Consider the following 144179-nt stretch of genomic DNA (forward strand, 5'->3'; position numbering starts at 1 on the left):
TCAGTTGAAGACGAGTGGACGTACATAAAAAGGACAAACACAGTTGTTGGACAGACAGAAAAGAGTATAAGGAAGGTGACTGCGAAGAAACTTGACGAAAAAATGAATTATTTCAATTAGTCCACAAAAGAAGGAAGTAGAAAATGATCACACGAACGCAGCAATATAAATCCCATAGGAATGGAATAAATAGGTAGTGCAGGGAAGTAAAAAATGATGTGAAGAAATCGGAAAAGAAACGCGCATCGGGAAGAGTGACGCAGGATATGGAAGTCAGGGAAACCTTCAGTGAAATTAGAAGCAAGTGTGGTAACATTCAGAGTGCACTGATAAATCCACTGTTACGCTCGGAAGAGAGAGGAGATTGGTGGTAAGAGTACACTGAAGTCTCCACAAGGGAGATGAGATGTCTGATGACATGATAGAAAATGAAATTGGAGTCGATAGGAATGACATAGGGGATCCAGTATTTGAGTAAGAATTTAAAACAGCTCTGGAAGACCTGAGATCAAATCAGGAAGAAGGGATAGATAACATTCCGCCGGAATTTCTAAAGTCATTCGCAGAATTTGGAACCGAACGACTAATGGACTATTTGTGTTTGTGTGTAGAATCTATGAGACTGGCGACGTACGTTCAGACTTTCGGAAAAATGTCATCTCAGAAGATGGAAAGAGCAAAAAGGTGCGAAAAATATCGTACATTCAGTTTAACAGCTGACGCATTCATGCGCTGATAAGAATAATATACAGACGAAAGGGAAAGAAAATTAGTTACCTCTTAGATGGCAATCAGTTTGGCTGTAGGATGGGTAAGGTACCAGACAGGCAGTTCTGGCGTTGCCGTTGATAATGGAAGCAAGACTGAAGAAAAATCAAGACACGTTCATACGATTTATTGACAAAGTAAAAGCTTTCTACAATGTAAAGTACTGCAAGATATTCGAAATTCTGAGTAAGTTACAGGGAAAGGTGGGTAATATACAATATGTGCAAGAACCAAGAGAGAAAAATGAAACTAGAAGACCAAGTACGAAGAGTTCAGACTGAAAATGCTGCAGACTTTCGCCCCTATTATTCAGTCTATACGTCGAAGAAGCAATAGTGGAAATAAAAGAAAGTTACAAGAGTGGGGTTAGAAATCAGTGTGAAAGAAATCCGTGATAAGATTCGTTGATGACATTGCTGTCCTCGGTGAATGTGAAGAAGAATTACAGGACATGTTGTGTAGAATGCAGAGACTAATGAATATAATATGCGGACTGAAAGTAAACTTGAAAAATACATAAGTAATGAGATGTAGTAGAAGCGAGAATAGCGAGAAACTTAACATCAAAACTGGTAATCACGAAGTAGACGAAGTCAAGTGATTTTGCTATCGTGAAAGAAGGAGCAGGGAGGAGATATAAAACTGACTAGCGTAGGTAAAGGGGGCATTTCTGGCCAAGAGAACTCAACTGGTATCAGTCATCGGCCTTAATTTGAGGAAAAATGCACGTTTGGACCACAGCAATGTAAGGTAGTGAATCCCAGACAATGCGAAAACTGGAGACAATCGAACCATTTGAGATTTGATGCTGCGGAAGAATGTTGAAAAAAAGGTGGATTGACAAGATGGTGATTGAGGAAGTTCTCCACAGAATCAGTGAGGAGAAGAACATACCGAACACTGACAAGAAGAAGGGTCAGTACGTTAGGACATGTGTTAAGATGACAAGTTTTTTGGTACAGAATGGAGCTGTAGAGTGTAAGAACTGTAGGGGGAGACAGAGACTGAAACACATCCAAGAAATTATCGAGGACGTAGGGTATGAGTGGTGCTCTGAAATGAAGAGGTTAGTGCAGGAGGAGACTTCGTGCTGGGACGCATCATCCGGTCAGAAGACTGCTGGTTTAAAAAAGAAACTGCCTTGATGTTCTGAAAAGCACATTTCAGCCCTTTCATTGATTATGGAGCCCATGACTTTGTATAAGTGGCACACATGAAGAAAAAACTGTTATTTGAACTGCAGTACTATTTTCATTGTATATATATATATATATATATATATATATATATATATATATATATATATATTCTCTGTGTATTTCTGGAAGCTTCGTTTTGGTAGGAAATGTTTTACCAGTGTAACAAAAAATTGTGAGTGAGCAAATGACGGCTGATGAGTGAAGGAGTCTAATGGAAGTATCGGGAAATGTTAAGACCGTCGGGATCGGGCACAGAGTAAACTTGCGAAAAATTAATTAGTTTGTAGCGGACGGACGAAGAACGACATCAAAAGCACACTAGCACTAGCAAAAAGGGCACTCCTGCCCAAGAGAAGTCTACTAGTATCAAACATAGGCCTTAATTTGCGGAAGAAATTTACGAGAATGCGCGTTTGGAGCATAGCATCGTATGGATGTGAAACATGGACTGTTGGAAAACCAGAACAGAAGAGAATCAAAGCATTTGAGATATGGTGCTACAGAAAAATGTTGAAAATTAGGTGGACTAATAAAGTAAAGAATGACATGATTCTGCGCAGAACTGAAGGCGAAAGGAATATGTGGGAAACGCTGACAATGAGAAGGGACGTGAAGATAGGATATCTGCTAAAAGCCAGCTGCAGTGGCCGAGCGGTTATAGGCGCCTCAGTCCGGAACCACGCGACTGCTACGGTCGCAGGTTCGAATTCTGCCTGGGGCATGGATGTGTGTGATGTCATTAGGTTAGTTAGGTTTAAGTAGTTCTAAGTTCTAGGGGACTGATGACCTCAGCTGTTAAGTCCCATAGTGCTCAGAGCCATCTGTTAAGACAACAATGTATGACTTCCAAGGTACCAGAGAGAGTTGTAGAGGGCAAAAACTGTAGAGGAAGACAGAGTTAGGAAAACATCCAGCAAGTAATTGAGGACGTAGGTAGTAAGCGCTACTCTGAGATGAAGAGGTCGGCACAGGACAGAAATTCGTGGCAAGCCCCATCGAACCAGTCAGGAGACACACAAAAAAAGCGTCATCGAAAGGGAAGAAGCTTAGAAGATCTCAGGGACAGCATTTATGGCTGAGAATATTGCGATTTTACTTGGAGAGACGAGCTAAAAGCCAGAACCCTTTGAAAAATGCTTCATTGTTATTGTTATAGCTCACTATTACTCCGGTAAGAAGATTTTATTTCAACAATAGACGCAAAACAGGAAAGCGCAGCAGGTGAGGACCCCGGAGAACAGCCCGCAACCATACGACAAAGTAGATATTTCAAGAGCATCACAGAAGACAACTGGTGAAGGAGCCGAAATAGGGGTCGAACAATCAATAATTTGAAGCAATCACATTAATAGAGCCCTACTACATCTTGATTTATTCGAGCAGCAAAATTATTTTCTGTGATATTTAAGACAAAACGGAAACTGTGACTTTTACTGTTTTATGGACTTAAGAGTGGACATTGTCCGACAATTTCTGTGCATCGAATTGTGATTTATTTTCAAAAGTCTGACCAACCAGTGTGAGGGTCTAGCCTACTGATCATTTATGTAAAATTAGAAATAATAAACTGACTGCTTTCCATTTAAATACACCCTTAATTAGTTTTCTTGGTTGGAAGTGCGGTATCACTGTTCGCAATATTGATATTGACGAACCCGACATATTCCTTCCCACTTCCTGTTTGGAAACATTAGTCTTATTTTAAAGTGTTCTGCTCCAAAATGGTACACCGGAGCAACTGTGGAATTTTATTTCCGTTCTGGTAATTAATTTTCTAATTAACGACGTAGCATCTTCATCTGACCGAGGTCCTGTGATCCTGTATCATACCAGCAGATACCGCTCACAGAGTGAGCGGTATCAGCGACTCGGAGATTAACTATCACCCGCCATATTTCTTGCTGCGTCGTGCAAAACAAACATTTGACAAACTATTAAGTTAAAGGGTATTAAATTAAAAGAACATTGTTAACTTCCCTTACGAAAGTAATTGACAGTGTTTCACCAAATGTCAGTTACATTAGCAGTACATAAATGTCTGTCACAGTGAGATTATTTCAGTCATGTAATGTAACGGAACTGTGTTAACATTAGAGTCTGTATGTTGAGTACCATTTTTCCATTATTATCGTGCAGTTGCGCCTCCTTCTCCACAGGCAACTGTGAAACTGAGTTTCGCCGCGGGAAAGTCATGGCAGCACGAACACCTAACCGCCGAAACCGTAAAGGGTGTCGTCCTGTCTCTTGGAAATAGTTTTCTTAAATACTTTGTGGTAAAAGAGATTAAAGTGCGAGTAGCTTTTGCTTAAACGTATCAGGGTAAAGATAGGGCTTGTTGTGAAATATAACATTTAGCAGAGAGTAACAATGAATTTAGAATTTATACAGAAGTGACACTATCATTCGTTACATTTAAGTACTACTCTGTACTACACTGCTGGCCACCGTAAATGCAACACCCTGAAGGAAGCATCCGAATCAAGTGAAATTTACACCATGAGTTTGCAGCGATGAGATATGCAACTGATTAGAATTTCAGCGCAGACGCACATCACGCGCGCCTGTGGCGCCACCTCATAGCGCCATTTAAGGCTTGGCGATTTCGTCGAGTGTACGTTCGGCACGTGTGTTTACCTTGTGGTTGTTTCACAAGACGATCAGTTATGCCTCGTAGACAACAGCGAACATCTTTTGATCAAGTATCCGAGTTCGACAGAGGAAGGATAGTGGCTTACCGAGATTGTGGATTATCATACAGAGAAATCGCTAGTCGTGTTGGACGAAACCAAACAACTCTAATGCGGATATGTGACCGTTGGATGCAGGAGGGTACGACGGACCGACGTGGTCGATCGCATTCACCTCGGTGCACCACTGCACGTGCTGATAGGCAAATTGTGCGCATGGCAGTGACGGATCGCTCAGTGACATCCCGAACCATAGCACAGCACATTGCGTCTGTAACGCATCATCCAGTGTCTGCGCGTACCATTCGACGCCGTTTACAGCAGAGTGGTCTGTCCGCAAGACGTCCATTGCTTCGTCTACCATTGACGCAGAACCAGTGACGTCTCCATCGCCAATGGTATGATGACAGACGGATGTGGACGGCAGAATGGAATGACGTTGTCTTTACTGACGAGGCACGCTTCCGTCTGCAGCACCACGATGGTCGGATTCGAGTGTGGAGACACCGTGGAGAGAGGCTGCTGGACAGCTGCATTATGCACCGCCACACTGGTCTTGCACCGGGTATTATGGTACGGGGAGGTATTGGATATTACTCTCGCACGCCTCTAGTACGCATTGCCGGTACTTTAAATAGCCGGCGCTACATATCGGAGGTGCTGGAGCCAGTTGTCCTTCCGTACCTTCAGGGCTCGGCCACAGCCATATTTCAACAGGATAATGCGCGACCACACGTGGCACGCATTGTCCAAAGGTTCTTCGTCAATAACCAGATTGAATTGCTTCCCTGGCCGGCTCGCTCTCCGGATTTTTCGCCGATAGAAAACATGTGGTCCATGGTTGCTCAACAAGTGACCCAGATTACATCCCCAGCTGCCACACCAGATGATGTTTGGCAACGTGTGGAAGCTGCTTGGGCTGCTGTACCCCAGGAACACATCCAACGTCTCTTTGACTCAATGCCGAAACGTGTGGCAGCGGTGATCTCCAACAATGGCGGCTACTCTGGCTACTGATTCTGGCAGGAACCACATGTCACAGACGTCTGTAAACGTAATCATTTGATACTTGGTCAACATGTTATCTACAAAATAAATTTTGTTGTGCTACCTCTTGTCTTTGTTGGTGTTGCATTTACGGTGGCCAGCAGTGTAGGATTAACTAACTCTGGATAGGATTCACATCGTCACATGCAACTTACAATTATAATAGTCGACATTTTGTTTTGGCTTTCAATCTGAATCTGAATATCTTACACTACACCAATTTGTTAACAGACTTCAACAAAGCACTTCTGTTCACTTACTCTTTGCATGACGATTACACCAAACATAATTAAATTGCTAGTCCAAACATTCGCTTTTAGTATCAGATAGTTGATCATAAGTAAAACATTTGGATATTTATATCTACGTATGTTTTTCTTTGCATTCATTGTGTTCAATGGCGAATATGAGTGCATGAGGCTGTTACATTGTTCATGTCGTTCAAGCATATGAAGAAAGCATGCCACAAAGAAATTGCAGAGATCTATTTAGTAGGATTTGAAATTTCTTGTGTGATGCAGAATCTGTCAAAAGGAAAGTGGTATTTCAAATTAATTTTTGGACAAATGGGTGTTGTTGTGAATTAAATGGTTCAAATGGCTCTGACCACTATCGGACTTAACTGCTGTGGTCATCAGCCCCCTAGAACTTAGAACTACTTAAACCTAACTAACCTAAGGACAACACACACATCCATGCCCGAGGCAGGATTCGAACCTGCGACCGTAGCGGTCGCGCTGTTCCAGACTGAAGCGCCTAGAACCGCTCGGCCACTCCGGCCGGCTTGTTGCGAATTAAATATCTATAACGTTACGTTAAACTCTTATTATCAGAGCATTATAGATAGCGTGAGGAAATCACTGGTTATGCACATTTTTGGTAATTATAATTTGAGCTTAGATCACTGATTTACAATCTCTACTATGTTCTGTAAAACTGTCTTAAGTGAACTCAGTAGCAGCTGCGATAGCTATTTATCCAGTAAGAAGGCAGCAGAAGAGAAGTAGTTGTACCGTTTTACCGTCCAACCTGTCGATTAATAACTATTTAATAAGAAGTATTTGAAGTTATGTTATCAGCAGTGCTTCTGTGAGCTGTTCTTGCGCTAAATTAAACATGCGATATACGAGGGCCAATCAGAAAGTCTTTGCCCTTATTTCTTTAGCCAAATTACGGCTGGAAATACTAAGCCAACATATCCATTCCAAGCTTCGGACCTTTCTTGGCTCGTGCCGGCCGTATCTGCCGGCAGTTCCGCCGCATGGCGTTGCTGTCAGTTGTTAAAGATGGAGGTTATGGTTCACACGCCCATGGCGTTAGAGCAACGAGTGTGATTCGTTTTCTATGGAGCAACGGAGGAACGCCCATCGAGATCTTCAGAGAAATGTAGCCCATGTATGGGGAAAGCTGTTTGCCATTGAGCAGGCCCTGACATAAAGGGGAAAGAGTGGGGGGGGGGGGGGGCAAACCGTGGTATCTGCCCCGGGTGGCAATTTCAGGGGGCGCCAAATTCATATTCTTTAGCGCCTAACATCCAGCTCACCTTGGTCTGTCGATTATTCATATGATTCTAAAACGCATCCCTGTTGGTTTTTTGAACATTTCTGAAGACATTCTAAGTTGATTTCTGAACGAATCATAAGATGATCAAGAAATAAAAAACTTTTCCGCACACGAAAGGGGATGGGGCTATACGACCTGAGCCGAATAAACCTGAAGGGGAGAATACTAATCGCTGTTTTGTTATGTAGTTGACTGGTTGAGCGAATGATAAGATTTACTGTAATTATTAGCGAAATCCATAGATTCAGACTACCAGAATGGAAATAAACGACTAAGTGGAATAACAGGTAAGAGAGATTAAATATTAATCTTCTCGATGTATCCAAGAAAATGAAATTTTGATAGAAAATTTTTGCCAGATCGCTACAGTACTAACGGCTTGTTGTACAGTCCCCTTCCGCAGCCGCTTCAGTTCTATTCTCGGAATAGCGCGGGAAACGTGTTGTATGAACACTTAATAACGCCTAACAATAACGCCTAACCGGAGAATAAACGCGGGATAACTAAACTGGTGATTCTGGCAGGGTTGCTGAATTAACTGGAGAATTTATATATCTTCTTCAACATTTCGCGGCCCTGTCAGCAACCGTATAAATATTAATTGTAATTTTAATAAAATTACAATTAATAACTGGAGAATAACTTTTGACAATCGCGAGAATAATGATACGTCGCGCGACTGGTACTTCTGTCCCGCTAGTGTCATCTTTGCTTTCGCTTTTTCTTCGGCCGGCAGCGAGACAGTTGTTCATCACGGGTCCGGCTACTTAAGTCCGCAGTGTCACCGAGCGAGGTGGCGCAGTGGTTAGCACACTGGACTCGCATTCGGGAGGACGACGGTTCAATCCCGTCTCCGGCCATCCTGATTTAGGTTTTCCGTGATTTCCCTAAATCGTTTCAGGCAAATGCCGGGATGGTTCCTTTGAAAGGGCACGGCCGATTTCCTTCCCAATCCTTCCCTAACCCGGGCTTGCGCTCCGTCTCTAATGACGTCGTTGTCGACGGGACGTTAAACACTAACCACCACCACCACCGCAGTGTCGAGGCAGCGATCTCTCTGCGCCCGTCGGTCGCGAGGTACTACGGGGTCGGGAGGTTGGCACTTACTTGGTGCGCATGTTCATTGCTCGTGTTACGAGTGGGGTGTTGCGGCAGGAGACGGCGGCGAAGTTGGGTTCTTGCACCACGGGTGGTGTCTGCTTTTGTGCTCACCACGCAGTGAACGTTGAGATGAAGAGCTTGCCGGAGCGTCGCCTGGATTAACCGTCCGCCTGCTCATATGTGTGAGTTTGGTCCCGAGTGTGCTGTGGCAGCTTAAGTCACACACGCCATGATAACGTGCCTTAGGCATTCCACCTTGGTTTCTTACTACCTGATAAAGGATCAGCAGATATATATGTAAGCAAGACTAGTGAGCCACTCGTTATTTAGCGATTGTATGTTTATGGTGGTACTAACCGTGCTTTTTAAATACAAGTACCTACACATTAGTGACGAGTAACGGAAGATAATGCTGTCTCGTAAAATCACATTTTGTTTCATGAAAATATAGTTCTGTTCGGCCTTGTCTTTAGAATAAACTCAGCTGTTACTATCGCGTGGTGTTATGGTATTTAAGTGAATGCTTAAGTTGCTGACGTGTGACGTGTGACGTGTGACGAGGGCCTCCCGTCGGGTACACCGTTCGCCTGGTGCAAGTCTTTCGATTTGACGCCACTTCGGTGACTTACGCCTCGATGGGAATGAAATGATGATGATTAGGACAACACAACACCAAGTCCCTGAGTGGAGAAAATTTCCGACCCAGCCGGGAATCGAACCCGGGCCCTTAAAAACCTTTTCCAAGCGAACTTTCCTGTTTTAAATGTTAAGCTTTTATGTCGTGTGTAGTAGGAATGTGTAAATGGAAGTGTGCTGTTGTAGTTGAGCTATTTTTCAGTTACGTGGAGTGCAGTGAATTTCGTCCGGTTCGGTGGGGCGTATTATCAGGGCTTGACGACTTGGCCGTTGCCAGCGGAGCTGTGATTTGTTTGACCGGCTTCATGTGGAGGCCCTCATCCTCGGTCATGTGTTTAAGTGGAGTATTGCCTCGCTCTTTGTTTCTTGCTCCGTCAGGTCGTTAAGCTTGGTAGTCCGTTCCTCCGACACTCTGGCGAATGTGCTTCTGGCTTGAAGTACGACTTCTATCTTGTAATGTTGAGTGGCACTCTGTCATTACTGCCCAATCAGATTCATTAAGGCTCCACTGGGTTAACTGTCCTTTTCTACCACCCAGAATGTTTCTATTTGTACCTTGTGTGTGAGTTGTAAGGGTTCAAATTTTCATAAAGCATGGTTTTATGGCCGGCCGTTGTGGCCGAGCGGTTCTAGGCGCTTCATTCCGGACCGCGCTGCTGCTACGGTCGCAGGTCCGAATCCTGCCTCGGGCATGGATGTGTGTGATGTCCTTAGGTTAGTTAGGTTTAAGTAGTTATAAGTTCTAGGGGACTGATGACCTCATATGTTAAGTCCCATAGTGCTCATAGCAATCTGAATCAAGGTTTTTATGTAACCAAGCAATCTTTAAATGCCATGGGTCTCTTTTATAGATTGTTCGTTATTTTAATTGGTGTTTATTTGTACTGACATCTACTTGATTATTCTTTAGTCAGAAGTTGTTCACCAGCTACCATGAGTAGGGAGCTTTAAGATTTTAGGAATTACCTTTTTATTCCTTGGGTTTTTAATATTTATTTACATTATTCCTTTGGTATGAAATGTTGTTGCAAATGGAAGTCATTGTATAGCCTAGTCTTGCAGGTTTTGAGTTTGGCAAGTTGTTTTTATTAAATCTTTGTGTGAGGAGCAACTTTATTTAATGCTTTATACATTGGTTAAGTAAATGTACGTAGGGGTTTGAGAAAAATTGTATTGTAATTGTGGTGAGGTTGTTTAACATCAAGCTGTCTTGCTGTATTAAATAGTGTAAGGTTAATAAAATTGTTTAACACAAGCTGTGTATGTTTGATATTATGGGCTTGTTGTTTTCTGTGTAATGCTAACATGCAAATGCAGCTCCCAAATAGTTACAGAATTAGTGATGACAAAATTGTTTGTTAGAACGAGGAAGGAGAAGAAGCAGGGACATAACACAAATTATATGGAAGAATATGACGATTCCAAATTTATATAAAAATTTCGTACTACTACTACTTTTCGATCTCATGTAAATGCGGTAGATAAAAATGATCATTTGTGCCAAAACAATCTCGTTGTTTCGGCGTGTGTTACAATTGCTGCAATACTGGAAAGGCCTATTTCGTTTTATCTTGCAGACAGTGACAAATAAAGAGCTATCAAATCGAGAAACCATACCACTCTTGGGTACTATTCGTATTAACAGCTTTTTCAGTATTACACAACGGAATTTTAATTTTTCATGTAGCAGAACTTCTGACAAACTTTGAGGAGGTAATAGATTCTTTCGTAGAACGGAAAGCGCTCCGTGTAAGGCTGTAGCAAGATTAAAGTGAAAAAAATGCTGGGAGCTAATGATTGAAGAAATGTGTACTGTCTTGGTTGTCTCTTGTCTTCGCTGGTTTTATGTTTCCTGTATTTAATTTTATATCATAAAAAAGAGAAAGTTATTAGCTAACGGGCGGTAAACAGTGCATATTTCTTGACAAGTTCTTATTCTCCCGGTCACAGATAATCCTACCCAGAATAACTGTAATTTTTTTTCTAAGGAGGGGGGAGGGGAGGGGGGGGAGAGGGGGGGTTATGACGAAAAACTGGCCGACTGGAAATAGGTGAGGCACCAATGGACATTTTAATTTCCATTGCCCTGAATGTAGGTTTGATGGTTTTCATTGCAAAATATACACGTTTGAATTCCACAGAGCGACTGTACGGCTGGTCCCGGCGGAGGTCCGAGTCCTCCCTCGGGCATGGGTGTGTGTGTTTGTGCTTAGGATAATTTAGGTTAAGTAGTGTGTAAGCTTAGGGACTGATGACCTTAGCAGTTAAGTCCCATAAGATTTCACACACACAGAGCGACATACATTAACGTGCGATAGAAAAATGCTGTGTGAAGAGGCGTGGTACTGTACTTTGGTACACTTAAGACCAAATGACATGTTTTACATTTCCTCCAACATGTATGTTTTGGATATCAAACTCATCAGAAAGATATGCTCTACAAAATGAACATACACTACTGGCGATAAAAATTGCTACACCAAGAAAAAATGCAGATGATAAACGGTTATCCATTGGACAAATATATTATACTAGAACTGACATGTGATTACATTTTCACCCGAAATGGGTGCATGGATCCTGAAAAATCGGTACCCAGAACAACCACCTCTGGCCGCCATAACGGCCTTCATACGCCTCGGCCTTGAGTCAAACAGAGCTTGGATGGCGTGTACAGGTACAGCTGCCCATGCAGCTTCAACACGATACCACAGTTCATCAAGAGTAGTGACTGGCGTATTGTGACGAGCCAGTTGCTAGGCCACCATTGACCAGACATTTTCATTTGGTGAGAGATTTGGAGAATGTGCTGGCCAGGGCAGCAGTCGAACATTTTCTGTATCCAGAAAGGCCCGTACGGGACCTGCAACATGCGGTCGTGCATTATCCTGCTGAAATGTAGGGTTTCTCAGGGATCGAATGAAGGGTAGAGCCACGGGTCGTAACACATCTGAAATGTAACGTCCACTGTTCAAAGTGCCGTCATTGCGAACAAGAGGTGGTCGAGACGTGTAACCAATGGCACCCCATACTATCACGCCAAATGATACGCCAGTGTGACGATGACGAATACACGCTTCCAATGTGCGTTCACCGCGATGTCGCCAAACACGGATGCGACCATCATGATGCTGTAAACAGAACCTGGATTCATTCGAAAAAATTATGTTTTGCCATTCGTGTACCCAGGTTCGTCGTTGAATACACCATCGCTGGCGCTCCTGTCTGTGATGCAGCGTCAAGGGTAACGGCAGCCATGGTCTCCGAGCTGATAGTCCATGCTGCTGCAAACGTCGTGGAACTGTTCGTGCAGATGGTTGTTGTCTTGCAAACGTCCCCCTCTGTTGACTCAGGGATCGAGACGTGGCTGCACGATCCATTACAGCCATGCAGATAAGATGCCTGTCATCTCGACTGCTAGTGATACGAGGCCGTTGCAATCCAGTACGGTGTTCCGTATTACCCTCCTGAACCCAACGATTCCATATTCTGCTAACAGTCATTCGATCTCGACCAACGCGAGAAGCAATGTCACGATACGATAAACCGCAATCGCGATAGGCTACAATCCTCCTTACACGAGGCATCACAACAACGTTTCACCAGGCAATGCCGGTCAACTGCTGCTTGTGTATGAGAAATCAGTTGGAAACTTTCCTCATGTCAGCACGTTGTAGGTGTCGCCACCGGCGCCAACCTTGTGTGAATGCTCTGAAAAGCTAATCATTTGCATATCACAGCGTCTTCTTCCTATCGGTTAAATTTTGCGTCTGTAGCACGTCATCTTCGTAGTGTAGCAATTTTAATGCCCAGTAGTGTATTTACATGTGTCATTGACATTTTGAGAACAAAGTATTAATACATTAAAAATCTCCAATTTGTTTGTCATTTATAGAGCAGAATGTTCCCAGATGGGTTTTCAATGTCTGGGAGCATTCTGTTTTATAAATTATATATATAAACAGAGATCGCACCAACAACGTCTGTAAGTTATACATTTATTGAGAATTGAGTAGTCAATTAAAGAAACAAAATAATTGCAGGACATCACAAGAAAATATTATGTTTGGAGGCGGAAGGAAACATGGAAGTACTACTGTGCCAAAAAACACAAGTTTTTCATAAAGCTTGATGGTCTTACGAACATACCTCTTACGGTTGGAGAGATATCTCTTGTGTCGAAAGGTTTTTAACTATAATCCCAAACCAACATTAGGACAGAAAGCCATAAAGATAATTATAGTCGAATTCAAATGCTCTAGTGATGTAGCAAAGCTACCCACTCATAAACCGAATTACCTGGAAGTCTAAGTTATCAGCGCGTTAAAAACGCAGTTGCAGTCAGAAAGCAACCGTAATATTAATGTACCATCATAAATAAGTTGGATAATAAGTTAAAGAGACATAAAGCGTTAATCAGAAGGGCAGATAAAGGCAGCATTGTGGTCATTATGAGTGACGAATATTATGTGAATAAAAACGAAAAAATATCTGTGAAAACGCGATTAAAGAAGTGACTAGAGATCCTGCAAAAAAGGTTTCGTAAACAACTAAAGCGCAAAATACAAAGCTGCAACCGCCAGATGCACGCGCACATTTAAAGCTTCATAAAAACGAACAAATCCATGTGGCTAATTTCCAGCACGCGAGTCCTAATGCACCGATAAATGCTACACTAGCACCAAGTTTAAAAAAACAGATCTGCACGATTTACGAGCAGTATACAAAAATACGCACGAGCTTCCAGACGAAATTAACGTTACAGTCATACCAGCTGATTCCATTTTTCCATGCCTAGATTTGTTGAATTTATACGCTAATGTGCCTGTCCACGAAACATGAGGAATAAATAAGAACAACCTCATAAAACACGATAACTGCTGACAGGAGAAATAGTTGAATGAATGGAGCTTCTAGAACTAATGTCATCCTATAACTATTTCAAGTTTAACGGTAAGGTATGCTACCAATCTGATGGGCTAGCCGTGGGAAATTCCGTAGCACGCATTATGGCTGGAATTTTCCTTAATCATAGAGAACGCCCATTTTCACTAACAACGCATGTTATCTACTGTTACCGCTATGTTTTCTATACCATTTTCTCAATTAAAGGAAACCATTGCGATCTCAATGACTTAGCAGAGAGAATTAGTGCGAGTCACCCAGAAATTACCTTCACAACTGATCTCGAATATAAAGCAGCCATCAACTATCTTCACATTACGGATAAAAGAGAGGCGGGCAAACACCGTTTTACCACATACAGAAAACGGACGTGTGCAGAAATTGCCCTTGATTCTTAGCCTTTACACCCTAAAACAGACAAGATACCATATTTTATCACTGATACGTAATTAAAACTGTAATCAAGCGAACACGAGAGGAACAAAGAAATCACTACTATCAAACAAGTAACAGTGAGCAACTTTTAGTCAGTCTTCTCACTAGTAACTTAGTGACTATAGAAAATTAAAATACAACAAGAACGTAAAACCTATGGCAGTACGCTAACAGGTGAACAGAAAGACAAGAAAATCGTGTACATGTTTATGAGTTATTGAGGACAGGTTTTCAGACATTATTGCTAGGCAGTTTCGTAATACCAATTTGCGTATAGGTATTAAGACATTGCTCGCTTAAGACCGTGTAAATAAACAAGCCTCGACATTCACGACACCACGTGTATGTAAACTAAGTGCGGAAACTATCTAAATTTTAACATAGGTGAAACAGCACGACGTTTGAGACACACTTCAAAGAATACGCTTCAATTAACTGCAGTAAAACAGCGTTTGGTGAACATCTGTTAACATCAGAGCACGTTGGTGAAATCATTGATACGCATTTGGAAGTGTTACACGATTAACCTAAGGGACACCTGCTGACGATGATGGAGGAAATTGATATTTTTACATGGCATCTGCGAAAGCATGGCAACACATTAAATGAGCAGCACGATTTTATCAACAGTGCATTTTTAAGAAACTTTGAAGGCCTCTTGCAATCGTCAACCTCGATGCAGAGTACGTGCGAGCGAAAGCCTCACTCGCCAAATAAGAAACAAACGTAGCGCGTCCGCTCACACGTCGTCCGAGCACCAAACTGGCTTTCGTAAATACTGCATAACTGCACGTAGTTTCACTTTTATAATTTATTGTTTTACGCTTTTCAACGTCTGAAATTTTTTAGATTTAAAGGCACTTAATTCAGTTCTAGTTACTCTATATAGATCCACCTTATAATTTTACAGTCTTTACGTATTTTATTATTTTTACATCCAGTAATTTATACTTTTAATATTTTAACGAGAATATATATGTAGTTTTACTTTTTATATTTAAGAGCTAAACCTTATGGTTTTATACTTTCAGTGTTCCACATTTAATATTTTAAGACACTAATTCAGCTTTCGTTACCTTAATTTCATTTTTATAATTTACCATTTTATCCTTTTTACATTTTTTCTCATTCATTGGTCTACCCTTTGAATCTTTTAATAGAAGAGATTTTTACATACATGATATTTTGCAATTTTTGTGTAAGACCCTCTGTCGTTAAAGCAACAACACCCTGCCACTACCCCTTCTTTCGCCTCCATTTTTATAATTTTTGCTATTTTATGCCGTTTACTGTTTATACATCCATTGTTCTAGATTGTTAACATTTTAAAGAAGATTTCTACATTATTATGATTTTTACAACTTTTACCAAATCCCCCTACCACCTTGCTTCCTTTCCCCTTCCTCAGTCGTCCTCCCTCCATATTCCTCCTTCCTCCCCTCTTTCCCCCTTTTCCCTCCCCTCTCCCCTACCGCCACCATACACCTGTTCAAAACATTGACCGCAGTTGCTAAACACAATACTCTGATATAAGGTTCTGATTAGGCAAGACGATTTGCTGGAGCAACTACTTAGGTAAATTCTACGTTTATGTACAGTTCTTTTCTACTTATTGTTAAATATTAGACGGTACATATTTAGTTTTACTTTGTTTTAGATCTGAAGACGATACTGAGTGATAGAAACGTGTCATATTATTTATGTGCATCTGAAACTAAAGAATAAATGGGAATCGTTTTTAAATATCACTAGAGTTGCTGATTCTCTCAGGACAAATATGTCAGCTACATCGTAAACCACTAATATGAATATTTTCTTGGATTTTTGCACGAAAGACACAGGAAACTATGGAAGACGGTTAGAAACACAGATACTTTCTGAGCTCATACACATTTCTATTACCAATCAGCACTGCATCCTACTGAATTTTTATTGCGTGGGTGCTTCCCTATACTGCTACTCGTTCTTTCATAGAAGCCACAAGGAGTGATACGTAGCATTCATTTCTGCGTATACAGCGTCATCTCACACTTATAAATTGATGTAATACTCGGTACCCTATAAACAGCTAATAAACGCGTTGGAGAAAAGTTGCGCTGTCAGGTCTGATGAGCTGCCATCCATATAACAATATAACCGACCATCTGTCTTCCCGAGATAGCATCTCTCGTGAATGCTTCGGCATGCGAGACACATTTCTCTTACAAGAGACGCAGAACACTATGTCTCGTCTTATCTCCCTGTCACCAGCTCACAACCGCTGCAGGAAGCGGATTTCACGTTCCCCTGCGCACTGCACTTCCTTTCAACACGAGATGCAAGTTTTAGCTTCGCTATATTCGTACCCAGAAGACTGGCAGTGAGTCACGAATAAGGCAGCAATACTAGTTTCTATAATAACGAATGGAATTGTCAGTTACAATGTTGTAAATGCAGTGAAAAAGTGCTACAGGATGGTCAGAAACCGTCTGTAAAGCATATAAGGGTAGATTGTGCTAAAAAATAACCAATAAAAAATCGATGCGTTGCGCCATTTCCGAGTTATTTAGCGTTTAAATTAGCCAATCAGTCCGTTGCGTTAGTGTCAACTGTTCCCACACGGCAGATGATATCGCATGAGCCTGCTCAGCCTTTGGCCCTGGTTAGATCCTTACTACCGTCCCACTTCCAATGTTTGTATCGCTGTCTTGTTTGGTTTTAGGAAAACAAACGAAGAACACACATGGCGACACAGTCTCTGGCGGGTCACTTAATTCTTTGTGCACAATGGCCTGACAGGCTAACTAACTCGGATACGGCACAAAGTATCGAATTCTTTTCTTTGTAACACCCCACCCGTCAATTAGCTGGTTTTGGCGTTGACTAACAGATCAAAAGAGAGTGCAAAACTGCCGCAGTATCGGATAACGCAAAAAAGTAATATCGCCCTGTGACTCCTGACTGAACAGTGGTGGCAGTGTTGACATTAGTTTATTCAGAATTGATCACTTTTAATTAAAAAGGGGTGCACATTGATCTTATACTCCGCTATTGAACACCAGATGCAAATGTTGAACATAAAATTAATTAACAAAGTGACTTGCGATTTCAACTACTTGATTTAAAACAGATGCAGTCGATTAGCACAAATTTATTTTAACTCCCGACCTTCAATCAACACATTACAAGACTCGCCTATCAGGCAGTGGTAATAAATTGCGTTTTCGTGGAGTAAAGCGTGATAACTCAAAAGTAATTCCTATCGACTGACCCAGGCATAATGCTAAGTGCGAAATAAATTCTACAATACACGGCCCATGAAACCCTCATGCAAACTTTGCCAACGTGATCCAACAAATTAATCAGTGGCCGGAGCGGGCGCAATATCACTGAATTCAGCGTGGCTGAGCGGCGTCGTTGTGTGGACATCGGCCGACCTCGTGGTGCTGCCAGGCTGCACTCGTCTATTCACTCCTAGCTATCTAGCTCAGTACATAGCTGAACCAAAACTTCCTATCTCCAAGCTCAATCGTTCCCTTTGCTAAGTCCTAAACTGCAGAGATGCTCACTCTTTCTCAGGCAAGATGAGTCAAGAAAGCCACGTCCGCACTTTAGGCATGCTGGGAATGGAAGACCTCTACTGAGACTTCTGCCAGTCTGCTCTTAGCCTCGGTTTCCCCTCCAGCAAAATCACTTACGCCAATTGCAGCGCAAGTCGCGTTAATTATGCATCACTTCCCAGCGCCGACCAATGCCTGTTCTGGGAAGTGAACAAATTCCCACAAAATTTCCCTTCCTCTCAACTTCTTCTATTTAGCTCCTCCCAGGCCACCCATCAAGATTAGCATCTGCACAAACACAAAGTTTTCCAGAATTCTGACTCCCAGGAGAGTACTTCAAATTCCTTGGTCCTATGTTCCCATCGGAGGTCGGCGTATTTCATGCTGTCGCTCTTCACCTGATTTACTTCAGGCTCTGCAGACTGTGAATTCACCGTGAAGTTGCTATAGTCACGAACATGCATATTTTGGCCTCTGTTGACCACTCCACCGTAGCTTTGCGCGGCTTTGTCGCATGTTTCACAGAAAACAGAACGACGGACATTTAGCAACTGGCGTAAAGTTCTCCGTCTGTTTCTCAGTACAGCAGCATGGAGTCGGGGTCAACCACCCACTCACTGTCACTCATCTTAAGGCGGCTGGAGGCCGTGCACCGTTACCGCTTTCTCAGAGCTTGAGCTGCCCTAAGCTGCATATTGTCACTTCCTTTAGCCACTCCCCCAGCCGGCCACGCTCAACTCTAAATGCTTCCCTGGGGTAAACTAGCATCCAGTAAATCGACTCGTTTCCACAAAGTTTTCATGTCTTGTGACTTACTTTAATTATTCCACTATGTCCCTACTATACCCTCTACAAGATGCATTGTGCCTTGTGAGTCATTTTGTTCAGTCCTACTGCTCGCTCAGTGTGAGTTAGGTGATATTTAATGACTTCATGTAAGGTGCATAGTTCTTGCCATATTACATAGCCCCTCTCTTCAAATCAATTTTGTAGTACAGGTGTTACCACCTGTGGTACAAAATTAATATCTTCATACTGGTATTTTTAATCCGTTCGCGTGAGTAGTTACGGGCAATTGATTACCACTGCCTCCTCTCTGATGCAAACTCCCACTCATTCCTAGGGTACCTGCCTTCAATGACTGGATTTACTGTTAAAGACGTGGTCATTATTTAGTCTAATTTTACTTTAATCTCTGCAATTCCTCAGACAATTATTGGTCTGAGTACTCAAAAGAAAACTACAATTATATTACAAGGACACATGTCGCAAAGGGCAAATACACATGTTTAAGCACCTCTGTGCTTGTCATTTGAATGGCAAGACCTGCAATTATAACTTAAGGTCCATTCACTCTCAGTTATCCATCCCTACTCGACTTAAATTCCTAAAAACATACAGGAATAATATTCGTGTAACATTTTGTGAAGTTGATAGTGGTTGCTCTCATTCAGTTATATGTGAACACCCGTTTGATATTTTATAAATAAAGGTTTTTTGTCCCACTGTCTCTGGACGTTTATATTATGCATGGTGTGTCAGCTTTACACAATTCAGCAATGTTTGGCCCAGTCCAGTGTCTGAGATTGTGTACACACATGTACCCTTTTCTTTATACATATTTATAAAACACAACCAAAATAACAAGAACCCCCGCATATTGAGCAACCAATGTTGTGTATTTGTAACAAGGTATAAGTGTGAAATCTTATTCTAACACAAGCAAACGTGGCATGACAAATATATGACATTTTAACAAATGGCACATTTATAAAATCATAACCTTCTTATAACATAATTCATAAACAGAACAAATGAGTACGTAGCGCATGTTATTCATTTGAATCCATACTGACACACTCACACACAAGGCACAAGTTTCTTGCAGGTACAGAAGTGACATTAGTTCTGACTAGCAAGTTGGGGGATGGCTAATGGCTGTGAAGAGAGCAACGTCGATTACGGAGATGCGCCCGCATCTTCTTGAGGCAGGATGACTCTCACCTAAGAGCTCGTTGTTGACATCTTGTCCGACAGGCCCAAGATCCCATTGGTGCATCTATGATCGGTGACCTCTGGCAGCTCAACCACAGGTCATTGCTCCTCCTATAGACGTTTTAGGGCAAGGGAGGGGCCGTGATAAGACAAGAGCCTATTTTTTGCTCAGGCCCTCAAAGTTGGTGTCATTAGGCACAAAAGGTCAGCTGGGCTGTAGCTCCGCCTGATTTGGCGTGCAACAAATATAGAAACCTTCTTGGACCTCTTCATTGCTGCCCCCGATCCGCACTGTGTACAGAGACCAGGACTGACCTCTTTGTCGTACACAGAGGTGCTGGATGTCACCTCTCCTTGGCTGCTGAGTTGACCACCGGCCCGTCGATTCAGGGCGTGGTCTGCATGCCATCATCATCGTCAGCTGTGTGCTCCCCTCATTGCTGTCGTCCTCGTTCCTTGTCAGATCGTGTGTGGTGTCCCAGGTGTCGTCGCATCAATTCCCTCTCGCTCAGTTACGCCACCTTAAAAAACTAAGATAACTAATTTTAGTACATGGAAAGTGCTGATGTTTAACCATCAGTACCATACATTTTTATTATACATAAACATAAAAAATGTACAAGACAACTGGCTTCACAGTCATTCACACACACACAATCAAGGGATAGGGAATCAAGATTATCTGGACATGATCCCATCATTATTTCTAACTACCAATTCCTACGACTAACACGGTGTTGGCCAACCCGATACATATTTACTATTTACTACTTTTTATCTCTAATCTTGTTTTTTCTTCTGAGTTCCCTATGTGGCAGACGTCCCTCTTATTGTGCCTGCGAACATATATAAAACACAACAAACTTAGACATGTGTCAGTCATACCAAGATTTTTGTTGGAAGTTTGGATAGCGTCCTTTATCGTGTGCTATTGCGACACTTCTTCCCTCCTCTATTTTCTTCCCGATTTCTCCTTTTGTCACGAATGGTTTTATAAGGCCTGTGAACATGTTTCGTATTAGCAATGTCACAATGGCATAACACAAATATAGCTCACAGCTCACAATCGCAGTTGTTGCACTATCTTGGTATCAACAAGTATTTCTGGCGTATCAACGCTGCTGTTCACTCTGTAGATGATTACATCCTGTTCTTTTTAACATGCACTGGGTGCGCTAATTCACGCAACTGCGCATAGCTGTCCACCTCTTACGTATTCAGGGGCATACGAGATGCGTCGGTGCGTCCTCGTAACGACCTACGAGACTGGCCACCTTAAATATGTTCTCCAATGACGGAGATACAACTACGGGGAACTTTACTGTAATTTACAGAGTTCCTAATCTATCTTTTTCTAGGGGTACGCTCAGAAATCCTTGTTTTCCATTCTTTAGTCATGTGTTTTTACAAAATAATCTAGTGCACTTCACCTTTTAAACATCGAGAGGCGAGATACAATTATTAATAAAAAAAAACACAAAATATAGGCACATATAAACGAGACATTCTACCACTAAGATCAGTGTATACACAAACAAACAAGACAGTTTAACAAAATCCTTTTTCTAAGCCTATATTTACTACGTCCGCGCTCTGGTCTAGTCATTCGTAATCCCGCCCGTTAAGGTGGGATGGACCAGGCTTCGGATGGCGGACTTCGACCTCTTCCTGGTTGTTATTTTGGTAACCATTATTCCTGTTCCTTCCCGATTGCTGATTACCGCCCCAAGTCCTTTGTAATTTATTATGTTGCACCGGAGAGTGTCGCTCATCTTCCGTGTACCTTCTTTTCGAGTTGCCATTACTCTTATTTTGATTGTGGCCGTTGTAGTTCGGCACTGGCCTACTATCCCACTGAGGCCCATTATTGCGACGGTTGTTATTGTGTTCACGCTGTCGGCGTTTCACCCGCGCCCGTTCCTCTTGAAATGCGAATTCCAGTTCGCGCAAAATGCCCTTAAATACCTCAGTATCACTACCACAACGACCGGCAAGTGATTGTTGATACGAGATGGGAAGTTTCATGTAGCATAAACTGATGATTTCCGCACCGCTACATGGGTTGTCTAGGTACTGGTTCCTTTTTGTCATATTTTCCAAAAATTTGACCGGACTCCGGTACCCTGCCCCTTCCATATCTCTGGACATCATAATTTCTTGTTTGATCCTTTCTTGGGTTTCTTTAGACCAATACTTGCCCAAGAAGGCATTTTTGAATTCTTCGAACAAGACGCTCGTCTTCGCTACATTTCTCATGTACTCAGCGGTCGCTCCCTCCATATGGGAGCACATAAAATCCAGCTGGTACATCAATGGCCAGTGTGGGGGTAAAGATAACTCGAATTGTCCCATAAAAGCTTTTGGATGCAAGCTATTACCTTCGTCCATGTAGTGATGGAACTTTCGGACTGATACAAAATGCTTGTAGTCAAACCGGTCATCATTCCAGTTATCATTTCGACCGTTCTTACGATTCGTATGAACTTCGGGACGTGGACTAATTCGTTCCGACACGCTATCGTCATCTCTCCCCCTCTGTATGTTCGACAGTTGTTCGGCACATCTAATCAGCTGACAGCAATTGTGCTCACTGGACAGCTGCGCGTTGTCCGTGTTTACCTCGGTCGTTGCCTCAGAGGTGTGAATGAAGGCGTTGCTTATAGTGTCAACTTTACCATACCGTGAAGCGGTTATCTGTGTTCCGCCAAGTGACGGTTCAGTCGACGCAGTAATTACACCCTTCTCCTTTCCTGATGTCTCTGTAATGAGACGTTTTACCTCGTCCTCTAAATTTCTTTTTAATATCGCCACCTCCTCTTTCAACATCTCGTTAGGCCCTATGTCCGGTTGCTCTTGTTGCTTTTCTTCAACACGTTTTATCCGGCTTTGTAGCCTTGATAACATGACCTTTCCTACTTTTGCCGTGCTTTGCGTGGAGTCCCGAGTTTCTCTCGCTATTTTCCTTGCACCTTTCTCAATTAATTTGGCTTCAATTGCCGTTCGTTTGATGATGGCAATCTCTTTCTCTATTTTGACGCCGAGATTCTGTACCTCCTCTTTTACTTGCTCTTTCAACTCCGAATTCGCGTTTTTAATTTCGGCATTAAGGTTGGCACTCTGCTCTTTCAGCTCCGAATTCGCCTTTTTAATTTCGGCAATAATATTGACACTCTGCAAAAGCTCACCGTTTGCATCTGTTGCAACAGGTCCATAATGTTTTTGAGAGTAGCCGCATTTTGATCCTCGTCCTTTTGTGGTTGAAAATGCGACTCTTCTCCTCTGTTTTGAGGAACCATTCGATATCTAGACAAGTACCGTCTCCGCGCCCCCCGTCGGATCACTTGTGAATGAATCGTTTGATAATCGTCGGACACCGTTTGGTTCCAACACACTCTGGCTTCTTAGGCTGGATCTTCCATACTTATGGATTGATCCTGTACTCCCTGCGTCCCCCGAGCCCTCAGTATCACTGCCTGAATCAACATCCTTGCTGTTCAGCGGACTAAACCAGTCATGAGACACAGTTTCAGGAAGTTGCAGCTCGCGTTCGTCACGCTCATTGGTAGAGCTTTCCCTACTATCACCCATGTTCTGTCGAGTAACAGTCTGATTATATTCTGCCGTTGTCTTGGCTTTTCCCCTCGTTATCATTTGCACTTTTATGTTACATGAAAACTCAACACCCAGGTATCCCTTACACTCAATAATTATAAAACACAAAACATATATCAGGACACAAATTGATACACTGGGTGTGAGCAATGACCCGACTAACAGTTCATAAAGAATTCCCCCAAAAAGCCTAGTACCAATGATTGTATTCTGTGTACTCAGCATCGGCTGATTATGGCACTGCGCATCATAAGTACTCCAACAACTCACAAATACAATGCAGAGGCACCTATAAATGTCAATTTGAAAGACAGCACATGAAGAAGACAATGTAACTTATTGTAACTAATGCTACCCGTTTTTCAATTAAAAATGTCTAAGCAATGGATCACATGGAAAAATTCCCTTCTTTAAGACTACTTCCTAGCAAATCCCGAAGTATCGTATCCTGGCAGGGTCCCGGTATGTAACACCCCACCCGTCATTTAGCTGGTTTTGGCGTGTGTCCACCCCAACTAATTGACTAACAGATCAACAGAGAGTGCAAAACTGCCGCAGTATCGGATAACGCAAAAAAGTAATATCGCCCTGTGACTCCTGACTGAACAGTGGTGGCAGTGTTGACATTAGTTTATTCAGAATTGATCACTTTTAATTAAAAAGGAGTGCACATTGATGTTATATTCCGCTATTGAACACCAGATGCAAATGTTGAACATAAAATTAATTAACAAAGTGACTTGCGATTTCAACTACTTGATTGAAAACAGATGCAGTCGATTAGCACAAATTTATTTTAACTCCCAACCTTCAATCAACACATTACAAGACTCGCCTATCAGGCAGTGGTAATAAATTGCGTTTTTGTGGAGTAAAGCGTGATAACTCAAAAGTAATTCCTATCGACTGACCCAGGCATAATGCTAAGTGCGAGATGAATTCTACAATACACGGCCCATGAAACCCTCATGCAAACTTTGCCGACGTGATCCAACAAATTAATCAGTGGCCGGAGCGGGCGCAATATCACCGAATTCAGCGTGGCTGAGCGGTGTCGTTGTGTGGACATCGGCCGACCTCGTGGTGCTGCAAGGCTGTGCTCGTCTATTCACTCCTAGCTATCTTGCTCAGTACATAGCTGAACCAAAACTTCCTATCTCCAAGCTCAATCGTTCCTTTTGCTAAGTCCTAAACTGCAGAGATGCTCACTCTTTCTCAAGCAAGATGAGTCAAGAAAGCCACGTCCGCACTTTAGGCATGCTGGGAACGGAAGACCTCTACTGAGACTTCTGCCAGTCTGCTCTTAGCCTCGGTTTCCCCTCCAGCAAAATCACTTACGCCAATTGCAGCGCAAGTGGCGTTAATTATGTGTCGCTTCCCAGTGCTGACCAATGCCTGCTCTGGGAAGTGAACAAATTCCCACAAAATTTCCCTTCCTCTCAACTTCTTCTATTTAGCTCCCCCCAGGCCACCCATCAATGTTAGTGTCAGTACAAACACCAAGTTTTCCGGAATTCTGCCTCCCAGGAGAGTACTTCAAATTCCTTGGTCCTATGTTCCCATCGGAGGCCGGCGTATTTCATGCTGTCGCTCTTCACCTGATTTACTTCAGGCTCTACAGGCTGTGAATTCACTGAGAAGTTGTTATAGTCACAAACACGTATATTTTGGCCTCTGTGTGGCTTTCTCGCATGTTTCACAGAAAATGGCATGACCTACATTTATCAACAGGCATAAAGTTCTCCGTCTGTTTCCCAGTACAGCAGCATGGAGTCGGGGTCAACCACCCACTCACTGTCACTCATCTTAAGGCGGCTGGAGGCTGCACACCACTACTGCTCTCTCAGAGCTTGAGCTGCCCTAAGCTGCATATTGTCACTTCCCTTAGCCGCTCCCCCGGCCGGCCACGCTCAACTCTAAATGCTTCTCTGGGGTAAACTAGCGTCCAGTAAATCGACTCGTTTCCACAAAGTTTTCAAGTTGTGTGACTTACTTTAAAACCATCACCCGACATTAATTATTCCACTACGTCCATACTATACCCTCTACAAGATGCTTGTGCCTTGTCAGTCATTTTGTCTTAACAACTATTTCTCAGCACAGCCTACCATCCAAGCTTTTTAGTCCGTTTTTGACCATCAGCTCTTTGTACCAGACGACGTGGAACTGAAAACAAACTGAAACATGTGGGACAAAGTCAAGCACCATTAATATTGGGGAACACAAGACGCTGCAGCTGAAGCGGTAGGGAACTGGCTGGGAAGTGTAAAGTTACTGGTACAACAAAATAAAAGGCTCAAGAACAGAAATTTATTAACAAAATTATTTAAACCCTTTACAGTGAGAGGAAAAAATTAAATACAACGCTTGAAACGCATAAAAGATGATAATAAAAAAAGAACACCCCACGTTGGTTGACCAAAGCGAAATTGTCAAACAATTCAAGTATTTAGCAATATCCACCAAACTGTTAATCGCCCTAGCGCGAACATGAATTGACTATACTTAGCAACTGCACAAACGGCTTAAGGTCTAATGATATATATGTACCATGGTGAAGGAATTTCATGCAATATAATTTTCACTAAGGGATATGGTGACTCGGACATAAAAGACAGTTAAGTTTACTAGTATAAGTGGACAGAATTACTTGACAAGGAACCTAATGGCATATACGATAAATATAGTGTAACAGAATTAACAGCCAGTGGCGATGTGACAACTTTACAAATGGTGAAAGTGCTTCAAGATATACAAAAATTATTAACTATTTTGGAGAACCTTAAGCTTAAACATAGAGAACTTTTACAACACAACGGTCAAGCAAAAAATAAAGTTGGACTCATACTGAAGGCTGTCTCTAAACAGTGACGCTTAGACTTATTCAAACAGAATTTAGAAGAGACAAGCTACATTAAATCCTATAATTGACATATAAAACACCAAACTGAGCCAAATACTTTATTTCAGAGGTTACAAGAAAATAAACAGTGGCAATAACAGACTAAATGTAGAGACGGAATTAGCTAAGTCTTGTGGACATCTCCGCACGGGATTAGCCGAACGGTCTCAGGCGCTGCAGTCATGGACTGTGCGGCTGGTCCCGGCGGAGGTTCGAGTCCTCCCTCGGGCATGGGTGTGTGTGTTTGTCCTTAGGATAATTTAGGTTAAGTAGTGTGTAAGCTTAGGGACTCATGACCTTAGCAGTTAAGGCCCATAAGATTTCACACACATTTGAACATTTGTGGACATCAACAACTAGTAAACAAATGACAATTATCACACAGGCAGCTAGTTCGGAAAACATCAGATAACAACTAATAAGGACGATGTAAGCCAAAGTATATACCTTATCCACAGATATATTACAAAATCATTTGGTCAGTCTCACCAGATTGACCAAAGAATACAATAAGGCCATTGATAAATAATACATTAAATAAAGGCTAATCTGGCCTGTAACACATGCATACACTGATGAGCCAGAACATTATGACCACCTATCTAATAGTGACAAGAAATAAAAACACCTTTAGCCGTCCTTATGATTTTATTTTATTTTGTCACTACCAGTTTCAACGCTGCATAGCGTCATCTTCAGGCCTGTAAGTAAAAAGAAGGAACATGACATATGTGTCGTGTTAAAGTATAAAATGCTTATTTGTGCACAGATGAGGTGCATACACTATGTCATATCTACAAAATGAACGTCCAAGACGTGGTATAAACCGAATATATGACCCACATATATAGAACATATGAAAGATGCCCACAAGGAAAACGTTCATGATCTAAACATTCATATGCGAATGCATCATGTATCGTGTACTGCCATGAAACAACCACACATAGGGATACTAAGTAGCCCGCAAGGAATCAGTGTATCATGAAGGATGACAACAATATATATACATGTAAAAACAAGACAAGCTCACTGTGTAGCACACTTTGACACGACACATATCTCAAGTTCCTTCTTTTTACTTCTTTCTGAGGTATTGTTACCTTCCATTCATCACCTTTTACAGTTACTTTGTCTTACAGTAAGTTATTTCAGGGTTGTGCAGAGAATGCTTGTTCGACTGTCAAATAAAAATCAGGAATAGTATTTAAAGAAGTTTTAATAGGTAGTATAATTGTACAATGTATTGAGTGGAAATTCGTGATGGTACATTTTAGATATGACAATGTATATATCTGTTCTTTCTGTCAAATGTTCGGTGTGATTCAATTGTAGAGTCTTGCGATTGTTCTCATTCTCTTTAAATCTGTTTCTCTGTAACTTTATTGATAAGTTGATAATGCTGTCTTTAATGTTTAATCCTTACAGGCCTGAAGATGACGCAATGAAGCGTTGAAACTGGTAGAGACAAAATAAATAAAACGATAAGGACGGCTGTAGGTGTTTTTATTTTTTGTCACGATAGTAAACGGCAGTCGTCCCAAAGACCTCCTGCTAAAAGGATTGACATAAAAAAACCTGTCTAATTGACGGTATGTCCCCCTTTGGCATGGATAATAGCGGCGACGCGTCGTGGCATGGAAGCAACTCGGCTTTGGTAGGTCTCTGGACGGAGTTGGCACCACACCTGCACATACAAGTCATCTAATTCCCCTAAATTCCGGGGATGGGGGCGATGAGCTGTGAAGCAACGTTCACTCACATCCCAGAATTGATCGATCGGGTTGAGATCTGGTGAGTTCGGGAGCCAACACATCAACTGGAACTCGCCACTTTGTTACTCGAACCCATTCCATCACACACCTGGCCTTGTGACACGACGCATTATTTTGTTGAAAAATGCCACTGACGTCGGGAAATATGATCGTCATGAATGGGTATTCATGGTCTGCAACAGGTGTACGATATTCCTTGGCCGTCGTGATGCCTTTTTCGAGCTCCACTGGACTCGTGGATGCCCACGTGAATGTTTTCCAGGGCATAATGGAGGCGCTGCCAGCTTGTCTCCGTCCCGCATTACAGGTGTCAAAAAGCTGTTCCCCTGCAAGACTCTCTCAGGGACATGATGAAGAAGCGTTGGCACTCGTCATGCCATGCAACGCTCTGCCACTGCAACAACGTCCAGTGCCGATGATCAGGTATCGATTTCAGTCTTAGTTGCTCATGTCGTGGTGTTAACATTGGCACATGAATTGATCGATTGGCTGCGGAAGCCTATCGTCAGAAGTGTTCGGTGTACTATGTGTTGAGACACACTTGTACTCTGTTCAGATTTAAAGTCTGATGTTAGTTCGCTGCCAGTCCTGTTTTAGCAGTCTGCCCAGACTACGACATCCGACGTGATTAATGAGGGGTGACCGCGCTACCCCACGGCGTCTGGACGTGGTCTGACCTTGGTTTCGCCACGTGTGAAGACGCTCACTACAGCACTCCTCGAACACCCGACAAGCCGAGCAGTTTCCGAAATGCTCGTGCCGAGCCTCCGATCCATCACAATTTGTCCTCCGTCAAACTTAAGATATGTCACGCGCTTTCCCCATCCTACACGAACAGCGTGCTCGCTGAGACGACATGCATCGGGCGTGTGTCTGACTATCAGTCATTCCTCGCCAGGTGTCGCTCTTATAGGTTTATGTCGATATCAGGTCGCAAGTCATAGTGTTCTGTCTGATCAGTGTATAGACAGAATTAAACAAAATTCTAGTTAAATATAAAATCAATACACAAAAAAATATATGTTAGAAGCGCTTAAAGAGTTAAACAGTATTCTAAGAAAGCATGGATTAAGCTAAATGGGCCAACACTAGGCGCAAAACAATCTTAAAAAAAAAATGGTTCAAATGGCTCTAAGTACTAGGGGACTTAACATCTGAGGTCATCAGTCCCATATATTAGACTACTTAAACCTAACTAACCTAAGGATATCACACACATCCATGCCCGAGGAAGGATTCGAACTTGCGACCGTAGCAGCAGCACGGTTCCGGACTGAAGACCCTAGAACCGCTCGGCCACAGGGGCCGGCTAAACAATCTTCAAATGAAATGCCAAAACCATGAGTAAATTAAAGGCTGATGAGCATTAAATAAGGATAATTTTCATAAAATACAAGATAATAAATAACATGTCAGTCAGGTAGCTTACAGTTAACCTTAACAGTAAATATCTTGGACACTAATTTAATAAAATATAAGACACTTCAAACAAGGGTGTGCATGGGGTCTTAATTAAATGTAATTGAAAATACTTTTTAAATTTTTCGTAGCTGTCTGTCCGATTACGCTATTCTCGTAAACGGTTGGCCCTGACTATTATTATTACGCTATCTGACTGCAAAGAACAACAACAAAGAATGAAATGAAAATTTTCATAAACACAGTTAATTAATTAAGTCCCCAGCAACTATAAAACCTACGAAACCAAAGCACAAGTATAACTGTTCTGTATGTGGGAGTGTGACTCAACGTACACATCTGGCACGGTTCTTTTCCAACAAGACGAGAATTTTTAAATACCAATTATACTGACGTGATAAAAGAAAATTACAAATACTACAATTGCATAAGGAAACCAGAATTAAACTCTAATACAAGAACACACACCAGATGCTTTGTTGACTGAACCTGTAATGACGCATTATTTAAAACATGGAATTAATGAAAAAACACGCAATATTTTACCTTCATATATATTGACGAAAAGCACTCTGATCGTTACAGTATTTCCATTAGAATAACATCTGCTATCTCTCCCATCAATAACTGCATAAAACATGGAACAACACTCTCCACTATTACATCTCACTCCGACTTCACGACAAGCAGTGCCCACTAGCACATCTCGGTACGACTGACTACAACGAGCTCTCAACAAGCACTAACTTCAACGAGTTCTCTCCAAGCACTGTCCTCTACGAGTTCTTAACCGGCACTGACTTCTACGAGTTCTTGACAATCACTCACTCTACGAGCTCTCAACAAGCACTGTGGAGGCGGCTTAATAGTACTCTTTGGCGCAATCTCTGGCGCAGTGGCTCAGTGTAGCCACCTTTCATATGCCCCTCTTCCACAGGCCAGAATTTGATGGTATTTTTGCCAGCATTGGTGGTGAAAATACCACCAAATTCGTCCAGAAAAATACAGACAAAAAATAGATAATATTAATACTTAAATATCACATAATTAGTTAAAATTTTGGCTTTGCACTGACCTTTCAATAACCTAATATATGAAACACAGTAAGCAATACAACTTCATTTCATACATGTGACTTTACATAAGAGTTCACACAATACACAAAAAAATCAGTTTATACAAATGTTCACATAAAATGCTTACAATGCTTAGTTTATACAAAAAAAAATACACCAACAGGTGACATCTTTTCAGTAGAAGCAGTTCATCAGTGGCACCCAGTAAAGTTTAGCAGGTACACCCAGCAACAAGTCACATTAGTTCAGTAGAAGCAATCCATCAGTTGCACCCAGCAATGTTGAGTAGGTACAGACAGCAACAAGTGACTTCATTTCAGTAGAAACAGTTCATCAGTTGCACCCAGCAATGTTGAGCAGGTGCAGACACCAAGAAGTGACATCATTTCAGTAGAAGCAGTCAATCAGTTGCACCCAGCAAAGTTGAGCAGGTGCAGACACCAACAAGTGACTTCATTTCAGTAGAAGCAGTCCATCAGTTGCACCCAGCAATGTTGAGTAGGTGCAGACACCGACAAGTGACATCATTTCAGTAGAAGCAGACCATCAGTTGCACCCAGCAATGTTGAGAGCAGGTGCAGACACCAACAAGTGACATCATTTCAGTAGAAACAGTCCATCAGTTGCACCCAGCAATGTTGTGTAGGTGCAGACAGCAACAAGTGACATTAGTTCAGTAGAATCAGTTCATCAGTGGCACCTAGCAATGTTGAAGAGGTACACACAGCAACAAGTCACATTAGTTCAGTAGAAGCAGTCCATCAGTGGCACCTAGCAATGTTGAAGAGGTACACACAGCAACAAGTCACATTAGTTCAGTAGAAGCAGTCCATCAGTGGCACCCAGCAATGTTGAGTAGGTGCAGACAGCAACAAGTGACTTCATTTCAGTAGAAACAGTTCATCAGTTGCACCCAGCAATGTTGAGCAGGTGCAGACACCAACAAGTGACATCATTTCAGTAGAAGCAGTCCATCAGTTGCGCCCAGCAATGTTGGGCAGGTGCAGACAGCAACAAGTGACTTCATTTCAGTAGAAACAGTCCATCAGTTGCACCTAGCAATGTTGAGCAGGTGCAGACAGCAGTCCATGATATTCATTATCACCGATCACTCAGTTCAAGCATGAACAATAGTTTGAATGCACATACTAATCACACTGTTCATCAGCAAAAATTAAACATGTTCTAGTGACACCAAAGAAAAGGCACAAGTAACAGTCCATAATATTCACTGTCACTGATCACACAGTTCAACAGCAGAAATTAATCATTCCTAAGTGTCACACATTATTTTGAAAAAGTGCAGGTAACAGTTCATAATATTTACCTTCACTAATCAGACAGTTCAGGCATGAACAATAGTTTGAATACACATACAAATACTTTTACAACGCTCTTACACTAAACATACAAATTCTAATGAACACACAAATAATGTCAGATAATTGTCGTATTAACTATTACAAATACACAAATATCAGTAAACCTATAATATTTATGGGTGTCAGTGCAAGCCACTACAAACAAATAAAATAATATTTACGAGATAGGTGGGTAGGATTAGGAAAGGAAAACACACAAAACACACTCATTCATCTTTCGTCCACATTAAATACTACTGTGTAATTGAATAGTGTTAACTGTGTAAATGTAATTCTGTCAAAATCTGATGTTCATCATGTGTATCAAGTAATAGTGGCAGCAACGTGTAACAGTCAATAATAGTTAAGTCAACGTCATAGTCATCATGTCAAGACCAATGTTTGCCAAGCCAGATCAAATGTACTGTTGTTGAACAACTGTCAGTGAGCCAAGATATGCAAATACTTCCTCTCTTTAAAAAAAAGTATATACTGCTTAGTGATTAACAAAGTGTGTGTATAGACTATCTTCCTTCTACTTTAGTGTTCTAGTCTGCTATCTTCATCCTCCTTGTTCCATAAGACCAACAAAAAAAATATGCTCCTCACTTACTTTACCTCTTATACACCAAAACTCCAATAATCATCAGCATCACATAATCTCAATACTTCACTAATACTTCTTACATCGATACATATAACTCTTATCATCAATATCATTTACCTTACCTCTTGTCCACAAAAACTCCAATAATCATCAACTTCATATAATCTCTACACCTCAATAATACCTCTTTAATACGTCGATAAATATGAACCTTATTACCAATATCATTTCACTTCCAACACAACTCTTTCCTCTAGCCAGTCTCCTCGAACAAGTACAGATAAAATCCTAATGCAAACCTCATCATCCCATACAATCCGAAGACACACTGTCAACACACAACCTCTGTGTAATCCATCTGACCCAAATCTTCTACTCATTATGAATTATAAACAAAGAAATGCATACATGACCTCTAACAGACTTAGTTCGGATAACTCTCAGTAATTAAGTACGATTACGGAATGTGAATGATCACAATATTTCACAGTGTGTACACCACTTCAAGAATTATGGCAGAAGCAAACATGTGGAGTATTTCTTGTATCAAGTGTCACGTCCTATTTCAATTGCTCACGAAAAATGCAGTGTAATAACTGTCAATGGTCTAAACCTAGTAATGGTATGTCATATCGTTAGCTTCCTTCCTATTAGCATAAAGTTATACAGCTTCCATAAAACCTCCAGCTCATGTGACCTCTATGAAGGTTCTTGTACTAATGTCGTTCGTCGAATTATAGCAGTTCATTTTCTTATCTTAAAAATATAAGGCACTTAGCGTAAGCAAAACAAGCAATAGCGAGTAAATATACCAGTAGAGAACAGAATGTCAACAACTGGATGCAGCACAATTCCTACAACGAGGCTCTGCCAAGCGAACAATCTATAATTAATACAGTAGTGTGACCTAAACTCTATGTTTGTACACAGTATATCAGCATTTCTATACACCAAATTAAAGAGTAGTTATGACAACAACAGATATGTATAAATATGCAATCCATACGCATAGCAGCAAACAGGTCATTAGCATCATATCAGCATAAGCAAATAAATGTTCATATGTCATCCTAATAAGTAAACATGAAGGCGCAAGCAGATAAATCACAAAATATAACTTACATACCTAACCACATCAGCACAATAAATCAGGTGACAATTATAATTTAAATAAATAAGTACAGCAGGCACATAATTAAAAAATATGACATCAGTGAAAAAGCAGTGCAGCCAAGCGATGCATAATATACACAAGTTACAACCCATTTCATTACTAATCATTGACAAAAATCAGGAAATGTACGCAAGCACGTCGCTTCACACGTAAATTCATAGAACATGAAATTAGCACAAACTATGAATCACGTAATCGCGAGCAGCAAATTATGTCTAAAGTACGTACGTAAGTGGAAATATGTTACCTGAAAAATGAACTCAATTAATAGTTACCCTTTTTAGTTTATTAGTTTCTTCTTCGAAATTACATTCTTCCTGAAAATTTCTCGATAGCAAGTCGTCTTAACATCGGAGACACACAGAATTTACCTGAAGTTCTTAAATATTTTATAGAACCGTATCCTGAAAAATACTGAATGTTAATAACATAATTCATCAAGTCACTTTAGCTTTATACTGAATTTAGTCGGAGAAATTAAACTGTGTATTTGTTTACGGCTGTCAGTGCATTCGCACTGAGCGCTCGATCAGCTGTAGGCGCGTGACGTAGGAAGCAATTGTTCGCGGTCAACGACTGCCTCGTGCGGCGCGCAGACTTGACTGTTGCTTTGAGTATGTGCCGCCGCCAAAACACAGCGCGGTATCCTTGTACTCTTCGCATGTTTACATCTAGCTGTTGGTTTCTCAAAAGTATGTCATTCCACAAAAATTTTAACGTTTAATATATGATGTATTCCTTTAGAGCGTCGAGATTTAAGAGTTTCTACTTCGACAGTGTTATCATGAATAATTTTACGAATTCTATATGGACCGTTATAAAGCAGAAAAAATTTGCGACACAAGCCTTTTCCTTTGTGCGATAAACGATGAGATTTAATTAACACTTTTTGACCAACTGACAAGATTTTTGAACGACCAGGACGCTTAGCTGATCTCTCTCTTCTAGTAGCCGCAGATGCAATATTTCGTAGAGCCAGGTTGACAACTTCAGAATGCCGCAGTTTCCGTGAAGGCGGAAAAGGAACTATTTCAGATATGCGATTTGTCGGAGCCTTGTTTTTTAATACCAGTAAAGGCGGTAAGGAAGTTGAATCATTAGGGAGTTCATTCAGAATGTTTTGAAAAATATGAAGATACTGATCCCAAGTTCTGTGATTCTGATGACAATAAAGACGACACAATTTATTGATTTCCTTCATCCATCTCTCTGAAGCGTTAGATTGAGGGTGAAAAAGTGAAATGAAAATTGGTTTAATTTTACGACGCTGTAGAGTACGAAGCCAAATTTTAGAACGAAACTGTGATCCATTATCTGATATAACCTTATCAACATGACCAACTTCTTTAAGAAAATGTTTGATGAAAGCGTTAGATACTGAACGAGCTGTTGCTTTGCTTAAAGGTGTAAGACACACATATTTTGACGTCAACTCCACTGCTACGAAAATGTACGCAAAACCACTGGACCGAACAAATCGACTGCAGCCATCTCCTTTAATTTCGCTGGAATGATAGGAAACAACGGTGCTCTATGAGAAACTGTTGGCGGCTTAGCCTTTTGACATAATTTGCATTTGGCAAGAACAGATCTAATACGTTTTTCCATATTACTGAAGTAGCAATTTTCTCGTAATTTATGAAAGCATTTTCTGGGACCAAAGTGTGCATAACTGAAATGCGTATACCAAATCAGCTTATTAACCCACTCATCAGGAATACAAACTAACCAAACAGAGTTGTCGAGCGATTTTCGTTTAAAAAGAACTTTCCAGATAGATCGCAAAAACGAGGTGTGGCCAAATCGTCCAATCTAACAAAGCGTCTAAGAAAATTACAGACACCAAGAAAACTACGAACATCACGTTTTGTGGAAGGAACAGCATAATTACGAATAGCGTCTAATTTCTCTGGATCAGGATGAATACCTTCTGTAGAAATAATGTGGCCGAGAAATTTCACCTGTGAACGACCAAATTCAGATTTTTCTAAGTTCACTGTAATGCCAACTCTTGCAAAAATACGTAATAATGAATCCAAAATTTTGTTGTGTTCACTCCAAGAACGTTTAGCAATAAGAATATCGTCAACATAAGAAGTAATGTTGTCACGAAGATAAACAGGTAAAATTTCGTTTACGTTACGAATGAATGCTGCTGAAGGTACAGTAACTCCACATGGTAATTTCCGAAATCACTTTTGGGTAAATTAGTCAAATCCGGTTATTGTTTACTTACTCACTAGATAGATTGATAGTCGAAGAGCTGGTTTGACAGATGCAAAGAATAGTAAAAGAGTAGGCAGCGGTACAGAAAACTAAAAGAGAAATAGCACCACTACAGCTCGGGACCCTATGGTCGCTACGGCACATATTCACTTAGAGTAGTGAATCCCCTGAGGACATTAATAGCCGCACATAATTTCTAGTTTGTGACCTTGTGGCACATCTGGCGGAAGTGCGTACGTAAATTGATCTAACCATGAACATGGATGTATGTCATTCTTAGAGTTGTGGAAGATCTTAAATTTCCGAACAGTCAAAAAGTGTTTATAGTCAAAACTTTCGCCTCGTGGCGACAAAGACCTACCGCGTCTGTCCCAGTCCGAATGTCGATTATTGTCAAGTTCGCGCGCCTGGCGCTCTCTTGTTGCTTCTCGTAAATGAAATAAATTACTTTCTTCATACCCCTCTGCTATCTGTGATTCTAAGTTCCTTCTACTGTCATTTCCTACTATTTCGCCTTCAATTTGTTTGACTTGCTTTCGTAATGCCTCAAATTCCCTTTTCACGCGTTCATTAAATTTTCCCTGAATTTCAACATGTTTATTTATGTTCTGATACTCTTCGGTTTCTGCAAATGGCAATGGTGCTGTATCATCCGAATCTCTGTCCCAATGTAAACTAAGATTTGTCAATTTGTCTGAAATCTCCTCAACTCTTTCCGATAAATCACATATTTGTTCTTTCTGTTTATTTATGACTTCCGTAAGTGTCGCGACTCGGGTTTCAGTATTAACACATTTAGTAGTTAATTGTTCATACTGTTGTGTTAGGTTATTTAATCTGTCATTTGGTACGGATCCTTCGATTCTCTCAAATATTTCTTCCTTATCCTTTGCATGTTGTAAATTTAACTCTGAAAATTTCTGTACTATCACGCGATCTCTTTCTTCCTGTTCTCTATCCTGTTCCCTTTGTCTGATTTCTACTGCAATTAATCTATTATTGTGAGCATTCAAAATTGGTTGTACTTCTTCTCTTATTTCTTTCTTTAATTCATCTTTCATATTTTTGAAACATGTTCCTATTCGTGAATCTATCCGAGTTTCCATTGTTCCCATCCGTGTTTCCAAAGTTCCTATCTCTGTTTTAAATTCAGATCGAAACTGCTCCATTGTTCCCCTATCTGTTTTTAATTCAGATCTCAAAGTTCCCATCTCTGTTTTAATTGTTCCCATTTGTGAGTCGAACCGTGTTTTTAATTCTGATCCCAAATTTAATATTACACCCATCAACTTACACCCATCAACTGCTCCATATCAGCCAGTTCGAAATTCTTTTCGCCCCTAACATTTCCCACAAAACTAACTTCCTTCTGCATTGCCATACAGCTATCTGTGTTCGATACTATTTCAGAATCTTCTATCGTTGATCTCGTATTCTGTGAATTTTCTGATTGAGAAAAATTTTGAAAAGGTTCCGGACTATTTTCCCGACTTATTACATTGTTTTCCACCTCATTATCCACCATACTGTTTTCCTCTGTTGGCGAGTTCGCCATGTCAACAATTTCGTCATTCTCACTATTCATCATTTTTGCCTTTTTCATTGATCGCGTAATCATTTACAAAACATAAAAAAATTCGTCACTGTTCGAAAATCACACACAATGACTCCTTATCTCCAACAATACTATTCACACGAGATGTTTCCCTCAAACACGATTAACGAACAATTGAAATAATTGCACAAATTGTCAAACCCATAGACAAGACAACAATTTAAATTTTGAAAAATACCTTTAGAAGAATGACAATTACCAAATCTACACATGCAATACAGACTACAATTACTAAACTCAAATTACTACAACAATACTACGGTCTACTATTTTTACAATCAGAAGAATTCCAAGGGACGATCCTGGCAGGGTCGCCACGTGCATGGGGTCTTAATTAAATGTAATTGAAAATACTTTTTAAATTTTTCGTAGCTGTCTGTCCGATTACGCTATTCTCGTAAACGGTTGGCCCTGACTATTATTATTACGCTATCTGACTGCAAAGAACAACAACAAAGAATGAAATGAAAATTTTCATAAACACAGTTAATTAATTAAGTCCCCAGCAACTATAAAACCTACGAAACCAAAGCACAAGTATAACTGTTCTGTATGTGGGAGTGTGACTCAACGTACACATCTGGCACGGTTCTTTTCCAACAAGACGAGAATTTTTAAATACCAATTATACTGACGTGATAAAAGAAAATTACAAATACTACAATTGCATAAGGAAACCAGAATTAAACTCTAATACAAGAACACACACCAGATGCTTTGTTGACTGAACCTGTAATGACGCATTATTTAAAACATGGAATTAATGAAAAAACACGCAATATTTTACCTTCATATATATTGACGAAAAGCACTCTGATCGTTACAGTATTTCCATTAGAATAACATCTGCTATCTCTCCCATCAATAACTGCATAAAACATGGAACAACACTCTCCACTATTACATCTCACTCCGACTTCACGACAAGCAGTGCCCACTAGCACATCTCGGAACGACTGACTACAACGAGCTCTCAACAAGCACTGACTTCAACGAGTTCTCTCCAAGCACTGTCCTCTACGAGTTCTTAACCGGCACTGACTTCTACGAGTTCTTGACAATCACTCACTCTACGAGCTCTCAACAAGCACTGTGGAGGCGGCTTAATAGTACTCTTTGGCGCAATCTCTGGCGCAGTGGCTCAGTGTAGCCACCTTTCAGGTGTCAAGAACAACATTCCAGAGACGCTGGTTGATATCGTGGCGAGTAGACAATAAAAAAACATTAAAAAAATTTAGTTCAAAAAAATGGTTCAAATGGCTCTGAGCACTATGGGACTTAACATCTACAGTCATCAGTCCCCTAGAACTTAGAACTACTTAAACCTAACTAACCTAAGGACAGCACACAACACCCAGCCATCACGAGGCAGAGAAAATCCCTGACCCCGCCGGGAATCGAACCCGGGAACCCGGGCGTGGGAAGCGAGAACGCTACCGCACGACCACGAGATGCGGGCAAAATTTAGTTCACGTTCGGCACAAATGGCGAATACGTGTCCAGACAAACGGCCAAACACAGCCAAGTATTAAGACACAAACGAGCGCCTTTGATTAACAGAGGCGGACTGGAGGAACAACACAGATATCAAGTAGCCCGAAAGGAATGAAGATGCAGTTGTTCACACACAGGCTGAGAACTAAATTACTCCCCGTTACAAAAAGGCCTCACTATATAGTCCACATATGGCCACATAACAGTTCCTCGAGCAGGCTCGCTTCCTGTTGTGAAGCTGACAGTTAAACTCCAACCGGCGTGATGGCGCCAATAACTCTTCACAGGCCAGTCCGCTGCCTTCCAGCTATGTTAGGCTCGACAAGAGTGCTCACACGTCCTCGTTAAACGCGTACCCCCAGCTCTCCACACTGCTACCAGAAAGTCACTTCCACTTCGCTAGCCGAGTGTGCCTCTACATCTCCGTCCCCCGCTGCTTACGTGACCTATAGCGGCTGGGTGTACTCTCGTCTCCCAGCTAAAGGGGCACACACTCACAGGGCAGAAATAACTGACAGTAGACGGCCAAGGACGTCCCGCACACACGGCACAGCAACCGTATTACTATATGAACGCCAGTGCTCCAGAATGAATGAATAAACAGCGAACGATTTGTGTGACACACATGTGATTTTGAGGTGAAGTGAATCAGTGACTCCGATGTGTTGCAACGAAAGCTACGCTATTGTCTTGACGTTTAGTGTAATCATAATAAAAAGAGAGTATTTTTCCCCACCTGGAGGTTGCGATCATTAGTTATCTGCCATACGAATAGAAAATTTCTTCGACACCAAACACTTAATAGACGATGTGGTCAGCTATATCTGCCACAGATGTTTGCAGTGGTGTGGCATACGGTCTATGGGTTGGCTCTGAATTCGTACCTAATACTGATAAAAAGTGATGTGCAAAAGTTCTTGATTGTTGCTGACCTTGTGCTTCGTCTCCATGAGGCGTCCCAAACATTCCCTATAGGACTCAGACCTTGCTAACTAGTGCACACTATGGATATTTGCCCCGCCGAGAAATACTTCCACCAAAGCTGTTCTAGGCGTACGAGAATAATCGTCAATACTGAAAATGCTTTGAGGATTAACTTCAGCTGCGTGCCGGTCACATATTTCAGTTCCTTACCTCTTTCTGTTCCCAGAGGCAGAGTTTTCTTTCGACCTGTATTGAAGTTTCGTCGCTCTGTAAACCACTCGAGCATTATGTTTCCATACATCAGGATCATATTATCGTCAGACCGTTACTTTCCTTGTGATGATTGCATCGACTACCATTTTCCCGAATGTAAGCTCCTCTGCCCACCGGGTATTATTTTGGTCCTAGTCCTAAGGTGCAGATTTCGTAGGCAGTGAGCTCACAATCTTTATTGGTAATATCTTGTATTGCCCGTTCCAGGAAAGGTCTCTGACGTATGTCGTCAAATACGTTTATGTTATCGGTTCTGCAAACTGCTCAATGTGACACTTATTAATTTTTTCAGTCACCATGTGGCACTACCTTACAGACAGCCTTACAAGTAGTACAGATCAAAGTGCTCAATAAATGTAGCCTGTTAGACGCGCATCCTGACAGAGTGACACCCTCACGCACACTACCGCACTAACCAGGCGCACTGTTTCTCTGTCTGGAAAATCGTTAAAAATCCAAATTTTACATCTATACGTTAGTACAGGAAGAAAACGCTGTTAGAAAACAATAATTTCAAGCTTTATTTAAAAAGGAAAAAAGACCAGATCGTAAATAATTAATTATTCGTAACTCCACTGAGCGGTTGCTGTCTACATGACCATCATCAAATCAGAGCCCAGAAGACATAACGAGCCAGTACTCGGAGCTGCTGTGAATACCAGCTGGTACCTTTCATCATTTGCTTTTGTTACACCGTACCTCAGTAGGGTGCAACAAACTTCTTTTGCGATGCTCTGTGAAGCAACGTCATACGGAGGGAAACGAGTGTCACCTGAGTCCACCACAGTTTCACAAGAAGGTGTATTCCTAACACAAGACTACCTATTCAAGAATCTGAAACACGCTAGCCAGGCCCTCTAAAGCGCAAAGATAGAATATACGAGGGCTACTCGGAAAGTAAGGAACGAAAGGTCGTGAAATGTAAACCACAGCGAAAATCAAAACTGTTTTATTTGCAACAGTTAGCTACAACTTCCAGCTACTTATATCCATGGTCGCCGATCCGACTTAGACGTTTCCGCAGCGTTGTACTAGCTTCCCAATACTCTCGTTATAGAAGGCAGCCGCCGGTGCTTTCCGCCAATTCTCTACGCTGGCCTACAGCTCGTTGTCTGTGCCAGAATGTTGTCTTCATAGCCAGCGGTTCATTTGAGCAGAGATGAAACTCAGGGCGAGACAATTAGGGGCTGGATTGTAGGTAAACAAACATTTCGAATTGAAAACGATGCAGGAGCATCTTCATTTTCCCTGCAGAATGTGGCTGAGAATTGTCTTGAAGAAGAAAACGCACAAGAGTTATGTCATGTTGTCTGCATAGCTTCAGGCGGAATTTCTCACCAGGCCCTCGTACCTGGCGGGAGGCACTATTGTTCTAGGTATCTTTATGTACTCCCTATGTGCTCAGAACTAAAAAGAACGACGTAACGCGATCAACAGGCATACTAGAGACACTGCCCAACACACCTATGCTAAACTTCATCGGATTTTCACTGTGGTTTCCATTTCACCACCGATCATTCCTTACTTTCCGAATAACCCTCGTACTACACCTCTGACTAGTCTCATTCAGGAGCCGACTAAACAGGAAGAGTAGAACGGCCTATTGTCTCTTCCAGGAAGACGAAGTGCTGGCGAGCAGACTCTCATAAATATCCCCCGAAATCAGTCCCCCACTCTCAGATGTTCTCCGATGCTGGTCGACATTCTCTGTACACGACTGTATCGAGGTGCGACACCGACCACCACCACCTCCATCAGGTGCCGACTTCGAAGTGGAGACAACCAAGGACCATGTCTGCAGTAGCAGGAGGCAACCACACGAGATAACCGCATGAAGACGACTTGGTGCTTTCGCATTGCTGGGTGTCCCTCTGGCTGACTAGCTCTTGCGGTTCCTGAAGGCTTCCATCGTCGCTGAACGCCGCTCAATGCGAGACACGCCTTTGACTTCTGCCGCTCTGGATGTTACGTCCTTCCCGGTGAGCTCAGCTTCGCTGACGCCACAGGCCGCCGCCTGCTGTGCTGGCCCCCGGGCAGGCAGTTGCCAATACCAGCGCTCGCTGCGCCGACCACTGCCGACGTCATCGAGGAGTAACAACCTCCTGCCTCTATCCTAAAATGAATAAGGCCCTATCGTTAACCGGGCTTGTCTCTGAACACTAAGGGACTTAACAGCTGCGGTCATCAGTCCCCTAGAACTCAGAACTACTTAATCCTAACTAACATAAGGACATCCCACACATCCATGCCCGAAGCAGGATTCGAACCTGCGACTGTAGCGGTCGCGCGGTTCCAGACCGTAGCGCCTAGAACCGGCGGCACCTTCTCCTGGCATACGAGCAGCCGAGTCTTCCGCCGCCCTGGGGTCAACTCCCACTCAAACACTTCGTTCGAGACGGCGGAGACGTTATCTTTTTGCATACAAGGAGTAAAGACTTTAGCCAGTAGTTTTGCTGTCTCTTCAACAGTAAGCTTTTCATTCGTCAAACCCTCATGACCACCAGCTTCATCATTTATAGCATTTCATTTATAGCACCTTTTTTTCGTTTCGGAATATTTTTAGGACTTCGTAAGTTTGACTTGCTGTCAGTGGTTCATGAGTTCTATAAGGTCTTTCATTCGATAGTTTGCTGTAGGAATTCCTTATGTGCTCTACAGTTTCTTCCTTACATGCAGCTGTTATTTTTGTCAGTTCCTGTTATCTCTTTTTTAGCAATCAAAAGCTTTTGTTTAACTTTCTTAGAGCCATTTTTTACTCTTCACTTTTCCTGGGGGAATTAAAAAATTCAAATCTCGTTGGACGAAATGCATAAAGAACGATGATGATTATTTTGAGAAACATTTTGATTATTTTTGCAAGTCAGTATTGTTGACCATCTTTCTGTCATCCGAATTATGAAACCATCATACTAGGACCACGGTCCAAAATATACAGCCGCGACGTTTCTTGCTGTGAAAGTTGTTACCATCTGACGCACGAGCGACACTGTCTGTTAAAGGCACATGCTCCACAAGACCTACCTTTGTTTCTATTTTTTTCTGTGTAATGTAGGGAACAGTATAATTTTGGGTCTCAACCGATAGTAAAAGCTCAAGAGTCATGAATGTTCATAAAATAAATGTAAACGGAGCAAAACCTTGTCATTGAAATGAGATCAGCTAAGTGCACCCCACACATCAAAGAAAGAAAACATAAACAGTAGTTCACACATAAGAAGCACTTACAAGCACTTCCACGTGTAAAAAGGATCGTCACACCATTGTGTGTAGTCATTAGCGTACCCTTGCCGAAAATACTACTTCGTCCTGTTATTCAGTGCAGCGTTAAGTTCTTCCTGTTAAACGCAGTAAGTTTCAAACTTTGTCTTAATAGGTAACTAATATTATAGTTATCATAAATGCATGTATTTCATTAACGATTATCAGTCGTTGTATAACGAGTAGCAAAAAGGAGACAGCATTGTCTATAAAGTAAGAACTAAGCTAGCAACGTAAATAAATTAAATACATATCTATTAAAGAAAGAGTCAGCTTTACATTTCTCAAGTCACTGGATATAATTTTCTTTATTTATTATTATTATTATTATTATTATTATTGTAAAAGACACTTGTCTTTCTTGGTATTGATTGCACTGTATTCTTATTATGATAGACAATTCCCTTGTCACAAAATAACTTAGCACGGAGTCTAATGATTCGCACATTCACACACTTAATTCGGTTTTCTAGCACACGAATAATTTTAATTAATCTAATTACTCCATACTCAAAAGACATCTGTGTGGACGGTTTTGAGGCTTATGGTTCTGTTTCTGGTTGTGATGTAGCAACAATATTATGGAATTTGTGTGGTAGTTTTCTGTTCTATACGTTAAACACTGTAAGTACTGCGATGCATATGAATTTTTATTTCATTTATTTTGCTCATTCATAAGCTGCTTTGACGCCAAGTTTATCGAACAACACCTAGTTGTCGCTTTTAAATATAGCTTCATGCGAAAAATGTTTTCTTCTACAATTTACTAGCCATATCCTGGTCCTAAAAACTTGAGTCTTTACCAAACGAATGTAGTTGACAATAGAATCACGGCCCAACAGTACAGCGATGAGGTGTTTCATATCTCTCATTATTCTGCGGAATCCTAAGAAGACAAATTTAATGTCTACACTTTGTACTTGCTGCAATTTATTGCGATACATACTCTCCGTTTTGTACAAACAATTGTAGAAATCTCTACAAGCGATACTCTTCACATTCGTGACATATCGTGTTCAATGCCATGTCTTACTTGCAGCTTGGCGTGATGATGTTGCAGTTTATAACAAAAATCAACGAGGGTGTCATGACTTGAGTACTAACGCATTTAACGTGCACTATCCCTACCGCATCGCTGCTCGCTACGATCCTCGCCAAGTGAGGATATCAAGCTCGTTTGTGTTTGGGGCTGCGGCAGTCGCCGCCCGTCCTGAAACTTGAGCTGCGATTGTCTGCTCCGGTGTCACTCCACTAGTACCACTGTTACGAAACTCCTCTTTTATGTGGGCTGTTGCATGGTGTACTTCAGCTTTTTCATCTCCACCTACATCCATCCTGCAGAGCACTGTAGCACGTATTAAGGTTTCTTCGCGTTCCATTCGCGTATGGAGCCAGGGAGAAAGGGATTCTGAAATGCCTCTGTGACAGCTGTAATTCGTTTAATCTTGCCTTCGTGATTCCTATAACAGCGATACGTGTGGGGCTGTAGTACATTCCAAGGTTCCTCGCTTAATACCGGTACTTGAGAGATGGTTTGCCTCCCTTCCAGAATCTACCAGCTCCGGTTTTTCTGCGTTTCCCAGACGCTCCCTCATGGGTCAAACAGTCAGGTGACCACTAGTTCTGCCCTTCTTTGTATACGTTGAGTGTCTGTTGGCAGTCCTATTTGGCGTTGATCCCACACAGATGAAAAGTAATCCAGGATGGGTCGCGCGAGCGTTTTGTAAGTCCTCTCCTTTGTAAACTGTATTTTCCCAGTATCCTACCCATGAGACCGCCACACACAGAAAGTAATGTTGTGACGATTTCTTACAGGCACAGATTTCGCCGTTGTTTCAGTGCGCAACTGTCTGGGATGCGGAGAATATCGTTTCGTTTATTTCACTGCATGTAACTCTGTCAACCGCTGATGTGAACAGCCCCAAGGTAACAGCTCCGTGCATGAAGCGAGATATATGTGCGACCAGCGACTGCCAGACGAGAGTATGCCCTTAAGCCGTCCCTACACAGGACGAGACAGCTAAAGTTGATGTGGACGTAGATGGGACGTCCAGTCTCATGATGAGACACAGCTTCCGTATCACGCGGGACGTTGTTGTTGACGTGATTTGAGACTGTGGCCCTCTCCATAGGTGGGCTGTTGGCTGTATTTCATTCGCAAATCAGACAGTTTAATTACGAAAATGTACGTACGTGAATTTCCTTCGTCAGCTCTACTAACCCGCACAATTGTCTTCTTGTTCATATGCTAGTCATGTTGTTCTGTCTGTCGAATACATATATAAAAACTTCTAAATCAATGAACATGTCGTATAACAAATACAAAAGTTCCGTGGCCAGTCAGGAAGGACAACAGCTCACAAAACTTCGCAAAATCGGTCAAACTCTTCCCTAAGACAGAACGTACTAATACTTAAGTAACATCAGAAAATATTTCTATTGATTTAATAGCCAAGCTTCACAATCTTTTAGTACTTGATTAAATAGCCAAGCCTCACAATCTTTTAGTATTTTATACTAACATCTCCTCACGGGTTTCATCACCGGCATCTTATTAACTAACATTTAATTACTCTGGGCTAACATGTCAGTAACGCATAAGTGCGACGGACTATTAATACAACGATAAATGTAAAATAGCTGCGCGAGAGATAAATATTCTGTGGAATTTAAGCATCTCCGTGCGAACTCGATGACAAAAATATACAGACTGTATTCAGCTACGGCAAAGAGATAATTATTCCATGTTGGAAGAGACATGTTCTATGTCGGATTGAGAGGAGATTGTTGGAAGCCGCCATTAAGGCAGTAATGTTTTATGGTTTTGAAGAAAATAAACACATACAAAAGCACAAAAGGAGTATCAGGTGTGTAGAGTTCATAACCCTTAATCATTTCAAAAGAAATATTCAGTGATTAAAAAGAAGCAAGTCACTCGGAAGTGTTGTTTGATGGTGCGAACCTACAGTTTTACAGGGTTTTGGGATTCGTCGAGAATATTTCTCCAAAGACCTAAATAATTTCAGGAACTAAAGTTGGACACCAAATTCCATACACATGACACAGCATAGCACTTGGCTGTCCCGATCGATTTCCGTAGAGCGATAAATTATCTTTAGCAATTTCAGGTGGAGAAGAACCAGCAAGGAGACTCAACGAGATCTGCATCTGTGAAACGTGTATGGTATTACCGTATTCTTTAACTTAGGGAGAACAGTAAGCAATATAGATTTCATAACCACCGCAAACATAATTACACTGCTGGCCACCGTAAATGCAACATCCTGAAGGAAGCATCCGAATCAAGTGAAATTTACACCATGGGTTTGCAGCGATGAGATATGCAACTGATTAGAATTTCAGCGCAGACGCACATCACGCGCGCCTGTGGCGCCACCTCATAGCGCCATTTAAGGCTTGGCGATTTCGACGAGTGTGCGTTCGGCACGTGTGTTTACCTTGTGGTTGTTTTACAAGACGATCAGTTATGCCTCGTAGACAACAGCGAACATCGTTTGATCAAGTATCCGAGTTCGACAGAGGAAGGATAGTGGCTTACCGAGATTGTGGATTATCATACAGAGAAATCGCTAGTCGTGTTGGACGAAACCAAACAACTCTAATGCGGATATGTGACCGTTGGATGCAGGAGGGTACGACGGACCGACGTGGTCGATCGCATTCACCTCGGTGCACCACTGCACGTGCTGATAGGCAAATTGTGCGCATGGCAGTGACGGATCGCTCAGTGACATCCCGAACCATAGCACAGCACATTGCGTCTGTAACGCATCATCCAGTGTCTGCGCGTACCATTCGACACCGTTTACAGCAGAGTGGTCTGTCCGCAAGACGTCCATTGCTTCGTCTACCATTGACGCAGAACCAGTGACGTCTCCGTCGCCAATGGTGTGATGACAGATGGATGTGGACGGCAGGATGGAATGACGTTGTCTTTACTGACGAGGCACGCTTCTGTCTGCAGCACCACGATGGTCGGATTCGAGTGTGGAGACACCGTGGAGAGAGGATGCTGGACAGCTGCATTATGCACCGCCACACTGGTCTTGCACCGGGTATTATGGTATGGGGCGGTATTGGATATTACTCTCGCACGCCTCTAGTACGCATTGCCGGTACTTTAAACAGCCGGCGCTACATATCCGAGGTGCCGGAGCCAGTTGTCCTTCCTTACCTTCAGGGCTCGGCCACAGCCATATTTCAGCAGGATAATGCGCGACCACACGTGGCACGCATTGTCCAAAGGTTCTTCGTCAATAACCAGATTGACTTGCTTCCCCGGCCGGCTCGCTCTCCGGATCTTTCGCCGATAGAAAACATGTGGTCCATGGTTGCTCAACGAGTGACCCAGATTACATCCCCAGCTGCCACACCAGATGATTTTTGGCAACGTGTGGAAGCTGCTTGGGCTGCTGTACCCCAGGAACACATCCAACGTCTCTTTGACTCAATGCCGAAACGTGTGGCAGCGGTGATCTCCAACAATGGCGGCTACTCTGGCTACTGATTCTGGCAGGAACCACATGTCACAGACGTCTGTAAACGTAATCATTTGATACTTGGTCAACATGTTATCTACAAAATAAATTTTGTTGTGCTACCTCTTGTCTTTCTTGGTGTTGCATTTACGGAGGCCAGCAGTGTAAAAGGACTCAAATAAAAGGAGCAAACAGTGAAAAGGAATCGCTAAGCCAAACCATAATTAAAAATGAATTAATAATAATACGCAATCACCTTAATAAAACGCTCATTAAATAATAGAGATAATAAAAATAAGGACTTTACTCAGGTGATGTAATGTGTGGAGGTTTCCGATGTGATTATGGCCACACGAAGGGAATTGACAGATTTAGCTGAGCCAGACACATGGGATATGCAGTTTGGGAAGTCTTTAGGGAATTCAGTATTGCGAGATCCATAGTGTCAAGACTGTGACGAGAATTACAAATTTCAGCCATTACCTCTCACCACAGACAAAGCAGTGGCCGACGGCCTTCAATTAACACCAAGAGCAGCAGCTTTTGCGTAGAATTGTAAGTGCTAACGGGCAAGCAACACTGTGTGAAATATCGGCCGAAATCAATGGGGGGGACGGCAACGTATACTGTAGGACAGTGTGGCGTTATTGCATTATGGCAGCAAAAGACCGACGTGAATGCAGCGCCTCTCTTGGGCGCGAGACTGTACTGTTTGAACTCTACGCGACTGGAAAACTGTGGCCTGGTCAGGCGAATCCACATTTTAGTAAGAGCTGATGGTAGAGTTCGAGTGTGGCGCAGACCACACTAAGACGTGAACCCAAGTTATCTGTAAGTATAGTGTAAGCTGGTGGTGGCTCCGTTGCCCTGTTCAAAAATGGCTCTGAGTACTATGGGACTTCCTAACTAACCTAAGGACATCACACACATCCATGACCGAGGCAGGATTCGAAGGTCGCGCGGTTCCAGACTGAAGCGCCTAGAACCGCTCGGCTACACCGGCCGGCGTTGCCCTGTATTTACATGAAATTGGCGGGGTCGTCTGATCCAACTGAGCCGATGATTGAGCGTAATTGCTATGTTCGGCTACTTCGGAGACCATTTGCAGCCATTCACAGACTTCATAATCACACTTCATGTTTTCACACAACGATGGAATTTTCATAGATGACAACCCGCAGTGTCAGAACATTCTGGGCAATTCGAGCGAATGATTTGGCCTCCCAAATCGCCCGACATTAATCACACCGAATGTTTTTGGAACATAATCGAGAGGTCAGTTCGTGCACAATGTCCTGCACCGGCAACCCTTTCGCAATTATGGACGCCTTGGGCAGCTTTTAGAGTCCATGCCACGTCGAGTTGGTGCACTACGCTGGGCAAAAGAAGGTATCCCACGACTTTTGTCTCCTCATTGTACATTTACATAACTTCAGACAATATTTTTAATAAGAAAGCCCCACAGTCTTCTAGAAAACGCAAAGCTGATAACAAAGACAAGGACCCAGTACCCATTGTTTCGTTTTTTTCAGTTACCTTGTATTTTACAGTGAGACCTTCTGAAGGCTTTAATCACCGATATGTTACTATGTGACATTTAGTGATAACAAGTTCTACCAAAAGCGACGCCTTTCTAACGAATCTTCAATGTTCTGTTATCTTAAAACTAAGTAATTTCATAATACCTGAGTTATAACACGAATACGAGTAAATATGAAAAAACTTCAACCAGAAATATGGTACTTATCATCACTTTATTAGAACAAATAATTTCAATTACGAAGAATTTGCTAGAGCTCCTCAGTGTCCTGGTGCTTAGGAACAGCATGTATTCATAGGATGTAAGTTATAATATAAAACCCACGAAATATGGCCTTCAGCCGAAAGCAACAGTACAGACTGGCGTCTCACATGTTCTGCTTGCCGTGTAGAGAGCTTTCTGACCTCTTATTGGTTCAACCTTTGATGGCACGCTGCCGAAATATCGCAGAACTTCTCTTGTGTTTCACGCGAGGAAATGGTGTCTCAACGAGAAATAAAAGGCACTGACGCCGCAAAACTCGTACAACTTCTTGTTAGTGTTATCTAGCTCGTCCGTTGTGAAGACGGCTTTAGTTAGACTGCGGTAGGACGCGCTTCGCGCAGCTGCGACCTTCGTGCGCGTGCTGAGTAAAGGAGCGTTGTCCATCGACGGGCCCGGCAGTTCCTGCTACGAGCGCTCTTTGTCTGCGCTAATACGACGCTGACCGCTGCGGGTCATACTGCACGTGTTCAGCAATGCAAGGGACGTCTGCTGCGTTTCCTCTGCGTATTAGCGATGCAGAGGGTGACTGCATCAGCGACTGTCACTGCAGAGTAATGCCCAGAGAGCGACCTGCGTCTCGAGGAGAAGCGAAGAACCCATTACTTCTGAATGAATAAATCCACTGTGCAGTTCACTGCTCCGGACATTACAACGTATGCACCATGCGCGGCTAGAGTCTGTTGATATGAGGACAAATAAGTGAAGGAAACTTTAACACGATGGAGACTTTTCTGACAGAACGAGTCATCTGCTTATTACTGTAAGGACCTCAAAATACACACATCAAAAAAGTTTTGCATATCCGGTTCCCAGAACTCCTGAAGATATACGTTGAATGTGGATATTGCATCACAGATACAGTCCCTTTGACTGTTCAGAGATGTCACTAAACCCGCCCAAAGATCTGAACAACGATGCATGAGCAGCGCCTATGAGGGGGTTAGTGTATGTAACTACAAGGTACATTTACTCGCCCTGTCGCCGCTGTCCGATGATGCGTGTAGGTTTGACGGCTTCTTGATTGTAGATTGGGTGGCGTTCTTCTACCTTACTGGGAGTCGTTCCTTTTTGTTCCGGGCGCTCTAAGCCACAGTATTCTGCGGGTGCGTCCCAGATCGCCGGTTCCGGCTTTGGCGTAATTTTACATCTTGCATTTGTTTTGTTGGATGTCAGGTAGCCTCACCAAGATTATCATTAGACGCTCGTTAGACTGCCACTAGTTCGAGTTACCATCCTGTGATCTGAATGCAACTCTTGGCTGCCTTTCTCGTCGCTCGCGAAAGTTTTTTTGGTGTGACCTACTCAGAGGACAGTTCCTGGAGCACCGTCTGTCGCTGGCCCTTGTGTTTTATTTTATTTTTGTATTATTAAGTTACCATCATTTGTCTTACCTGTTTGGTGATTTTGTTTTTTTTTTAATTAACCTTTGCTGCGCCATTCGCAGTTTGACAGTATATTTGTTAAAATTTTAAATAACTGCTAGTTTTCGTGTTAAAGGCCTTCAGGCGTGATTGCGGTTACTTGCCTTAAAATTCTCATTGCGTCATTAGGTTGCCTTCAAAATTATTGGCCGTCTGTATTGATGCATTTGTTAAATTTTAAATAACTACCATTTTTCTCGTTAAAGGCCTTCAGCCGTGATTGTGATAACTTGCCTTAAAATTCTGACTGCGACCACAATGGGTTGTTTTCAAATATTATGTGCTGTCTGTATTTTATGTATTTGTTAAATTTTAAATAATTGCAATTTTTCGCGTTAAAGGCCTTCAGCCATGATTGTGTTTACTTGTCTTAAAAGTCTGATTGCGACCTTACTGGCTTGTTTTCAAAAATTGTTCATTAAAATAAATGACTGAAATTGCAAAGCAAACCAATTGTAATTGATTCAGGCCCCGTCCAAAATCGTAACCCAATTCTGCCTTCCTTAATTACCAGGTTTCACGGTCAATACCGCTGTTCGATCGCGTCCGCATTGTTACTTTGTGCCAGGAAGGGCTCTCAAAAAGAGAAGTGTCCAGACGTCTCGCAATGAACGCAAGCGAAGTTGTTCTGAAACGGAGGAAATACGGAGAGACACGAACTGTCGGTGACATGCCTCGTTCAGGCCGCCCAAGGGCTACTACTGCAGTGAATGATCACTACCTGCGGATTATGGCTCGGAAGAACCCTGACAGCAACGCTACAGTGTTGAATAATGCTTTTAGTGCAGCCACAGGACGTCGTATTACGACTCAAACTGTGCGCAATAGGCTGCATGATGAGCAACTTGACTCCCGACTTACATGGCGAGGTCCATCTGTGCAACCACGACACCATGCAGCGCGGTACAAATGGGCCCAACAACAAGCCGAATGGACCGCTCAGGATTGGCGTCACGTTTTCACCGATGAGTGACGCATATGCCTTCACCCAGACAATCGTCGGAAACGTGTTTGGAGGCAACCTGGTCAGGATGATCGCCTTAGACCCACTGTCCAGCGAGTGCAGCAAGGTGGAGGTTCCCTACTGTTTTGGGGTGGCATTATGTGGGGCTGACGTTCACCGCTGGTGATCACGGAAAGAGCCTCAACGGCTTTATGATATGTGACTGCCAACCTCCGACCGATAGTGCAACCATATCGGCAGCATATTGGCGAGGCATTCGTCTTCATGAACGACAATTCGCGCCCCCATCGTGCACATCTTGCGAATGACTTACTTCAGGATAACGACATCGCTCGATTAGAGTGGACAGCATGTCCTCCAGACATGAATCCTATCGAACATGCCTGGTATAGATTGAAAGGGGCCCACCAACCGCTCTGGGGAGCCGGCCGTTGTGGCCGAACGGTTCTAGGCACTTCAGTCTGGCACCGAGCGACCGCTACGGTCAGAGGTTCGAATCTTGCCTCGGGCATGGGTGTGTGTGATGTCCTTAGGTTAGTTAGGTTTAAATAGTTCTAAGTTCTAGGGGACTGATGACCTCAGATGTTAAGTCCGATAGTGCTCAGGGCCATTTGAACCATTTGAACTCTGAGGGATCCACCGTTGAGGAGTGGGACAATCTGGACCAACAGTGCCTTGATGAAATTGTGAATAGTTTGCCATGACAAACATAGTCATGCATCAATGAAAGAGGGCGAGCTACTGGGTATTAGAGGTACCAGTGTGTACAGCAATCTGGACCACCACCTCTGAAGGTCTCCTTGTATGGTGGTAAAACATACAATGTGTGACTTTCATGAACAATAAAAAGGGCGGAAATGATGTTTATGTTGATCTTTATTCCAGTTTTCTGTACACGTTCCGGAACTCTCGGAACCGAAGTGATGCAAAACTTTTTTTGATGTTAGTATACATCCATATTTTTTTTCTTTTACAGAATGAAGGAATTTGCAAAATTCTTTTGACGTCAAACCTTAAGATGAATAAGCCTTTTCAAAAGAAATCTTAACAGCAAACAGTATGACAATAATTACAAAACGGTCGGACCAGCCGCCCAATCGTTATCAGGTGAAACAGCGGTGTTTACTACCGCGCTGAACAGTCTCTCCTATTAAATGTCCTTCTGCAGCAAACGAAAACTATATAAGCACCATTGATGATAAGAGTGACTCAGTTACTCAAAACAGATGACGTAACCTTTGATTTGAAAGCTGTTCGGGATTAAGATGAGCACCTGTGCTTAAAGGTTAAACAGATTAGCAAACAATATGAAAATGATATGCCTTACTTCAAAACAACCAACCTCTCAACTTCAATTGGCAACCGAGATGCGACTGGAACCCAACCCGTCCCTTTTGACAATCTTATTCTGACTAAAGCCCTGGTGACAGTTGGCTGTTAATATTTTCAAAGTTAAACTGATTGTCAGTTATTAAGACGGCTCTGCAGTAACGTCTTAAAACATTACTTATGAACACTTATTACAAGAGAACTCAATCGGCGGAACCACGAGATCCAGCTAAAGCACACCAGTAGTTACCAGGTCTTGCAAACACAGCAACGCACAGCTTACTACAACAAATTGTTCTGATTATAACTAATGATTGAAAAATGAAATTACAATCAAAGAATTGAACCGATTAACATCTAAATCTATCCACAAGGCCCCTGTTTGTTTAACCGCAACCTGTGCCTTAATACAATTGTTCCGGCTATATGTACGACGAGGAGGTGATTCATTAGAACACTAATGATCGAGTATAGACCAGAAAGGAAAGGCAATAATGGCAGGGCAGATTTTCAAACGACAACTAGTGTCTTAGTATACTACGGCCTATATTTACGATCAAAGAGCCGACCGAGTAAAGCTCTGATGTTCGTGTACAAACCAGAAAATAATAAGGAGGGTAGGTAGACAATGATGCAAATCACCACGAGGATTACAGAATGTCACTCCCCTTTATCAGCAAGCAGTTCCATGGATTCACGGTGCGTGGCAGCGGTTACCGAGTGGTGCCGATGAAAGCCAGGTAGAAGAGGGCAGCCAGGCCACGAGCGGTCGTCCGACACGAATGTTGCCAACCAAGAGACGGGATGTCGACCTGCCGCTAGTAGTCGACGCTGAACCCGGTGAAGTACTCCGGTATCTTCTGTCTGCGCAGCCCCTCCATGCGCAGCTCGTGGCTACGGCCGTTCGGACCTTGTGACCACCTCTTGTCGCTACGCTACCGCCAGTCCCCAAACTTCGTGCCTCCTCCCAGGTCCAGCGAACCTCGTATATACATCGGCAAGCAAAGACCTTCTAAGGACACAACAACCCACACGTGCCAATTCTTCCTAATAGATACTGGCAATGGGGCCGCAAGAGGGATAGTCGATACTACAACTGAGCCATTGGCGCCAGACAAAACAGTCTACTAACTCAAGGGCGCCACAGCTCAAAATGTATAGCACTCACATCCAATGATTTTTTAAAGCTAATTGATAATGTATAATCAGTTTAATGAGTGTGTTAATTGTGAGCTTTATTAACTTTCAACGAGTCAAAGTACAAGTTTTAAAGTTAGTGCCACATTGTTACTAACCCCAAGTCAATACCAGTTGCCAGATCTGTGTCATTTTTTATTAACTATTTTTCTCAGGAAGTTGTTGTCTCAGTCATATTCCATTTAATTATAATGTATGCTAAGCAACAACCATGCATAATAGCTGTTTGCTAATTATACAATTTAAAGAATGAACAGAGAGCAGTGCAATGAGCGTTACCATTGCGCCGATAAAAGTACGACATTGTATTATTTCAGGGATAGCATTCATTAAGCACAGGGACCACTACTTTCAAATTGAACAAGTTTTGTTTTATTATCAGGGCTAGTTTCAAGTCAATAGTGTTACATCAGATTCAGTTTTTGTGTTACGTAAATTCATGCAGTTTTGGTTTGGTTTAAAGTTGTTGACAGTTTACATTCACGTTGTTAAATTAAATTTACATTCTCGCGGTCAGAAACGTTCAGTACAGGACAAAGCGCACGAGCGACGAGATAAAATACACGTTCACATGCCATTCTCATTTTAACAGTTGTGTTTCTAACTAATGTCAGTTACATACTTTCAGTAATATTTCAAAGGTACTTGCTTCATTTGGCGACAGCTTCGTGCAGATTGAAATTCTTTTTGGAATCTTTTGAAATAATACAGTCAGGTATGCTCTCTGCTCTTTGTTACGTACTAAGCGTATTTAGCAATTTCGCGCTGCGCCTTTGCTAATCTGTGTCAATTATTCATAACAGGTCAACGACAAATCGCTCTTTATTTCTTGTCTATTTGTTTGTTCTTTGATTGTATTTGTGCATCATGCCGCGTAAAACGACTAATAGGTCTACGCTTAGCTCAGACATGGACAATGCCGAAAATACTCATTTGCCAAATAACTCTGTTGCAATGAATACCAATTCTGACAATTCTGCGTTGATGACAATGCATCGCACGACAGTCAATGAAACTGCATCTTCAACGGCCGGCCGGGGTGGCCGAGCGGCTCTAGACGCTACAGTCTGGAACCGCGCGACAGCTACGGTCGCAGGTTCGAATCCTGCCTCGGGCATGGTTGTGTGTGATGTCCTTAGGTTAGTTAGGTTTAAGTAGTTCTAAGTCCTAGGGGACTGATGACCTTGGAAGTTAAGTCCCATAGTGCTCAGAGCCATTTGAACCATCTTCAACGCCAAACAGTCAAATACTTTGAATTTTGCATTACCTTCAATGTTGCAATTAAGCAGACGACACATTCCACAAATGCGGATGCCGCTGATACACACTTCCCACGTACTAAATTTGCACTCTGATCATTTACGTTTAGAGTTCAATGAAAATTGCAATACCCAAACCTCAACAGGCATATCAAATGCTGACCCTGTTGAACAGTTTACGCAAAATACGTTACACTGATGGTCAGTTATCGAATATTGCAATTATTATGATGTTTCAACAAATCATGGATTGCAATAAAAAGTCACAGCCGAAACAAGACGAACGTTTCACTCAAATTACTGACGCAATGAGCCAACAGACACAATAACTCAGTGACGAAGTCTCACAAAAACAAGAGGAACTGACACACAGTATAGAAGAACAAATCAATGAATGTTTTGAAATACAAGAAACTCTACTTAAAGAACACCTCAATCAGCACATCAGAGACTTGTAATCAATTTCAGGAGCAAGCTACGCTTGCACTCCAAGCACAGAATGAGACCATTCACCAGCAAAACTAAAAGATCGAACAGTTAAGCGAAACTCTCATTCACGAGCAACATGAAATCAGCAACAATCTACTAGCTCACGTAAAAAAATCCGCAGACAATTGCTACAGTAAAGTTTTCGCCGATCTTAAAACCGTACAAGAGACGAACTCACAGCTTCAAAGCGATTTTACAGAGGGCAAGTAGAAACTCGTTTGAGTCAACACGAAAAATGCCAAAAAGATATACAAAATGTCACCAGAACTTAATACCGATTCCACCGTAGTCAAATCTGACATACTCAAACATAACAAGTGTGGTGTCACCGCCAGACACCACACTTGTTAGGTGGTAGCCTTTAAATCGACCGCGGTCCGCTAGTATACGTCGGACCCGCGTGTCGCCACTATCAGTGATTGCAGACCGAGCGCCGCCACACGGCAGGTCTAGAGAGACGTCCTAGCACTAGCCCCAGTTGTTTGTACAGCCGACTTTGCTAGCGATGGTTCACTGACAAATTACGCTCTCATTTGCCGAGACGCTAGTTAGCATAACCTTCAGCTACGTCATTTGCTACGACCTAGCAAGGCGCCATTATCATTTGCCATTTATCTTGTGATGCATGTACCGTCAGACCAATGTTTACCAATTATGGATTAAAGTTAAGTATTCCAGAAGTTACGTACCTTTTTTGCTAGTCTCTATTCCTTTAACTGTTCCAGACCTCACGCCAGCCTGTGTGAGCTTAAACGCGTGCCCTTCGGCCTCCCGTCCTACTGGATTGGCTGACTTGCCAGTCCACAAAAGTTGACGACGAGGATTTTGCGTTCGTCTTGCTGTTGCCCTAATTTACTTGTCATGGCTTCGCCACAATCTCCAGATGTACTGTCCGAATTTTATCGATTACAGAACCAGCAGACGCAGGCCTTACTGGATGCACTTGGACAGCTCGTCCAGGGTCAACATGCAATGCAAAATGATGCGGCAACTGCCGCTCCACCGCTCACGCAGCCACAACACGCAGTTGCACCACCTTTTCGTCCTTTTGATGCGGCACTGGAAAGCTGGACGGAGTGGTCACGCCAATTTGGATTCCATCTCGCCGCCTACAGAATTCAAGGTAATGAACGGCAGCCTTTTTTGTTAGCATCCGTAGGCGTCCAGATGTACCGTGTGATAGTGAAATTATTTCCCCGACGCGACGTAGCAATTCTGTCCTACGAAGAACTTTTGTCTGCATTAGATGCATATTTCAAATAATCAGTCAATGTAGTTGCCAAATGGTATACATTCTTTCGTACAAAACGTACGGCCGGTCAGACTAATAGGGAGTGGGTCGCAACCTTGCAAGGCCTTACTAGGGATTGTGCTTTTGAGTGTGAAGGTGGACTCCCTTATTCAGATACTATGGTACGTGATGCAATTCCACAGAACGTTTCTGATGTTCGTATACGGGAACAGATTTTGAAACTAGTCAATCCCTCCCTTCAATAAGTGATGGACATATTGGATCGGCAAGACACACTTGACTTTGCTCAGGAATCATTTGAAACTTCGCCACCCATGTGTCACATTAACTGGCCCGCCGGGCGAGCTACATGGAACAGTCAACAGCCCTCGCGCCCGTCCGCGCAGCTGCCGGCAAGCTCTCCGCCACGTGTGCCGTGCCAGCAAGCAAATGCAGTGCTAAAATCATGCCCGCAGTGTGCTACTAGACATGCGCATGAGAAATGCCCGTCACGCCAGGCTATTTGCTTTTTCTGTAATAAAAAAGGACATGTTCAAAGTGTTTGCGAGAAAAAGCTCAGAACGGACACTCACAACCATTCCAGGCCCTTTGCTTCGCCCCGGAATCGGAATCGAACCCAGAATATTCAGGCTCGTGAACCTTCGCCCATGGAAATTCATGTAGTTCATTCCACTCCGCCCAGTGCCACTCTCTCTAACAGTGACTGTGTTTGTCCCACAAATAGTGTGCGTCGACATCGCTGGAAATCCCGTCAAGTCGCAAGTGATTCTGTCCCAGTGTTACTTCACAGTGCACGAGACAGTCGCTCTTGTCGTCAGCAGGACAATAAACTTTTTGTCGACTTGGACATTCACGGCAAAGTGATACCATTCCAGCCCAATACCGGAGCTGCAGTTTCACTGATCAATCATGACACGTACAAACAGCTGGGCACACCTCCGTTGCGTGCCGCAAATGTTAAGCTCAGTAGCTATTCCGGTCAGCATATCCCTGTGTTAGGACAGTGCAGCCTTCTTGCAACATACAAGGGACAAACAAAACTTGTGTCATTGTACGTCCTTCGTTCTTCTTCTGCAGTGAACATGTTTGGTTTAGATTTATTTCAGTTGTTTAACTTGTCTATAGTAAACCGGGTCCTATCGGTGAACCAGACTGTGCCTTCAGCCAGTGTTTCTCGTCTATGTGAAGAATTTGCAGACATTTTTGCACCGGGCCTCGGTTGCGCTAATAACTATAAAGCACATTTGGAACTGAAAGTAAACGCGCAACCAAAATTTTTCAGAGTGCGCAATGTTCCCCACGCATTGCATGATGAGGTTGCAAAAACATTACACGATTTGGAATCACAAGGTGTGATTGAACGTGTGCAGGCTTCTTTCTGGGCATCACCCTTAGTAATTTTGCCAAAACCTTCGGGAAAATTGAGACTTTGTGTGGACTTCAAGGCAACAGTGAATCCACAACTAGTGATTGCAACTTTTCCTTTACCCTGCCCGGATGATCTTTTTGACAAACTGTGCCCGGGTAAATATTTTTCGAAGTTGGACCTAGCAGATGTGTACTTGCAAATACTGGTGGACGAAGCATCCCAGCGCGTCTTGGTGGTTAACACACGTCTTGGATTGTATCGCTTCAAAAGACTGCCATTCGGGTGTGCATCCGCCCCTGCATTGTTTCAGCAATATCTGCAAACTGTTTGTGCCTCAGTCCCTACTGCAGCAAACTATCTAGACGATATTGTGATCTCCGGAAAGACAGAAGAAGAACATTTAGCCAATCTCAGAACATTATTTCAGGTCTTACGCCAAAATGGTCTTCGCTTGCGGAAGGACAAATGTGTGTTTTTTGCTCGTAACTTACCCTATCTGGGCCATGTACTCAATGCCCAAGGCATACATCCCAGTCCAGAGCACCTCCGTGCCATACAAGACTTGCCTTCGCCGCAGAATTTGAAGCAGCTACAGAGTGTGCTGGGAAAAATTACTTACTATCATCGCTATGTGCGCCATGCCTCTTCCATTTCAGCTCCGCTTCATCGCTTACGCCGTAAAGGTGTTCCATTCGTCTGGACGACGGAATGCGAACGCGCATTTCGCCAGTTGAAATCGGCGTTGCTTTCCAATACTTGCCTTACGCCATTCGATCCCCGGAAGCCCCTTTTGTTGATGGTGAATGCTTCGGATTTCGGGATCGGTGCTCTGCTTGCGCACAAAGATGGATCGCACGATCGCCCTCATCGCACCTTGATGTCTTTGCTGCATCCGCCGCATCAGGTTCCTGTGCAGCGGCAGACACCTACTTTGGCCCCAGGCGATGTTGTATACTATCGCAACTATCGAGGTTCACGGCGTTGGCTCGCAGGGCGGATTCTTCGCTGCCTCGGCCGCGCTATGCACCTGGTTTTGGGGGCCTCTGGTGAGGTGCGTCGGCATCTCAATCAGCTGCGCCTCTGTCGTCGCACGGGTTCTGCCGCTCCCCGTCTGCTTTCAGCGACGGTGCCGTCCGGTCAGCGCCCTGGGGACCCATCTACTGGCTCGCCTCAGCCCCAGGTGTTACCGACGCTGCCTTCCATTTTGCCCCATGGCGACGCGCCGCCGCCTGTTCTCCCGCCGGCGACGCCCGCAGTGGACGCGTCGCTGCAACCGCCGGGCGCCTCCCTGGGTCACGCGCCGCCGATCGCTTCCCGTGACCAGCCGTCTTCCGACATGGAGCTCTTGCCCGCTCCGGACCACATGGCGTCTTCGCCCGTCGGGTGCCCCGACCCGAAGGAGGTCGACCCTTCGGCCCCTCCTGTCTCTCTAAGAGCGCATACACCGCATGTTGGCGTGCACCCTGGACTAGATTTTCAGGCGTTTCCTAGCTCTCCTCGGACCGAATGGCAGGGTGCGGGTGGCACAGCCTCGCCTGTTGTTAGGCTCCCCACCTCGTCGCATACGTCAACATGGGGTCCTCCCCGCGGCAGGCGGAAGCCTTATGCCACAACCGTACGCCGATTTGCGGGGGAGGAATGTGGTGTCACCGCCAGACACCACACTTGCTAGGTGGTGGCCTTTAAATCGGCCGCGGTCCGCTAGTATACGTCGGACCCGCGTGTCGCCACTATCAGTGATTGCAGACCGAGCGCCGCCACTCAGCAGTTCTAGAGAGACGTCCTAGCACTCGCCCCAGTTGTTTGTACAGCCGACTTTGCTAGTGATGGTTCACTGACAAATTACGCTCTCATTTGCCGAGACGCTAGTTAGCATAGCCTTCAGCTACGTCATTTGCTACGACCTAGCAAGGCGCCATTATCATTTGCTATTTATCTTGTGATGCATGTACCGTCAGACCGATGTTTACCAATTATGGATTAAAGTTAAGTATTCCAGAAGTTAAGTACCTTTTTTGCTAGTCTCTATTCCTTTAACTGTTCCAGACCTCACCCCAGCCTGCGTGAGCTTAAACGCGTGCCCTTCGGCCTCCCGTCCTACTGAATTGGCTGACTTGCCAGTCCACAAAAACAAGTGTACAATGAAACTGCAGAAACAGATCGACGAAAATGACACCAAGGATACTGCTCAAATTTAATCACTTACTGGAAAACTTGACAACCTTTCGAACGGAGTAGGAACTGTAAAAAAGTAATACCGATACTAAATCTGAAGACACAATGCCTTCTCCTTTCATTCAGTCTGAATAATTTCAATCTATGAACCGTTCTCTTAATGAGCTGAACTTACATACCAATGCGCTGAATCGTAAAGGTAACAGTTTGCACCATGATATTGCCACTTTAAAATATCAGACATCATACAATCAAGTACGTAATAACCTCAAATACAATCAGGCCAAACAATCTGACACTTCGCCGCTAGAGCACAACCTCGGTAGATTACGACGTGTGAAAATATTTGACGCGGAACAACACATTTTTTAAGAGTGATGAACCGACACAAGATTTCCGACACGATGGTTTCGATTACAAGCATTTCTTGTCAGTACGTAGGTTCAAAGTATTCCGCAATAACAAAACACATCTCCATCCCTTGGACTGGTTACAACAGTTTTCACTCTAGTTACCGCCTAATTGACCTATTGCCGATAAACTGGACCTCATTTGCAGTTTTTTGGAGGGCGAGCCCGCCACCAGGATGCACCCCATTGCAAGGCAATGCTACTCATTACAAGATTTGCAAAAAATGGTTCAAATGGCTCTGAGCACTATGGGACTCAACTTCTGAGGTGATTAGTCCCCTAGAACTTAGAACTAGTTAAACGTAACTACCCTAAGGACATCACACACATCCATGCCCGAGGCAGGATTCGAACCTGCGACCGTAGCGATCTCGCGGTTCCAGACTGCAGCGCCTAGAACCGCACGGCCACTTCGGCCGGCTCAAGATTTGCAAAATGCCTTTTTGTCAGCTTATTGGTCGGAAGCGACACAACGAGGAATTAAAGATAAGTTTATCATCCTTTGAAAATTCTAACTTTCCAAGCATTATGCAATTTTTTGAACACATGGTTCACCAAAATCTGCGGATTACCGAGCTACATAGTTAATTAGCATTAATACAACTATGCACTTTTAAGTTACCACGTTCTTCACGAGTCTCCCTGTTTAAGTGGCAACAAAAAGAAACCATTCCTGAATTTCGCTATCTTCTACAACTTTTAGAAGTAAAACATTGACTATTACTTTCTCAATAAAAATTTCTTCCAAAACAGCAAGAGTAATAAGGCGTATGGATATGAAAACTCATCAGGAACTCTTAATCACAAACGTAATAAGAGGTTTAGTAATGGCAACAACTTTCAAAATAATTTTCACAGACGTCAAAATTTTAATAATCAATATTCACAAAACTACCAACAGTCTGGTAGCAACAAACATAATTTTCAATAACAAATTTCACCAATTAAACCAGCTGGTTGGAATTTCCGAACAACAATATTCTCAGCAAGGTCAGCCCAACTTCAATGGTTCGCCGCAAACTCCCGTGAACACGCAACAGCATAACAATAATACTACATCATAAGGCAATAATTTCGTGTATAGAAATCAGACATCGCATTTCAACCGAAATGTTCCATGTCAGACTGGTTACAGCAACAAACTAAGTGGCCATAATCAGAATTTTCGTCGTAATTACAGCAACAACAAGTTTTTCCAGAATCATGGACAGTTTCAGCAAGAACCTCCACTTATTCTGAATGAACCTGACGCACGTTGACATCCACCTCAAAACCCTAATGACCACAATAGCCGAACTGTACAAATTATTGAGATGCCGCAACAAGCTTCGAGAAGTAATCAAATGCCAAATACTACATGACTAGAAGACAACCCTGTTGCTTTAGTCTGCAACTACGATAAGTAACTAGAATCTTTCAAAACAGTAATTGCAAATGTAATCAATTTCGACGACATTAGAGAAACGCTTTTACAAGAAAAAATGGTTCAAATAGTTCTGAGCACAATGGGACTTAAAATCTGAGGCCATCAGTTCCCTAGAACTTAGAACTACTTAAACCTAACTAACCTACGGACATCACACACATCCATACCCGAGATCCTTAGATCTAGATCTAGGATTCGAACCTGGGACCGCAGCGGTCGCGCGGTTCCAGACTGAAGCGCCTAGAACAGCTCGACCTCAGCGGCCGGCTTTTGCAAGAAAAGAATCAGGTTAAGAAGACAGCTACACACACCATCATTGAAATAAAAGTAGGTACACAAAAAATTACTGCTGTGATAGATTCATTTTCACCTGTTTCTGCAATAAGAGATGCTGCATTTAATAAGTGTAATCACAATAACTTCTGTCCGACTTTCCATTGAACAAAACAAAATTTCTAGCAAAGGCGTCGACGTAAAACACATTAACCTTTCTCTGTGCATGGTCGCACATTTTATTCTAATTTCTGAATTGTTCCCTTACTCACCACCAACGTAATGTTGGGTATGGGCTTTCTGGTCGAACAGAAAGCTGTTTTGGATTTCAATAACTCGTACCTCATATTAAATGAAAACAACAACCATGTTGCTCTGGAATTTCACCAAATTTTATCATCTGACTGTACTACTTTCTGTACTGTATGATGTTATTGCCAATGTTCGTGTAGCGCAAGAAATAATTAAGATGACTTATTCTCAGTATCAATGGTAAATGCAGTTCTAAATGGAGAATACTGAATTGTACTAACACGTAATGATGTTCTCTGATGTGAAAGGATGCAAACTAGAAAGTGCAACACCATTGAAGCCACCTTAATGGACTTTCCTATTTTCAATAAAAATAAATGTACTTTTCTTGGGCGCCTTTAGCTTTTTGAGGGCCTGTCGTCATTAAAATATTATGTTTCACGTACCTTTCGTAGTTTGCAGACATGCAGTGCCGCTCTGCAACTCGAAGCTCAAATGCTGTGTTGAAGTACATTAAAATCTTGACGGTTACGTAAAAGGCTCAGATTGTTGTGCGAATAATGTTAATTTCTTTTCGACTGCGAGTTTAAGCAGTCTAGTAAGTTTGTGTTTAGCGTATTTGACGCGAAATGTAGCAAAGCTAAATGTCGCGCACATTAAAATCCGACCAGCTTCATTGTTCCGTTAATGAGAAGAGACTCTGGGCTTTCTGTGAGGTTCGCATTGAAATTTTGTTATAGAACTGATTAAAATTCTTGGAAAGCTATTTTCTGTTTACATCTGAATTACAATTATTTTTTATGTAGTGAATCGTGTAGACCCGAGGGGGAACCTGTTCCCCTACCGGGCGCGTCCCCAGGTGGCGGATAGGGGAAAGCTCTACAGATATGTAGGGTAGGTGGGAAATAAAATACCACCCGTGGACCAACACAGGACCAGAAATCCAAAGGCGACTGTCTCACATTGGGCGGTCTTTGGTCAGCGTCTGTTCCCCAGGTTAGGGGCGGCTGGGAAAAACCTCCAGGGCTAACCACCGTGGTTGTAAATTTGTGGCTCGAAGAGTCACCCCTTACATAATACTATCAATCATGGAAGAGTGTAATGTGAAACAAATTACCCCAGGTGGACAATCCACCGCACCAAGGTGCGCAAGCAGACTATCGGATTCTGGGGAGTCTGCAGCATTGCACAGAGATGAATCGGGACATGATAAGACATCAAGCAAATTGAAATGTAAAAAAAAACAAGTTACATAGCTACTTTCAATGCAAACTCTCTTTTAAAAACAGGAAAATTAAAACATCTTACAGATAACCTCAAACATCATAGAATACTCATAACATCACTACAAGAAACTCGATACATAGATGAAAACAATTTTGATTCCGGAGGTTTCAGAATATACAAAGGAACGGTAGGCAAAAGAATAATGAAAAACACACCCCACCTCAGAACGGGCTTTATAATAGACAAAAGTATTTTAGACTCCATTATCAGCTTTCAATCACAATCGGAAAGACTCTCCACACTCACTTTTAAATCTGCTAATAGAGTATACACAATTGTGAATGCACATGCCCCCATAAATGAAGACAATAGGAAAAATAAGGAAAAGGTGGAACGTTTTTGGGAACAACTAGATGACGTGGTGCAAAAGATCCCAGACAAACACAACATCATACTTACGGGGGACTTCAATGCTCAAGTAGGAAAAGAGAAGAAATACAAAAATATTGTTGGAAACTACCCAGCGCACAATAGAACTAACCAAAATGGAGTCAGATTAGTAGAACTCTGCCAAGCGCATGGCTTGATCCTGAAATCCACAGCCTTTAAGAGACTACCCAGAAAACAGAAGACATGGACCTCACCAAACCCACACTTGGGTGAATTTCAACTTCATCATGTGGCGATAAAATGGAAACACCATACAGAAATACAAAATGTCAAAGTACTCAGAGGAGCAAACTTGGATTCTGATCACTATCTTTCTAAAATAAAACTCAAAATTATCCCCAAAAGGAAAGATAGAAACAGTAAACCCAAAAGCAGAAGATACGATCTAGAAAAGATAATGAATTCGAAGGAGTTTCCCCTCGCGACTCAAGATGTAAGGAACCAAAATTGGGATCAAATGAAGGAAAGCCTACTAACCAGAGCTGAACAAATAGCACCTATAACCAAAATCAAAAAACACGCATGGTGGACAGAGGAATGTGACAAACTTATTGAGCAAAGAAAGAAAGCATGGCAACAGATGCAATCTCAGAAAAATGAATATAATAGGCAAAATTTCCTGAGTGTAAGAAAACTAGTGAGTAAAAACCTCAAAAGAATTAAAAAAGCACAAGAAGATCAACTCCTTTTGCAGATCAACGAAGACTTCAACAAAAACAAGACTAGGAGCTTTTACAGAACTTTTAAACAAAAAATAACCAAGTACAGCCCACCGACACTCCAATTACAAGATAAAAATGGTAATATTGCACATAACAACAGGGATAATTGCAAAATTTTGAGAGAATATTTCAGAAACCTTCTCAACTGTAAAGAACCAATTGAAAAAATGGATTTCAGCAACTCAACTTCAACAAGTCCTAACTCAGAACCACCCACCGTCGAGGAACTACAATCAATCATTTTGAATCTCAAAAACTATAAGGCTTCGGGAGAGAACCAAATTACAGCTGAACTGTGGAAAAATGTCAATAGAAATGCCATAGAATCTCTCCAAAACATATTTGAAGAAATATGGAAAACAGAAAGAATTCCAGATGAATGGAAGATGGCCCTCATTCACCCAATTCATAAGAGGGGATCCAGAACAGACCCCCAACAATTACAGAGGGATTTCGCTCCTTGACGTAACATACAAAATACTGTCTAAAGTCCTTTTGAACAGAGCAGAACCCCAGCTAGATTGTCAACTTGGAGAATACCAGGCAGGCTTCAGAAAGGGAAGATCCTGCCCAGAACAAATTCTAAACCTCAAAAATCTTATGGCCTACCAAAAATCGAGAGCAAAAGCGTATGTCATCACATTCATTGACTTTCAAAAGGCGTACGACTCCATAGACAGGGAATCTCTAATCTCCATATTAAAAGAATTGAACCTAGACAATAAAACTACAAACCTAATTAGAGAAACCATCACCAACACATACTCCAAAATTAAATTTATGGGAGAACTCTCAGACCTATTTGAGATAAAAACTGGAGTACGACAAGGTGATGGACTCTCTCCATTGTTATTTAACTGTGCCCTAGAAAAAATAGTAAGAGAATGGAACAAGAAAATCAATAGTGGAATCCGACTAGGAACAAAAAACAAAGGCATCAAGGTTAATTGCCTAGCATTTGCAGATGATATGGCCCTACTAGCTGAAACATGGGAAGAAGCCAAAGAACAGATCCTCAAATTACAGAAACAAGCAGAGAAAATAGGCCTTAAAATTTCTTTTGAAAAAACCAAAATAATCACAAATATAAAAAAGCCAATGAAATATCTTAAAGTAAGAGACCAAAAGATCGAAATTGTTAAAGAATTCAAATATCTTGGTGAATGGATTAGCTGGAACGCCCTTGAGAAAAAAGCAATAGAATTAAGAAGAAACAAAGTTGAACTAGCCTTTCAGCTTACTAAAAATACTTATAATAAAAAGTCCCTCTCATGGAATTCAAAAATAAAACATTACAACACTGTCATTAAACCAGAAGCACTATATGCAGCTGAGACATTATCTATCACTAACCATGGCCCAATTGAAAGGCTAGAGATCAAAGAAAGAAAACTATTGAAAAAAATTTTAAGCCCCAAATTTCATAACGACAAATTAATTCATACCAAAAATGAAACACTCTACAAAACCACAGAAAAACTTTCGGATACAATGAGGAAAAGAAGAATTGAGTTTTATGGGCACATTCTCAGAATGAACCCAAATAGACTTACAAAAAGAATGTTTGACTACTTCAGGAATAAAAAATCCAAACCAAATTGGTTTATCCAAACAGAGAAAGACTTAAGAGAACTACACATCACAGAAAAAATGCTCACAGACAGGACCGCAAAAATGATAAGCAAAGACAGAAAAGAGGGATTCCAGCTCCAAAATAGAAAGAAAAGAACGATTGTCATCTCTGATGAGGAAAGAAAAGCAAGATCAGAAAGAATGAAGCAGTACTGGGCGAAAAGAAAGGCACAGAACACACAGAAGTGATTGATTCAACGTACCCCAAAGTTGGGTGAAACGAAGAAGAAGAAGAAGAAGAATCGTGTAGACCTGGTCCGTGCTGACTGGTTGAGGCTAACACAAAAACTGTTTCTACAATGAAATATTAATTCACTTTCAAGTGAAACACTTAAGCAGATACGCAAATTGTTTAGTAATAATTATAGGATGCGTTTCCCTACACTATTGAAAGGAAAGCACAAGTTTACACATCTGTAGAATTAATTGTTATTACCACAGGAATGCTTTTTCTTACAGTATTAGTAATAAACACATACCATTCTCATCACTAATCGTCAATGACGTCCGTCTACAATGAAGAACAAAACGAAGAGTAGTTAGTTGTTTTTCTTTCTTCCTCGTTAGAGGACTGTCTATTCAGTTTTATCTTTGTTCACAGATTATCCATGAAATATTCATAGTAATTTTCATTGTTGTTTCTCTATATCATTTTGCAATATTTCATAACACATCGTCTTTATGGCTTTTATCAATGTTTTCGTAATTACGATTGTTTTTATATCGTCTCACCAGCCTCGTAAATTTTCACAACAACGTCATGGGGATGACACATGCCCCCCTCCCCCACAAAATTTGGTAATTATTTTTCCCTTAGCAAAATACAAACACTATCAACATTTTTTGATCTAAAGTTCATTATAAAATTTGTATTATTACATTTCTCTCTTAATTAGACATTAGTATCTTACAAGGATATGTTGTACAAAGTAACAAGTATTATCCCTCTAGTTACTTCGATTATATTTCCTGCTCCCCTGCTTGACTTGCGTGTGGTCTGTTACGAAGATAACAAAGTCCACGGGTTAAAAATAGTAAAGGCCCCCCTATTCAGGTTTAACCGGCAATGGGAAAACCTGGAAAAAACCACTCCAGGGCCTGAGACTACGCACAAAACAAGCGTCTAATTTGCTTTAATACAAAGACAAATATTGTAGTTTCCCATGAATTTAGTTACTATAACAAGTAACATATTATATGAGATAATCCTACTATAGAAACGTTTTACATTTACAATATAGATAAACAATTGTTAGGTTGTCATCATAGAAATGGAAGTTGCAGAAACAATAAGGTCATTCTTCATTTTTCATGACGAAAAGTTTGTCTCTTTCGTTGGTGATGATTTGTGGCGAAGGTCCGCGGCGAGATGAAGACGGCGTGCTGCTGTGGCGTTGAGACTGCAACCGCACACGCGCTCTGCATTGTTGGCCGTCCTCTAGCCCGCTCGTGCGTCTCGTCCGCAGCAGTACAGCCGTGTACTTGAAATAAGTCACACACGCATTAAAATTCACACTTACACACCCCACATCTGTAAAGAAGTTTTATTAGCACATTTTATATTGTGTCCCATTCCGTGTAGTTAATGTACGTGTATGTTTGTGAACTTTTTTAGTTCGACCAGTTCTTTTCGCGCACAAGTAAGTTAATTATTTAAAAATGTAGCAATCTTTCTCCATATTGCACACAGCACAATTTAAGGACGTGTGTACATTCTGCACACACGCAATGTTGTGGGTGTCCATGTATGTTTCCAGTACGCATTTCACCAGTCCGTGTTGACACACGCCACTGACGTCTATGACAAGGTGCACTGATTTGTATCACTGATCCAGATCCACCACATTAGGTGATGCACTTCTTTTTGCGAAAATTGTCATATGTGGTGACCACAACATTTAATACAGTTGTTTAACACTGTTCGTTTTACAGATCGCTACTGCGTCGTTTGAAACAGCAACAGTCCTTTTACAAAATACACTAGTCTGCAGACAAGTGTCTTTGACAAAATTAAACTGTAATTATTTAATAATGACAATAACCAAGTGAAGTATGTTTATTGACAACCCGACGCTACACATAATAAACATCCTTCGTAGTGTTTCGGAAAAGCATCAGCTAAATAGCCATCTGGACGAGCCAACGGTTCAGGTTTACAATGTTGTTGCCCAGATTATTTACTGATTTAGCCCATTTTTTGTTTTGTCATTTATAGATGGTGTGTAGGACATTATTCCAAGTACAACCAGCTATCAGTCCCTCACCGAACGGTTGCAGTCGCGAAACATTATTTCAAATTCTTACAATTTTCCAATATGGGATTTTATGTAACCTTGGAATGGTATCACGTAATACAAATTGGTAACAAGTTTCCCCCTGTGGTGCATGCCATATTTATTTACCCAAAATGCACTTATTCGCACTTACATCCAATATATATTCACAAAGAACATAAAATATTAATTGCAAAAAGAAATCTCTTTAACTGAAATTGCAAAATTTATAGAAATAACTTTGACCTTCAAATGATCTTAGGTTTTTTATTTTTTTTATTAACTATCTTAACTATATTTACCAGAAAAAGCTTCTAAGTCCTGATGACTTTCTTCTTTTCATTATCAGTTAACTCCTACTCCATGAAATTATTTCTTCCAGAAACAATACCTTGACTTTGTAATCAATGATATACACTAGTATGTACATCTCACGCTGTCGCTTGCATACATTTTCACATATACAAAGTAACTGTAAAAACACAAATGAGATACACAGTAATTGTAAAAAAACACAAACAAAATACATTATAATCCTCTAAACACCAATGAAATTTTCATCCTTAATTACTCTGGCCAAGTAGCCGTCCCCAGCATATCAAGCTGGTTCTCTACATTTCTTACAAATGGTTTTAAATCCTTGTGAGTATAGACTCCTTTTATTTTTTTGTAATCTATTGTTCCCAACAGATAACTTTCATGGTGCAGTGCATCAACAATCTTAAAGGGCCCTGTGTACAACAGCTGCCACTTTTTGTTCACTTTTCTCAAAATTGACGATTTCGGGTGATGCCGTACTAGTACTACATCGCTGACATTGTATTTTTGCACAGCGCCAAGTTTCTTCCTATGACAGTTTTTTCTAAATTTTGCCTGTCTTTGCAGTGTGGTATAAGCTTCTGTCAATCTATCTTACCAAGATATTTGGTCATTGATTTTAGGCAAAGACCGAGTCCACTCATTTTCTTCTTCTTGGTCAAACATTAGTTCAAAACGAGTTGCTCCCGTGGAGTCATGAGGAAAATTTTATAGATATCTTCAAATACATGTACATAGTCAATTCATTTGGTTTTTTGACTAGGTAAATATGTTCTCATAAATCGATTTAATTCTCGAAAGAGCCTTCTACGGGATTCACACTGGGATGGAAGAATGCCTTAGAAATATGATTAATTCCATGTTTTTCAGTGAAATTCTTCCACTTTTTTCCTCGAAAGTACGTTGCGTTATCCGACAACATTGCCTTAGGTTTCCCTACCGATGACGTGTAATCATCCTCTATGGGCTTTAGCATATTCGTTGCTGTTGATGTCCTCATAGGATACAGCTTCACATATTTGATAAATATGTCATATATGGCAAATATGTACTAAGTGCCGACCAAGCCGTCGGAAGGGGGCCTGTCACATTCATCGAGGTTATCTCCAAAGGTTCTTTAGGTACTATTGGGTTCAATGCAGATAAAGTGCTTTGATTGACATGCTTGACCTTTTGACAGGTAAAGCACGTTCTAATTATTTCATTCACATGTCTCTGCATATTCAGAGAGTAGCAATATCTTGCCAATTTCCTGGCACACTTTTTAACACCAAAGTGGCCTCAAGTATTATGTGTATATCAGATGGCATTTCGTACTTGATCCAGCAGTATGCACACTCTCCACTCCATACGGTGATACAGGATGTCCCCTTGAAGGAGAAAATGTCTACTTTCCCGCCCCTCCAGATCTTCCTTTAGCTTATCCCGTATACTTTTCCACATATCATCTTCCTCCTGCAGTCTCGCCATGTGCTTGCACATTTTAGTAAACTTAAGTTTACATGTCTCATCTTTCAACAGTAGTATTTTGAATTCGGTCGACTGTTCAACGAGTTCAGCGAACTGGGGTAAACCTTGTGGCAAGCGTGATAGTGCGTCCGCAATCACGTTGTCACTTTCCTCCACATACCTGATTTCAAAATCATATTCTTGTAACAACAATGCCCATCGAGCAAATCTCGCATGAAGCAGCATACAAGTTAATAAATAGCCCAATGCTTGTTGGTCGCAGAAAACTTTTACATGTCTGCCAAACACATAGTAATGACACTTCTTGAAGCTCCACACTACTGCCAATGCCTCAAGTTCTGTGACTGAGTATGCTCTTTCACAATCAGATACGAACCTACCTGCAAATCCAACGACCCTGATTTCGGATTGTGACCCCTGAGTGTCTACTTGGAACAAGCAAACCCCCAATCCCGAAACCGATGCGTCAGTCGCAAGACAGAAATCCTCTTTCATGTTTGGATGGTGTAATAGAGGTGCATTGAGCATAGCCTCCCGTATCCTGTCAAATGCTTCCTTACACTCCTCTGTGAAGTGCCAGACTATGTTCTTTTTTAGCAGTCCTACTAATTCAGAACTATTTAGTAGCTGTTTAGGCACAAAACGCCTAAAAATGAAGCTAACCAACCCCAAAAACGCCTTTAATTGTTTCTGGGTAGTTGGATAAGGACACACTTTAATCGCCTGTAGCTTTTTGCTATCTGGCACAAACCCTGGAGGTGAGATAATGTGATCCAAGAACTTAATCTCTTCCCTACTGTACTTCGACTTCTTTAAATTCGCCATTACACCTGGTTGTTTGAAGCGCTGTAAGATTCTTTCCATTAACTGAAGATGTTCTTCCCACGTGGTAGTTGCGATTAACAAATTATCTACATAGACAGTTACCTTTTCAAGTAAGTCTGGTCCTAACACAGTGCCACTGCAGCAATAAAACCGCCTGCATTGACATTCAAGCCAAAAGGTAATACTCTAAACTGATAGCTTCGTCCTGCAAAGATGAAAGCTGTGTACTGTCTAGATTTTTCCGATAATAACACCTGCCAGTAGGACGATCGAAGGTCGATCGTGGGAAGAAATTTCACTCCCTGAAATCTTTGAATTTGCTCTTCTAAGTTCTCTGGACGAGTACGTACAGGCAATATAATTTGATTTATGTCCAGGGCATCCAGTAGTAATCTTAAGTTGCCGTCAGCCTTCTGGACCGGAAGCAAGGGGCTGTAATAAGATGATAGTGAGGTTTATATCACCCCCCCCCCCCCTATTCTAACATCCTTTTTATTTCTTTCCAAATAGCTTCTTTCTTTGAGTGAGGAATGGAATATGTGGTGCGACAAAACGTTTCGTGCTCATTGACCTGCATATCGTGGACGTAACCTTTTATTATGCCGGGTTTCGCCGAAAATACAGGTGCATATTGTGTTAGAGTGTGCTGCTGTTGACTCGGGTTCAAATATTCTGACTCGTCAACTTTTCTTTCAGTTTCTCCTATGATGTCTTTTAATTCTTCATGTGAGTCCACAATGTATGTAGGGTGACCAACAAACATTTCTTCTCCCTTTAAAAACATAATTTGCGGCTCCTCGTAGGTCATGTTGAGACTCTCATATTCCATCCTATCACCGACCGTGTTCCTAGGAAGGTTCAGAGTTATTTGCCTTCCTTCACTAACGTAAGTTACAGAAGCTCGAGCCAAGTCTACAATCGCGCGTGCCTGTCTCGTAAAAAATCTAAACCCAGGATACATGAGACCATGAGGTGCTTTACCACCAGGAACGTGCATTTTATGACTTCATTTCCCTCGGTTACCTCCGCCTGTACCTGCAACTTTATACTTTCATTTTTCCCTTTTATCGCCTTGTGGATTCGATAATTCTGCACCGGAAGACGTGGCAATGTTTTCACCACAGCAATATACCCGCACAGTTCCACAGCCATGAACGACATCAGTGCACCAGTATCGATAATCACATTTACCGGTACATTGTTACTCGTCGCCTACAGCGCGGTTTGTACACACTCTTTACTTTTGACGAATTGCCTCTCGGGGTCCCTTGCGAGTTCGTCTCGTATATCCATGCCATCGTTGTATCGTAGCTTGGTTGTCTGTGCCCTACTTGCGCCCCCACTTAACTTCCTATCGACCAAGCATGGGGGACTTATGCTGGTCGCTGTGCGTTTAACGTCCATGTGGAGTCCTGTTTTTGCTCCGTCATGTGCTCTACTATATGTTCATTTTGACCTGGCGCCGGTATTAAGTTTGGCGCATTCACTGCCCAAGCTGTTCCCGACGAAGTACTTCATAATGTTGACCGGCACACTTCCCTGCGTGCGGTGATGCCATTGATCATGCTGTGTTTTCGTATTTTTCGACTGGTAGTTATTTCCGAAGCTGCCATCATTATGGCACTTCCTAGTATAACCTTGTTTGTCGCCTTTAAAATACCGTTTATTACCGTTTACACTTTCAGCCTGATTCTCTGGAGTGTGAAAACTACTACCCTTGACGTAGTTCCCATTTTTGTAATTATTTCCTTTATTCGGTTGCCCATTCTTCCGTGGGCTTCCAAAACCTTTATTACCCTTGCCATTGTTGTTGTTGGAGGCGCTATTCGTTTCTCCTACTGCTTGTCTAGCGTCTTCCTTAATTAAATCCAGGGAATCAATTACTGATATGAATGCTTCAAGATCAGTATCCGGTACATTGATTAATTTTTCCCGGATAGCAATAGGCAACTTTGCCTGTAAGATTCGCAAGACGTCTCGTCTAGAGATCGGTTCAGTCCAGTACCCTGTCATACTCAGGTACCTTTCGGAATATTTTCGTAATGAACTTTCTTAACGGTATACAACTCTGGATTATAGACCTGTTTTCTTAGTCTTTCTTGAGCACTCAAGGACCAGAATTTATTAAGAAACTGCTTCTCGAATTCCTCAAAGTTATCGCACATTTCTGCAGCCTCCATAGCTCAGAGAGCCGCATCTCCAGTAATGTACGATACTACTAATTGTATCTTTTGTCTTTCTGACCATTAGCTCGACATTATGTTTCTAAAGTTTTTTTTCCAAAGATGACAGGATGGCCACCCGGAGTGGCCGTCCGGTTCTCGGCGCTACAGTCTGGAACCGCGCGACCGCTACGGTCGCAGGTTCGAATCCTGCCTCGGGCATGGATGTGTGTGATGTCCTTAGATTCGTTAGGTTTAAGTGGTTCTACGTTCTAGGCGACTGATGACCTCAGATGTTAAGTACCATAGTGCTCAGAGCCATTTGAACCATTTGAAAGACGGGATGTGTTGTTGTTTTAACATCGACTCATCTAATTTCATGCGTGCAAGCGTAGGTGCAATCTCGCCCACCGCTGCTGCATTACCATCTCCTTGGTATGTTTCACAATAATTGCTGTTTTTCTGCGGGATAGGATTATAATTGCCCTGCACCTTAATGATCGGTGCATTACCGTATTGCGTCTTGTTTTCAGGCTGCTCGCTGGAGAAACTATTCTCGCAGCTATACCTCGCTTCAACCAACCACAGAATCAACCTGTGCTTGTATCCTGCTGACCCCCGTGCGTACATGGTCCAATATCACCATGTCACGCGCTTCGATGACAGCGATGAGCTCTCCTATCCCTATCTTCGCGCTCTTTGTCCTTTTAATTTATTACGCGTACTACTTTTTTAATTAAACTTTCTTCGCGTTCTTTCTCTTTTAATTCTAGTTTTCTGAGAAATTCACACATTAGGTTTTCCATGGAACTCATTTGTGTTTGAGGTTTACATAACAGTTTTTAATATTTTTTCGTGGTATTCAAAAAATTTAAAAACCTCTCTCACACCGGCCTGATTTAGCTTCACTGATCAGGATAGTAAAAACACGCGTATGTTAAGGGAATTTTCATTCACAAAGCAGGCTTATCACATTCACACAGTTCAATACTGTTCTATCCTGATTAAATTGAGCTTAACTTAAATTCCATAAGGCAGTGAAGCAATTTCGAAGTCTCGGTGCGACGAAAATTGTCAGTCGATCTCCTGAAAACATTTGTAATAATTATTAACTTTCGGTGATCACTTGGGGAAGACCGGAGATCTGCTGGTAAGACCGTGTTAGCCTGTTTATTTGAAGTAACTGGATATCTTGAGCATACAAAACGGCAGGTTCGTCCAGTGTAAATCAGACGTTCCCCACTGATCCCGTGCAACACAGCGTAGTAAGCAGACACTTACTTTAGTTTAGTTCATGTATTAAATTCCTTCTCATACAGAATCTCATCAAGATGGCGACTAGCTCAACAATACATACATATACATCCTCCTTCTTTCACGGCTAATCGGCAATATCCTTCATTCCTTTCATAAGAGAAAATATAGCAGAGAAGCTATTCCATGGAGTAAATGGACGCTCCAAGGAATAATAGGGCTTGAAACTACTTTGCATTGATAATCATCGTATATTAAAGTTTAGGAATCGGTAAGATAAGAAGAGATATTTCGAGATACGTACTGAGTTATATAATTTATAAAATTTCTGAAAATATCGCAGAGAGACCGCTGCAAGAAACATTACATCGCCCCCCGCAACGAGCAAAGTTGATACGTATCCACTTTGCGAGCTAACTATTGGATTAGCTAACTCGTTAGAATTTGGGGAACATACGTTCCTATAAATTTTAAAAGGTTAGTAAGATTTTTTGATTACAAGAATTGAAAGAGATTTGGTATCTTCGTTACCTAGATACCTAGTTGTTGCTTTCACGTGTACTGGGGCATACCCGCATTCCACGTACACAACCAGGGAAGATGGACTTATATAGTTGTTAATCAGGTCTACTTATTCAGGAACTGGCCTTCATAGGGAAACCCCGGAAAACCTGGAGGCTTAGACCCCAACTAGGTATCACAGATGATAGGAAAGACAGAATAATTTAGAAATTTGAGAGATATTCTAGAATTCATAGGAAAGATAAAATCTGCCTCATAGCCAATTTTTTTGTTACTTGGCGGATAAAATCGCGACCGGCGCGGGTATCCGCGTGTCATCTGCGGATAATGAGCAAAGTATCTGCCCAGTACGTATGTTGCAATGTTAGTTGAAAAATTCAAGTATGTTGACATTCTTGGAATATTGCAGAGCCCGGGTAGAGCGGATGTCTGTTGTTCTCAGCCCCTGGCTACGACCGACGTAGCTCTACCCAAGAGACCTGCGCCTAATCCGTTTCCGCGACCGTGTCTTTCGTGTGGCCTGTGAAGTGCTCTCTGGGTGGCAAACCTGCCCACTGTCTACCAGACAGGTGCCCGTTGCAGTTTTCCGCTGCCTTCAGTTAGCGCCAATCCCCGTAAAAAAAAGTTAGCGCTTTGTAGTGACCGAGTAACAACGTGCATCGTGGCAAATATCAGTGAGAGTTCTTTATTCAAATGAACACCATATCGATGGATACAATTTCGTGTAAGGTGAAAAAAGGTGATTTTACATTAGGGAAGGAAAACAAATTGAAATGGCCAATTTGGAAAACATTCGGATACGTATTTGATGGCAACGAAAAGATAAAAGATATAGTGGCTTGTTTTGCATGTAAAAAAGTATATTCCTATACTGGACACAAAAGTGGAACTTCAAATTTGCTAAAACATTCTGTGAGGGTGGACAAAGTAGCATAATTACTTATTTAAACAACAAGAGAGACGTGAAAGTTCCTGAAGTCCCGCCAAATTTGAAGACAGCCGCGACAGAAAAACTTATCAATCTTGTCAGCAAAGACATTTTAACATTCGAAGTTGCGTGTGGGTCTGGGTTTCTTGAGACGGCACAGTTTCTTATTGATGTGGGGGCCAAGTACGGTGCAGTGAGTGCTAAGGAACTGCTACCTCATACAACCACCATATCCAGAAATTTGAAGGAAAAGGCCGATCGACTGCGTGAAACTGTCTCTGCAGATGTGAAGAATATATTCAGAGATATAAGTGGACCACTAACTGTCGATTTACGGACTGATTCGTACTGTAAAATAAACTATATGGGAGTGAATGCACATTATGTTAATTATGAAGAAGTGAAACATCACGATCGAGTGTTGTGCACCAGAAATTTTGAGAGTGAGATTAAAAAAACAGGAGAAAACATTAAACTTGAATTAATTAAGATACTACGGTCGTTCGATTATTCAGTACTGTGAATATCATCGTGTTCGTTACGGATAAAGGTCCAAATATTGTGGCAGCACTTCGCCAATGCAAGAGGCTCTCGTGCTCAGCACACATTCTTAATACTGTGCTGGAGCACACTACTCGAGGAGACGCGAATGATGAGAAGAGTGACGTGCGGCGACTAATAAATTCCTGTCGAGCTATCACAACTTTCTTTAAACGATCTAGTTTCCGAATCGCCTTCAGAAGTCATTGAAAGGAGATATAGACACACGATGGAACAGTAAATTGGATATGTTTGAGTCTATTAATTCACAATTGTTTGAAGTTCTGTCAATTTTGTCACAGAAAAATCAAGATAATTTGATTGATTCTGTAGACAAGAGGATGTTGGAAGATATAATAACCTTTCTGACACCATTTAAAATAGCTTCTTGTGATCTCGAAGCCTCCAAAACCCCTACGCTTTATTTATATGTGTTGTGGAAGTTAAAACTTTTCTGTTTCCTTGATGGCAACAGCCCATTTCTGATAGATTTAAAGAGTACAACCAAATCTATTTTAATCAGCAAATGGGACATAACAGTAACCCATAAACTTGCAACGTTTTTGAATCCAAAATATAAAAACCTAAAATTTCTTAGGAGTGCCGAAAAAGGTGAAGTTGTAAAGGAAGCGAAAAATTATGTTGCGAGAAATTGTCCACAGTTATACTCTCGGCTGTAGAGGGGAAGCTACTTGCGGGAATTGTGGTAAAGCCGCCCATGAGGGAGTTGGTTGCTCTTCTCTTCCCAAGTGTGTCAACTGCTCTGGGGATCACCCTGTGTGGAGTAGGGAATGCAGAGTTTTCCTTGAGGAACGGAAGATCCAGGAACTTAAAACCACAAAACGCATCCCGTATGGTGAGACAAAGAAAATATACAAGTCCATGTAGCCGCCCACGTTCGCTGCTTCCATTTCTTCCGTTCTCAAACAGCCAGTCTTGAAAACCGATGCCGCTACACAAACGGAGGTGGCTACTGTCAGCACTAACACCTGCGTTTGTCAATGTACGTGTGCTGCTGCCGTTTCTGTGAAGCCTGCTGCTCACCCCCCGGCCTTCCGACCAGGCTGTGGTAGCTGACATAGTGGAACTTCCTGCCCCTTCCCGGGTTCATTCTTGTGCACTTCCCAGCGCTGCTACACCCCCTACTGCTTCTGAGGTTTTGGCTCCAGTGCCACCTCAGGCCAGAAAATCTAACCCAAAGCCAAAGGTAAAGACTCGCCCAGTGAAGGAGACTGAAGTTATACAGTCTGCTGATGTTGATGTCATTCTCTCTGACGTCTCTCTCGACTCCTCTTCAGAGGCGATGGAGGTTGATGTCAGACTGGGGCAATCATCTCGCCCCAAAACTGAGCCTCCACCTGTTGTGGGCTCTCCTCCCCGACAGAAAGTGAGAATGAAGGTCCTCCCACCCTGATAGAAGACTCCCATTATACAGTGGAACATGAATGGATTCCGGGCACATGTGGAGGAACTGAACCTCCTAGCACAGCAACGCCCCCTGTGCTTGTGTTTACAGGAAACGCATTTAAAACCATCTGATGCTCCTGTACTAAGGGGCTATACGTTATATCGCAAAGATGACCTGACTGGAGAAAAGGCCAAACGCGGAGTCGCCGTGTTTGTCAATAATGACCACCACTCCCCTGCTCTCCTCCTGGATACTGACCTGCAAGCAGTTGCAGTTGAAATTCATTCACGTCGGAGGCTTACCGTTTGCTCCCTTTATTTACCCCCTCTGGATGCAATGACCTTAGACACTCTCACAGATCTTATCGACCAGCTCCCCCGCCCATTTCTCCTCCTGGGAGACTTCAATGCCCATCATGTCCTGTGGGGCTCCACTTCTCTTTGCACTCGAGGTCGAATTTTGGAGAGCCTCCTAACGTCTCAAGTGTTGTGCATCCCCAACACAGGTACTCCGACTCATTTCTCTACTGCTACTGGGTCATTCTCAGCCATTGACCTATCTTTCTGCTCTCCAACCCTCAATGACTCTGTCCACTGGGAGGTCATTGACGACCTTCATTCCAGCGATCACTTCCCCATCCGCATTCATCTCCTGGATGGTGTATTGCTGGAGCGGAGGCCGCCATCGTGGATGATTGGCAGACCTAACCGGCCACTTTTCACTCGGTTGGCTGTCTTTGAACGCCACAACAGCGTAGAGGAATGGGTGGATCACATCACACTTGTGATCCATCATGCTGCTGACCTGTCCATGCCACAGTCTTCTGGCCCTCTTAAGCGGCGCCTTGTGCCTTGGTGGACAGAAGAGTGCCGTTCAGCCATCCGGGAATGGCGTGCGGCTCTTCGCCGATTTAAATGCCGCCCAACAGCGGTCAATCTTACCGCCTTTCGAATCGCGAGCGCCAGGGCACGCCGTGTCATTAAAGAGAGCAAGAAAAGGTCATGGCAGGAGTTCCTGGACTCCATCAACCGTTCCACTTGTTCCACAAAAGTATGGGAAGCCATGTGGAAGATTTCTGGTAAACGTAGCCGTTTACCAATAGCTGCAGTCCTGAACCAGGGATGCCTCCAAACGACACCCAGAGCCATTGCTCAGACGCTGGCAGAGCATTTTGCACAAAGTACTGCCACTGCAACCCAGGATCCAGCTTTTCGTCGCTACCGTGCGACTGTCGAAAGAGCGAACTTGGACTTTCGGTCGAACAGTTCTGAGGCCTACAACTCCCCTTTCTCCATGTGGGAACTTGAATCGGCGCTTACCGAGACTTCTGAGACTGCACCAGGTTACGACCGCATCCAGTACTCCATGCTTTGACATCTGCCAGCTGCGTCAAAGGAAATCCTCCTCGAATGTTTTAATCTCATATGGCAGACAGGAGTGTTCCCCACGTCGTGGAGGGAGGCAATCCTCATCCCTCTCCTCAAACCAGGAAAGGACCGCACATGTCCCGGTAGTTATCGTAGTATCGCCTTGACAAGCTGTGTCGGAAAGACCCTGGAACGGATGGTTAACCGTCGTCTGGTCTGGCTGTTAGAGACCAGACAGCTCCTTAGCCGCTTTCAGTGTGGATTCCGAAAATTTCGGTCCACGGTCGACAACCTGACCCTCCTAGAGGCGGTTATTCAGCAGGCTTTCCTCCGTCGGCATCACTGTATCGGTATCTTCTTTGATATCAGTAAGGCATATGATACTACTTGGAGACACTGTATTCTTGCACAACTGCATCAATGGGGCTTTCGTGGCCGCCTCCCCATTTTCATTCGGTCTTTCCTGTCTCAGCGGTTTTTTCGGACCCGCGTTGGTAACACACTGTCTGATCACTTTGAGCAAGAGAACGGTGTCCCCCAGGGCAGTGTTTTAAGCGTTACCCTCTTTGCCATAGCCATCAACAGTATAACGTCTACAGTGAGGAGTCCCGTACAGTGCTCCTTATTTGTGGACAACTTTGCTGTTTTCATTTCCTCCTCCAGTGTTGCAACCGTGAGCCTTCAGTTGCAGCTAACAGTGCGGCGGTTAAAGGAGTGGGCTGGAAAGACGGGGTTTCGGTTTCCTGCCGATAAGTGTGTTTGTGTTCATTTTAGTCGTTCTTGTCGTCTTTTTACTTTGCCTGCCTTGTATATGGGGGATACTGTCCTACATTTTAGAGACACAGTGCGGTTTCTGGACCTAATTTTCGACTCCAGGTTGTCATGGCTGCCACACCTACGTGACTTGAAAGCCAGAACCCTGAAGGCACTGAACATACCCAAGTGCCTCATCCACAGGTCTTGGGGAGCGGACAGGGCGCGTGTCCTTCAGTTTTATCGAGCTTTTGTGCGTTTACGGCTGGACTATGGGTGCACAGTATATGGGTCTGCAAGGCCGTCTTATTTGCAGATCCTTGACGCTGTTCACCATGCTGGGATTCGACTGGCCACGGGTGCTTATCGGACCAGTCCCGTACCCAGCCTCTGTGCTGAGGCTGGCGAACCGCCACTTACCATCCGGCGGCAGCTCCTGCTGGTGCGCCAGGCTTGTAAGTTTCTTGCAGCTCCTAGCTCGCCTGCTCACCATCTTGTTGCCCATCCACCTCTGGAACGCCTTTTTTCCCGCCGTCCCCGGGCTACGTTGCCGTTTGGGATCCGTGTGACCCGTGTGCTAGAGTCCCTCGGTGTGGAGTCTGTACAACCCCAAATCCAGGGTTTTAACCGCCTGCCACCCTGGTTACTGAAGAGTCCCGGAGTGACTTCAGATTTATTGCAGTACAAGAGAGATTGCACTCCTGCCACCGTTTTTAATGCTGCATTTTCTGCCATTTTATCTGAGCACCACGACTATGTAGCTGTTTTTACGGATGGGTCGAAACAAGGGCTGGCTCTGAGCACTATGGGACTCAACTGCTGAGGTCATTAGTCTCCTAGAACTTAGAACTAGATAAACCTAACTAACCTAAGGACATCACAAACATCCATGCCCGAGGCAGGATTCGAACCTGCGACCGTAGCGGTCCTGCGGTTCCAGACTGCAGCGCCTTTAACTGCACGGCCACTTCGGCCGGCCCTCGAAACAAGGGGACTCCGTTGGTTGCTCAGTTGTTTTTCCGGATCGTGTCCTCAAGGTCCGACTGCCTCAGACTTTTACTGTCTTTGATGCAGAATTGTCTGCGATCTTGCGGGCACTGGAGCAGATGAGACATTCTTCCTTTCCTAAATTTCTTGTCTGTTCCGATTCACTCAGTGCCCTTCACTCATTGAAACGTTTGTATCCGTCAGACAAAATAGTACAGACCATCCAGGATGCCCTCCTCCGACTACAGCGACTGGGGAAGGTTGCAGCTTTCTTCTGGGTTCCGGGGCATGTCGGAATTGCTGGGAATGAAAGGGCAGATCTTGCAGCCAAGGAGGCGTGTCTCGATCCACAAGTATCTCAGTGTGCTATCCCCCTGCACGCACTCACCTCGCTGTTGAGCTCACGAGTCATGCGTCGGTGGGAGGGTGAGTGGCTGGAAGTGACTGACAATAAGCTCCGTATAGTCAAGCCCACAACACGTGTGTGGTGTACTTCCTTTCAGCTCCATCGACGGGACGAGGTTCTCCTCACTCGGCTTCGAATAGGCCAAAGCCCTATGACGCATGGCTTGCTGCTCCGGCGGGAGGACCCTCCAATGTGTGGTGCTTGCGGCGTCCAGGTCACTGTGCGCCACGTTTTATTGGATTGCGTTTTATTTTCTGACCAGCGGGCCGCGGCTGACTTGCCAGCGGACCTGCCATCTCTTTTAGGCAACGTCGGACGAATGTGGTTAAAGTTTTAAAGTTCTGTGCCATGTCAAATGTTTTTACAAAGATTTTAGGGAGAGGATTTTAATTTGGTCACTGTGTGACAAGCTCGCCCATATTTTATGTAAGTGGCCAGCCAATGTCAATTTCCTGTGGCATTCTTGTTGCTATGTTTTCCCTTTCCTTAGTTTTACTTTCTTGTGTTGCATTTTCCTTCTTTTCCTGCTTTCTTTGAGTGTGTGCTTCAGTTTTATTAGGTCTGTCCACATTCGTTCCTTTTAATGTGTGTCAGGGCGCTGATGACCTCGATGTTGAGCGCCCATAAGCCCCAACACACCACCACCGTCTATCCGCGTCCTTCCAAACTCGCTTACTTCGTGGACTGCATTCCAGCGTCCAGCGCGCCACCTGAGAGAAGCTTCTCTACTGCGGGACAAATAATGCAGGACCGACGCACGTCTTTGAAGCCACAGACGATTGATGACATCATGTTCCTGCATAGTAATCTTCCAAAGTAAAAAAGTACTTGTACAGCTTCTCTTATTTCATTGTATTTTTTGGTCTTATCTGAATTAGATACAATTTTTTTTCATCTGATTCTTTCTTTTACAGAATCTGAATCAGAAGCAAGCAGAAGATGAAAATATTTAATCTGAAGACTGTGAGTTTTTATTGTAATATTTATAGTAAAGAATTTCCACGTCATATTGTTAGTATTTCTACTATTCCCAACAAGAACATTTAAGTAGCATTAGGTAAAAGAAAGAAATATTTTACAAGCAATTTGTTTTGTTGTAATTTTCATATTAAAGAGCTCAATTTTAAGATTTTACTCTTCGCAACAAGAACATTCAACAGCTAACACGTCAATATTATTAAACTAGGTAATGATGATGTCATAAGTGCCTACCTAAATTTCAGCGTACACTACACTAACATTTGCAGCCGCCGACAATTGTCGCTCTTTGTGAACAGTGAAACAGCCCGGCCGGAGCGGTGGCACGGCGGGCCTTGTAATTAATTACAAGTGGGACTCCAAACTACGGCTCACGACCACCAACAAGCTGTGACGGCGATAGCCCGTGAAAGATTATTCTGATCACATTGAAAACTTACAAAATATTCAAATCATCCAAAATAATAATGTGTCTTTTAATTTGCCAGCCAATTAGTAAAGATAAGGGCTGAAATTCGTAACAAAATTCAACATTTTAACTCGGTATTGCTTAACAGGGAACAGTGCCTAATATTTGAAGTTATGGGACAGTGGTTTTTATATAGACATCTTGAAATCGTTTACAGTTCCATTAAACTCTGAAAAAAATTATTTTTTAACATTGAAAGTATTAACTGCGAAATCTACTGCAAATTTTGTCTTAGTAATTTAGACTAATGTTGAGGATGTTTTAAAGTGTGAAAAACTTTGTTTATCGCTAGGTCTTAATTCAATAAATCAACCAAAAGGTGAGGTTCGAGATTTCTATCGTATTTTTAGCTACAGCTAAATGGACTCCTAATTTCTATAACCACTGATTTTGTTGTCACTCTTCGGAAGACGAGTTATTTCTTCCAGACAACGTCAATAATTGCTGGCAGTTTAACTTTTTCATAGGGGCGCCAGCGTTTTGCAGTGTAGGCCTAATACTGTAAATATTTTCACCTGGAAATGACGAGGACTGAACGCGTAAGCTGTAATATAATCATCAGCTGACATGAATGGCTTCAAAATTTGACACATCCAAGCAGTGAGTACAGAAAAACTGTCGGTAAATGATGCAATGTGCTAGTAACAGTTTAAAACCATCGTCATTTTCAGCTGCCTTAGCACAAGAGCAGCGAAATATAATTGTTTCTGTACACGTATTTTCATCATTTAATACTATTACATTGAATTTTATTTTTTTAAATAGCGTTTCCAATCTCACGAGATCTGAGCCACTACTGTGTGTGCTCCGGAGCGCCAATGCTTTCCTGTTTGGAATGGTCTGCATTAGAGTAGGTATAGAGCATTTCCTGTGATTTAAGAAGTCAAAAGTAGTTAAGTTGGGGCAGAAATGGCACCCTAACAATAACTATGTCATTACATACCATAATTCTAAGTACTACTGTCTATTACTATTAATTACTCATTCAAAACTTAAATGTATGCGGATGCGGATAAGGAACTTGCGGATGCGGATTTATTGCTGCGGATGCGAATGCGGTTGCGGATTAGGACCTTGCGGATGCGGTGCGGATGCGGATTGCACTTTTCTTATCCGCGCAGACCTCTAAACATGGGACACGGCACGGAGGACAGGCGTCTAATTGGCGTACCGGACAGGAGACGCAACGGATTTGAGAGACCAGAAGGAACCTCAGGAAAAGGTACTCAGGATTGTGGCATGAAACAATCGAAATTCGTCTAAGGAATGGTCAACTATTAAAGATTCCTGGAAGAGAAGGGTTAGTCGAATTTCTCTAGATTCATTGTGAACTCAAATATGGACCTGATCCATCCAATCTTCCATCTGAGGAATGGGAAAATCCATTCGTCTTATACTTTCCACACCTAGGTATCTTAATCCATACTGTAGTTGCTCAATATCACAACTCCAGATCGGAAAACAATTTTGAAAACATGAATAATTTCATCCATCTTCTTGAGTAAGTCGAAAGGTTCTAATCCAGGTTATATTTTTTTTTTTTTTTTTTTTTTTGCGTTTCGTTGGCTTTTCCAGGTGGAAGTAGATCTGAATCTTTTCCTAATTTGGTTTCAAGTAAGAATGTGGATAGCATGTCAGAATATTAAAAACTTTATTATTTGAGACAATTTCCAAAAAAATTATATCTTATTCATACATGATTACAATGAAATTTTGCTGAAAGAGAACGTTTAATTAAGTCTTGCTGCATGACCTCTCCAGCTGAAATTAATCTTTGTTAGTAATGATTGACGATCAAATTTTTCTTTTTTATACTCCGATTGCCGCATTTTCTCATGAACATATATGAATGCAACATAACAATAAACAAATCCAATTGGAAAATGACACATTATTATAAATTCAATGAAGAACTTTCTTATTAACTCTAATTTTATAAAAACACACTAAACTAGTTAATTAAATTCTCTTAAATAGAATTTAGTTCGCGCAAACAAAAAAAAAAAAAAAAAAAACGAAACTGCGAGTATCTATGTCTGTGGACAGTTGCAATCGATTCTAATTTCCTAACGCGGTTCATTTGTTCTCTGTTCTCCTGTGAACTGTCAGTTTACAAACACTAACTTCACACGCAAGCGCCGTATTCGATCATATAGTTTCAGTAAACTTATTATCACTGGAGATTAACACTCCCTGAATGTATATTATTTCACACGCACAAGCTTCTTTGGTGATCATCGTGTCGACAGATAATCCGTAAGTCTTCACAGCAGCAATAACTACAGTTCCACTTACTTTTCTAAATATTCCTATACTATCACAGAAGCAATGGCTTACTGTTCATTAAACTATCACAGATGCTTGGCATGCTGTCATTTAACCTATCACAGTAGCTGAGGCATACTGTCCTTCGCACTTCTATTTTTTTTTCAACACCCAAATACTTCATACAGACTTTTCATTTAATTTGACACGCTTGCCTTAAAAGTACCTCTTTAGGTCTGCATGAGGAAATAATCCTTTTATTCTTCCAGAATCCGGATATGCTAATAAATACGCACCAGGATTCGGTATATCAACTATTATATATGGACCTGTATAAATTAGATTCCATTTTCTGATGGTCTTCTTCAACCTTGATGACTTGATGTGTCTTCTTAAAAGAATTTTCTGTCCGATATTGAAAGTCTGAATCCATTTGATGTTTCTATCATGGATTTCCTTTGGCTGTCTTGCTTTCTCCGTAATATTATTGAGAGCATTGCGAATTTTTTCTTCCCATGACATTTTGGTGTCCTCGAGTTCAGGCAAGTTATCTACCCAAAAGTTTCTTTCGTTATCTCTGAACATCAGTTCATTCGGGGTAAAGTTTGTAGAACTATGTGGTAAATTATTATAAATCTGCTCAAACTCGGTCAAATAGTTTATCCAGGTAGTTTGTTTATCATGACAGTACGTTCTCATGAATCTGTTTAGTTCTCGGAAAACCCGTTCAAATAAATTCCCATGTGGCTGGTAGCAAGATGTAAATATCTGTTTTATTCCTAGTTGTGATACTAATTTTCTCCATAAATATCCAGTAAATATCTTCGCATTGTCAGAGATTATAGATTTTGGAATCCCTGCATGAGGAAGGTAGTCATTTACAAACTTTACTGTGGCAGCTCTTGCAGTTGCTGATTTTATAGGATATAGTTTAACATATTTTGTAAACACATCACAGAATCCAATAATGTACTTAACACCACCTCTGGCTCTAGGAAGTGGTCCACAAATATCACATGATATAAGTGATCTTGGTGCTTCAGGTATTATTGAGTGAAGCGCAATTTTATTTCCCTTGTTGTCCGGCTTAGCCTTTTGACAGAGAACACATTTCTGTATGACTTTGTGCACTTTTCGCCTTATATTTGGGAAGTAACAATAATATCTAATCTTATTAGCACACTTTACAACACCAACATGACCCGAGGTCAAATGTGTAAACCAAATTAATCGTTCTTCATATTCTTCGGGTATGCAGACACACCAATTTGGATTCTCAGCCTTCCCAGATTTAAAAAATAAAATATTATTCACAAGCCGGTAGTATTCCAAATTGACCGTAGGATTTTGTTGATTGAATTGTCGTATTATAGCATTCCATCGCCGATCCTTCTTCTGAAGCTGACCCATTGTCTTACATAAATGAATGTAATATAACTTGTAATTATTTTCTTGAAGAAGAAGCACTGGAAATTCTGCCTTATTATTTACATCCATTTCAGGTGTTATTCCTTCTGGAGATCTTGACAACGCGTCAGCTATAATATTTTCTTTTCCGGTTACATGAATAATTTGAAACTGATATTCTTGCAGCGCCAGCGTCCACCTTGACAAGCGAGGATGCAGCAACTTACAAGTTTGTAAAAAGGCTAGTGCTTGGTGGTCACAATAAACGGTTATCCTTGAGCCATGTACATAATAATTAAACCTTTTCAAAGATCAAATAACTGCTAAAGCTTCCAATTCCGTAGTGGTATATGCTCTTTCACAGGTGGATAAAACTCTGCTAGCAAATGCAATTGGACAAAAGGTTTTTACACCGCCGATGTACCTAATTTGAGATAAACAAAATCCTAATCCCACATCTGATGAATCAGTGGCTAAACAGAATCCGACATTCATATCCGGGTGGTATAATAACGGAGCATTTATCAGTTGATCCTTAATTTCACAAAAAGCCTTTTCACAATCATTAGACCATTGCCATGGTACATCTTTCCTCAGGAGCCGGTTTAGTGCTTCAGAGTTCATTGCTTGAGTTTTAATAAATCGACGAAAAAATGAAGCCAAGCCTATAAAGCCTTTCAGTTGTCCTCTGTTTCTTGTAGTTGGAAAATTTTTTATCGCACTAATCTTCGCTTCTGTTGGAAGAATGCCTTTTGCATTAATCATATGTCCTCATAATATAATTCTCTGTAGAGAAAATTGGGATTTTTTTTAGATTTGCAGTTATACCAGTTTGTTTGAACACAGCAAAAATCCTCATAGTAAGTTGTACATGTTCCTCCCAAGGTTTAGAGGCAATTAATAGATCGTCCACAAAAATTGTTATTCGACTACGTAGTTCTGGTCCAAGGGCATAGTCCAACGCAGAAATAAAAACTCCACAGCTGATATTGAGACCAAACGGAACGACCTTGAACTGATAGCTTCTCCCTCCATATATAAAAGCAGTATATTTTCTTGAGTCCCTGTCTAACTGGACTTGCCAGAACGAACTTCTCAAATCAGTACTGGTTAAATAGTATACATCTTGAAATTTCTGTATTAACTCATCGATGTTCTCCGGATGTGTGCGCACAGGTACTATTATTTTGTTAATTTCCCTTGCATCTAATACCAATCGAACTTTTCCTCCTGGCTTTGGTACAACAAGCAACGGAGAACAATATGGGCTGTTCGAGAGGTTCAATAAGATTCCAATTTAACATTTTTTGTATCTCTTCCTGAACTGGTTGTTTTAATCGCCAGGGAATGGGATAGTGTGTGCGGCAAAATGTCTTATGGGGCTTAATCTGCAATGTACAAACATATCCTCTAATAATTCCGGGCTTTTCATCGAAAACTGACTCATATTCTGTTAATATATTGAATAATTGTTCCCTCTGACTATCCGTTAGGCAATGTGACTCAGCAATCTTCTGTTCGACTGTTTGTTTGAAATCCTCTACTTGAATTGACTTGATCGGTAGTCGGTACATATTATTATTTTTAGCACAAATCAACTGCACAGCAGCACCACGGAAATATCGCTCATACACTGCCTCCTTTGTCAGTAAGATCAGTGTAACAAATTGATCTTCGATTTTAAAATGCACCTTTCCTTCTACCAAGTCCAACTTGTAATTGCAGGCTTGCAAAGTTCCAATGCCAAGAATACAATCTACTAACAATTTTTCCACTACAAGGAACGTGCATTGTTTAGCTACATTTCCCAATTTTATCTCTATAAGCGTTTGTAGCTTGACGTTCCGGGATTTTGCTCCCACTGCACCTATAACCCGGCAATTTTGTACTGGTAGAACAGGGATTTTCTTAATTTTTCTAATTCTGCGAAACAAAGTTCCGGATACTACGTCTGTAGATGAAGCTATGTCCAATACAACATTGGTTAAAATTCCTCCCACTTCTGTGATGATCTCAGACACAGGAACCCTTTTATCTTCGACTACACAGGCCTCTAAGTCTCTCGTCAATTCATCTGTCATTAATTCGCCTTCACTATATCTCAACATTGCCACGGAATTAATTTCGTTTAAAATAGGTTCGCTCCTTTTGTATTCCCCGGCCGACTTTACGGAGCATAAAGCGGCCCCCTTCAGTTTAAATGTCGATTATTATTTCCTCTTGAATCATCTGTTGGTTGCAAAAACGAACGTGTGCATTAATGTCCCTTTCTGTGCTTGATCGGTTAAATAATGTAGCTTCATTGATAGATCTTGTTATGGGTCCATTTCCTTGCGTGGAACGCAAATCTCCTCGAGATAGGTTTAAAGATCTCTCAATGTTTTCTTTCCACTAGACTTGGCCACTGTTTCTATGTTTCGATACGGTGTATCGATACCTGGAACTGTTTCAGTGTTTCGGAACGGCTATGATTCACTGTTTCGAAACAGTGGTGTTTCATTCCGCCCCTGTCTCGGATCTCGAGCCAGACACAGAAACTGTATCGTTGTTTCAAAATAAGACTGTTTCAGCCCACCTGTGCCTGGAACGGACGAAACAGTGATGTTTCATTCCGCTCTGTGTCGGACGAGATTCGGGCTCGGCACAGGTACTGAAACACAACATACCACTTCATGAAACACTTTCAAGAGTGTCGAAATCTTTTGACAAGCAATAGCATGAAGCTTAAGATATCCGAAAATAAAGCTTCGTTTCTAGCTGACTGTCCTATTCCGAAATGGCGTAACATCTGCTTTATTAACATTAACTAAACAATAAAACAACGCATACTATTCACATTCAAAATAATAAATATGTGAAAATCATTCAGTTAAATTACACTTTTTTTATAACATACGCTTCTCTGGTCATGTACAGAAATCATATTAAGAAACGCAAGTAAGACTACAACATTTTAAATAAAAAAAGGCGTAGAGTGACAGTTATTAGACATGTACATAAATTTGATGTAGGTATAATTGCAAGCAATCTGTTTGACATATCACTGATAGTGTAATGGTGAAAGGGAAGCATCGTAAATTTATAGTAACGGTTCGAAACACCTTGAAACACAAAATTTTTTTCTGTTATATTTTGTTATTTATTCGAATTATTTGGTGTTATTTGTGAGTCTATAGTCACTGTGTCTATTATCCACAATGATTCCCTTTGTGTGCATGGAAATTAGTAGGATGGGTATATTAGCCATACTAATGGAATGTGGGAATCCCAGTAGCATATCCGTTGTTTCTGCAGTTTGCTCCCACCTCCAGTTCCGTTCGTGGTGGTTCTTCTGCCTTCAGCTATGGCTGTCCTCAGCCAATTGAAAAGTATGAAAGTCACACGACACGAAAGCAGCGCATTTGCTGAAGAAAATACGAAACAGCCAATACGCCTAAGTGATAGTTTCATACTTTCTACGATATGATTAGCGCTCTCGCTCCTCATTTATGTTTATGTGGACATACTTATACAGTGGACATTCAAGATGATAAAATGTGTAGATTTATTACAGTACGAAACACAAACTGTTTCACTGTTTCGAAACAGTGTATCGAACCATTACATCGTACTGTTTCATTAGTTTCGAAACAGTTACGTGTTTCAGTTTGCCCATCTCTACTTTCCACTGTTGAAGTTCTTCGCCTAGTTGTTCTATGGCTTCTCGCAGAAACAGTGTATCGAACCATTATATCGTACTGTTTCATTAGTTTCGAAACAGTTACGTGTTTCAGTTTGCCCATCTCTACTCCACTGTTGAAGTTCTTCGCCTAGTTGTTCTATGGCTTCTCGCAAATCTATATTAGGTAAACTGCACTGGCCGTACGTTCAATATTGTCTGAAGAAACAGTTACGTGTTTCAGTTTGCCCATCTCTACTCCACTGTTGAAGTTCTTCGCCTAGTTGTTCTATGGCTTCTCGCAAATCTATATTAGGTAAACTGCACTGGCCGTACGTTCAATATTGTCTGAAGAAATGCTTTGCCTTTCCAAACTTAACTGCGAGAATTTTCCCGCGAGAATGTTTACCTTATGATCAACCCCGTCTTGTCTCTCCTTTATGTTATTTATGGATTTATCCAAATTTTGAGTGTCCTTCGGAATCTTGTCTTGTGATTTTCTCAAATCCTGCATATCTGCTGACATCTCATTTACTTGTTGCTTTAATTCATCTTGAACTTCAACTAATACCGGAATTACCGCCATAGAACATTGTTCTGTTCTTGTGCTTGAACTATCTGTGGGATTGAATCGACCTGCTCTTTAATAGTATCAAGCTTAGTAGCAACATACTCGGTTAGCTCTAGGCGCAACTTCTTCGCATTTTCATTACACTGCCGAGTGACTTGCTCAATTTGAGCAGCTAATTTTAATTCTGTCTTTTCATTCTGAATTTTCAATTCTTCCGCAGTTTTATTTAATTTATCATCAAGTTATTTAATTTATCATTAAGTTAGAAAGAAAACTGGCGTTCTACGTATCGGAGCGTGGAATGTCAGATCCCTTAATCGGGCAGGTAGGTTAGAAAATTTAAAAAGGGAAATGGATAGGTTAAAGTTAGATATAGTGGGAAGTAGTGTAGTTCGGTGGCAGGAGGAACAAGACTTGTGGTCAGGTGAATACAGGGTTATAAATACAAAATCAAATAGGGGTAATGCAGGAGTAGGTTTTATTAATGAATAAAAAAAATAGGAGTCCGGGTTAGCTACTACAAACTGCATAGTGAACGCATTATTGTGGCCAAGATAGACACGAAGCCCACGCCCACTACAGTAGTACAAGTTTATACGCCAACTAGCTCTGCAGATGATGAAGAAATAGATGAAATGTATGACGAGATAAAAGAAATTATTCAGGTAGTGAAGGGAGACGAAAATTTAATAGTCATGGGTGACTGGAATTCGTCAGTAGGAAAAGGGAGAGAAGGAAACATAGTAGGTGAATATGGATTGGGCGGAAGAAATGAAAGAGGAAGCCGCCTTGTCGAATTTTGCACAGAGCACAACTTAATCATAGCTGGTTTAAGAATCATGATAGAAGGTTGTATACATGGAAGAACCCTGGAGATACTAAAAGGTATCAGATAGATTATATAATGGCAAGACAGAGATTTAGGAACCAGGTTTTAAATTGTAAGACATTTCCAGGGGCAGATGTGGATTCTGACCACAATCTATTGGTTATGAACTGCAGATTGAAACTGAAGAAACTGCAAAAAGGTGGGAATTTAAGGAGATGGGACCTGGATAAACTGAAAGTACCAGAGGTTGAAGAGAGTTTCAGGGAGAGCATAAGGGAACAATTGACAGGAATGGGGCAAAGAAATACAGTAGAAGCTCTGAGGGATGAAGTAGTGAAGGCAGCAGACGATCAAGTAGGTAAAAAGACGAGGGCTAATAGAAATCCTTGGGTAACAGAAGAAATATTGAATTTAACTGATGAAAGGAGAAAATATAAAAATGCAGTAAATGAAGCAGGCAAAAAGGAATAAAAACGTCTCATAAATGAGATCGACAGGAAGTGCAAAATGGCTAAGCAGGGATGGCTAGAGGACAAATGTAAGGATGTAGAGGCTTGTCTCACTAGGGGTAAGATAGATACTGCCTACAAGAAAATTAAAGAGACCTTTGGAGATAAGAGAACCACTTGTACGAATATCAAGAGCAACCCAGTTCTAAGCAAAGAAGGGAAGGCAGAAAGGTGGAAGGAGTATATAGAGGGTTTATACAAGGGCAATGTACTTGAGGACAATATTGTGGAAATGGAAAAGGATGTAGATGAAGACGAAATGGGAGATAAGATACTGCGTGAAGAGTTTGACAGAGCACTGAAAGACTTGAGTCGAATCAAGGCCCCGGGAGTAGACAACATTCAATTAGAACTACTGGTGGCCTTGGGAGAGCCAGTCATGACAAAACTCTACCATCTGGTGAGCAAGATGTATGAGACAGGCGAAATACCCTCAGACTTCAAGAAGAATATAATAATTCCAATCCCAAAGAAAGCAGGTGTTGACAGATGTGAAAATTACCGAACTATCAGTTTAATATGTCACAGCTGCAAAATACTAACGCGAATTCTTTACAGACGAATGGAAAAACTGGTAGAAGCGGACCTCGGGGAAGATCAGTTTGGATTCCGTAGAAATGTTGGAACACGTGAGGCTATACTAACCTTACGACTTATCTTAGAAGAAAGATTAAGAAAAGGCAAACCTACGTTTCTAGCATTTGTAGACTTAGAGAAAGCTTTTGACAATTTTAACTGGAATACTCTCTTTCAAATTCTGAAGGTGGCAGGGGTAAAATACAGGGAGCGAAAGGCTGTTTAGAATTTGTACAGAAACCAGATGGCAGTTATAAGAGTCGAGGGGCATGAAAGGGAAGCAGTGGTTGGTAAAGGAGTGAGACAGGGTTGTAGCCTCTCCCCGATGTTATTCAATCTGTATATTGAGCAAGCAGTAAGGGAAACAAAAGAAAAATTCGGAGTAGGTATTAAAATTCATGGAGAAGAAGTAAAAACTGTGAGGTTCGCCGATGACATTGTAATTGTGTCAGAGACAGCAAAGGACTTGGAAAAGCTGTTGAACGGAATGGACAGTGTCTTGAAAGGAGGATATAAGATGAACATCAACAAAAGCAAAACGAGGATAATTGAATGTAGTCAAATTAAATCGGGTGATGCTGATGGAATTAGATTAGGAAATGAGACACTTAAAGTTGTAAAGGAGTTTTGCTATTTAGGGAGTAAAATAACTGATGATGATCGAAGTAGAGAGGATATAAAATGTAGACTGGCAATGGCAAGGAAATCGTTTCTGAAGAAGAAAAATTTGTTAACATCGAGTATAGATTTAAGTTTCAGGAAGTCGTCTCTGAAAGTATTTGTATGGAGTGTAGCCATGTATGGAAGTGAAACATGGACGATAACTAGTTTGGACAAGAAGAGAATAGAAGCTTTCGAAATGTGGTGCTACAGAAGAATGCTGAAGATAAGGTGGGTAGATCACGTAACTAATGAGGAGGTATTGAATAGGATTGGGGAGAAGAGAAGTTTGTGGCACAACTTGACTAGAAGAAGGGATCGGTTGGTAGGACATGTTTAGAGGCATCAAGGAATCACAAATTTAGCATTGTAGGGCAGCGTGGAGTGTAAAAATCGTAGATGGAGACCAAGAGATGAATACACTAAGCAGATTCAGAAGGATGTAGGTTGCAGTAAGTACTGGGAGATGAAGAAGCTTGCACAGGATAGAGTAGCATGGAGAGCTGCATCAAACCAGTCTCAGGACTGAAGACCACAACAACAACATCAGCAAATTTCTGAAAACTCTCTACTAATTTATTATTTAATTCCGCTTGATTAGCTTCTAATTGCTCATTCAACTTTGTTTGATTAGCTAATAATTGCTCCTGGACTTTCACTTGATTGGCTGCTAATTGTTCCACTTTCACTACTGTTGGGGAGTTTCGACAACACTTCCTGTCGATCTATTGGCCAGTGGCAGCGCAAAGTCGTGTAAAACACGGACTCATTATGCTACCAGAGTTAAACAGGTCAAAATTCTCCAGCCCTGTGCAGATGTTCAAGCACATGCTGCAGGCGAATGAACATCTTGACGATCCTTATGGACCTGAGGAAATTATTCGTATTTGCCTGGGAAAGTTTCCAATGCAGTTGCGGCACATTATCCCTGCGGGACAATGTAAGGATGACGTAGAGGGGTTTCGCAATTTCCTTTTAGAGCTTGAGTGCGATGCGAATGGCACCACGCAGAATCACAGTCAGAGTGCCTACGAGCAGCGGCCTCGCGAGCGAAGCCGCAGCCGTAGATACAGGTGGCAATACAGACATAACGGGTCGCCTGAGAGTTAACAGGGCGCGCGAGCGTTGGCAGCGTCGCGACTCCTCACGGAACGCGGGCACAACGAACTATGCTAATGGTCATCATTCGCCTAGAGGAAATCAAAGACACCCTCGGGAGTTTAGAAGATATGGTAATGAGCAGAGATTTAGGCGCAATTACAGCGGACATAGGAACGCTAGTCGTGACCGACCACAGAATAATTATCGAACAAGCAACAACAAGGTTGCCGTAAACAGTACGGGTGGTCCGCTAGTGGGTGTTGAAATTAGTCCCGCGAACCCGCGGCACAATCCGACAAATGCCTCTAATCAAAGGGATCAATGACTGTTGGCTGGCTCGGTTGGCGTCAAACTTAATGAGGACCGGTGTTATTGATGATATTGATGTGCATTTGATAGAGGAAGACGTTATTATGGAAGATTTGTTGAGGGAGGGCCACAGTACTGGTGTGCCCGCGGTAAACCCAGTCGCTTCTGTTTCGTAAAATTACAGTGCATATTTACCAATGTTTTGATTCACTCTGGTGTGATTAAAATTAAAGTGTATATTTTCTATGAATTGTAAAGGGTCCCCCAATATGCGTGTAGTTATTTCTTCTTCTCAGCAAAAAGGAGTAGTGTTGTGCAGCTTCAAAACGTCTGAATGTGAATGATTATGAGGGTCATTTGAAGTGTTTCCTATTACGGTAAGATGGCTTTCGTTTTTTGATGATTGAAAAGGTATCGGGTGTGTTGGCGTGGCGAGTCATTGGACGTAAGGTAATTCTTGATGGTAAATTACAGTTGTAGTGTTCTTATTCCCCTTAGGTGAGCATGATTCAGTGAGATTTTTCAAATGTACTGCGATGTTGATGAAGCGACTTGGTGACTTGTAGGTGAAGGATTTCTGTATGAAGGGAGATTAATAGTGTTTGATTTTCAGAGTTGCCATCTTATAAGATATTTGGAAAGTGTAACTTGCCGCCACGTACTACTAGGTACGGTTGAGGGCACCAGGATGTGAAACCCAAGAAGACATATATGGAAACAGCTTATAAACTCAAGCAGCTTGATATTTAATAGAGAATCAATGCGACCACCTCCAAGCTGAAATAACATGACGGTAGGTGAGGACCCCTGGGGACATGTGGTGAGTAATTGTGTAATCATTATGAGTATCTTATGACAGCAGTAAGTTGGGTACTCATGGCCCTGGACAATGGATTTCTTTTGACAGTATTTTTTTGTGTACTTATAGGACGAAGTGTTTGTGTGTTTGCTAATAGGATAGGATGATTTTTATTTTCATTTTTATGCCCACTGACCTTTTGCATTAGTCTGATGAATAGATGTTGAAACATTTACCATTCCTGGTTGAATGAACCTTCTGTGTCTCATTAATCATAACTTTTATTATGCAATGTCCATAGAAAAGAAGTCTCGGAAATTTTTCACAGATCAGCAAACGTGTGCTGCAAACCCTGGAGGAGCAGTCAATGAACAACGATATGGGTATTGGTGTTGAAAGGAATATTTTGTTTATATGTGGGAATTGTAGTCGGGCTATATGGTGATGGTGACTAGTACGAGCTGGGTAGATTGTGTGTGAGAGCGTAGTTAGGAGTAGGTAGAGTTTTGTGTCTGTAGTTAGCAGCGGCGCCAAATCCTATCCAAATCCTGACCAAACCTTGTACAAGATCTACCCTGAATGATGGACAGCAGATGTAATGCTGGAACTATATTTTATAAAAAGGATTTTTTGTTTGTTTGAATATTGGTTATGTAATTTTCCTCATTGTTTTTTTAATTGGTATTGTTAACAAGGCCCTTCTTGTCAAGTTAATTTTGGGCAATATTCCACGTATTGATCAGGAGTAAGAAACTCCGCTGATTTTATGGTAATCTGTACACATGATATTTTGTAACGATCTCTGTGATCGCAGTTCTTAAGTGGGTGCAAGGCCGCCTAGGGAGCCTCCGCATCAGAAAGCACAGGGCTTGGTCCACCGGCAGGCGTTGCAGAACGCTGCTATCAACGGCGAGGCAGTGGTGCGGCGAGCGGTCACAACTGTTTCTCCATCAGAGGGGAGGGGATGCTGGTCTTCCCCCAAGCCCAGGCTCACACCGGGGCCCGCAGGCGTGTCACCACGGCAGCGCCAGCTGATGGCCGGCGTTCCACTCCATGCGCTAGTCATCTGACAAGCGAAAGGGAAAGTACGACGCACGCCAGGCGAGGCCGCCGATCCGTGAGCGCCGCTAGTCCAGACGGCCACTGCGGTGAGGTAACGCCCACTGCCCGGAGGGACGCGTGTCCCGCCACTGATGCATCAGCTGAGACGGTGCAAAGAGGCGATAAGCGGGTCTCAAGCCCGACACCCGCACGAGTTTACGTCGACCTCGATGCGAGGGAGAAGAGCACGTGTCTCTCCATTGACACGACAGGAGACAGGGGCGTGTGTCGTAAAACACCTTCCTCCGCAACACACGAACGACGACCGCCAAGCTGCCTTCTCGATGATGAGGCAGGGCCCACAGGCGACGATGTCTTGCAAATCTGCAACGCCGAACCATCCCACAGTATGGACGCAGAGGGTTGAAACGGGCACGAGGCAACGTCGCGGGATGCTGTCTAGGATGAACAACCTGGGTTACAACGGACGTTACAATCAACGCCGCTGCGAACTCCCCAGTTCAGTGTTGTGGTCCCCTAGTAGCTCATCCTCCAAGTCGCCTTTAGAAGAGACGCCCACCCCAGCACCTAAAGAGAATACCCAGTGAAACAACCATGTGACGAAACTGAAAAATTACAGCGTGTCAACGAGTTGATTTTTTGGATGTTTTTGTACTCATGTCTTATTTTCCATAGGCGATTATTTACCAGCTGTCATTCCATTGGGTTCATTAATGATTTTGTATCACTGTATTTGTTGTGAATATTGTATTTTGCACTTTCACTTGCATGTTTTTATATATGTCAGCACCAGCTGATACTGCTTTGGTTCGTGATAATGATTTTGCATCATTGTATTTGTTTATATATTTATATATATTATGTACCTGTTTATCTATGTCTCTGTGTTAACTTTTGATAATTGGTTAAAGCAATTTTAAAATAATATCTCATGGTTGTTGTTGTGTCGGTAGCTGGACCGACACCGTGAAGTGGATTGCTGAAAAGAAATACTAGACTAACGCTGTGGCCGATAGTGCACGCACGGCATAAAGCAGACGGGCGTGAAGTCTGGAACATGAGAACTTATAAATGAATAAGAAGAAAAGTATGTAGATGCTTATTACTTATCTTTTAATGGTTCTTTGGAATACATCTCTCTTGAATACTCGTAAGCTATAGGCACTGATACAAATGGCTCCTTGCTAGTTCGTAGCCATTAACTTAGCTGATGGCTATTCTGTCTCTCGGCTAATGAGAGAGAAAGGCTTCGTACAACTGGCGGTAGCTAGGTTCTCGTACAACTGGGCGATAGCTAGGTTCGCGTACAACTGGGACGAATCCACTCTCGTATCACGAGACCTGCCTTGGTGGTGGCGCTAGGTCTGCGATCACAGTGGCGACACGCGGGTCCGACATGTACTACATGGACCGCGGCCGATTTAAGCTACCACCTAGCAAGTGTGGTGTCTGGCGGTGACACCACATTCCTCCCCCGCAAATCGGCGAACGGTCGTGAGATAAGGCTTCCGCCCGCCGTGGGGAGGACCACATGTTGACGTATGCGAGGAGGTGGGGAGCCTAACAACAGGCGAGGCTGTGCCACCCGCACCCGGCCATCCGGTCCGAGGGGAGCTAGGAAACGCCTGCAAAACTAGTCCAGGGTGCACGTCAACATGCGGTGTATGCGCCCGTAAAGAAACATGAGGGGCCGAAGTGTCGACCTCCATTGCGTCGGGGTAGCCGACGCGATATGACGTCATGTGGTCCGGAGCGGGCGGGAGTTCCATGGCGGAGGACAGCTGGTCACGGGAAGCGATCGGCGGCGCGTGACCCTGGGAGGCGCCTGGCGGCTGCAACGAAGCGTCGAATGCGGCCGGCGCCGGCGGGAGAACAAGCGGCTGCGGCGGCGGCTGCTGCTGCTGCTGCGGCGGCGGCGGCGGCGGCGCGTCGCCATGGGGCAAAATGGAAGGCATCGTCGGTAACACCTGGGGATGAGGCGAGCCAGTAGATGGGTCCCCAGGGCGCTGACCGGACGGCACCGTCGCTGAAAGCAGACGGGGAGCGGCAGAACCCGAGCGACGACAGAGGCGCAGCTGATTGAGATGCCGGCGCACCTCACCAGAGGCCCCCAAAACCAAATACAACGCGCGGCCGAGGCAGCGAAGAATGCGCCCTGCGAGCCAACGCCGTGAACCTCGATAGTTGCGATAAAATACAACGTCGCCTGGAGCAAAAGCAGGAGTCTGCCGCTGCACAGGAACCTGATGCGGCGGATGCAGCAAAGACATCAAGGTGCGATGAGGACGACCGTGGAGCAACTCAGCCGGCGAGCGACCATCTCGGGGCTGAGAGCGATACGAAGACAAAAAGAGCAACAATGCGTCCTCCCGAGAATGCGACTCTTTCAATTTCAACATCTGTGACTTGAAAGTCCGGACCAGTCGTTCAGCGGCACCGTTTGACTGAGGCGAAAACGGCGCGGATGTCAGATGTTGAATACCATTGGCCTGGCAGAATGACTGAAATTCTGCGGACATGAATTGTGGGCCATTGTCGGAAACAATAGTCTGCGGAAGACCTTCAATGCAAAAGATAGCAGACAACGCTTGGATGGTGGCGGAGGACGTCGTGGAAGACATCCGGACAACAAAAGGAAAATTACTGAAGGCGTCGACCAGAACCAACCATCGAGCATTCCAGAATGGACCAGCAAAATCAATGTGCAAGCGTTGCCAAGGGGAAGTGGCTTTTGGCCACGCAAAGACTTTCCGCGGCGGTGCGGATTGTTGTTCGGCACACGCCGGGCACGAAGAACACATATTCGTAATCGCAGCATCGATTCCGAACCAAGTACAGTGCTGACGAGCAAGTTGTTTCGTTCGCACTATACCCCAATGTCCTTGGTGAAGAAGCCGTAAAACAGAGGACTGTAACGAACGTGGGACCACGACTCTGGACTGATCATTATCAGAACGCAACAACAAAACACCACGTCGAACAAAAAGTCTCTCCTTGTGAGCAAAAAATCGGCGAACCAACGGATCCTCGATCCGAGACTTTGACAAAGGCCATTGCGTAGCAACAAAACGTAAAACAGTAGCAAGGACAGGGTCAGCAGCTGTGGCTGTAGCGACACGACGAAAATCAATCGGAAACGATTCGACCACTTCATCGGTTTCCGAATCAATGAACATGCAAGCAAGTTCGGAAGAATCGAATGCTTTATCCTCAGCAACAGGCAAACGGGACAACGCATCGGCGTTTCCGTGCTTAGCAGTGGACCGATACAAGATATCGTAGCGGTACTGCGAGAGGAAAATAGACCAGCGAATGAATTTCTGCGCTGTACGTGGAGGTACAGGCTTGGTCGGATGAAAAAGCGATGTCAAAGGTTTGTGGTCTGTGATGATGGTAAAGTGACGACCATACAAGAAATCATGGAACTTAGTAACACCAAACACGAGAGCCAAAGCTTCTTTCTCTATCTGTGAATAATTTCTTTGCGCAGACGAGAGCAATTTGGACGCAAAGGCAATAGGGCGATCATGGGAGCCAACTTTGTGCGCAAGCACAGCACCGATCCCGAAAGCCGATGCATCTACCATCAACAAAAGGGGTTTCTGGGGATCGAATGGCGTAAGGCAAGTATTAGAAAGCAACGCCGATTTCAACTGGCGAAAGGCGCGTTCACATTCCGTCGTCCAGACGAACGGAACACCTTTACGGCGTAAGCGATGAAGCGGAGCTGAAATGGAAGAGGCATTGCGCACATATTTATTGTAAGAATTAATTTTACCCAACACACTCTGTAGCTGTTTCACATGTTGAGGGGAAGGCAATTCTTGTATGGCACGGAGGTGCTCTGGACTCGGATGTATGCCTTGGGCATTAATGACATGTCCCAGGTATGGTAAGTCACGAGCAAAAAACACACATTTGTCCTTCCTCAAGCGAAGACCATTTTGCCGCAAGACCTGAAATAATGTTCGTAAATTCGCAAGATGATCTTCTTCTGTCTGTCCGGAGATCACTATATCGTCCAGATAGTTTGCTGCAGTAGGGACCGACGCACAAATAGTTTGTAAATATTGCTGAAACAAGGCAGGGGCGGATGCACACCCGAAAGGCAGTCTTTTGAAGCGGTACAATCCAAGATGCGTGTTAACCACCAATACGCGCTGGGATTCGTCGTCCACCGGTATTTGCAAGTACGCATCGGCTAGGTCCAACTTTGAAAAATATTTTCCCGGGCACAGTTTAGCAAAAAGATCTTCCGGGCGGGGCAAAGGAAAAGTAGCAGTCACTAGCTGTGGATTCACAGTGGCCTTGAAGTCCACGCAAAGTCTCAATTTTCCGGAAGGTTTTGGCAAAATGACTAAGGGTGAGGCCCAGAGAGAAGCTTGCACACGTTCAATTACACCCTGTGATTCGAGATCGTGTAATGTTCTTGCGACCTCATCACGCAATGCGTGGGGAACATTGCGCGCCCTGAAAAATTTCGGTTGCGCGTTTACCTTCAGTTCTAAATGTGCTTCATAGTTTTTAGCGCAACCTAAGCCCGGTGCAAAAATGTCTGCAAATTCGTCACACAGCCGAGAAACACTGTCTGTAGGCACAGTCTGATTCACTGATAGGACCTGATTTACAATAGACATGTTAAACAACTGAAATAAATCGAGACCAAACAAGTTCACTGCAGAAGAAGAACGAAGAACGTAAAATGACACAAGTTTTGTTTGTCCCTTGTATGTTGCAAGAAGGCTGCACTGTCCTAACACAGGAATTTTCTGTCCGGAATATGTAGTTAGCTTAACATTTGCGGAACGCAACGGAGGTTTGCCCAGTTGTTTGTACGTGTCGTGATTGAGCAATGAAACTGCAGCTCCGGTATCGAGCTGGAATGGTATCACTTTGCCTTCAAAGTCTAAGTCCACAAAAAGTTTATTGTCCTGCTGACGACAAGAGCGACTGTTTTGTGCAATTGGAACAGACACTGGTACAGAATCACTTGCTAATTGACGTGATTTCCGGCGACGTCGACGCACAGTTTTTGTGGGACGATCACAGGCACTGTTAGAGAAAGTGTCACTGGACGACGTGGAATTAACGACATGAATGTCCATAGGCGAAGGTCCACGAGCCTGAGTGTCCTTGGTTCGATTCTGGCGCGAAGCAAAGGGCCTGGAATGATTGTGATTGTCGGATTTGAGCTTTTTCTGGCAAACACTTTGAACATGTCCTTTCTTATTGCAGAAAAAGCAAATAGCTTGGCGTGACGGGCAATGTTCACGCGAATGTCTAGTAGCACACCGCGGGCATGATTTCACTGCATTTGTGGGCTGGCGCGGCACACCTGGCTTAGCACGCGGCGGTCGCTGTGTCGCCGTGCGCGAGGCCCGGTGACCGGGCCGCGCAGCGCGTCCAGCGGGCCGGTTAATGTTACACACGGCTGGCGAAGTTTCAAAAGATTCCTGAGCACAGTCCAGTGTGTCCTGTCTATCCAATATGTCTATCACTTGTTGAAGGGAGGGATTAACTAGTTTCAAAATTTGCTCCCGTATGCGAACATCAGAAACGTTCTGTGCAATTGCATCACGCACCATTGTATCTGAATAAGAAAGACCACAGTCACATTCAAAGGCACAGTCCCTAGTAAGTCCTTGCAATGTTGCTACCCACTCCCTATTAGTTTGACCGGCCGTACGTTTTGTACGAAAGAACGTATACCGTTTTGCAACCACATTAACTGTTTCTTTGAAATAGGCATCTAATGCAGACACAATTTCCTCGTAGGACAGAGTTGCTACGTCTCGTCGGGGAAACAATTTCACTATCACACGGTATGTGGACACACCGACACAAGAAAGCAAAAACGGCTGCCGCTCATTACCTTGAATTCTGTAGGCAGCAAGGTGGAAGTTGAACTGGCGAGACCACTCTTGCCACGTCTCATCGGCTGCCACGTATGGTCGAAAGGGAGGTGCAACAGCGTTCAGTGGCAGCGGTAGCGAAGAAGCGGCGGCGGCCGCATCGGTTTGAATGGTACGTTGACCCTGGACGAGCTGTCCAAGGGCATCCAGTAACGCCTGCGTCTGCTGATTCTGCAAGCGATAAAATTCGGACAGTACATCTGGAGAATGTGGCGAAGCCATGACACAATTAAATGTAAGCAATCAGAAAAAGTTCACTTTTCCCTCGTCGCCAATAAATGTTGTGTCGGTAGCTGGACCGACACCGTGAAGTTTATTGTTGAAAATGAAAGCTAGACTAACGCTGTGGCCGATAGTGCACGCACGGCATAAAGCAGACGGGCGTGAAGTCTGGAACATGAGAACTTATAAATGAATAAGAAGAAAAGTATGTAGATGCTTATTACTTATCTTTTAATGGTTCTTTGGAATACATCTCTCTTGAATACTCGTAAGCTATAGGCACTGATACAAATGGCTCCTTGCTAGTTCGTAGCCATTAACTTAGCTGATGGCTATTCTGTCTCTCGGCTAATGAGAGAGAAAGGCTTCGTACAACTGGCGGTAGCTAGGTTCTCGTACAACTGGGCGATAGCTAGGTTCGCGTACAACTGGGACGAATCCACTCTCGTATCACGAGACCTGCCTTGGTGGTGGCGCTAGGTCTGCGATCACAGTGGCGACACGCGGGTCCGACATGTACTACATGGACCGCGGCCGATTTAAGCTACCACCTAGCAAGTGTGGTGTCTGGCGGTGACACCACAGTTGTGGTCGTAGTAGGTCAGATGACATGATGTTAGCGTAGAATATCACGCTTTGTTCTGTTTGCTTTGTGGACCGCATAAGGTCACAATTATTGACTAAGATCAGATAAAGCTCACTTGGATATAAGAGATTAATCAATTCTTTTGTGCTGCTGTTTGCTGTTGCAATTGTTACTCGTTAGGGTATGTTTGTTTCGAAGACTGTTGGCGAATCTCCTAGCATGGCGAGAAAATTCGCGGCACAGTCTTCTCCGGGACGTTTGGGGTGATGAAAGGGTCCTGTAGCCACCTTTCATTAGTCCGGTAGCCCAATTTCACAAGTATTTCTCTTTCTTTTCCTTGTTTGTCTTTTCTCTTTACTCTCATAGTGGCGTGATTGAATGCATGTGGTTGTGTGTCACGTTGCTAGACGGTGGCGTAGTCTGCTGCAGAAAGTCTGCGATAGTCGTACAGATTCAGCAGCACTGGTACAGAATAGCCAACTCTCGTAGTGGTCAAGTAGGCAAAGAGGTTTGCGCTACTTGTGAGAAATCCACCTGCGTTAGGTTGGTGGCGGAAATGGCATCTTTAGGCTTTCCGGTCCACGCGAAGCGTGGAGGAGGCTGGAGAGGAAAAAGTCGGCAGTCTGCCGCCGGTACGGGAAGCATCCACAGCTGTGCTCCAGTCGAAGAAGGGTGAGTTAGACCGACCGCGTGGCGCGTTGTTACTTGGCAAGGGGAGAGATGTTAGCTTTTGGTCTCGCTTTTCAAATCTGGAAGATTGCTTTGCGTTGTCGCAGCAAGGAATGCAAAACTTTGGCAGATTTTTCTTTTAGCAAATTTCTGTAGCAGACTTGGATCCGCCGGAAGTGCGCCACACAAAGGTGTCGATAAGAAGCGAGCACTCGCTTCTGTATGAATGTCTGTTTGCCTTCAGCTGTGCCTGCATAAGCTTTCACCTTTCTAAATATTTAGAGCTTTGCCCTCTCGTAAAGTTTCCTTGCTTTATGTGTCTTTCGTCCGTGGGGAACCAACCACGTGGTAGAACATTATAGTTGTTGGGCTACCGGCATCACTAACTGTCCGATCGCATGTTTGTTTTAGATAATGTTAACATGATTATGTGATGTGATATTGTTGGAATTTGGCAATATACCTAGAAACTGTGTCTCCACAAATCATGCGTTATCAGGAATCGTGTACATGCCTCACATCCTTATCTTAGGAATAAATGATTTTATCTACAATTTTCTCTTGTGTTCCGAGATTACGTTTTTGCACCTAAGCCACTCACCTCGTAGCTTTCCCGTTAGCACATCCAATGCGTTTCCTTATGCACAGGTCCAGTGATTAGTCTCCCCTTGTATTTCATAGCAAATTCTTTAGGTTAAGTCTTATTTTCAGGTGTGTTGCTGGGAGATGATCTTATGCAGTGTTCATGCATTTTCTATTTTATTTTAAATGTTTGACTGTCGTGAACAGTGCACGGGCAATACTATTAATTACATCGTATCCGCTATGAGCGACCTCACAACGTATGCATTTTTGTGAGGTTTTGGTCTGTGATCAAATTAATTTATTTTCCGACTCGACCAAACCTTCGATTAGTTGTATGGTTAGAGTCGGTGGCGATCCTAATCTTCTCAAGTTAACTTCACAAGCAATAAGCATTTACATTCCCAATAATAACGTAATAACCCGTAGTAACCGGTTAGTTACAACGGCTCTCTGTTTAACTACTCAAGGTAGTTTTCAGACAATGCACTTAAAAAAATTTTACTGGATTCTTCGTCCCTGCCACCCGTTATGAACGTCTGAGTCTCCCAGTCTATATCTAGTAAATTAAAATCTCCACCCAGAACTATAACATGGTCGGGAAATCTACTCGAAATATTTTCCAAATTTTCCTTCAGGTGTTCTGCCACAAGAGCTGCTGAGCCAGGGGGCCTATAGAGACATCCAATTACCATGTTTGAGCCTGCTTTAACCGTGACCTTAACCCAAATTATTTCACATTTTGGATCTCCGTCAATTCCCTTCGATACTATTGCACTTTTTATCGCTATAAACACCCCTCCCCATCATTGTCCAGCCTGTCTCTGCGGTATACATTCCAATTTGAGTTTAGAATTTCATTACTGTTTACGTCCGGTTTCAGCCAACTTTCCGTCCCTAATACTATGTGGGCATTGTGACCGTTTATTAATGAGAGCAGTCCTGGGACCTTTCTATAGACACTCCTGCAGTTTACTATTACCACATTAATATTGTCATTCCCTGTTGCGTTTTGCCTACTGCTTCCTTGTCGCGTTTCAGGAGGCGTCTTGTCGAGCCTAGGGAGGGAATTCTCTAACCTAAAAAACCCACATGTGGGCTCCACACGTACTCCGCTACCCTTGTAGCCGCTTCCTGCGTGTAGTGCACGCCTGACCTATCCAGGGGGACCCTACATTTCTCCACCCGATAGCGGAGGTCGAGAAATTTGCACACCAGATCTCTGCAGAATCGTCTGAGCCTCTGTTTTAAGCCTTCCACTCGGCTCCAAACCAGAGGACCGCGATCGGTTCTGGGAACGATGCTACAAATAGTCAGGTCAGATTCCACCCCGCGAGCGAGGCTTTCCTCCTTCACCATCTCCGCCAACCGCCCTGTATGAACTGGGGTTGACCTCTGAACCCAGACGGCAGGAGTCATTGGTGCCGACATGAGCAACAATTTGCAGTCGGGTGCACCCAGTGATCTCTGTCGCCGCCGGCAGGGCTTCCGCTATTTCCCTAAGGGGCTCCTTCACTCACCTAACGTTGGAGCTCCCAATCACTAATAACCCCCCCCCCCCCCGGTGTGCCTGCTCGGACCTTGCTGAAGGAGCGGCCACATGTCCACTCACAGGCAGAGCGGGCGACGCCACCACGGCCAGCCTCCACATTGACCCTCCGCCTCGTGCGACGCGAACGCCGCTGAACCCTCCACTCTCCTTGGGGAGAGGGTGGCCCAACCGCACCCGGAGCCCGCGAAAATGTCTCGGCAGCAGGGACCGTGGGTGAAGCATGTAACACCTGGGGTGCACCATGCGACGCACCAGACTCCCCATTGCCGCTACACTCCGAGGCAGCTGCCTGAAGACGGCTGACCGCGGCCATCACCACGCTTAGCTGTTCGCGAATAGTAGCCAGCTCCTCCTGCGTCCATACGCAGCAGTCACACATTCTATATATCCTAAGAAATCAACAATTTACGGTAGAGAGTTAAATAATCAACTTTTAACTAGACTGCTAATTCACTAAAGGCGGCTGATAGCTGACTAAACTGTGGTTACTAGCCACTTTTTGTTGGAAACAATGAAAATAGGACTACATTCAAAACAAACACGAAATCTATGCAACACTATTACTAGTACTCGAAAATTAAAGCTTCCTAAAAGCAAAAACACACGGAAAAAGGAGTGACAAGTAAGAGAAACACAGTTAATACTTAAATTTACGTAGTTTGCTGCACAGCAGATGTGAAGCAGACGGCAGTTGCGACTGGTCCAGGATAACACAAAAACTGTTTCTGCAATGAAATATTAATTCACTTTCTAGTGAATCAGTTAAGCAGATAATTCTCAGCGAGTGAGTTCCTATTTTTAAGCCGTGTGGGGTAATGAAAAACTTAAAATTATATTGTGGCCCGTAATGGCGTCTTTGAAACAAAATCAGCTCAGTATATGGAAACTGCAAATTATTCAGAAGCGATTGTAGGATGCCTTTCCCTACACTATTGAAAGGAAAGCACAAGTTCACACATTTGTAGAATTAATTATTATTATCATTGGAATGCTTTTTCCTACAGTATTAGTAACAAACGCATACCATTCTCATCACGAATCGTCAATGATGTCCTTCTACAATCAAGAACAAAACGAAGAGTAGTTAGTTGTCTTTCTTTCTTCCTCGTTAGAGGACTGTCTATTCATTTTTATCTTTGTTCACAGATTATCCTTGAAATACATAGTTTTCGTGTTAATAGTAATTTTCATTCTTGTTTTTCTATATGATTTTACAATATTTCACTGCAATAATCACAACACATTGTCTTTATGGATTTTATCAATATTTTCGTAATTACGTTTGTTTTTTATATCGTCTCACCAGTTTCGTAAATTTTCACAATAACGTCATAGGGATGGTACATGAGTAACAAAGCGACAATAAAATTGAACTTATTTCTGTTACCACAAACGTCTTTTGCATACATATTTTCACCCGGACACTTATTTTCACTGTAATAATTTATCAGACGATATGGAATATGACATTAAACAAACAATTGTCAACAAGGTAAATGAAAGCCAAGCAACAACTGACGACGATCGGTGATACTTACATGGTGTTTTACTACAGCATTCACGCGTCTTTGATAACATTCCAGGTACTATGACAGATTTCTTATATGAATTTTAGGTCAAAGCTCACAATTCTTTCAATTCCATACCATTTATTTATAGAGGACAGTAACTGAAATTCTTCGACCATCAACTTTCGACAAAGTTTTACAGAAATTTTGTGGTACATCTGTTTATTCAACACTGGATCTAAAATCTGTAGAAAATACACGGCATTTCTTTGCTTTGGCGATTGCTATCAGTTTTGTAAGCTACCATTTGGTTTGACAATATCTTCCGCTGCATTGATACGAGACATGAACATAGTAATACCGGCTGAATTGAAAGACGGAATAGCCACATATGTTAATAACATTTTAATTGCGGAACCTACTTGAGCTGACCGTAACAAAACTCTTCAAATTTTTCTTTAGACACTACTTCAGCAAAGCCTCACAGTTAATCTGCGTGAATCCCACTTTGGTAAAGTTTCTATTAAATTTCTAGGTCATGTAATTTCTGCCGACGGCATAGCGCCTGAGCCAGAAAAGCTTCATGCAACTCGAGGTATTACGATCCCTACTTCAAAAAAGCAACTTCGTAGCTTCCTAGAACTGATCAACTATTCTCGTCGCTTCATTCATTATTCTGCACTGCATACCTCGAGATAATGTCCGTTAACAGGCAAAAATTATATCTGGACATGGGATGAACAAACTCTTTCCGAATTCTTGGATCTTGCATGCACTCTTGAATGCACCGGTACTGCCACACGCTGATCCCACTAAGAACTTTTCGATCGCCACTGACAGTTCCAAAACAGCCCCGGCGTATACATTTTCCAAGAGGTAAAAGAAGATGGCATCACTGCCAGTAAAAACATTGCATTTGCGAGCCGTATTCTGTCTGCTGCATAGAGCAACTATTCGATTACAGAGTTGTAAACCTTATCTGTCGTTTGAGCTTTTACTAAATTTAGACATTTTTTGTTTGTAAGACTTACCACTGTTTATACTGACCACCGTGCTATTCAGTTTCTCCTTTCTGCAAATTGTCTCATGGCCACCTTGGATAACGGAATTAATATTCAAAATAATTTCACTTTACTGTAATTCGTACTCCTAGTTCTCAAAACATCGTAGCTGATGTTTATCCCTTTCACTTACTACCAGACAACAAGGCATTGCCACATATCTTCGTCAAACTAATCACAGTATTTTTTACATACAGCAAGTAGCATTTGAGAACTTTATTTCTTCATCTCTTAAGGCCATTTCGAAAGAACAGGATAAGAACAGTATCTTGAAAGATATTAAGCATCTTTGGCATGACAAGACCGATGAAGCAATCAGACACAACTTACAAGGGAATGGTCTAACAAGACAGTCGAAACCTATCCCGAAATTTTTTACGCAGGAAGAAGACAACGAAAGAAATGCATTGCCAAGATTTTAGCTACTAAGGGGAACTGCTAGTATTTTGCAAAAAATGTTGAAGTTACATATTTTTGCCGCGCAAAGAACAGCTTCTGACAGCGGTTTGTACAGCCCGGCCGCCTAACGCGAGACTCGGCGAATCACTCATGAAGCGCCGCGTAGCGGAATTATCCGGAATTCACAGTCTCCAGTTTTAAGCACCTAAAGCCTGACTTTCAATGGAGCCAATGGAAGTGAACAAGTGCGATTGAGTATTTGCTGAAAATTCACTACCATTCGCTAGTATATGGGTAGAATCGTTTATACTAGAGGGAACGGAAGAGAACTGTAGGTAGCAAACATTGCCTATGAACGCTGCATTATTAGTTTTTGAAGCTAACATTCGGCTTACAGGATAAAACTCTACCTTATCTTAAAGCAACAGTGCGAAAATTTACTATTCAATGAGGATTATTTTGCATGGCGAGTGCACTGTTCTTAACGGAGTATGGAAAATGGCGCAGGGAAGGAAGAATTAGTGTCTCAATTTGTTTGGAAACGTGACATTCGTGGAGATCATGCACTGTACACGGAATTGTATCTCCATCACTACTTAGCACTGGTCTAAAATTATCCTTGTATGTTGACTGCCATCTTTCTGTGGCTTCTCATTTCCATTGAGGGGAAATTTATAAACAGAACACTAATTACCGACGTCAAGCATCGTCTCAGGAGGTGACACTACGCTTGTAAGGTCTAATGGACATACTCTTTATTTTTCTAAAACAAAAATAGTCTAGTAGCAAAGCGCGTGCTTCGTGATCCATAAAGCGCACGATCAAATCCCGTTCAGATCACAAAATTTTTACTATGATTTTTAACCGAGCATTCATTTCTCACAGACGTTGGACTGGCCCCGAAACACATGTTCGGATTCCACATTAAACTGCAGGTTTCCATTTCCCGATTAGGTAACTGGAGAAGGTTAGGGACACGTAAGTATTTGTAGTGTTGTTCAGTTGAAAGACCTGCAAGAGGCCTATACCAGAGAGAATTCTCTTTTGCTCGTGCCTGTTAGCTTGTTTGCTCTGGTGAAAACCTGACTTAAACTATACAAACATTTTTTGAATGACACAACTGCAAAATTCACCAAATCGAAGTTACTGCATCAGTCATCTCAGAAAAAGGTACCGCATGCAGTGAAAGATCGTCAGAACTGTAGTTATACATAGTGCCGCTAAAGGGTAGTAGCGTCTTTGTGGAAATATCGATTGGGTTAGGAAGAACATTGTCGTAATTGACAGTTGCGTGTTTCAGTTTGGTGAGTGTAGTAACGTATCCAGTGACATAACGAAACAAGCTATGAATACTGCGGACTGAAAATCGTTTCAACTAAAATCCTGTAGACAAAAAGGGACAACATGGAAAACACTGTAATAAGACTGATCCAGAAATCTTGGAGTCAGTTAGGAATCACATAAACTCAATTGCCTATATTGAGAGTCACTATGTAAGAAGAGACGCAAGAAGGGTACTTCATCGATGGGTGGTTATCCATCGCAGAAATGCACATAATTTCCTCTTCAGAGCGATCTTCCGCTAACCCGCCAGCGCTTAAGCGCTTATGTTCAATACCGAATTTAACATAGGATTTTTTGTTCCAAAGAAGGATCAGTGCGACCCATGTGAAGCTTAGATAAACGCTGCAGATGAAGACAAGGCAAAACTACAAGAAACATTTCAAGAACATCAGGAAGAAAAAGAATGAAGTCACAAAGAAAAAAACTTGGATAAAGAGTTGGCTCAAAAAGAGAAGATGCAACTAGCTGTGGATAATTTACAAGCTGTCTTTCCGGTACCAACGGGACAAGCATCTGCCTTCTTTTACAAGTCGAGGCTCAACTGCTACAATTTCACAGTAAGTGTCCATACATACACTTTTTTCAGTATCTGTTATTACTCTTGACGTCTCCTCTACTTATTTTTGTTGTTTGTTGCAGGTCACTGAGACTGGAAACGACAAAGCTACCTCTTTTTTTTTTCACGAGGGCATTGGAAACAGAGGTGTGGTAGAAATAGAAACTTGTGGCTTAAAATATCTTGAAGAGTTATCGAAGAACCTTCGTGGGACGGATGTCGTATTTTACTCCGACAATAGTGGAGGGCAACAGAAGAACAAGTAAGTACCATACCCTCAGGCTGTAATTCGCAGAAATCATGTAACAAAATGTTTCTGATGTAAAAATCACATTGATTAAAAGTTCATTCTCTTCTTTTTCAGATACATGATTGCAACGTATTTGTGTATATTACAAAGGATGGATATTCGATCCATTAAGCACAAGTATTTGATTCGTGGTCACACCCAGAGCGAGGGAGACGCAGTTCACAGCATCATTGAGAGAGCAGTTAAGAGAGCTAAGCAGTCAGGGCCAGTTTATGTACCCGATCAATACATATCAGTCATCCGAAATGCAAAAAAGAAGGGAAATACGATGCATCTTAGAGAAATGGGTTTTTCAGATTTCAATGACATTAAAGCTTTGCATGATGAGGTGGCTCCTTAAACGGTCAATGACGTTGACGGAAGTATTTTCAAAGTGTCCGAAATTAAATTATTCCGGTATGAAAAGGGAAGTGATGTGTTTCAGTATAAGAACAGCTACAAACAGTCCGAGTGGGGACAAGTGCAGTTCAAAGGAAGAAAGAGGCGTTTAACTGGAAATGTAGATGGGGTAATTTGGATCTGAAACTTGCTTATACTACAAAAAAGACCCTCTCGGGAAACAAAATTCAAGATTTAAACAATTTTGTTAACATCAACATCATTCCTAAATATTATATGATTCTCTTTCCACATAAATGTAATTTGCTGCTTTTATGTCATTTGGACGTTCTTTCTTTCACTTAGTATATTATTTTATGTCATTTTTAAGGTGCAAGTAATAAAAATGATAATAAAACAATGAAACTGTAACAGTGAAAAAAATTATAGTTTAGAGATATATTTCTATTTCCCATACACCTTCTTTAATCGTGTTTGTTAATTTCGATAACAATGCCGGAAGAGCAATGACCCATTTACTTTAAGGGTTTGCAAGACGGTGAATGGTTGCTGTTTGAAGGAAATAATTTTGTATTTGGTAGAGAATACTTAGTTTCAATATTAGGCCAACTTCTAATTCCACAGATAATTTTACAGTTGTTTTATGATATTTTTAAAAGCTGTCGTTTGGTTTTCTGCCTCTCATGTAAACTATTCATCTTGACAGTTATGTCATTGTTCTTCTGGAACTGCGCTTTATCGAGAGACTTAATCGCACTAGTAGTTTCAGGCGGAATCCGCATTACACCTACAGATTTTTCATCGTCCTCCACAGAAACAGAGGCGTCGCTATGTCCAGACCATGAATCCAACAAAAGCAATGCATTGGTTTCTGCATCTGGTGGGAATACGCTTCGAACGAAATGTTGAAAATTACTATTTCCCTTTTTTCCAGATTTTGGTACGTCGAGTACAAGATTTTTGCAACTAAACAGTCCATTTTTTATTTTTGGTCCTAATCTGCCTTGCGCTTCTTGAAGACAGATATACAGCTGCGGAAACAGTAAACCACAGATACTTATCGTATGTGACTGTGTCATGGCATTCATTGATTGGGCAACCGACTCCATCTTTTTTTCACCCCGAAATGATAAAGTGCGGTGTGCACGCAGTTGTCCCACGAAATACGACTGATGAGCGTTATAAACAGCAGTTGCAGGGATAACATTAAGTTTCGTCTTTACGTCAGCTGTGAAGTTCTCTATAGATTGGCTATCCCTGGCAGCTGCTCTACAGATTTAAGTGACGTAAGCTTGGTAATTTTGAGATTTCCTATTCTGTACGATTTCTTGAGCCTGCGTAGCCAGGTCTACGAAGACTGGAAATTAGCAATGTTCACGTCAGATGCAATTCAGAGGGCCCGGTTTCGTAGATATCCATCGGTAACGATGCATAGCCTCTCACGAGCAGTTCTAAATCTTTCGGTCAGTTTTTAATTTAGATGGTTTCCGGTTTCCGTCTGGCGCATATTTCTTACTTTGTGTAATTCAATCCTCATTTGTCAGTTCACGCTCCGATTTTACGAAACGAAAACGCCTTTGCACACTGCGTAACTTCATGCGTTTTTTCCCTCCTCCATTTAACCAAAGTTCACTGCCTTTTCTTTGTCGCTGAATGCTGTTGCAGTACTTTTTTTTAGGTTTCGAAGGTATTCTTCTTCAGAACTGTTAATGGCACAACTGATGTAGTCCGAACCACAATTCATGGAATCGTCACAGTTATTTCCTTTTTCTTCTAACGTATCTACAATTTCAAACGAAAAGTCGATATCATTCGAATGAATGTCAAGGAAATCAAGTAACAAATGACACATATGTACGTTCTCAGGAGAAGTAGGTGATTTCGGTTGGAAAACACGTTCTTCATATTTCATCATTGCTAAATTGAGACCGTTAACTGGATTCCACATTGCTGTGAAACTGGAAGAAAAAAAAGGTACTACTGGTAGGCATGCCTTGCGAAAGACAGTAAATATACTTCAGCTTTATCTGTATCGTCAATACATACCAATACTGCAAAAAGCAATTGATGATTTGTAATAGATGTTACTTGAGTGGCTAGTGTTAGAGAAACTATCAACGAACGGTAACGTCCTTACGCCCTTTACAAATTACGATCGGGTTGTGTCGTGTTTCCTGTTTAAAAATGTGTACCGGCGACCTCGGCTGTGTGTGTGCCTAGTAGCGCATGCGCAATTGCTACAGCGCTAGGAGGGATGTACATTTCTACCTCCACCTGGCGCGCTACGAATTTGGCAACTTTCAGCAATTTTTTTTAATGCTTACAGTGCATCTTAGCAGTTAAAATTTTGACAGTGCATTTCTTTCGCTGTTTCCTTCCTGTGTAAAAAAAAAATTTCAGGGTCGGTTTCGACATGTATTATTGGACCATTCCCTTGTTATTGCGTAAGATTATTCCCTTTCGACGTACGCAATCTCACAGCGACAGTTGCGTATCTAAAGATTTAGTCAAACATTAATTTGGTACACGCACTTCAGTTACACACGCGATGGTTCACGAAAGTGATTCCTCATTCTCAGACAGAACTGTTACTTTGGAAATATGTACTAGCAACATGCAAGCTTTGTCAGCAAGCGAAATCATCGACGACTGCTCATCTGGGTCCATTACACCCCGTTACACCCATTACATTACGTCGTCTATGGACCGATTTACAAAAGCAAAAGAGGATTTTCTTACATTTCATTAGCAATAGAACTAACTTCTAAATATGTAACATTCACACCGTTACGTAAAGCTACAGCCAAAACTGTTTCTGCGCCTCTTACAAAACATTTCATACCGATTGTTGGTCATGTACAGAAAGTTATTTCTGATAATGGACCACAATTCAGATCAGCTATATGGACACGTACTCTGAAAGCTACGAAGATTACACTTATATGCATATCCAGTTACCATGCTTAGTCAAACCGATCTAAACACATTATGAAAGAAACTGGTAAGCTTTGTCGTCTATACTGTCATAAGAAACACACCGATTGAGATAAATATATCTACATACTTCAAGAAATTGTTAATTCTATTACAAATGATTCTACATTGTTGTCTCCGTACGTGGTATTAAAGGATGTTGAACCGGCGAACAAAATTAAGGAATTAGTAGCATTTCCTGCTTCACGACGACTACGTCACCAAGACATCGTCGACATTGGAATGAACAATACTAAGCGTTCAGCTGAACGAAGAAAGAAACAACAGAAACAGGTAAGTCATCTCCGAGAATTTAAAATCGGTCAAAAAGTATCAGTTCGTACTCATCGTCTTTCCAACAAAGCCAAAAATAGGTGCGACAAGTTCGATTTGCTGCGGAGTAGTCCGTACAGAATAAGACTCTGGGTACAAAAGAGTCACGAGGGAACCATGATATCAGTAATGTAAAACATTTTATTGAATGAAACAATTTTTTTTCCTGATCGAGACGATATTTGCTACTACACTGTCACAGCATAACAAAATAATTCCTTTTGCATTTTTCGCTAGTTTTAACACTTTCATTTCCACTACGTGGTGTGTATTTGTTATTTGTGTTGTAACTTTAAACCATTTTATGCACTACTATGTATTTAAAGATAGCGAACTTTTAGGTACAGACAAGATTTCACATGTTGGCCGTGTATTGTCATTAGTATTTACTGATCATGCTCATTCACTGTTCTAAGACAAGTTGTTACCATGAAAAGTAGAATAAAAGAAGCAAACATATATACATTTGGTAGCAGCGAGGATATGAAACACATTAATGGGAAAAGGACGAAACAAGTGCAACAACGGTCATCCTTCGTCATTTACCAACAATTTTTTTTCTTGCAGGTTTTACAGTAAACATAAAGTATAAACTTAAGGGTAACACCCGTATACTACAAACTCATTTATATCTGTCACTAATCAATTATTTTTCAGCGTGCTTCATGAGTATTATAGCAGTACCAAGAATGTACTAACGATTTTTCTATATATCAAACAATGGAAAATCCGCGAAGGAATGTAACAATATTAGACAAGGAAAGTTGCTACTCACCATAGAGCGGAGATACTGAGTCGCGATTGGCACAACAAAAAGATTCACACAATTATAGCTTTTCTATATATGCTAGATATAAGTTTCAATTTGGTTGTGGTAATATTTTATGCTCTGATAATAATGAAGACACAATGATATCCTACTAATGATAATAATGATTATATGTGAATGATGAGGTAAAGAAAAGTGATGATGTAGAGGTCACAATGTTATAATGACAATTGTTTTATGGCAATCTGAAGTTAATGAAAACACAATAATAGATTAATGGTGGTACAGATACTATTTTTTTAACTATTATAGAAGAACATGACATTACTTGGTACACACATATATTACTCCTTGTATTACAAAGAAACACTTTGCTTTTGAATGGTAGAGTAGTCATGTATGTTCCGCTTGCTATACTGCATTTTTCTGAGCTAGTGATACTTACACGTGATATGTACACTGACATTTAGCACCTGCTGATACTACTTTTGTTTGCATTATCTATGCATTAACAATTCCAGGATAATAATTTCCTCATGCTTTACAGGTACAACGAGCCATTTCTCATTACCTTTTTGTTCTCTTTTGCATGCCTTGAAATCTACGCTTATACTATATACTTCTAGTTGTTAAGTCGTTCTGATTTCCTTCACATTTTCATGTCTACGCTTAGAATAGTTTTGTGATCACACATTTTTATCTTTCTTTATTTTGACTGACCAGTTTGACGACTATGGACGATGGTGATTCTCTTTTGGAGCAAGAGTGCACCTTCCTTTGTCTTATTCCCACTTTTCCCAGTAGTTATGAGCATTCCTTACATCTGCTATTAATATTTTATTTTCAATTCTCTGTACGAGATATATTACTTATGCATAGCCAATATTTGCAAAAATACCGTTTTCAAATCTCATGTACTACAAATACAGGGTGATTCAAAAAGAATACCACAACTTCAAAAATGTGTATTTAATGAAAGAAACATAATATATCCTTCTGTTATATATCATTACAGAGTATTTAAAAAGGTTTTTTTTCACTCAAAAACAAGCTCAGAGATGTTCAATATGGTCCCCTCCAGACACTCGAGCAATAGCAACCCAATACTCCAACTCATTCCACACTCTCTGTAGCATATCAGGCGTAACAGTTTGGATAGCTGCTGTTATTTCTCGTTTCAAATCATCAATGGTGGCTGGGAGAGGTGGCCGAAACACTATATCCTTAACATACTCCCATAAGAAAAAATCGCAGGGGGTAAGATCAGGGCTTCTTGGAGGCCAGTGATGAAGTGCTCTGTCACGGGCTGCCTGGCGGCCGATCCATCGCCTCGGGTAGTTGACGTTCAGGTAGTTACGGACAGATAAGTGCCAATGTGGTGGCGCTCCATCCTGCTGAAATATGAATTGTTGTGCTTCTTGTTCGAGCTGAGGGAACAGTCAATTCTCTAACATCTCCAGATACTGTAGTCCAGTTACAGTAGCACCTTCGAAGAAAAAGGGACCAAAAACTTTATTGGCTGAAATGGCACAGAAAACATTCACCTTAGGCGAGTCACGTTCATACTGAGTTGTTTCCCGCGGATTCTCAGTGCCCCATATACAGACATTGTGACGGTTGACTTTCCCGTTAGTGTGGAAAGTTGCTTCATCACTAAACACAATCTTTGAAACGAAACATTCATCTGTTTCCATTTGAGCGGTCGCCATCTTAGCATCAACTGACGCTGACGCCTAGTCAACAGCGCCTCAAGCGAACAAACGTACAACTAAATGAAACTTTATAGCTCCCTTAATTCGCCGACAGATAGTGCTTAGCTCTGCCTTTTGTTGTTGCAGAGTTTTAAATTCCTAAAGTTGTGGTATTCTTTTTGAATCACCCTGTATATTCTACTATACTGATCTTTCTTATGAGCTCTGACAACATATAGACTGATTAATTATGAATTCTGTATTTTGTCACTTATTACCGTCAATCTTCATGTATTATTTTCTAGAACTATTGCCTGTATACACCAAGTTTTCAAGTCTACTCACTGGTACAGCCAGTGTTATTCTGTATGTAACCATTACTGTTCTGTGGACATTCACTACCAGTAAAAGTATTTATCACCAGGCTTCTGTTAGAATAGATCAACTGTGAGTCTAAAACATACTCTATGTACCATATTGTTTGATAATCAACTACGAACACAATTTCTCACTTATATATTGATGGCGCTGTCGTAAATGATGCACTTGTTACCTGCATAAGTTTAGGATTTTGTATTAATATTCACTACTGTCATACTAAACAATCTAAAATGCAATTAATGCCTCTTTAAGTCCCATTTTCTCTTTATGCCATTGTCCTTCCCTACGTTATCCACTGAGATGGTCATGAAACATACAGTTGTTTACTTGTCTGCAACGGTATAAATATTTGCAAGCTCACTGATGTCGACGATAATACACTACAAATGAGAGAGCTGTAATGACACCATTCATTGCACTCACGACTGTACTAGCGAACACTTAATATATAAATGACTGATTTGTCATTGGGTACTAATCTGCCGCTGCCACCAGTGACTCTGCTCAATGGCAAATCTCACTACTTTGATATTGGTAGAGATGTTAAAAACTGACTTAAAAATATAATCCTCTGATGAGGAAATATGAACCATTGTCTATGGACCTTCGATTGTCAGACCATACAGACTGTAACTTTACCTCAACTATGACTTTATCCTTGCCTTTTACACTCCTTATATTTTATACTCATAGCTACACTATGCTTTGTGTAACAACGCCTATGATTAGTGATAACAATGCAAATTAGCGCTATAAATGGACACTTGATCTCACACACTAGTGTACATAATTACATTTATTAACAACTTTCTAAGTACTTAGTAACATTTTTCTGTAACTCTGTATCGTATAACTACGGTTGTTTCAACTCCCATGACCTCATAAAGAGCGAGTTCCTCATACTTATATGTTTCTCTTAGATATTGAACTACATCTTAAAGTTTCTTAGTCCACATGAGCACTATCATACCTGAATATTTGTAAATTCGTAATTCCTAACCATGTTAGATGGGTAAAAAAAATGCTTAACAAAAGAGGCACGATACTATTATGCTATAAAAAATCCAGATGCTCACAAAAATTTGTATTTCTTTATTAATTATCTCTTTTATGGTACATTCCCGAACTCTTAGGTGCCTATACTTATTTAATGTTTAGAATTTGTTGTGTTATTATGCCCAATTGCCATAACAACCCTGCCAGATTCTTCAGAAAGAGGCAGCAGTGTAGTAAATTTATTCAAGTGTTGCAAGAAAATATAACATTGAACCAGAGGTGGTAAAATGTACTATCGATTGTGTAGTAGCGTCGCTACTCGAAGTGTTAAGTGTAATGTGTTGGAGTAACTTTAGATAGAGTGATGCTTGGAGGACTCTCAGGTGTAAAGACGTTGTATCTGTTGTGTGTTGGATGTATACTTCCTCGCTACGGGCAGTAATGATTTTTTATTTCCAGGATACTGTGATGTTTGCTAACTGTAAAAGGAATCTCAACAGAAGTTGGAAATAATGAGTCAAGAAAGCTGCATTGTTACTAAAGCAACGCGCATATTCATAAGTAACAATTGAGACAATGTATAGCATTCACATCCAATGATTTTATAAAGGTAATTGTTAATGTGTAATCAGTTAATTGAGTGTGTTAATTTTGAGCATTATTAACTTTCAAAGAGTCAAAATACAAGTTTTAAAGTTAGTGCCATACTGTTACTAACCCCAAGTCAATATCAGTTGCCAGATCTAGGTAAGTTTTTATTAACTATTTTTCTCAGGAAGTTATTGTCTCAGTCATATTCGATTTAATTAAAATGTATGCTAAGCAACAGCCATGAATAACAGCTGTTTGCTAACTATACAATTTAAAGTATTAACATAGAGCAGTGCAAAGAGCGTTACCATTGCACCGATAAAGGTAAGCAATTTTATTATGAATGGTGGGCTCCATGTGGTTCCCAAGTCGTGCAGCGACCGTAAACCGTAAAATTACCAAATATGCAGCAACCAGTCGCAAAACCATGTTTTATTTATTCACTTTTGCAAATCGGTTTCAACTGATTAACAGCCATCATCGGTACTTTCAACCAATATGTGCCCTAAGTAGTAATACTATCTTAAGCAGAGGTCAAACATGATGTTGGAAACCACCGTTGATGGCTGTTAATCAGTTGAAATCGATTTGCAAAAGTGAATAAATAAAACATGATTTTGCGACTGGTTGCTGCATATTTGGTAGTTTTAGAAATTTTATTATTTCAGGGATAGCATTCATTAACCACAGGGACCATTACTTTCAAATTGGTCACGTTTTGTTTCATTATAAGAGCCAATTTCAAATCAATAGTGTTGCATCAAATTCAGTTTTGGTGTTACGTAAAGTCATGCAGTTTTGGTTTGGTTTAAAGTTATTGACAGTTTACGTTCTCGCAGCTAAATAAATTTATATTCTCGCAGTCAGAAAAGTTCAGTACAAAGAAAACTACATATGCGACGAGATAAAATAAACTTTCATGTGCCATTCCCACTCTAACATTTGCTTTTCAGACTACTGTCAGTCATGTAATTTCAATCATATTACACACATATAAGTTTCAAGGTTTTCCGTGATTTCTCTAAATTGCTCAGTATAAGTGCCAGGACGGTTCCTTTGAAAGGGCATGGTCGATTTCGTTCCCACTCCTTCCCACAAATCGAGATTGTGCTCCGTCTGTGATTACCTCGATGTCGATGAGACGTTAAACCCAATCTCCCATCCTCCCTAGGGCGTCCGTTTTGCATGATTTCTTGCACGACTGTAACGGAGTTGAAACCTTCCCGTCTCCTCTATATCCCTTTTGTTAATGATAACCTTCCCTTCTACCAACAACCTATGAACCCTTCTCTTAGGATTTTCTCTTGCTTAATAATAACAAATGAAATCTTCCCTTCGAAATTAATTCTCTTTCTCAATCTTCGCATACAAATTTAAATGCTGCTTATTAAAAGTGATTTTCTGATTATTTCGACGAAACATAGAATGTGTCGTCGTCGTGGCCCTCAGTCGTTACCTGCAATAACTCAGAATTGTTCCTTCCCTTTTTTATTGTTACTGGATCGCCATATGACAGCTACATCGAACTGCGACATTAGTATACTTACTCTGTTTTACTATACTCTATTAGCTGCTGGTGGGCTGTCACAACAAGTGGCTGTATTTATTGCCAAAGCTGACGTTATTCATTAATTTGACTGAATTTACGCAATTCATAGATATACTTTTTCTTGACAACAATAAAATTTTGCAGAGTTTTACGTTGCTGGTTTTTGGGATGGGTTATAATCAGTAATGCAATATTGCTGGCAAAAATCAATAATATTCTGAATGAAATGATTTTACAAACGTTCAAATGGGACTTAATTTTTACTATAATCTTACAACCAGCATTGCGCAAACATACCTTCAGTAGTCTTGAGTTTCTCAAAAAAATAATGCAATAATATTGGTTCCTCTATGATAATAGTTAGCTGATGTCTCTGAACATCCGTTTATAATCTCTTGTAAATCATATCTGGTGGCTGGTAGACACACCGCTCCTCTCAGCCTCTCGCTTCAGACCTGCTACCGACTCGCTTCACATCGCGCTTACTACTGACTTCCTACGAACGCTAAAGTGCTGTCTCTCCCGCCAACAATGCTTTCTGGTGCAGACAATCCGTGCTACCATTACAAAATGTATCAATGAGCGGTCTTTCACGCTCTTTTCTTAAAATGTATCCATACGCGGTCTCTCCCGCCCTTTTTTAAAATTATACCAATGTGCGGTCTCTCCTGCCAACAATACTTTGGTGCAGACATTCCCTGTTACCACAATTATTTCCAACATGACAAATATTAATTATTCCTACTTAATCCTATTAATAAAATATAAACATCTTTCATAAATTGTGGTTGGACAATAGACAATAGAAATAAACACGTCTTACAGAGTTTCTAGTGTTGCCGTCTACGACGTGGCTCTCACCATGGTCGTCGGAGATGGAGTTATGTATTACTTAATCGTCTTATAACAGTTTGATGCGATATGTGACATCCTGTAGCCTCTTCGACCGCTGATTCGTTCCTGGAACATTCAGCCCACGGTTCCTTTGAATCCAGACTGGTAGATATCGATCATCCTGCGCATCTGTCGAACGTGGACAGCCTCTACAGTGTAAGTCCTGAAAACTGTCAGTTGGGACCGATTCTATGACCGCTCTACATGACTTTCAATCCCGTGCACAACTTCGCTGGTAGACAAGCCTTCTGCGCGTAACATGATAATGTGGACCAGATCACTGGTCGCTATTGTCCTTGGTGGCATGATGAATGTTCACTCTACTGTTTCCATGACGTGTCTAATGCGTCCCTATTGGTGCTCTACTTTCAAGTGTAATGCTGCTATCGCTTCGGATGCGGTGTTCTGCACTCATGTTTTAGTTGTGCATATGTGTACAAACACGTCAGGGGCGACCTTTCGATCACTAAAGGAACATTCACAACGGCAACTCACCCGCGCGACACATCGGAGTGATGCAAAGCTTTTGTTGATGTGTGTTGTTACATGGGTCTCTGCAGTGGAAGTAACAGAGCGAAGGCCCAGCCACACAGCTTACGCCGGTCAGTAAATAACGTTCTCGAGCCGTTTAGGACTGCGGGGCCGCACGTGTTCACCCCGAGACGATAGGGGGCCAGGCGGCGACTCGCAGGAAGTGGGCGCCTGAGCGCGGCGGGACGTAAGCCGTGTTGCCCGGGGCGAGCTGGCAGTTATCTGTCGGCGCCGCAAATCTTGACTTTGCGGGGCGGCAGCGTAAGCCGGCTGAGCCGCGCTAATCTCTATTTATTGAAATGGAAGCGCATCACCGCCCTGATCGAGAGCCGCCGCCGTCATAATCCCGCGGCGAGGCCCGCGCGCGACTCGTGGGCGCGGCCGCCGCCTTCTTCCACGTGGCTCCTAGACTTACTGCCGCTAGCCACGGGGAAACCTTCAGCCGCTTTACCATAATCGTGAATCACCGCCGTAAAAGCTGTTCATCTGCTGTGTACGATAGGAGACCGTCCATCAGTAGTCAGTCGTCAGGGGCAGTCTGATCTGATACAAAAAACAGTTTCTGTCGCATGAAAATCCTTCTCGGTGTACTGCCGTATCATGTTATAAAATACTTAAAGTGCTAGAATAGAAAAACATCGCATATTACGGCCGGTTTGCAGAGATCTTCCTCAAGACATAGGCTCAGCCTGAAGAAGACGCACTGCAACACGGACGTAACGTCAGTTCTTTAGTATATATAGGATTACAGGGCAATACACGCAGAAGGATTTTTACGGAAACTCAGGTATTTATACTAGTATTCGTTCCATTGGCAGCTTTCTGTCTTTCTGATTTTCTTGTTTTTTCATCAAAAGTGAATGGTTCTAACGGTCAGAATTTTTTGGATAGTATAATTTGGGTACTGAACTACTAAAATAACTGAATTTCAAACGTTTCGACCGACTTGCTACGATAATCTTCAGGGCCTGAACCGCCGCAAAGAAGACTGCACCAAGCCGATCGAAAAGTCGGCAGTTTAGTTCTTTTAGTAGTTATAGTGACACAGGCCAGTACTCAAAATTATTTTATCCACAATGACACCGGCCGCGAAAGCCTACGAGCTTATATTTAAGACTTTAGTTGCAAGTCATACCTCCATAGTATTTAGAGCATCACTATCAACCAGTTAAAACAATAACTGAAAGGAAACAACCAGATTGGTCAACCAGTTTACTCAACATTCAAAGAGACCCATTATGTGCTCAACAATGAATGAAAACTGGAGATACGACAGTTGTGTCAGTAGCGTTAACGGCACATTTATCATAAATTTTGTGCTAGTGCTCGTCGTACTATACTATACCTAACTGCGGACATAGACGAAAGACGAACAACTAACACGGGCAGCAGAAACGGGGGTTTTCACAAACACAACGGGACACAAAAGAAAAGACGCACAAAAACCATTAAATTACAGTTTTTGATGTTGCCGAGCAACAGTCATTCAATAATTTTTAAACTAACGCACCGCCTTTTGACTGTATTGTTGTTTATTTAATTACGACCCAGGCTTCCGCCTTTTATGCCATTTTCAAGTAATTGAGTTTATGTCATGCAGTATGTGTTAATGACATAAATCTGGGTCATAATTAGATAAATAATAATACAGTCAAATGGCGGCGGGTTCATTTAAAAGCATTAAATTACAAATCCGAAGTATTAGAGATGGTAAACGTCACTATGGAAAAGAAGGAAAAATCATCAGTAGGGAGCGAACCACGTCTACATTTCTCCAAAGATAAGTCCACGTCAGCGAACGGGCCAGACGTCATCGGCTCGACCGATGGTCGTCAAAATGCTGGTCGTATGCGGTCCGAATCGAGTATTCAAGAGGCCTGCCGTTTTCAGCCGTCTTTCATTATAATTTGCATCCAGTATCAGTCAGATCAAAAACCGTCAACTAACGTTAACAGCTTCTCAAGAATGTAGCTTTCCTGCTCAGTAACAAACAAAAGTTCTTACAGAGATAGTAATGTTAATTGACGTTGGTGATTTGGGTCGTGAGCTAATTAAAGTTGACCGCTTATCTCAGGGGCAGAGAGATACGTAGCGCGGCCTCTGTCTTTCACTCAGCACAAGAGCGTCACAGAGATGCTCTGCAAATTCCGATGGCAGAAGCGACACGAGAGGCTGCGTGCGTCAGTGCTGAAATGCCGAGCCGGTACGTTCCAGGAAGAGTCGGGTAATCTATTGGTTCCTCCCATTTAAGTCTCGTGAAATGACCACGATGAGATAGTCAGAGAAACCGGATATAATATGGAAGTTTGCCTACAATCATTTTTCCCATGCACCATTCACGAACAGAACAGGGAAGAAGGGAAACAGATAGTAATTCCAGAAGTACCCTCCACCACACACTCTGAAGTGACTTGAAGTTCATAGATACAGATGCAGGGTCACACGCCCATGCTAGGTCAGAGTTGGAGCAGGAGGCTGACCTAACGGATCAGCTCCACCTTGTTTCACTGGCATGGATATTTTCTTCCAGCCTACTTTTATCGTTGCCTGTCGTGTTGCCTACACGTAGGAGCAGAGGCTTGCCTACATTCAAGGGCAGTGATGTCACAATTCAATTATCACTTGACAAGCCATTCCTCCTTTACCTACAACATGACAAATCCCTCCCCTTCCCCACCCCTCGCCACCCTCTGCCATAATCTCAATCCCACTCCAGCCACTCAAAATCCAAGATGGCAGAACTAACCCAGTTCTGCTTGTGGAAATTTTAAAAAATCAAAGATGGTGGAACTAGTCCAATTGTGTAATGTGCCCTCCTCCTCTATCCCCTCTCTCTTCCTCCTTTCCCTGCCCAACCAACCACAGCGCAGTATTAAATTCAAGCAAGCCATCAGAATGTGGATGCAAGTTTCTGGATTCTAGTTCGAAGATACGCAACATTTCTGAAACCATGTCTTGGAAGTGAAACATACTGCATAAAATACATACCTCTCTATCTAAGCAGCGTAAATATGCAGTCACCTGCATAAAAATGAGGGCAACTTCTAAGATATGCATTATTTTCATAACATTCACAGGGAGGTCGTAGATCCAAATCGTCATGTAAAACACTCTGACTTTTACATTCAGAATTACAATCCAGGAACATTGTGTAAAGTATACATATACCATCGGTGACCATGCAGCTTGTTAGAATGAAATTACAGTGAAATGAACATCCTTAGCTGCTTACAGGCGTTGACATACGTCAAGGGGGACAGATGAAAATGTATGCCCCTACAGGAACTCGAACCCGAGATCTGCTGCTTACATCGCAGACGCTCTATCCACCTTTTTTTTTTTTTTTTTTTTTTTTTTTTTTTTTTTTTTTTTTTTTTTTTTTACATGCTTATACTAAAATGCAGAGTGGGCCAACCAAGGTCGCAAAACTGGCACACAGTAAAAATAACAAGTTGCATATTCATTAAAGATGCTTAAATGATTAACATAAGTGTCAAATAAGAACGGCTAGTAATAACTCGACCGGTAAAAAGACTTACAGAAACGAAACTTCCTGGCAGATTAAAACTGTGTGCCCGACCTAGACTCGAACTCGGGACCTTTGCGTTTCGCGGGCAAATGCTCTACCAACTTTTTTTTTTTTTTTTTTTTTTTTTTTTTTTTTTTTTTTTTTTTTTACAAACATAAACTGCTTCTAGCATTTTTTTTTAAATATATAAGACGATAACTTTATAAAATAAAATTTTCTGGGAAACGTAAATAAGTGGACTTCCTTTTTTTTTACATAATAGTGAAAAAAATAAAATAAAATATCCTTCTTCTGTCAGTACAAATCAATAACGTTCTACGTTCCTCTTTTAGGCGCGTACCTCACTAATCCCGTTATACCTCGCGTTGGTGTCGGGTACGTCTTCACGTGTGTTTGTGGATCCTCTCCACTGTCCTGGTCCTTTCGTGTTCTGATACTTATAGACAATAATTACATTCTCCTACCCGGGACACCCCAACTGGGTGGGGGATCAAGCAAGGCACTCCCTAAAAAATTTGCGTAATATGTTCGATATCTCGGATGTCTCATAAGCTGTGAGTGATGTTCCTGTAGTAAGGCCCAAAAGTCAAGCACATTCTTACTGCCGTCTCGGAAAAGATAACGCACACTCAAACCTCGAATCCAAGTCACTGCGTTTGTCTTCGTTCGGGGATAATATGTCCCATCTGGGAGAAGTAGTGTGCGTGGTTCTATTGTTTGCGGCCCCTCCCGAAGGAGGAAGGCGATCATTTTTTTGACCAAACACCATACGTCCGCCAAAGGACCGCATATCAGGCGATGCTCCTCAGTGTCTATAACATTGCACTGCGGACACAGTGGCTCGTCCGCCATATGAATTGTATGCAACCTGGAACGAGTCACGTATTTCCCATTTACCACCTGATACCACAGTGCGCGCGTTCCCGTATCAAGGTGTGGGTGGTGCACTGTACGCCATACCACTGACCACGTAACTGTTGGTTGGCGGCGCTCTACGGCGTTATTCGGCCGTCGTCGAGTCAAGATGTGATATATATCACGTGCCGTCGCCGTCCTGGTAGTCGGTAGTTCCATATGTACATAACTGTGTTCCACAAAGAAAGTTCGCATATGGGCAAGCGATGGTGAGATGTGAGCCACCGCTACCGGAGCCGAAAGCGAAGTTGGAGCGAGTTCGTCTATCAAGCTGCCCGTCAGACTTGTCTGGTGTCGTGTCCACATCTTTATCATCGTGGTTACATAAATAGCCACTGCTCGGTCGCGTACGTGGACGAGTCCAAGACCTCCACGACTACGAGGTAGGGTGAGGGTTTCGTATCCTACCTTAAAAAGCAGACCTGTGCTCACAAAATATCCTAGTGCCGCCAGGATTCGGCGGGCCAACACCACCGGCATAGGAAGAACTTGTGCCAGGTGGGGGATGCGAGAGGCTAGATAAGTGTTGGCAAAGGTGACCCGTTGTATCATATCCAGTGCCCTTAACCTGTGACTTCGGACACTCACACGAATTGTTTGCAGAAGATGTCTGTAACTCAGTGCCGCCGTGCGTCGAACGTCTGTAGTGAAGATAATTCCTAGGCATTTCATCTTGTTGATCGGCTGTAATGGTGCTACACTTCCTGTCGGGAGTCCTCTCCCGATGTTCATCGCTCCTGACTTTGCCATGTTCAGGCGACTTCCCGTAGCCATACAATACAAATTAATCCAATGCAAGGCCACTCTTGCCTCGTCGCCGGACCTTGCTAAAAACACTAGGTCATCTGCGTATGTTCGGCATATAAACGTGTTGTGCCTTATCGTCATTCCTTGGAGTCGATTCCGGAGCCCGCAAAGCAGCGGCTCGACAGCGATGGCATACGATATCGTTGACAGCGGGCACCCTTGTCTGACCGATCGTGAGATGGTGATGGGCCCCACCAAGCGTCCATTGATGAGCACTTTGGATGCGGCTCCGTGGAGTAGTCTCATGACGACGGTGACAAAACTTTCCGGAAACTTCATTTTCGTCATCACGTCCGTGAGATAAGCATGACTCAGCCTGTCAAATGCGCGATCGAAGTCTATCGATACCAATACACCCCGGAGACGACATGTTGAAGCCAGTGCGATAACATCGCGGTAGTCGCTGAGTGCCGTTTGTAAATTGCTAGCTCCTCCTAGCTGGGTTTGGTCGAGTGAAATCACTTGGCGTATCACGCGTTTAAAGCGTGCTGCAAGTATCCTGGCGTAGATCTTGTAGTCGCAATTAAGAAGGGTCAGTGGCCGGTAGGCCTGTATCCCTGTGCCGCCAGATGGTTTGTGGATGGGGATGATCATTCCTTCCACGAAGGAGGGTGGAAGAGTCACGTCGGGAGACATCAATTCGCAGTACATGGCAGTCCATCGTGGAATCATGAGATCTTTAAATGTACGATAGAACTCTAACGGAAACCCGTCGGGCCCCGGCGATTTGTGCGACGCTCCCTTATCAATCGCTTCCATTACGTCGTCAACTGTGATTTCACCTGTTAACTCCAGGTTGGCCGACTCGTCGAGACACGCGGAGAGCGTTCGTCGGACCTCATGAAAGGCTGCCTGATCGTGTTCCGCTTCTTGATAGAGATGACCGTAGTGTTCCACGAAAGCGTTGGCAATGTCTTTTTGCGTTGTCATGCGGCGACCAACGGGCAGTACGACCGTCTGTATTAAGGTTCTGCGGCTACGTTGTTTTTCTCTGATAACGTGATACATCGACGGGGATTCTCCACGGACGCGTTCAAGGGCCCTTGCACGGATTGCGACACCCTCCAGTCGGCGACGGGTTATGGAAATTATTTGGGCCTGTGCTCGTTTTATACCGGCACGACGCTCCTGTGAAGGTGCTTGTACAGAAAGTTCGCGCAGCATCGTGAAATAAAATTCCGTCGTGTATCGCCTCCACATCATCTGCTCTCTTCCGTATGCATTTAACGCTCGGCGCAATGCAGGCTTAACGCATTCCAGCCACCACTGCAACGTCGTCGGATATGTCGGGAGGCGTCGTTCACACACGTGCCAAGTGTCTTCGACTAAGCGTCTGCACTCAGGTTCCCTGAGGTGTGCTGTATTCAGTTTCCAAACACTGCGACTCCTCCACACTTGTTGACGACTCAGGGAGACCGTGCATATATATGCTATGTGATCTGAAAAGGCGACAGGCCACAATTCCGCATCGAGGATCGCAGGTTCGAGACGACGTGTTACGTAAATGCGATCGAGACGACTTGCAGAGTGACTCGTGACGTAGGTGTATCCACGTCTGTCGCCATGTATCTTCTCCCATGTATCAATGAGATTCATGTCCTGTATGAGTTGCCGCAGCTCCGGGCACGAAGTATAACGTGGGTGTTGATCTTTTGGTGCGAGCACGCAGTTGAAGTCGCCTCCAAATAAGACATGTTCATACCGACCTAAGAATAGTGTTGCTATCTCCTCTGCGTAAAATCGGGATCGGTCGCGCCGTCTGTCTGACCCCGACGGTGCGTAAATGTTAACTACCCGTACTCCCAGCACTGTGAGCGCCAGTCCTCGCGCTGACGGCAGGTACACCACGTCCTCGGCTACTATGCCGCTACGTAGAAGTATCGCTGTTCCGCTGACGCCGTCGGTAGTACGTGTAATGTACGTATCGTACTCATAGAGGTCGGGGAAGCTCTCAACACATACTTCCTGCAGCAGAACGATGTCGACTTCTGACGCATGCAACATGTCTCGTAATAATTGCAATTTGACAGGCGTTCTGATCGTATTAATATTAATAGAGGCCGTTCGATATGCCTGCAGCTGGTCCTCAGTGCGTAAAGCGCACATGAACGCTTATGTTAATTTGTGTGCTGCTGCCCGGTGACATGCTGTCCGTGCGTCACTCTGCATCTTCTGCGCGGTTAACATCCGGTGGACGCAGCACTCGCCATGGCGGGTGCGTCGTCGGTGTGGGGGTCAGTATCGGAGTCGTCGGCCCAGTTCCTGTGCTGGAGGTCCAGCTCCCGTCGTGTCTCTCCGGCCGGGCTGACCGAAGGCTGTGGCGATGCTGCGGTGGGTGGAGGGACTCCTTCCGTCGGCTTTCCGTCCGGTGTGTCTGTATTTAACCCCTGTGTAGCATGATCCGCTTCGTACTGCTGTGTGGGAGGTAGAACCTCCCGTTGCGCATCCGGATGCACTGTATCGACGTTACACCCAAGTTCGTCTGCCGTGGACTGCAGTAAGCAGGTATCCGACGGCGCTAGTCGTCGTTTCTTGTGGCGCTTCGGCGATCGTTGTTTGCGCGTGTGCGCCTCCGTATCCGAGTGCGGAAGTGACTCCCGGTGCTCAGGGACGAAAGCAGCTGTCGGCACAACAGCAGGATCAATTTCCATTTCTCCTACCGATCCTTTCCGCTCGGTGAAGTGCGTCGTCGGCGCCGGAGCGGCCGAGGTGTGCGTCGTTTCGTCACTGGAGGCGGTCTCTGCCGCAGTCGGGTGCCGTAAACTGTCAGGATTCTGTAGCTGGTCATTCTTCGGGATGGGATCCGTTCGAAACGCGTCCGCATACGTTAGTGGCAGCGGCGTCAACGTGGACGGAGGTACGGGTTCGCCGTTTGGAACTTGCACTATCCTCCGCTGCATACATTCGGAACGGACGTGGCCCTCTTTCCCGCAGCCTGAGCATGTTTTGGGTTGTCCATCGTATATGACTATAGCTCTGCATCCGCCGATGAACAAGTACGAGGGTACATGTTGTGTCAGTTCTATTCTGACTTGACGCACCCCATTGAGAACGGGGTAAGTCGTGAAGTTGGACCATTTTTCCTCAACGTGGCTAAGCACTCTTCCATATGGGCGTAAGGCATCAACGACCAAGTCAGACGGAACCTCGAAGGGAAGTTCGAAAATACGTATGTTTCGTAAGCCCAGTCCTGCATGATCAATAGTGACTTCTCCAACATGTCCATCAGAGTGACGAAATTTGAGTCCATGTTTAGTATCTCGGATGATTCTGTCACATACTGCATCGTTAATCAGCTTGACGTAAACGACACTGCTCACTATGGAGAGGTGGATTCCGATAAGTTCGTTGTAGTCGAGTTTAACTTCGTCTCGTAGGAACCTTTCTATTTCATAGGCTTTCGGTAGCGCATATTCATTCGAAAAACTAATCTTGAGAGTCGACTTTCGGTATGCATGTGCCATTCTATATCGAGTCGCCTAAACGCACGAGTACGCCGAAGAGGTAAACAACTGCGCGAGCGCGAACTTCTCCGGCAGGACGTAAACAGACGTCCGTGCCGTAGCACCGCCGAAGGCAGACTGACCTGAGCCACCGGGGACACAGAGGATAGCGCGACTGTAGCGATTTATCTCTGGCACGCCTCCCGCGAAACCCACATTCTCAACGTATTGTCCCGCACTACATTCGTAGTGCCCCCGCCCATTATAGCATATGTATAGTTAAGACTCACCGGCCACTTGACCATCTTCTCCTTCTGTGCGAATGCACAGACAGTGCCCGAACTCTTACGGGAATCGGCAACGCGCCGCGAGTAATGAGTATAATGGGTGGGAGTTCTACGAATGTAGTGCGGGACAATACGTTGAGAATGTGGGTTTCGTAGGAGGCGTGCCAGAGATAAATCCCTGCAGTCGCGTTCTGCTGTGTGTCCTCGGTGGCTCAGATGGATAGAGCGCCTGCCATGTAAACAGGAGATCCAGGGTTCGAGTCCCGGTCGGGGCACACATTTTCATCTGTCCCCGTTGACGTATGAATGTAGATGTATTCCACATCCGCCTACATATTGCCTCCGTAGGGACCGTGAGGCAAGTATTCCCACGCTCCACATGCTATTGCAAGTTGAAGAACCTAACATGTTGTATCCTACTAAGTATGGTCCTTCATGCTCTTCAGTCGTCATCGGAGTATGTATGTAGGTGTAGACATACTTCGGAGGCACTGCCTCATTGCGGAACTCCTGGGCGCTGGTCGTTCCTGGTGGCTGTAGATGTTCCTCCTTGGAGTCGTGAAGAGGGTGATTCGTCTTCGGTAGACAGCGAGGTGGTGTGTGGGACAGGCGGCAGGTACCTGCAGCTGCGATTTTATCAATATTAATACACTCACTCATCACAGGCCGACAGAACACATGCTACGTGCTTTTTATGCCCTATATACACCTCGGGAAGAATTCAAGACTTTTGAATATGAATATTCCCAAAACATGTCTGATTTATTATTGACAGGTGACAACCTGATTTAAAACCATATACTGCTACTCCACGCAAGAAAATATGAAGAACCACGATTCTACATCTAAGGGAGAAAACAGTTATGTAGCATTAAAAATGACAAACTACACTGCACAACACAATTATAGGATCACTTTTTCGAAACCCCGTAATTCTCTCTCATAGCGACGTATTTGGCTCGAAGGTGCCTACAACATTTCTATGTAACGAGGCGCCCTGCGAAGCCACCCTCGCTCTCAGCGATGCTTCAAAAAGCAAGGTGTCGAGACATGCGAAAACAAGGCCTGAGCTCAGAAGGTCATCTCAAGTCACATTGGCACCAAATTTCACCACAATTCTGTCCAGCACAACCGCGAGCGTGTCATAAGACCGGAAGCTCGTCGCACTCTCTCTTGCCAACATCTCACCGCTTCTTTTGACATCCGAGGTCAGAACCATAATACTCAGCGCTGTAATCAAACACTTTTCTTATGAGTGAACAAGGGAAACATTTTAGGCCCACCGCGGCTCAGAATCCGTAGGGGGTTGGCATAAAGGCCATCAATGAAGCCATCACTTTCATTGCGCATACTGATTCCCACACATTTCGCACTCGAAAAAGATAGAGTGCCTTGTTATTAGCGGACGACGCTTTTGACAACCTTCGACAATGTTGACACTCCAAGGAAGAGTTTTCTGAGGATATCGTTGTCCACCAACCCCACTGAACCTGATCTAACCCCTTTGGAATGCAGAGCGACCGCAATATTTGCTCTGGTGTAGAAGGTGGGGCCACGAGGAACTGTTCAGAACCATTAGACGAAAACTGAACACGATCCAAAGTAACTAAGGGTTCTTATGCTTTTTCAGTTCTCCCGATTCGAGCCCCCTAAAGAAGCAAAGGGTCTCTCCAAGGCCCCCCAATCCGGTAACACCCTCGCTGCCACCCACCCACCTTTAAAAATGTACCTAAGTAGAGACAATCTGTGACGAATTCCTAGGCGCTTACTGGCAGGTAATCCTTTCGAAACCCCTCCAGGTTCGCATGTCAAGTGAGATGGCCAAGAGCAGCAATATAGCCTGCCTTCAGGCATCCGTAACTCTCTTCACGGACTATGCCCGTAGAGTTATATTTGTAAGGTGCTAAACGAAGGCGGGTGCTAGACGAAGGTGGGTAGGCGGCACCGAGGGTGTTACGGAGCTTGGTTGTCTTAGGGCGACCCTTTGCCGTTTTGTTCACGCCCGTGTCAGTGTCACAATCCACTGTGATCGCACCACGGGAGCGTCACAGGAGCGAAACATGAGGGGTGAAACTCACTTCGTTGCTTCGGATCACGTTCAAATTTCATCGAATTGTTTCGTTCGGTCCATATTGGTTCCATACAGAGCAAAAATTCGGTGGTACTCTACTCAAAAGTGGTGTGATCATGTTCAGTGAAGTTACGAGCCCACGATGTCCTTAGAGAAGGGGTACGTCGTCCATCGGGAGTCAGGAGTGTCAAAGGTTGTCAAAAACGATGTCCTACAGCACATCGCCCTGCGAACTGCCGTTTTCCACAAAGAAATGTGTGGGAACCAACTCTGCAAGGGAAGGAGTGGTTCCATTGAGGCCCTTATGTCACTTCCTAAGGCCTTGTTGTGTTGATTCTGAGCGACGGTGTGTCTGAAATGTTTTCCTCGGCCTCCCATAAGGAAACCACCAGGTTTGAAGCCTGGGAGTTACGGTTCTGACCTCCATTGCGGAGGAGTCAAATGAAACGGTGTAAAGTAGGTAACAGTGGGAGTGATATTCTTCCGATTGTGTGACACGTCCTTGGTAGCATCGGGCAGGAATTGTGGTGAAATTTGATGCCAGTGTCAGGTAAGTAACCCACCTCACATGTGACATGAACTTCTGAGCTCTGGCGTTGTTTTCTCATGTGCCGACGCCTTGCTGTTCGTAACGTCGCCGAGTCCGAGTGTGATGTCGCAGGGCGGCACCCATTTGCATCATTACAGAGAAATTATGTAGGCACCTTTGAGCCAAATTTCAAGCTTGTGCGTCGCTGTGGGCGACAATTACTGTGTTCAGAAAAAGTGATCCTTTAATTATGTTCCGAAGTGTAGTTCAATAAATGTGTTTTTACTCATGTACTGCAACTAAATATTTCTTTCGTACTGTGCATCCTTTCTTACCCTCCACAAATAACATCTGATAACTATCTATTTTTATAGCAGTAACAAATCTACTATATTAGGTGCAACTATAAGATCACTATTTTTCAGTAATATTACATGTCGTCGATGTACTGGATTCTTCACTTAATATAGTTTCCTGAAACTCTGTAAGCAGCTTTTTGGGGGATGGTTTGGATCTACCTTCAAACGACAGACAACTCAGGTTTTAAGCATTTCCATGACGATACGTTAATTGGGAAACACTAAGTTTTCCGTCTATAAATTTTTTTCGTCCTGTACTTACAGAGAACTAATATGCGTGCTGAAAGATTTACTGCTTCATTAACTCTTACTTGAGAATTTATTAAAGCTGACTGGAGAATCCGCCGTTATTTCTTGGAACTACAGAGCTGCTTTTGTTAATACTGCAGACACTCTGCATGTATATACTATATGTATATACTGAAGACATGATTTAATATCACGTAGCTACTGAATATATCGGTATTAGCTGGTAGTTCCGCGTAAACGCAACGACCCCACTATTTTAACTCCAGAGACGTTTAACTGAACAGGTTTTCTGAGAGTAACTTTCACCGCAGTCTTAATCAGAGATTTACCTTATCGTCTATTTAAAATTTGTTAGGACACATACGACACAATTCGAGCAAATTATTTTAACCCTAATACCTTACTACTGAGCATCACAATGACTAGCATCTACCGAAATAAATGTGAAGACACTTCAGAATCACTCTCGTTTTACGTACTTCACAGTATTTCGTTAGTATGTGCGAATGTATGGTCCCCTTGAAAGAGAAGGTTTTCCTTTGCTCAAATGCCGTATATGGCCACTTTTTCAGCTACTTCTTTCGTTGTTTATTCAATACAGAGGCCTAATACGGAACAAAAACACTGCGGTATGCACATTGTTTTCTTGAGTGATGCAGCGGATAAAATTACATGCTGGCGACGTGCAGGTCACGAGTTCGATTCCCGCCTCCTGTTGTTATATTTGTGGTTTCTGGATAATTTTGGTACGTTCTTACAAATGAAATATTAGACTTTACACTTCCTGTACATGCACACAGCACAAAAATCATGCTATGCCGTACATCTCAGCTTCTAGCCTAAATTCGGGGAAGAAAGGCTTCCACAAGTTTTTTTCATACGTACATCCAGCTTGGTAACTTGCGTGAGAACGCCTGGAAAACTACCAACAATTTTCATTAAGTTTACATAGCTCTAACTAAAAACATGCAAACTTAGAACGATGAAAATTGTGGGACAATAGGAGTGTTTCTTGCTGAACATTTTTGTACGCAATTAATCACATTAGTTCTCATATTGACTTTATCGCCGGCCGGGGTGGCCGAGCGGTTCTAGGCGCTACAGTCTGGAACCACGCGACCGCTACGGTCGCAGGTTCGAATACTGCCTCGGCCATGGATGTGTGTGATGTCCTTAGGTTAGTTAGGTTTAAGTAGTTCTGAGTTCTAGGGGACTGATGACCACAGAAGTTAAGTCCCATAGTGCTCAGAGCCATTTCAGCCATATTGACTTTATCGCTATTTTCTGTTTGCCGATAGATATTAGGGATCCACGCACAGATTAACTATGTTACTTATATGGTTGAAACTTTAAGTACACTTTAACAACGTGTATATGTGAAAAGTAGACTACAATCATGTCATTTCAGTCACAAGTTTTTATTCTAGAAATATTTACATGTAATAATCAAAATTAAGTTTACCTTTCTAAAATTAATCAGTATACTGTTGGTAACTAGTTAGTGTCTGTAGTCTAGTTTACTCCAAGCAGTATCAAGAAACATCCCAAAAAATTTTAAACCTCTAGTTCAAATAGATTTTTTGTACATAAAATAGACATGTCAGAAAATTCAGTTCTCAGGAAATTTAGTTCAAAGTTATATTTGATCTATGGATCATCTGGATCGCTGGTAACGTATTCCTTCTGCATAACCTTCCTGTCTTACAAGTGGATCTTCTCTCTTCCTTTTTTTGTTTCTTGGCCTCTTTAGTTGCCTCAAGGGCCAACTTTCCAGCTTTGGCCACCAGTTGTTGTCTTCTACAGAATCCATAAGGTATGTGTAGCATAAGAGGTACCAAAACTCTTTTTTGCTCTACTGAACACTTGCTGCTTCTTGTGTAACTGCTAGCAGTTGCCTCTTACGAGGTCACAGTAAAAAACAGCACTGGCTGGTCTAAGTTCAGCCCTGCTTGTAATGTCTTAAGCACCTATTTATGGTATCCTGTTCGACATTTCCTCAGAGTTTTGATTGATTGGAGCAATAAATTTTGGGTGTAACAATTTCTTCTATTGTTCGTGTATACACAAGGTTCGTCAATAAACAGCCCTCAAGTTGATTTTTCTCTGGTGTTTCAGGAAATATTTTCAGCTGTGTTTTATTAATTTGTAACGGAGGGAAGGATGGAATCTGTTCAGACCTCAAAGACCATTCGTGTGGTGCTTCATGTATCATTCAGTGGTGTTTCCTTGGTGTGATATTCATCACAAAAAGGTTTATATATTATTTTCTGTCCACAGACGATAAAGCTCGCTAAACGTAACTGATTGCGTCTTGAGACCAAACACGAGAAGAAACACATTCAATTCCACCAGCAGCTGTGATGTAATTCTATCCCACTCTCCGCACTTTTCATAAATTCGAGATGGACTGTGACTAACAGATTTATTCAACATTGACTACTCCACTTGAAAACTGTTTTTTTCTCATCTAACATAACGGACTCTCTCAGCCACTAAATAAAATTGCTTAAACATGTCTGTCTCTTTGCATATGGACCTTTTTAGCAATTCTTGCGTCGTCAGCTTTCTTCGTGTGGTTCAAGTTTACATATATGGTTTCGTTTTTAGAAATTACCCCCAGCTTTACTAACATCTGTTGGATGACCGACCAACCTCCTACTGGCAGTAATGTGGTAGGTTTTGTGGGGGATACCTTCCATCAACAAATGCAGCAAAGCCTGATATGAGACCACTGCCTTTAAAGCAATCGATGTATTCCAGTTCAAGCTGGAAATCAAAATATCTGGCCCACGACAGCTTGTTTCACATAAAAGATTATCGCCATCTCCTTCCAAGAATCGGGTGTTGTAGTGACCTGTTCTGGTCCCTGTAGTCCATCCACCTTTTACAAAGACTTGTTTGCTCCTTTTTTACAGTCGGACAATAATTATCTTTTATGGCAGTCTATTTTCTGTCATTCTGTGTACATCGTACTTCTATTTTATTTTATTCTCTTCTATCTTCTCTGTAACTAAAATAATTATAAATCTGATCTTATTGTTTCATCCCTTATTTTATTGATTTTATTACAGTCCCTTACATATCTCATGAACTTCATCTCAGCTGTTCCATGTATGTGATTTTTTTTCTTTATTGTTGTCCATGATTCGGAACCACATACAAGAGTCGGTACAGCCATAACTATGCTATTTATTTTGTGTTTCCTTTCTTGTTTACCTTCCTACATCTATTATAATTGTTGCGTCGACAGCTTGAAATTTATTAACATTTTTCTCAAAGTTCTGTCACAGTTAAAACTGGTATCACATCCTACATAACTGAAATGGGATACTTGGTCAAAAATTTCCTCATCTACAATTATTTTCGGTCTGAGAGGATTCTTCCCTTTGACAGTCGTTCTCTTTGTCTCTTTCATACACACACACACACACACACACACACACACATATATATATATATATATATATATATATATATATATATATATATATATATACACACTCCTGGAAATGGAAAAAAGAACACATTGACACCGGTGTGTCAGACCCACCATACTTGCTCCGGACACTGCGAGAGGGCTGTACAAGCAATGATCACACGCGCGGCACAGCGGACACACCAGGAACCGCGGTGTTGGCCGTCGAATGGCGCTAGCTGCGCAGCATTTGTGCACCGCCGCCGTCAGTGTCAGCCAGTTTGCCGTGGCATACGGAGCTCCATCGCAGTCCTTAACACTGGTAGCATGCCGCGACAGCGTGGACGTGAACCGTATGTGCAGTTGAAGGACTTTGAGCGAGGGCATATAGTGGGCATGCGGGAGGCCGGGTGGACGTACCCCCGAATTGCTCAACACGTGGGGCGTGAGGTCTCCACAGTACATCGATGTTGTCGCCAGTGGTCGGCGGAAGGTGCACGTGCCCGTCGACCTGGGACCGGACCGCAGCGACGCACGGATGCACGCCAAGACCGTAGGATCCTACGCAGTGCCGTAGGGGACCGCACCGCCACTTCCCAGCAAATTAGGGTCACTGTTGCTCCTGGGGTATCGGCGAGGACCATTCGCAACCGTCTCCATGAAGCTGGGCTACGGTCCCGCACACCGTTAGGCCGTCTTCCGCTCACGCCCCAACATCGCGCAGCCCGCCTCCAGTGGTGTCGCGACAGGCGTGAATGGAGGGACGAATGGAGACGTGTCGTCTTCAGCGATGAGAGTCGCTTCTGCCTTGGTGCCAATGATGGTCGTATGCGTGTTTGGCGCCGTGCAGGTGAGCGCCACAATCAGGACTGCATACGACCGAGGCACACAGGGCCAACACCCGGCATCATGGTGTGGGGAGCGATCTCCTACACTGGCCGTACACCACTGGTGATCGTCGAGGGGACACTGAATAGTGCACGGTACATCCAAACCGTCATCGAACCCATCGTTCTACCATTCCTAGACCGGCAAGGGAACTTGCTGTTCCAACAGGACAATGCACGTCCGCATGTATCCCGTGGCACCCAACGTGCTCTAGAAGGTGTAAGTCAACTACCCTGGCCAGCAAGATCTCCGGATCTGTCCCCCATTGAGCATGTTTGGGACTGAATGAAGCGTCGTCTCACCCGGTCTGCACGTCCAGCACGAACGCTGGTCCAACTGAGGCGCCAGGTGGAAATGGCATGGCAAGCCGTTCCACAGGACTACATCCAGCATCTCTACGATCGTCTCCATGGGAGAATAGCAGCCTGCATTGCTGCGAAAGGTGGATATACACTGTACTAGTGCCGACATTGTGCATGCTCTGTTGCCTGTGTCTATGTGCCTGTGGTTCTGTCAGTGTGATCATGTGATGTATCTGACCCCAGTAATGTGTCAATAAAGTTTCCCCTTCCTGGGACAATGAATTCACGGTGTTCTTATTTCAATTTCCAGGAGTGTATATATATATATATATATATATATATATATATATATATATATATATACTGCTGTTAGTAAATTATCTTTTCTTTCTTGTAAAATTATCTGATCGTTAGCATATAGCAAAGTATTTAACGATATTTTAGATCCAATTTTAATACCTAACTGTGTTTCCTCTTTCCATTTCGTAACTAGGTCTTAGTATATAAATAAATAAAGTGGATGGTAGACTACACGCTTGTCGAACACATTTCATCCAACATTTTCGCGCATGTACTAGTAACTATTTTCGTGTTTACATTTAGACTCTTTAGAGTATTAATAATGTGTTTAGGAAAACTTTTTGTTTCTAGTATTTTCCACAAAAGCTATCCTTTTACCTTAGTCATAATCGATATTATGACTGACGTTTTACAATAATTTGTATTGCTGCAGATATATTATCTTCACACAAATGTCCTTTCCTGATACCTGACTGTTCTTCCACAATTATTGTATCAGCAGCAAAGTGTAGTTTCTGATTAAAATTTACCATATGTCCCTCCTATTGCCCTTTCTAAATGTGTAATTTACTAAGCTGTGTTCCATTTTTCAGGTTTAAAACAGTTCTTCTAACACATATTTAAAAATAGAGAAAGAAAAATTCTAAAATGATTCCTCTGTATTAGAACAATCCAGCATTAACTCCACCAAGATCAGGAATTTTTCTATTTTTTGTTACTTTTAGTACTGTCTTTAATTCTTTTATGTCCAAACTACAGAGTTATTATTTGTTTTTATGCAGTAATTTTCTTGGCTGTCTTCATCATACCATTGATTTGTGTAATGTTGTATCATATTGAAGTTTACAATATCTTTCTCAGTTTCATTTATTTACTTAAAAAGTTTAAACGCTATGTCCTATGTTCTGTGAATACAATATTTAACATTAGTGCTAATCTTTCCCAGGATTCTGCAATGCGCCAAACCATCTTCAGCCCGAAAAAAGCGCATCGTTTGTTTATGTCGCCTCAACTTACTATCGACATTTTATGTGCTAGAAGAATGAAGAGATTAAATTGTTTATATAGTTTTCTTACATTGTTGTTTTAAAATGTTGTAGCTACGTGACACTTGATGGTCGAGAAAAGCTGTGGCCTACCAAGTCAGCGAGTTAGCAATGCTCAGCCGATTGCTGAATCGCGGCGTTCGGCAAAGGTAACAAATACGATGCAGCTGGCCGCTACGAACGTTTGCTGGTGACTGCAAAAAAGAAACACTTATTGTTAAAGAGAGAATTAGTGCGATATATATGTCCCTTTAGAATTTCAGTAGTATCCGAGTACTGTTCGAGTAGTGAGCCTCTAGACAGATTATCTCAAGAGTGTGATGAGATCGACTCACACGTACGATAATTGAACCAGTCTGCAACCGGGATAGAACTCAAATGTGTTCAAAGCAGTTCTAAGTTGAAACTTCCTGGCAGATTAAAACTGTGTGCTGCATCGAGACTCGAACTCAGGACCTTGCCTTTCGCGGGCAAGTGCTCCACCAACTGAGCTACCCAAGTACCTCGTCTCCTACCTTTCAAACTTTACAGACGCTCTCCTGCGAACCTTGCAGAACAAGGCAAGGTCCCGAGTTCGAGTCTTGGTCCGTCACACAGTTTTAATCTGCCAGGAAGTTTCATATCAGCGCACACTCCGCTGCAGAGTGAAAATCTCATTCTGGAAACATCCCCCAGGTTGTGGCTAAGCCATGTCTCCACAATATCCTTTCTTTCAGGAGTGCTAATTCTGCAAGGTTCGCAGGAGAGCTTCTGTAAAGTATGGAAGGTAGGAGACGAGGTACTGGTAGAAGTAAAGCTGTGAGGACAGGTCGTGAGTCGTGCTTGGGTAGCTCAGTTGGTAGAGCACTTTCCCGTGAAAGGCAAGGTCCCGAGTTCGAGTCTCGGTCCGGCACACAGTTTTAATCTTCCAGGAAGTTTCATATCAGCGCACACTCCGCTGCAGAGTGAAAATCTCATTCTGGGCAGTTCTAAGTTGTTTAGAAAGGTACTTTGAGAAGATTATCGGCTTGTGTAGGAACTGATTCATTCGCCGATTTTGGTAGGGTGTAGACTCACCAAGTATAGGAAAAGCTCCGATTTATTTTAATGTGAGATTAGTATCTCCAAGATGTGATTAATGGTGCTTTGTGCTGCTTAATAGACACGCAATGGTAGGCGAACCGCATGTCAATATTTTTGTGAGATTTTTCGTTGGATGGCATATGTGAGGAGACGTGTTCTCGCGAAGTCGTTTAGTTGTTTTGTGGTTGACGATTAAAACACGCCCTAAGGGATAGTACCGTTGCATTGTATTATTGTGGTTGTGTACGTGTACGCAAGCACTAAGGAGTAGTGACTTAACGATATTTGGCTTAGGATGTATTGTGTAACTTGGCCGTGAGCGTGCTCTATAGTAAATTCTGGAAATCTTGTTGGATGTAATGCGTGTGTAGTCTGTATCAAAGAGAACGGTCGTCCCACGCAATAGTTATTTACTGAGAAATACTCGGAAGTTTATCGAGAATATGATAACTTTTCCCTGTGGCCTTAAACGGCAAATCAAGAACCATTTAAAAGAGAACACACTAAGAGATCTTGGAGTGCTGTGTTTAGGATTTTAAATATTAGTTGGTCGCGAAAGTCAACAACTGAAGTGGCTGAGCTTTGTCTGAATACTTTGAATTGATGTATCTGAAAAGTGGCGGTGACACTAAGGTTTTTTGTTTTATTTTTTTAAATTACATTTCCGCTTAGTGGGGTTTGAATAGTGAACCAGCACTTGTAAATACAACGCTGACTTGTACCTGTAGTTGATTTCATTGCAGTAATGAAAGAAAATTGATTTAACAGAAAAAAGTCAGTATCCGACTTGTCTTTTATCCCAAAACTATTACAAGAAAAAAATTAATCAATTCTTATTTGAAAGCAGACTAATATCAGGAATATATCATTTTGTAATCAAGTAAATCAAAAGGCCAATAAAGTGGAAGGTAACCCTGGTGGGACTATTTGAATGACTGTGAGTGTAGGCAAAATGTAGTGCACGAACAACATTTATTTTCCCAAAACAGAGATAAATTATGCTAAACAAGTTAGTGATTGAATACCGTAAAGAATTAATAGGTGATTTAAGACTACACTGGACAAGGATCCTGGGTGGCAGA

Source organism: Schistocerca piceifrons, chromosome 1 (assembly GCF_021461385.2).
Source record: "Schistocerca piceifrons isolate TAMUIC-IGC-003096 chromosome 1, iqSchPice1.1, whole genome shotgun sequence".
NCBI lineage: Eukaryota > Metazoa > Arthropoda > Insecta > Orthoptera > Acrididae > Schistocerca > Schistocerca piceifrons.